Raw genomic sequence first — 142,784 nt, 5'->3', positions numbered from 1 at the left:
CCACAAGCCCCTCTATATGGACCTGGAGGTGCAGCAGGCGGCCCGGCACAGACTTGGCGACCCCCAGCGCCTCGGGCCGTAGATCGGGGGAGAACAGGGTCGCCACTCCAGCCATACGAACTATGAGATGGCTAAAGTAGACCCTGTCCCCCCAGTCCAGCCGCCAACTGTCTTCGGCGGCCGGATCTGTATGGGTCTCCTGCAGGAAAACCACAGAGTACCCCCCTCCCGAAGAAAGGAGAGCACCTGGGACCTGCGGAGACCCATCCTACAGCCCCAGGTGTTCAATGTTGCGATGAAGAGCGGTGCCATGAGAAGGGCTGGGGGGGATTCTCGCAAGCAGGGACGCTCGGGGCCCCCATTGGGCCACACAGCAAACCGTGACCTACCCTGTAGGTGAGTAAGGAGTCACGGAAGCCACAGACCTGCTGGTAGGCCGCGACGGCCTGCTTCCCAGTCCTTTCACCCACCCCCATAAGGGCCCTTGTGGCGCGGAGGATTTGAGAAAAGTCCCCCCATCGCTGAAGAGCAAGCTGTACCTTGTTGCGGGAGCCACGGACATCCTCTAAAAACTTCTGCAGCTCTCCTCGCAGCTCATGAGGGGGTGGGGTTATGGTTTCCCTGTTGTTCCCCGGCGGGGCCCTTGGTGCAGCCCCATGGCCCACTAAAACAGGCAAGCAGGGTGCAGACCCCTGACGGGGTGCCTGATGGGCTGGAGCTTCTAGGCCCGCCTCAAGTCCTGGGGCAATAGGGGGAGGTGGAGGGAAAATAACAGCCCCTAATGGGTCAGGGCAGGAGAACACAAAGGCCGCTCCCTGGGGGGTCATCGGTTGGAAAAGGGAAAGAGACAGCCCTGGGGGCGGCGATAACATCGCAGGAGGTAGACTGGATAGGGGTAGGGGCAGGGGCAGGGGCAGAGGTGAGATTCTGGGTTTCGGGAGGTAAGCAGCTGGATGGTGGCGCCTCCCAATCAGGCTCGAGGGTTAAGGGGGTGGGGAGGGAGCTCTCAGTGATACTGGGCGTGGGCTCTATGGTGGATTTAGTGGCCACAGCATCAGGAGGTGGATTATCTTCTGTAGGGCCCCCGCCCGGGAAGGAAGTCGATTGCTCCGCACCAACAGGGGGTGCCCCTGGCAGCTTGTGTCCCGGCCACGTGGCGCCGGCTGTCACCTGAGCAGGCTCGGTGGTCGTCAGCATGGTGCCATCAGCGGCCGGGTTGATGGAGGAGTCCAGGGGCTCCTTGGAGGTGGGAGCAGAAGCAGCAGTTAGGGGGAGGGAGCATGGGGAAAAGAGGGGTGGAGTGAGGTCGCCCAGATCAAGGTTTGCTGGCAAAAGGTCATCCTTCCCCTGGGCGACCGGGGTCAGATCTAGGGCCTCAATCTCCTCAAACGTGGAGGAGAGGACACTTTCTGTCGCCCCAGGGTTCTCCCCGCTGGCACCTGCCACGACGGTTGCCTTGGGGTTCACGGGGGCTTCGGGTAGTGTCAGGACAGAAGGGGCTTCCTCGAGGGTCTCGGAGGGGAGGGTCTCCCATGGAGGGGAGACACTGCCTTCCAGTGCTACCACGTCTTTCCCGGCTGACATCAGTGGATGGGATGCACTCGTGGGCAAAGCGGAAAGTTCGGCATCAGTGCCCCCCTTCCTGGTCTTCCGGGGGGCCTCCGCCTCGGGTAGATGAGGTGGAGCTCGAGCCTTCCGCTTGCATCGCTTCCCCTGGACTAGGGCCCAGCCCTCCATGGCATCATCTGGGGGCTGGTTAGCAGGGGTCGTGTCAGGGGGTAAAGGCGATGGCTCCGGGACTTGGGATGGTGGGGGCAGTATAAGGGAGGGAGGATTCTCCCTGGGGCAGGCTCTCTCCCATGCCTGGTGGTATCTCTGCCACACCCTCCTCCATCGGCCCCACCAGATTGTCAGCAGCGAGGGTGGGGCTCTCCCGCTCGTCTGGGCGTTGTAGGGGAGGTGCCCCTTGGGCCTGAGTGGGAGAAGTGGTGGTCCGAAGAGGGGGGGGGGCGGGTTTGGGTATCGGGCGGCCAGGGGCGTCGGCAATGACGGGGCCGATGTCCTGCCGGGTCTCGGGGATCCCAGGTGCCTCTCCTTGCCGGGCTAAGGGGCAGTCCCTCCGGACATGCCCTGACGCCCGGCAGAGGTAGCACCGGGCTTCCCCCGTGGAGAAATACACCCGGTAACGGGCCCCCTGGTGGGGGACTAGGAAGGACCCCTCGAGCCGCCTCTCCGTCACGCGCCGTCAACGGCAGTAGAAGCTGCACTTGCCAGTGGAACGAGAGGACGTGACGGAGGGTGGGGTTCTTGCAGCCCAACGGGAGAGGGCTGATGACAGAAACAGGTTTCCCCAGGGTGGAAAGGGCGGGTAACAGGGCAGCATTGGGAAGAAAGGAAGGGATGGAGGTCAGGACCAGGCGGATGCCCAGGTCCTCCAGCGGTTCTAGGGGGACAAACACCCCCCCCACCGCCAGGCCCCTCTCCACCGCCTCCTGGGCGGCAGCCTCGAATACTAAGAAGAAGATGACCTTCCCATACATTTTGGAGGCTGCCACAATGGCCAAGGGCCCCACCACCCTCGCCAACGCCCGCACGTAGGTCTCCACTTGGGGCGAGGCGGGCACCAGGAGGCTTCGGACACCGTGCTTCCTGGTCATGGTGGGGAAGGGGCCCCGGCCGCTGTTGATGGTGGCGGAGGCGGTGGGCGGGAGAGATGATGAGTCGGCAGTTGGGGGGGCTGCCGCCGCCCGGGCATACATCCTGGGGGGTGAGGGAGGGACACCCGCAGAGCCGGTGGAAGGGGCAGCGGGGAGGGACGCCATGGTCGGTGGCGGGGCCGCAGCAGTGGGGGTGGCCCCTGCCACGGAGGGCCTGGTGGTTTTACCGGGCCCTTCCTCTTCTTCTTGCCCTGGCCTTTCCCGCCAGCTGGGGGGGCTCCCCTAGAATCTGGGGAGGCGGTGGGCATGGCAGCGCCGGAGGTCACCCCAGTGCCCTCCATTGCCAATGCCCCAGCGGGGGCGGTGGCAGGTGGTTAACAGGAGTTGGGGTCAGGTAAAAAGGGACAGGCCGTGGGATGGGCAGTTCGTGGGGGGGGGGCACATGAACCACCGTACGCTTGTCCAGAGAGTCCTGTTTGGTTGGCTGGTGCTTCTGGCCCACACAGTGGAATCAGGGCGAGCAGCTAAGTCCAGAGGCAGATGTTAAACAGCCAGCAATGACGATGGAGGGGGCAGTGATGAGGATAGTAGTGTGGGGGTTGGGAGGACACAGATGGATCGGGGGACAGCTCCGTGCCACACCCCCTGTGTCCCTACAAACATAGTCACGACACAGTCAAGGCCTCCCCCCACACGAGAGCACAGTTCGAAAGTTACTCAGTCTTGGGCCCCCTCCACGGCGATTTGTAGATTCCCCAGGCAATGTTCCTCCAGGAGACGGCTGTTTCTCTCTCTGTTCCGGGCTTTCTTTTTCGCATTCCAGGGATGCTGGAGCGGATGATAAGAAATTCTCTCAGCCGGAGACGAGTCCGCAGACAAACAGCAAGCGGCTGGGTCTGGGGGCTGGGTCCTTCCACTCCCCCCTCCGGGGAAGCAGGCCGGCAGGTCCCCCCTCTCTCGGGGGGGGGGGGGGTTCAGCTGGAGCAGCAGCAGCGTCCGAGGGCGGGCGGGCAGCCGGCCAGCGCTCTAGCAACAGCGGAGAAAGAAAAAAAACACCAAAAGGAAAAGAAAGGGGGGAGAGCGTCTGGCCCGGTCGGGGGGGGAAGCTGAAAGCAGGGGCAAAAGCAAGGAAAGCCCAGGCCAGAGGGCAGCAGCAGGAGAGCAGGCTAAGTAGGTCCCTTTTCCCTGGGTAAGGTAACAGGGAAGGTTCCAGAACAATCAGGAACCTTCTAGAGACAATTAAGGCAGGCTAATCGGGGGGGGGGGGGGGGGGAGGGGAGAGCTCAGTGGTTTGAGCATTGGCCTGCTAAACCCAGGGTTGTGAGTTCAATCCTTGAGGGGGGCCATTTAGGGATCTGGGGAAAAAACTGGGGATTGATCCTGCGTTGAGCAGGGGGTTGGACTAGATGACCTCCTGAGGTCCCTTCCAACCCTGATAGTCTATGATCTATAATCAGGGCACCTGGGTTTAAAAAGGAGCTCACTTCAGTTTGTGGTGCACGTGTAAGAAGCTGGGAGCAAAGAGGCACTAGGAGCTGAGAGTGAGAACATGGGCTGTTGGAGGACTGAGGAGTACAAGCATTATCAGACACCAGGAGGAAGGTCCTATGGTGAGGATAAAGAAGATGTTGGGAGGAGGCCATGGGGAAGTAACCCAGGAAGTTGTAGCTGTCACACCGCTGTTCCAGGAAGCACTCTAGACAGCTGCATTCCACAGGGCCCTGGGCTGGAACCCGGAGTAGAGGGCGGGCCCGGGTTCCCCCCAAACCTCCCAACTCCTGGTCAGACACAGGAGGAGTTGACCTGGACTGTGGGATCACGAAAACGGCCAAACTGAGGGCTGCCGTGAAGCTCCAAGGCGAGCAAATCCACCAATAAGCACAAGACCCACCAAGGTAGAGGATTCAGAGTAGAGGAGGAACTTTGTCACAGTGGACAGAAAACTGGCTAGATCGTTGGGCTCAATGGTTAGTGATCAATGGCTCAATGTCTACTTGGCAGCCAGTATCAAGCAGAGTGCCCCAGGGTTCAGTCCAGTGGCAAGTTTTTTCAACATCTTTATTAATGATCTGGATGATGGGATGGATTGCACCCTCATCAAGTTCACAGATGACACGAAACTGAGGGGAGAGGTAGATATGCTGGAGAGTAGGAATAGGGTCCAGACTGACCTAGACAAATTGGAGAATTGAGCCAAAATAATTCTGATGAGGTTCAACATGGACAAGTGGAGAGTTCTGCACTTAGGATGGAAGAATCCCATGCACTGCTATAGGCTGGGGACCGACTGGCTAAGCAGCAGTTCTGCAGAAAAGGACCTGGGGATTGCAGTGGACAAGAAGCTGGATATGAGTCAGCAGTGTGCGCTTGCTGCCAAGAAGGCTAATGGCATATTGGGCTGTATTAGTAGGAGCACTGCCAGCAGATCGAGGAAAGTGATTATTCCCCTCTATTCGGCACTGGTGAGGCCACACCTGGAGTATTGTGTCCAGTTTTGGTTCCCCCCTACAGAAGGGATGTGGACAAATTGGAGAGAATCCAGCAGAGAGCAACGAAAATGATTACGGGGCTGGGGCACATGACTTATGAGGAGAGGCTGAGGGAACTGGGGTTATTTAGTCTGCAGAAGAGAAGAATGAGGGGGGATTTGATAACAGCCTTCAACTATCTGAAGGGGGGTTCCAAAGAGGATGGAGCTCGGCTGTTCTCAGTGGCGGCAGAACAAGGAGCAAGGGTCTCAAGTTGCAGTGGGGGAGGTCTAGGTTGAATATTAGGAAACACTATTTCACTAGGAGGGTGGTGAAGCACTGGAATGCGTTACCTAGGGAGGTGGTGGAATCTCCATCCTTAGAGGTTTTTAAGGCCCAGCTTGACAAAGCCCTGGCTGGGATGATTTAGTTGGGGTTGGTCCTGCTTTGAGCAGGGGATTGAACTAGATGACCTCCTGAGGTCTCTTCCAACCCTGATATTCTATGAGTCTATGATTCTATGCTCTGGCAATTTTTTTGTTCCTAATATCAGTACATGCTTCAGCTTTGTCAGCTTACACTGTGGTCATCTGGACACTTTCTGTCTGATACGCAAACTCAGTGATGCCCCAGGCCCGGGGCTCAGAGATCTAGAGCAGGGCTTCCCAAACAGTGGGTTCTGAGCCACAAATGGGTCGTGGTACAGGTCGAGATGTGTTGCAGGCCCAGCGCAGTGGGGAAGCCTGGGGGTGTGGGTTGGAGAGCGAATGCACCTCACACTCATCCTACAGTTGCAGCTCCTGAGCCTGGCTCCCCACTCTGGATGTTCACACAAGGTCCTGGCACTACTCAGTGTTGGCCTGGCCGACCCTCTGTCATGACGGAGGCCGGCTCGGACACAGTGGTGCTGTGATCCTATGAGCCTTGGTTGCAAATTAACACCACTCACTCAAGTTTGCAGTAGCCAGGCCTAACCTCAGTGTCCCTGCCAGGTCACAATGCCCAGAGCGGGGAACCAGGCCCAGCCCCAGGGACACATGCCCGCTGCTGCTGGGTGGCTCATGCTCCAACCCCCACTCGCGGCCTCCCCTCTGCACCAGGCTGGGATTCGGGTGCCAGGCGGAGGGTGGTGGCTGGTGCCCCCTCAGCAGGTGGGGAGGAGCTGGAGAAGGGCACTGGCCTATGAGTTTGGGTCCCCCCTCCCACCCATGAATTTGGACCCTGGTTGGGTCACTAAAAAAGACAAAATGCAGCTCGTGGGTTGCCTTCGTAAGTAGATTGGACGGCGCTCTTGGCTCCCTCTGCTGGGGAGAAGGGGACAAGCCAGCTGTGGCCAGCTTCAGTTAGAGTCCTAGGGTTACAGCCTGAAGGCCAGTCTGACCTGCATGGCACAGGCCACCAGCTAGGGTTGCCAGGCGTCCAGTTTTCGGCCGTTAAAATCCAGTTGGTGGCGCAGCAGGGTCCCGGGGCTCAGGCAGGCTCCTGGCCTGCCTTAGCTCCGCGCAGCTCCTGGAAGCGGCCGACAGGTCCCTGCGGCCCCTAGGCAATGCAGCAGCCCGGTAGGCTCCGTGCTCTGCCCCCGCCCTTATTGCCGGCTCCATAGCTCCCATTGGCTGGGAACCATGACCAATGGGAGCTGTGGGGGCGGCGCCTGTGGGCACACCAGCAGCACGCAGAGCCTCCCTTGCCGCCCACGCACTTAGGGGACACAGGTACCTGGCGGCCGCTTCCTGGGAGCCACAGGAAGTGCTGCTGGGACCCAGCACCCCAAACCTGTACCCCATCCCCCTGCCCCAGCCCAGAGTCCCCTCCCGCACCCAAATTCCCTCCCAGAGCCCACATCCCACACCCTCCCAACACCCCCAACCCCCTGCCCCAGCCCAGAGCCCTCTCCCAAACCCCAAACCCCTCATTCCTGGCCCCACCCCAGAGACTACACCCCCAGCCAGATTCCTCACCTCCCCCGCACACCAACCCCCTGCTTCAGCCCAGAGCCCTCTCACACACCCTGAACCCGTCATTTCTGGCCCCATCCAGAGCCCGCAACCCCAGCCCAGAGCCCATACACCTCCACTGCACACCAATCCCCTGCCCCAGCCCGGAACCCTCTCCTGCACCCCAAACCCCTCATCCCCTGCCCCACCCCAGAGCCCACACCCCCAGCTGGAGCCCTCACCTCCCTCCTGCACCCAACCCTCTGCCCCAGCCCAGTGAAAGTGAGTGAGAATGGGGGAGAATGAGTGACAGAGGGAGGGGGCATGGAGTGAGTGGGGGCGGGGCCTCAGAGAAGGGGCAGGGCAGGGCCTCAGGGAAGGGGATGGGGCAGGGGTGTTTGGTTTTGTGTGATTAGAAAGTTGGCAACTCTACCACCAGCCCCACACACAGGCAGGCCGTTCAAACCCCACGGGCCTCTTTTTGGATGATTTTCCCCCGGCCGATAATGGCACAAAACCAGACGTGGTTGTGACATTACGTCCCATATTCTTCATAGAAATATTGTTATATCATCATTATAGCATATCTGAGATGCATGAGATAGCATTGGAAAGGTTATGAATTACTGAATATGATTGTCATATTTGTATGCTTGTATTATTTTTGTATCTAGATATAAGCAGGGTCTGAATGCCCCTGACATCTAGTGGTGAGCTGTGGAAAAAGACTTCAGAAGCTGGTCTCATTTGCATGGACATACCCACCCTGCCTAGGTGCTCAGCATGATGGGATTGCTTGCCCAAATGATCACTTGTGGCTGGTGTTGGATCCCCAGTCTCCTTGTTAGTGGGGCAGGAATAATGAAGGGTTGTTATCCCTTGTTGTGTGAACTGAGGGCAACAGAAGAACTGTACCTGGCATACGCCAATACCCTCAACTAAATGGCACTTCCTAGGCAGGGGACATGGGTTCCAAAGCCCAATGAGTTGGGAGAGGCAGGGAAGAAGTATTTGTGCTGGGTGGTGTGTGTGCTCTGAAATTGTGGATATCTAGGCTTAGGGCAGGGCCTTTCACCTTTCCATTGCAAGAAATTGCTCTGTGTGTACCAGCAGTGAGGCTCCCCCATTAACACCTGAAATCACTGAGAGCTGTGTTAAGTGGGGGGCCTGAAGGCATCTTGGTGAGTGGTCAGCCAGGCAGCTGGTGGAGAGGTGTGGCCAACAGGGTGGCTGTTGGAGAGGCATGACAAGTGACTAGCAGGGTGGCTGGTGGAGAGGGCCAGAGCAGAGCCCTGTAGAGGCATGGCAATTGGCCACTGGGGCAATGAGCGAGTGCCCAAGCAGTGCAGCATGTAAGGTGCCTCCTTACCCCTGCCTTTGATGCAGGGTGGGAGGTGAACTCTGGGGTTGCACTGGCCAATGACAACAACTGTGAGTGAGGTACAGAGAAGGGATGGGCACATTAAAGGGACTTTTGGGTTACTGGACTTAAGACCCTGAGGGGAAAAGGACCCTGCCCAACTTACTTGGGAGTGGGTCTTTTGCTCATGGTTTGTGTTTATGAGCCCTAGTTGTGGTGTTTTCCCAAATTAATGCTAAGTTAATTTCCTCCTTTTATTAAAAGTTTTTGCTACACTCAGACTCTGTGCTTGCAAGAGGGGAAGTATTCTAGATTTCTGGATCTTCAGTCTTAACGGGGTGCCTTAGGTAAACTCTGTCTCTCCTCTGCCTCAGTGTCCCCACCTGTAAAATGAGGATAACACCTCGGGGCTTGTGTGTTGCAGAAGATGTTACTTGTTAACTATGATGCTTATAAACAATATTTTGGTGGGTTTGTTTGTCTATTTAGATCGTAAACTATGCTGGGCAGGGCCTTAATTCCAGAATTGTGCCTAGCACACTTGGAAGCTCTGTAAATTAATTGTAATTTGGGTTGTGTTCTCTGGCAACTTCTGATGATGCAAAGCATCGCTGACCTCAGAACCTTTTCCACTTGGCCATATAGACCACCCTGGTAGAGCGCTTTCTACTGCCAAGCAGAATCTGCTGCACAGGAGGGGAACACCGGCTTTCCAGGACGTTTAGCCACAGAGCCTCCACGCCATCAGGTGCAGTGACTGCAGGTCGGGGTGGAGAAGCTGCCCGCCGTCCTGTGTAATGAGATCCCAGTGTAAGGGCAGGACTATTGGGGCCTCCACTGACAGCTCTAGGAGCGATGTGTACCAGTGTTGGTGGGCCCAGGCTGGGGCAATGAGGATCACGGCCGCCCTGTCCCTGCATGCCTTGAGCAGGACATTGTGCACCAAAGGGAGTGGGGGGGAAGGCATACATCAAGCCCCCTCTCCATGGGATCGCATACGCATCTGTGAGTGAGCCCGGGCTGCAGCCCTGGAATGAGCAGAAACATGGGCACTGGGCGTTGGCCCTGGTGACAAACAGATCTACCCGGGGAAACCCCCACCTGCGGAAGAGTGAAAGCACGACAGCTGCCCTGAGTGTCCACTCGTGCATGAGGTACGACCTGCTGAGGGAGTCCGCCAGCTCGTTCCGCACCCCCGGGAGATAGGATACCTTGAGGTGAATTGCATGGGCTATGCAAAGGTCCCAGAGAAGGAGAGCCTCACGACAGAGTGGCGAGGAATGAGCCCCACCCTTCTTGTTTATATAAAACATGGCAATAGTGTTGTCCGTCAGAACTGCCACACTGTGACCAGTCAGAGTGGCCTGGTCTGGCAGGTGAGACAAACCACCCTAAGCTCCTTCACGTTGATATGGAGCGACCACTCTGCCTCGGACCACAACCCCTGCATCATGAGGTCCCCCAGATGAGCCCCCCATCTGTGGTCTGACGCATCCGTTACCAGCGTCAGGTCTGGAAGTGGGGGGGCAAAGGGGATGCCTTCGCAAACCACAGGCTGGGACTGCCACCACAGCAGGGAGTCCAGCACATCTCTTGGGGCTGTCACTACCAAGTCCAGGGGGTCCCTGCCTGGGCGGTACACCCGAGCGAGCCACGCCTGCAGAGTCCTGAGTCTCAGTCTGGCATGCCTGACCACGTGCGTGCGTGCTGCCATGTGGCCCAGCAGCCGCAGGCAGCACCTGGCTGTTGTCATTGGAAACTGGCACAGGGAGGCCACCTCTTGCTGGATTGCTCAGAATCGGGATAGCGGAAGGCTTGCCCTGGCTTGCACCGCATCCAGGACTGCCCCATGAATTCCACTCTCTGCGTGGGTATGAGCGTGGACTTGGGGACGTTGACCAGGAGCCCCAGTTCGTGGAACAATCTCAGGGCCACCTCCACATGGTCCCGCACCTCTGCCTTGGATCGGCCCGCCAGGAGCCAGTTGTCGAGGTACGGGTACAACCAGATTCTCTGCCTCCATAAGAAGGCCGCCACCACCACTATGCACTTCGTGAACACCCATGGGGCTACAGCTAGACCGAACAGGAGAACCGCAAACTGGTAATGTTCTTGGCCCACAGTGAAGCGTAGGAACAGTCCGTGTGCTAAGAAGATGGCGATATGAAAGTACACGTCCTTCATGTCGAGGGCAGCGTACCAGTCCCCTGGATCCAGGGAATGGATGATGGTGCCCAGAGAGACCATGCGGAACTGGGCCTTGACCAGGAACTTGTTGAGCCTGCGCAGGTCTAGGAAGGGGCGAAGGCCCCCTTTGGCCTTGGGGATGAGGAAGTGCCGGAAGTAGAACCCCTTTCCCCTTAGGCAGTAAGGCACCACCTCTACCGCCCCCGCCTCTAGCAGCGAGTGGACTTCCTGCTCTAGGAGATGCTCATGAGGGGGTCCCTGAAGAGGGACGGGGAGGGGGGCGGGAGGGAGGCGAACTGCAGTGAGTACCCATTCCGCACCGTGCGTAAGACCCAACGGTCTGTCGTAATGGTAGACCATGCACGGGAGAAACGGGGCAGGCGGTTCAGGAAACAAAGGGACGGATTCGACGACTGGTCTGGTATGCTGTCCTCGAGCGCACTTTCAAAAGCCTGGCTTAGTGCCCGGCTGGGGTTTGTGCTGGCCTTGGTTCTGGCCCGGCGCATTATTATTGTTATTGCGCGTTGCCTGTTATCCCTGCCTCACCTACGGTAAGGCTCATGCCTATGGCGAGGCTGGTACTGGCGTTGAGCGGGAGGCTGCAGCTTAAAGGGCTTCCTCTGGGTCGCCGGGGTGTGCTTACCCAGTGACTTGAGCATAGCTTGCAAGTCCTTGAGGCTATGCAGCCTTGCGTCTGTCTGGTCCAAGAAGAGCCCAGACCCTTCGAAGGGGAGGTCCTGGAGTGTATTCTGGACCTCCGGGGGCAGACCTGACTCCTGGAGCCACGCCGAGCGCCTCATGACCACCCCCACATGATTGTTCTAGCCGCCACGTCTGCCGAATCCAGGGAGCCCTGGAGAGCGGTCTTGGCTACTGCCTTGCCCTCGTCCACCAGGGCCGTGAACTCCTGTTGGGAACCTTGTGGGAGGTTGTCCTTAAACTTCCCCACCCGCCGCCCAGGAGTTGAAATTGTGCCTGTTGAGGATGGCCTGTTGGTTAGCAATCCTCAACTGAAGGCCCCCAGATGAGTACACCTTTCTACCAAAAAGGTCCAGGCGTTTCGCCTCCTTGGCCTTAGGGGCCGGGGCCTGCTGTCCATGGTGCTCCCCTTCGTTCACCGCCAAAACCACTAGGGAGCATGGACTCGGGCGGCAGAACAGGAACTCATAGCCTTTAGATGGGGCAAAATATTTACGCTCCATTCCTTTAACTGTTGGAGCGCTGGAGGCCGGGGTCTGCCATATAGTCTTATAGTTAGACTAGATGGTCTTAATGAGCGGGAGTGCTATTCTGGATGGACCTTTGGGGCTCAAAATGTCCACCATGGGGTTCTCCTGCTCAACTTCCTCAGCCTGCAACCCCAAATTTTGGGCAACTCTGTGCAACAGTTCCTGGTGGTCTCTATGGTCTATCAGCAGAGGGCCGGACACCTCTGTACCCACCACCACTTCATTGGGGGAGGACAAGGAGGTTAACTGCTGCTTGACCTCCTCTGGTTGGTCCTCCTGCTCCCCATCTCTTGTGGCAGGGGCCTCCGGCTCATGCCAGGGCGGGAGTCCATGGTTCGGCACTGGGCTCGGTGCCGGACTCTCCGGTCTATGCTGGGGGGATGCTGGAGGCCTGGATACTGTTGCCTCTGGCACCGTCTGGTGTCGGTGTGGGGACCGGGACCGCTGCACTGAGTAACTTGCCCTGGACGGCGCCCCTTGGTGCTCCTGATAGGCCCAGGGGGTCCAGAAGGGCCAATGGCCTGGCGGCCCCCATTGAGGCTGCCAGCTCCCTTGAGGGTCCCTGCTTTCCGGGCCCTGGTGTGGGTAGCTACAGTGGCCGGAGCCGGCGCCGGACTGTGGCGACGCCGATCGCAAAGGCCATGGCGGTGCCAATGATCTGCACCGGCAGGAGAACGAGCGGCTCCTGGCTGAGCGAGACCGGGAGCGGTACCGGTATCCCTGGGATTGGAACCAGGATCGTGACCGGTGCCAGCTTTCCCTGGACAGGGACCATCTGCGGGAGACCTCTGGCGAGGGCCGTCTCAACTCCTCCTGGTGCTGGTCTCTGGGCGATGCCGGAGAGAGGCATGTCCTTTCTGGCGCTTCTTCGCGTCAACCTGCTGCCAGTGTGGCAACCTCCTTCTGGGCTGCTGGCAAGTGCGAGACTGCAGAGTCGGAGCTCGACCGGGACCAACTCCGGGAGCGGTGCCAGGATAGTATCCTCGAGCAGCACACCATTGCCAGCCTACCCCCGATGGTACCCAAGGCATGGGCGCTGGAGGGTTCTCCCCAGGCGGGAGGGGGCTCGCCGCCAACAGCTCGATGAGGTCCTTTGCAGCCTCAAGGGTGCCAGGTGTGGAGGCTGATCCATTAAGCCCTCGAGCCCATCGTCCGCACTGAGCTCACTTAGGTCTGGGCTCGGTGGGGCTTGTGCTGCCGGGACCGCCTGCGTCAGCACCGGTACCGGAGCCTTCTCGCTCTTGTTGGCGCTCGGGGCCTTGGGAGGCGCGAGCCTCCCGTGCGGGGAACGACCGCGCCTTCCTTTCGGCTGCGCCAGGGGCTGCACCGGGGGGGGACGATCGGTGCCGGGGCCTAGCCTGGTGCTCTGGGGCCAACAGTTTACGGCGCTTAGCCAGTGCTGGGTCTCTCGATGGCTCCGGGGCACTACACACCGAGAAAGCCTGAGCCGGCGTTGGGCACTCTGGGCCCGGCGACTGCAATGCGGCCTCCATCAACAGTTGCTTTAGGCGAAAGTCTCTTTCTTTCCTTATCCTTGGTTTAAACGCCTTGCAAATCCTACACCTTTGTTTGATGTCCATCCCCTAGGCAACGTAGACACGAGTCGGGGGGGTCACTAACTGGCATAGGTTTGTGGCACGTGCCGCAAGCCTTGAAGCCATGAGCCTGCGGCATGCCCCACGGCCCGGGGCAGGAGGCCGTTCCAACGCCAGCACTGACGGTAAGAAGGAACTGGAGGGGGTCAGGCCTGCGGGGGTATATATGCATGGCACAGTGGCGCCACTCGGGGGGCCCGCTGGCCTGACGGGAGCAGCTCAGGGAAAAAGTTTCCGACGCTCGTGCACGCGGCGCACACACCTAACGTGGAATGGATGTGAACAAGCACGCCAAGAAAAACTACTCTGGAGAACAAGCCTGGACCAGTGGTAGGAAGGTGGCCTGTGCCCCCTGCTGGTCAGCAGAAAGGTTTGCATGTAAATAGCAGACTTGCTGCTGGACTGTAATCAGATGTCATCAATCTTAACAAAACGACCCAAGCCTTGGGTACAAGTCTCACTGACCTTTGAATCTCACTGTCAAGAACTACAGTCTCGCAGGAAGGGAGATGAGGCATCTGCTGTAACAGATGCACGATCTGGATTTGAGCAATGAGCCCATGGAAAAGTGGCATAAATTCACTGGTGGGGACCGTATAGCAAGTTTTGAAACAACCGTGGCAAGACGAGTGACATGGATTTTAACTAGCAGATGTGCCAAACAGAAATGATAAATTACAGATTGTTCCTTGTAGCCAATTCCATCCCTGCCTGTTGCCACTCTGCTGTATGAGTGAGACAAATCACTGTCTCTGTTATTCAACGGCATACCAAATCATGGTGATCAGAATTTATGAAATAATGAAGGGAAATAAATTGTGCAAAACCTTTCAAAGTTTATTTGAAGAGGGCTTTAAAAATCAACCAACGTCAGGCTCCCAGCCTGCTCCCTGGGCCAGCTGTTACATACTCCCAGGAACAGAATCCTATTTCACTTACTCGGGTTTTTAATTTATGGTAAACAGAATTGTTGCCAGTTTGGATCATTTTCTCACACGGTCAGTAAGAACGAGATATCAGCTATCTGCACACGAGCAGGAAACCATGCCGAACCAAGGCACTGCTGGTCCTGGTGTAGAGTGATTTTCCATGCTATTAGAAGAGTTTTAAGCAATGATTTATTTTTATTCTGTCCATTCCACTTGCACCATTTCTCCTCAGCTCAGTGTGAATGCGACAGAAACAGCACAAGCTAGAATCTCTCCTGTGTCAGGCAGCAGGGAATGGGGCAGGGTTGGTTACAGCTCCTTGATTCTCAAGCTGCAATGCAACTGGCCCCAGCACTAGCAGGTCCTGTTCTCACCTACGACAGCAAGTGTTACACAATGCACAATTAGTCTGTGAAACTCATTGCCATGGGATGTTGTGATAACTGGGTTCAAAAAAGAACTGAAGAAGTTCCTGGAGGATAGGTCCATCAATGGCTATTACCCAAGATGCTCAGGGATGTAACCCTTAAGCCTCCAACTGCCAGAAGGTGGGAGGGGAAGACAGGATCTCTCCAGAATTGCCCTGTTCTGTCCACTGAGCAGTTTGTCCACACAGCCCTATCTAGCCTCGGTGTGGGGCATGAGGGTGTGTAGGGAGCATGCGTGGTCTGAACAGACATTGCTAAGGAAAATCTCTGCTCAGAGGCAAGTGGGGTACACGTGCACCTGAAGTGGTGTGTCCACAGGGACACTTCAGAGAAGCAGCCCCAGTACTGGCCACTGTTGCAGACAGGCTACTGGGCTAGATGACCCATTGGTCTGAGCCAGTGTGAACGTTCTTATCAGAGAACCGGTGTGGAGGGGTGCTGTGGCCCACCCCACTCTGCCCCCTTTCCCTCAACATGCCCCATACACTTGGCACAATAGCTGGCTTTCTGCCAGCTGAATCTATCCCCCTGCCAGGGGAACACTCAGCTGGCCAGGGACAACTAGAATCTAGCTCCTTGCATCGCTGTCCTTAAGTCTTTAGGTCTCTTAAGCCTGTTACTTTTGTGAAGTGCACTGTGGCCTTGCAGCCCAAGCAGTGAAATGCTCATATCGGCAGCCATTGCAGCTGTACTTAGCAGGTATCATTTCATTAAAATGTGGGCACTTCCCTGACTGCAGAACAAGGACTGGGGGATTCTTGCAGCAATGCTGAGACATCAGCGAATCTGTCCCTCAATTTGAGACACTTCCAGAAGAAATGAAGGTGGCTCGTTACCTGTCTGCATTCCCTCCAGCTTTTTCTTGTGCTTCCTGGGTCTACATTGTGAAAATAGCTAATCCTTGTTTTCTGCTGGCATTCTCCTGGAAGCTGTTTCTCAGTGGTTCTGTTATAGCCTTTCAGCCCTCTGAAGAGATTTCTTGGTGCCTTTCCTTTTCTCCTTCTAAAACTCACGTAGCCATTGTCCATCTTGCCCTGTGGCTCTGTAGGAACGTGTGTGTACAGTGTACATTTCCCATTCGCTTTCCCACCAGCTGAGTACCACACAGAAAGCTGCTGCACAAAGACTTGTTCAATTACAAAAATATCCTGTTCTTACTCTCTGAGCCAGCTCTTCACGGTGGCTCCGTTGACATCAGCGGCATGGTGCTGATTACATTGTGTAGACAAGCTCTCTGTGCGTGGGGGTTGAAACCATTACGTGTGCAGCAAATACAGCCACAGCTGTTCATGCTGTCATACCTGTCACAGGCAAACATGCTGCTAAGCAACCGCCTGTCTTAAGACCCAAAGTATCCTTGAACAAAATAAGTACAGTCCTGGTCCAATTCCATTAAGAAACCCCCTTCAGGAAGCACCTAATCATTACCGCCCCCTTCAGAACTGCCCCCCAGCCCCAAGACAGGTGTCACTGTCCTTGTGATTAATTATAAGGAAATTGCCATTTAAAAAACCCAGCCGGCTGTGTGTGTCCTTGGAAGGAAGCGCCCAGCGATGCTGAGCACATCTGTCCTTCGATGCATCAGGCAGACGTGACTGTGATTGCCACCCCCATACATACTACAGTGTAAGTTCCTTCTGACACCCCCATGGCCCATAAGGCTCAAAGCATCCTGCTCCCCCAACACTTCCATTTCTCCTTTCCAATCTCTTCCCCACTCCAGGCCTGTCTCCCCCTGACACTGTGCCTCCCTGTTTCTCAATGCCTTCATGGGGGAGGGAACAGGAGGAGGATCAGGGTCTGATGCTGCTGCGCAGGAGACCAAGCTCTGTCACCTCTCTGTAGCTGGCTCAGCTCCGCGCCTGCCCAGCCAGGCTCCCTCTGCTCTGCAATCCCAGCCTGGGGGGAGACAGGCTGGCCTGCAGGGCAGCTGGTCCAGCAAGTCTGGGCGGTTGCTCTCCCTGCTGCCACCTGGCTGCGCCCACTGGCTCTGGCTCTCTCTGGGGCGAAGGCTCCTGCTGTGGTTCTGGCTGGCTCACTCCTGCCAAGCTCAAGAGATCAAAAATCATGAGTCAGCCCCTCTAACTGGCACTCTCAGCTGATCACGTGCCATGAAGACTGACCACTCCTCTCACCCGTAGAGCTGGGCTGCTGCCTGGGCCGTCGCTGCTCGCAGACAAGACTTGTGCCTCCAGGGCGGTGGAGCCAGCACCGTTTATCATTGACAAATCCAAACGAGTGCTCGTGGAAATGCACCTTCCCGTGGCTGCGACAGGGAAGAGGGCGCTAGTGGATCGCTCCAACGTCTCTCGTCTGACCTTCCGGGGCAGGGAAAGGAGCCGAGAGAAAGTTCACAGGAACTGCGGTCCAGGAAAGCATCCTGACCACACAGCGGCTCCCCAGTCCCTCAGGCTGAGTGGCCTCACCTGATCTTCCTTCAGTCTTGTACCTGATGCTGCACTCATGGCTCCTGGGGTGGGGCCCCTCGCCCAGGGCAGGGATCTCAGAGCTGCGCAGTGTCGGGAGAGCACCAAAGTTGTGTTGTTTTTATTTATTTCAGTGCATCTTCCCAGTCTCTTCTGTTTCCCAGCCACATGCACCACCAGCTGCATTCATCCCTCTCCACCTACCACCCCTTCCTTCTCTGCCAGCCCTTCTCCAGCCCCTCCTTTTCCTCCCCTCAGCTCTGGCAGCCCAACCCTGAGCCTATGTATATTTAAAACACCACTTACCCGGGGGAGGGATCGTGCCAAGTTGATTTCCTGCTTGTGTTGGCATCAGACAGCAACAAAGGCAGGAATGTATGGAGCGAAGGGAGCTGCTTTCTGGTTGAGGCAGGCTCTCTCTGGGGGGATCGGAGCCAGGCTGGCTCTCTCTTGCTGCTTGGCCCCAGGTGGAAATTAGGCAAGGCCTTGAGGGTTCAAAGATTCACACCACGGTCAAATTATGGGGAAAAACTAGGAGGGCCTGAATCGCATGTGGCTGACTTACAGAGTAGTAAGAAGTCAGGGAAGACAGAAGTGAAATAGACCCCCTTACTCCTTTTAGGGGCTAACTCCCCTGCCCCCGAGTCACCTGTAATTTGAGCACTGGTCACACAGAGGTTTGTTAAACTAGCACCAATCCCCTGAGGTGATTCCTCACCAGCATCAGATGCGGTGAGAAAGTGAAGGTGCTGCAGCCTCTTTGCGAGTCAAATCCTTTGCTTATTGGTTGTCTGTTCACACATCCCCCACCCTCACATGGCGCTGCACCCCCAGCTCTCACCACGCTCACACACTCACACACACACACACACACACACACACAGTATCCATGTGGAATATGTGACGCTGTGGTGCGGTACACAGCTTTTACTGGCATGAGTTGAGGACTATCTCCTCACCCATGCACGCAGCAGCCAGGAGGAATCATAGACCCAGAGGATTAGAAGGGACCGCAAGGGCCATCTACTCTAACCCCCTGCCCAGATGTAGCATTTGTGGTTCTAAACCATCCAAGACAGACGGCTATCCAGCCTCCTTTTGAAAGCCTCCAGTGAAGGAGCTTCCATGATCTCCTGAGGCATCTGTTCCATTGGACGACTGTTCTTACAGTTTAGAAAGATTTTTCTAGATTTAGTTTAATCTAAATCTGCTCTGCTGGAGTTTGAGCCCATGTCCTCTTGTCCTGCCTTCTGTGGCAAGAGAGAACAACTTTTCTTCATCTTTTTTATGGCAGCCTTTCAATATCTGAAGAGTGCTATCATGTCCCCATTAATCTCCTCTTTTCCAAATTAAAATACCCAGTTCCTTCAGCCTTTGCTTGTAGGTTTGCATTCTGTCCCTTTGATCATTGTCACTTGCCTCTGGATCCTTTCCGGTTTCTCTACATCCTTTCTATGCATTAGTGACCAAAATTGGACACAGTACTCCACCGGAGGCCTAACCAGCGCCAAGTAGAGCAGTATCACCTCCTGTGACTTACATGCTAGGTCTCTGTTAACGCAACCTAAAACTGCATTTGCTTTTTTTGTAACAGCATCGCATTGCTGACTGATGTTGAGGTTGTGATCCACCACAACTCCCAGATCCTTCTCACTAGTGCTTCTGTGCCAAGCCAGTTCTCTGCCATTGTGTATTTGTGCAGTTGGTTTTTCTTTCCTAAGTGTAGCACCTGACATTTGTCTTTGTTGAATTTCATTTTGTCGTCTATAGCCCAGTTTTCCAATTTATCCAGATCCCTCTGAATTTTAGCTCTGTCCTCCAAAGTATTTGCAACCCCCCCAGCTTTGTGTCCTCTGCAAACTTGATCAGTGTGCTCTGTATATGTACATCCAGGTCACTAATAAAGATATTAAATAACACGACCCAGAACAGATCCCTGTGGAACCCCACATGAGACCTCTGTCCAATCCAACATCATTCCATTTGTTTGCGGTTGTTTAACCAATTATGTATCCACTTAATGGTAGTTCTGCTGAGCCAGCATTTCTCCAGCTTACTTATCACATGACTCTCACATGACTTATTATTCTCCAGCTGACTTATCACATGACTTATTATGTCATGTGAGACTGTGTCAAAAGCCTTGCTGAAGTCCAGATATATTTAGTCCATCACATTCCTCCATCCGCCAAGTTAGTTACCCTGTGCAAGAAGGAATCAAGCTGGTTTGGCAGGGTTTGTTCTTGGTAAATCCAGGCTGGCTGCTAGAGCTCAACCCCTTCATCCTCCAGGTATTTGCAAATTGAATGTTTGAGACATTGCTCTCGTAGCTTCCCAGGTATCAGAGTCAGGCTGACTGGTCTGTAGTTCCCTGGCTCCTCCTTTCCCCCCTTTTAAAGATGGACACCACCTTCGCCGGTCTTCAGGGACCTCTCCTGTCATCCATGAGTTTGAACATCCATAGGCCTGCGTGCCCAGGACTGGCAGTTTGGGCAGCTAAAGGGGCTTCTAGGTACATGAGGCATTTTCTTAAAGGGGTGAAAGTTTCTAAAATCTAAAAGAGTCGGGAGAAGGGGGCTGAGCAGGGCACCTGGCTCAGGGCATACTGTTCATTTGGGATTTTCAGACACACACCACATGGCCCTTCCCATTCCCAGCCAGGTGCTGCTGCATCACGAGGCACTGACTCAGCAGGCACAATTAGCACACTCACCTCCTAGCCTCTGCTTGGCTCAGGCAGATGCAGGCCCCACTGCACCCTGGTTCTGGCTCCACGATATGCAGGGTCCGTGCTGCTCAAGGAGACAGGGATGCATGCAGCGCACACAGCATGAGCATGGCCTACGGATACTGGAGACTGGGCAGGGTAAGGGGTGGAGAGGAGCAGGCTTGGGGGGAGTGAGAGGGGCACTGGAAAGGAAATCACTTCCCCAAGGGAAATGCAGCAGAGGCCAGCACCAATAGAGCTGGCCAGCAGGCTTCTGATTTTACACGGGGAGGTGGGAGGTGAGGGCAAGGAGAACACAAGTTCCCAGCAGGCAATGCTAGCCCTTGTCGAAGCCTAGGCTGCTGGAGGAAGCCCACCGGGGAGAGGAGGTGGCAGACCAGTCTGGCAGTAACAGACACACCTGGAGGCAGCTGATAAAGCAGTTGTGGTTTACCTGGTTCTGTTGCCATCCCATTCCGTTCCATCTCCAAACAAAAATACACCTTCCAGCTCTGGAACCCAGCGAGAGCCCCAGGGCAGGGAGAAGGCAGTACCACTTGCTTTGGCTTTGGAGGAGCTGTTAGAACACAGAACGCTTCCAAGGTCAGGCTTGACAAAGCCCTGGCTGGGATGATTTAGTTGGCAATTGGTCCTGCTTTGAGCAGGGGGTTGGACTAGATGACCTCCTGAGGTCCCTTCCAACCCTGATATTCTATGATTCTATTCCTTTTGCTCCTATGTAGGACAGGCTCCCTTGAGGAGCTCCAGCATAGCCCAGATCCTCCAGCCCTAAGCTGGATGACAGCTTGGGACAGAATGTGGGGTCAGTGGAGGACAGAAAACTCTGGGAAGGAAGGGACAGAGTTGGCACATGGGCAGCAGAGGGGCTTTAAATGGGGCTTTGTTGAGGAAGATCATCCTCATGACTGAGCTGTGCGCCATGGGTCTCCACAGGTGGTGGTTGCATTTGAGTCGGATCTCAAGGGGTGGCCGTGTTTTAGGAACAGGAGGGAAGGGAGGAGACAGTTGCACGGTTCTGCACATTGGTGACTAGACCAGAGCTGAGCTGAAGGTGTGGAAGGAGCAGAAGGATGAACCCTCTGCATCAGAGCCAGCCAGGGCATGTTGTTTGTTTTGTTGAGCAAGTTGAGCCCCCAGTTCACATTTACCCTTGTTCAGTGAGCAGAGTGCTCCTCCCAGCAGAGCTTCAAGTGGACAGTCAGGATCTCTACCTCTGCACTGGTAAATGGCCCATTGTCAGTCCCATTCTCCTGTAACTGGGCTGGTGCATGGCTGCTCCCTCCATGGGGAGAGGCATCTCTTCCTGTACCACCTCCCCCCCCCCCCCCCATGTACGAGAGGGACTCATTCTGCGATTGGGACAGGCAGGAGGGGTCCATGTGGCAGAGCAGTTCTGGACAAGCAGTGCAGGGAGGCATGCAAGGAGAGTCTCCCTGTTGGGAGCCTTGGGAAGATCAACAAGTGCAAGGATGCAGGAGACCATGCTGTTGTCCTCTGCTGCGCTCCTGCATCTTGGACACCTTCTCTCCCACTGGCTGGCTGGGTTGTAGGTGCATCTGTTAGATGGGGACTTAGAAGAAAGCTTCAGGAGAACCACCCTTCTCTCTGACACACACACACAGGCTGCCAGGCCCTACACTGGATGGAAGGGACAATATGGAACATGGGGCATGCAGGGCACCTGCTTGCTAAAGTGCCAGAGTTGTGCGGTGATGGGAAGGGGTGGGGAAGAGATTCCCACATGGAAGCCCCATTCACTTTGTTCAGATGCCTTATATGTGGCTCCTTACATGTAGCCAGCGCAGTCTGTGAAAAGCAAGAGGAAAAGAGCAGAGACACACCTGCTGAGCTGCTGCCCATGAGCTCTGTGCTGGAGACAGCTCCACACCCAGCTGGCATTGTTGGCCATGGGCGGGGGAGAGTCAAGATCTGCAGGTGTATCCTAGGATAAGCTTCAGCCCTGTGGTTAGCAATTGGTAACAATCTGTAGATGTTTTGAGGGCAGCGAGGGTTGCATCTGCAAGGGCAGCTGGGGAGTCTGACTATCCCGGGCTCAGGCTGCAGGAGCTGAGAGGTCTGCTCAGCAGCCAACCTGCAGCCCAGGTCCCCGGGGTCTGTGGTTTGTGTTAATGGATGTTGGATAAAGAGACTGTCTCCTACTGCTGAGGGGGTGAATGCAGCATCTGGTTCTGGCCACTCATGCAGATAGCATAGTGGCTACGTGACCTTTGGGTCTGAGCCAGTCTGGCCATTCTTATGCCCTACAGCAATGTGAACGAGGTTACCCTTGAAGCACAACGCATCCCAGCATGCCAGCTAGGATGCTTGGCAGCTATAGTCATAGCATGGCATCTGCACTTCCCACCCTGCTGGATCCCTCGCTCAGCTCCTGTTACTGGGCTCAGGACGGGGTCAGAGACTCTTCTGCCTGATTTACTGTGGATGCCATTACACACACGAGAGCAATGATACAGGTGAAAAAAAAAATCACTTCTTTGGAAATCCCAGTCATTCCTTGTGAAACCACCAGAGGGCATCTTGAAATGCATTTATCAACTCCAGGGCTGCCGGAATGACTCACTGCAGAGCTGAAACCTGCCCTTCTCCTGAGGCTTTACAGTTGCCACCCAGCAGGAGTTGAAAGGAAACCATTGAGCACTGTCAGCTCTTCACACCCTCTTGCTAGGCCAAGGTGGAACCAGCTGCTGCTGACTCAGTCCTGGGTAGCTCAGCCCTGTTGCCAGTAGTATTCTCCGCTGTAAAGTGAAATATTTCTTCCTGTTCCACACTGGCCTAGCAATGGCCACACAAGTGTTACGGGGTGTGGTGCTTTCACCCAGTTCTAGGGGCTAGGTCCTATGTAAAGACCCTGGTCCCTGTTATGCTCCTAGTGCAGACAGGATCTAATGGGGCTAAATTGAGGCTGAAAACTGCTTGGGGCTCGAAGCAGACTTGGCTTGTTTCCAGAAAGTATCTAGAACACACTGGGGGGTGAGGAGTTGCTCAACATAACTAACCATCCCAGTAACCACAGCAGTCCTAAGGGTTCAATCAGCAGATTGGTTCTGTTACCTGGGCAGCCCACAGAGCCAGGTGTGTGCCCCAAGCTGCTGAGCTCCAGCCAGATGAAGGGTGGAGAGGCTGGTGCTCTCTGGGATCAGCTCTGTGCCTAGCCCCATTGAGTGTACGTGGCTGGGAACTGCAGCACCAGCATCCATGAGGTTGCTGAGTGCGGGGCAGGCATGTGCTGCAGAATTCCTCCCCTTAGGAGGTGGGTGTTGTCCAGGTCCCAGCCACAGGCCACGTGTCCCACAAAGGGAGGCAGTGATGCTTTCTCCTCACATGGGCGTAGACATGTGGGGACCAGAAAGGACATTGTTTCATTATCAGTTTAGATAGGTTGTATGGGAGGAGGGAGATTTCCTGGCCCACTCAGCACACTTAAAAGGGGAAGGATGGGCCAGTGTTTGGAGATGCTCCTCTGAGACTTGTGAGACCTAGACTCAAGTCCTGCTTGGTCAGTGACTTGCTGTGTGACCTCAGCCAAGCCAAGTAACCGCTCTGTGCCTCAGCTTCCTCTCTGTAAAATGGAGACACAGCACTGCTCTACCCACAGAGGTGCTGAGGTTAATGCCTTCCAGAGTGTGAGGTGCTCAGCTACTGTGGCAGTGGGGTCAGCTACCTGCCTCGGGTAACAGATAGTGCTGGGACAGAGAGGAGGCTCCCTTAGGCCAGGGGGCCCGAGGGTTCGAAGATGCTGGGCAGTGGGGCTTGCTGAAAATCAGATTTTTTTTTCTGTTCCTCTGTATCTTTCTAAGAACGAACTGAGTGGGGCTTGTTTAGGGCCCCTTTCCACTTCTGTCTTGGAACAGCCCTTCCTGCTCAGGAATCAAAGTGCTACTCAAACCCTAAACTGGCCACTGGGGTAATTAAAGACTTTACATTCCCACTGAATCATCAGAGCTTCATGTCACTGCACTTCCTTAACCGGGGAAGGTGAGAGAAGAGGGAGGTGACTTCGTGCTAAAACCCATGGTTTTTTGTTCAATCGCTGTAAAACATCTCTCCCCCTGCTCTGTTTTAAACAGGATTTTCTCCTGGTAATTTTTTTCTCTCTTCATTAATAGAAGGGGCATCGGGCTACACCTTTGTGTCGGAGCACTGCGGTCTCACCCTGCAGCGTTACCACACAGCTGTAACATCAAAGGCCCAACCCTTCAATCAGAAATCAGCATTCCCAGCCAGACCTGGATTGCGGGAAGAGGAAGGGCGTGAGATAGACAAGTAGGACTTGGCCCTGCACATGTCAATGGGAAGTATGGGAGACCTGCTAGAGTCCTGAGGATACCATTCCCAGGTACTGCTAGACAATGCTTCAGGATCACCCAGAAGAAATGAGACACCCAAGGAGGCAAGCTGGCTATAATATAAGGAGCTACAGGTGGAATATCTAGGAGAGGCTGACCCAAGCAGGAGTCCTAGATAGCCAAGGGCTTCCCAGGCTTCTGGCAGTACTGATCCAGTAGCCAACTTCCCCAATCAGTCTGCTTTTAAAACAATGTATTGCTGGCTCTGAAATGATATATGGATGAGGGCCCAAACCCAGACAAAGTGTGCCTAGCTTAGGTAAGCATCTGACAGATGACTGTAACAAAGAGAAAAAGCCCATAGCTAAGCAACACTGGTAAAGCTTGTTATGCCCCAAAAGTCTAATTGAATTGAAAGGGCCAGTCCCTGGGCATAGGGCTCTTATTAGTTGCGAATGCTAGAGCTGGCCACAATTTTTCAACTTCCAAAATTCTGAGGGGGATGTGAGGGGGCGGAAATAGCAAGGAGGCCCAGAGCCAACCTTGGAAGTGTTTGGAGAGTCTATAAAACAGTATGTTCCCTTCTACTACATATAGCTGACCATGATCACCCCACGCTGCACAGGGCACGTTAGATGCTGCCGGGAAGGATGCGACCACACTGAGATTTTACTAGGGGGAGAGGGTAAGTAAAGGATAGTATAGGGTTTTAAAGAGAAAAGAGCTGCAATCAATAGTTACCACTTAGGGTAACTGTGTTAAAGTGAGTGAAATTCAAAGCAAGTCCTGGCAAAATTCAAAAGGTAGGTGGAGAGAGAACAGGCCTCAGAAAAATAAAACCTATAGTACACTGACTTTAGTAACAGAACAACCTTAAAGAGAAAGCGGAAGGAAGAGCAGGATGATCAGGGAGGGTAGCTAACAAACCTAGGAAATTGGAACTGTCTGTGTTTGTTACTTTGTGTCTGCATCATTTCAAGTTACAGCAGTGTGACTGAACCAGCCCAAACTACACTAATGCAGTACCCTGCTCATATTGCCTAACATGGCTTGTATGCAAATGCTGCAGGTCCTGTATGCAATATACCATCTGCATCTGCTACAAGAGTATTATTAAAAGTATCAGAAGAATGTTAAAGGTGAAAGGTCAAGTATACAACGTTAGGAAATGCTAAACAGCAAGTTCCTCATGCAACTTTAATTCAGCCCTGTGTGTGTATACACTGCGATACAGTCTGTGCATCTTAATGCCTACAGCAGTCAACGGAGACAATGAATAAGTGCGACAGAACCACAGGGAGAGAGATGATTTAAAGGCAGCTGTTGGGAATTAAGGTGTGGGAGTGCACAGGCTGCCTAGCAATCCTCATACCATACCTGGGAGAGGGTTGGGTCTCCTGAAACAATTTGGCTGGTAGTATTTTCTATTTAGAGTGGATTTTTTAAATTGATCAGCATGGTCACTGGTTTGTAGATAGGTTTTTGTTTATAGGTTTATAAGGCTTTTTGACAGGATCTCTTCTACCGGCACAAGACAGGGTACTACACCTGTATCACTTCCCATTCACCAGGGCAAGAGCTCTGCCTTTGCACCAGTGAGTGACCAGAACAAAGCCCCTCCTAAAGCCAAAAAGCTAGGCTGCAGGAACTACTCAGGTACAGCTAGAGACTAGAAGTCCTTTAAAAAACTGAAAAGGGCAAATCCAATAAAGATTCTCTTGTCTAAAATATTGGCCTTTACAAAAACAAAAGCAGCGAGTGAGCAAAGCAATACTACAAAGCAAAGAGCAGTTGGCGGTTCCTCTGGCATTTTAAACCAATTATTAAGATGCTTCAGTGGCAGACAGGGCCATTCTCCTTCTGCAGGACACAGCTTTTGAGAAGGGCCTGTGTCCAGTGCTCCCAGCTGAAGAGATGAGAGCGCTGGGTAGCACACTTTGTACAGCAGGAGCAGACACATGAGCTATTCCTCCAATGCTGTTTTCAACTGTGGTGCAATTTTTTACTACTCCCAGAGAAGACTTAAAAGAGTCTCAGGAGTCTGTGCACTCTTCTCCGGTGTGCTGGAGTGATGCATAGCACCACACAGCTCTCTTACGGATGGTCAGCAGTCAATGTGCTTATTTTTCTACACAATATTCTGCTCATGTTTTGACAAAGGCCACACCCTGCAGAGTACAGTGCATAGTGCTGACAGCAAGTGCTGGCACGCCACAGAGGAAGCGGTAAGGGTGGGTGCTTTCCCAAAGGGACACTAGGGAGTTTGCTTATATTTTCCCAGCTCAAGCCTGAAGCTAAATACCACTGTTCTGTAGGGCAACTGACCGCAGGTCATGGTGGCTTTTATCTACCCTCATTCCATGAGAACAGTTCCCAACAGTCTAAAGCAGGAGAGCCCAAAACATGCCAGGGGAAGCAGCAGTTGTGGCCCTCAGCACAACAGTACTAAGGATCAAATGTGTATTTGACTCTCAAGTGAAAGCATGTCCCTAAGCTCTGCCCTGTAACTTCTAAATGGAAGTGTTTGAATCAGCCCCAGGGAGGTGGGGGCCCCCCTTTCTCTGCAGCTCTAGGGCCACTGATAATATGAGCTGGGAGCCTTCCACACTGCTACTACCTCTTCCCAGTGCTCAGCAGCACCCCCCGCGGGCACCCTATGCTGGAGGAGGAGAACAGGCTGTTCCATTGCCTGCTTCCCTGCCCAGCTGCAGGAGCCCAAGAGAGAAGAATCAGAGCTCAATGGTCTCCATCTAAATCTAGGAAACCCCTTAACACAGGATGGCCCCCTTCTCCCCAGCCACCTAGGGTAAGGGGGGTGGGGGTGGGAGAAGAGCTAAGAAGGAAAGGTTACTCACCCTGTGCAGTAACTGGAATTCAAGAGGTGTGTCCCCAGGGGTGCTCCACTTCAAGTGTGCATGTGCCCTTGCTGGGCAATTTTTTTAAGCAGTGTCCATTCAGCCCGTGCATGCACCCTACACACCCTTTTGCCCCGCACCAAGGTTGCGCAGGCAAACCACCTTCAGTTCCTTCTCTACCGTTACTACTGTACAGTATCCCCAGGAGGGAGTGTCACAACAGAGTCTAGTACAGCCTACAGAACTGCACTTCCCACTGCCGCGTCAGATCTAGAGGCATGGGGGGAAAAAGCCTCATAATGGGAGAAGACCCTTCAGATTTCAGGTACTGGAACATCCTTACGAAAGGCATAGATGTAAACTGTGATCTAATAGAGAGTGGGCCAGAACCCTAGCAGGAGATTGAATATTGTCAATCTTATAGCAAGTGATAATACATCCCATCCACAATGGAGATAAATAGTCCAGACTTCCAGAATGGGTTGGTCCTACTGAGATAGAAAGTCAAAGCTCTTCTGACATCTACTGTATGGAAGAAAGATTCCTGACCTAAATTATGTGGTTGGGAGTTGCGGGGGGAAAATGTTAAGTATGGTCTGGTACAAGTGAAACTCAGACAATACCTCAGGAAGGAATTTGGAATGTGGTTGTAGGGAAACTTGATCCCTGGAAAAAAAACAACAACCCACCAGTAAAGAAAGGATCCACCATCAAAGCCCCATTTTCCCACATCTTTGAGCTGATGTAATGGCTACTAAAAAGGCAGTGTTCATGAACAGGTTTAATAAAGAGCAGGTTACAACAGGTTCAAAAGGAGGCCCTATGAAAGCTCTTTTACTTGAGGGAAGTAAATTTAACAAACATTGCAATTGTAGGGTGAGAGAAAACTGAGAACCCCTTCACTGGAGAATGGATGCTGATACTGTAGCCAGGTGAACCTTAAATCAAGCTAATTGATAAGCCTGCTTTCTTTAATTGCAGCTGGTAATCCAACATAGAGGAAGAGAACTATTGAGGTGGAAAATCCTTATGTTGGGGTGAAGCACTCGGTTGACACCTTGAGAGAGATGACAAGTATAGAATATTGATCGCGGGATGAAGAGACAGTCAAAAAAGAGATAAGGATTCTATGCTTGTCTAGTTTACATGGGGACTATCTGGATGTCCTTGTCCTACCTGATCCTGTCAGTCACTTTTAGAATTAGAGGTGTTGGGGAAAACGCGTAATACAGGTCCTTCATTCTGAGGTGACTATCTGCCCCAGACCGTATGAACACAATCCGCATTAGCCGAAGAATGCCGCCATCCCTGACACTGTGGTGGTATTTCCATCAGTCTGGGGAATGTTTCCCCTGGTGTGGAACAGAAAAAACTTGATTGTCCAGGCAGTGTCTGTTTGATGAGGACTGGCCTGAGCCACCCATGAAGGCAGACAAGACGTAATCTTGCATGATCTGTGATGAAAGTACAAGCTGCCATGTGACCTAGGATATGCCAGAGCCTCTCAGAGGTTTAAGGGTTCACTTCAACAGTCTCAATGAAGTTTGATAAGGTTACGAATCTGTCCGTGGGAAGATAGGCCCTGGCAGTCAGCAAATCCAAAAACAACCCTCGGAAATGTATTTTCTGCACAGGGTTCAATTCAGATTTGTCTACATCAGTCTGGAGGCCGAACTGCAGAAACAGCGCTAGTGCCCTCTGGTTGGTCACCAGTACCTCCCTGTAAGACAGACCTTCGAACAGCCACTTATCAAGGTATGGGAATACCATAAGAGCCTCTTGACAAAGATAAGCAGCCACTACTCCTAGAACCTTTGAGAACATTCTTGGGGCTGAAGAAAAACCACAAGGAAGTATACAATACTGGTAGTGATCCCAGCCTATCAGAAAGTGCAAGTTCCTTCTGAGGGCTGGGTGTATGGTGATATGGAAATATGCATCTTAGAGCTAGAGAGCTGAAAACCAATCCTCTGGGTTCAATGAAGGAATTATAGCTGCCAAGAGTCACTATCCAAATTTTTGGGACTTGACTTTTTTATATAAAAAGTATGTTGTATCTAAAATTGTCTCTACACTCTGGGTTTAGGTTTTTTTCGGTACAAAGTATTATCAAGCAGAAACCCCCACCCCGTGTAGAGCTGAGAGACTATCATTCCTAATCAAAGAAGGGAGATTATCTCCTGTCTTAGTAGGAGCTCAAGAGAGGGGTCCCTGAAGAGGGACTGGAAAGGGTGTGTGCGCGTGTAAAGTGGATGGCATAGCCCAATGAAAATCTCCAAAACCCATGTCTGTGGTGATATGCTCCCATGCACAGCAGAAATGGGAACAATGGCTTCCAAATGGGGGAGGGTGGGCAAACTGTTGGAGCTGGCAAGTTAAAGAGTGGAGCGGCTTCAAACCCTAGACCAGTCCATCAAAACTGATGCTTTGAAGACAAAGCCAACTGAGTGCTTGAACCAGACGATTTTGTGGTTCTCTTCCTATGAAAGCTGTTCTTTTTTCTAGGGGGCTCAGCTAGCATCTGGAACCCAGAGAAATTTATTGGGTGGGATCTTTGAGCAATGTGCGATCTACTAAACCTCCTCTTGCTCGCAGGGGTATAGACTGATAGTGACCGCAGCGTGGCTCAAGTCTTGTAGAGTATGGAGGGACTCATCCATGTTCTCTACAAATAACTCGAGCCCGTTGAATTGAAGGTCCTCCACCATACTCCGGACCCCCCATGGGAAGCTGGGCTGCTGAAGCTATGACTGGTGCCCCAGAGACTGAATAGGCCGCAGCATCTGCAGGGTCTAGGGACACTTGCAGGGATTGGAGGGCTAGTAACGGTCCTTCCACAACGAAAGCTTGGAGCTCTCCTTGTTCCAGAGGAACATGATAATTATATCAACTATGCAAAGTTCAGTGCATTTATTTGTATTTGGACATAAGCACCTGGTAATTAGTGATCCAAAATTGTAGGGTTGCCGATGAATAGGACTTCTGTCCAAAATGATCGAGACTCTTCTGGTCCTTGTCATATGGGGTTACCTTGGCATGATGCTGCTTCCTCCATTCATTTACTAACCTCCACCAGCAGGGAATTAGGAGAGGGATGGGAATTCAGAGTCCCTGGTGGAAACGTAGTATAGCTTATCAGACCTCTTGCAAGTTGGTGGTGTTGGTGCTGGGGTCTGTCAAACAATCCAGTCAGGATCCAAGATCACCTTGTTAATCAGAAGCGTAACTCTAGATGTAACTGATTGGAAAATATCCAATAACTTATTTTACGACTCCTTAAGCGGTATCTGAAGAGAGTCTGCCAAGTGCTTGATGAGGTCTTAGAATTGCTTAAAGTCATCAGCCATAGATGGTAGAGGGGGCATCACTGCTTCATCAGGTGATGAGATAGCAGTAGATAGTCTCCTCATCTGCCCTAACCTGTTCCTCAAATGTCTCCCCCTGCATGGGAATGGTCTGAGGTAGCAGAGATTGAGTCTCATCCCGGTGGGCTGGGTTTGGAGCCCGAGAAAACTGTTGATGGTAAGCAGTCCAGTGGTCCCAGTATGGCCACTGCAGGGGTCCATAGAAAAGCAATGGTGGCACCCAGGGTTCTGATGACTTGCTCTGGACTCTTCCCTGTCTCCATGGTCCACACAGAAAGTGTTCCTATATGAGTAGGTGGGGGAAACTCTATACTAAGATTGACAAGGCTGAATGGACTGAGTGAAAGTCTCCTTCATTCTCCTCTTCCTCAGAGCAATGGAGGAGTCCCAACTGAAAATGGTGGCAAATTGAGTGTCAGTGGTAAATGGGAGTCCAGCAACTGAACTAGTCTTGGTACTGTGGAAACCTTGGTGCCCATGAGACTGCAGTTCCTCTGCTATGGCTAGGTCCTTAATGAATCAAAATCCCTGCAGTAGTGAATGGGGTGTCAGCACTGATGCAATTGTCTCAGGAAGCTGACCATACTGAGGATTCAGAATGCTCTGATGAAGGTGCTGGAGTAAGATGTTTAGATTATTATGGCACCGGTAGGCCCAACGGAGATAATGATAAAAGATGAGGAGTACTTGTGGCACCTTAGAGACTAACCAATTTATTTGAGCTTTCGTGAGCTACAGCTCACTTCATCAGATGCATACTGTGGAAAGTGTAGAAGATCTTTTTATATACACACAAAGCATGAAAAAAATACCTCCTCCCACCCCACTCTCCTGCTGGTAATAGCTTATTACCCAAGTTGGCCCAACTTGATTATCATACACATTGTAAGGAGAGTGATCACTTTAGATAAGCTATTACCAGCAGGAGAGTGGGGTGGGAGGAGGTATTTTTTCATGCTTTGTGTGTATATAAAAAGATCTTCTACACTTTCCACAGTATGCATCCGATGAAGTGAGCTGTAGCTCACGAAAGCTTATGCTCAAATAAATTGGTTAGTCTCTAAGGTGCCACAAGTACTCCTTTTCTTTTTGCGAATACAGAATAACACGGCTGCTACTCTGAAACCTGATAAAAGATGCATCTTGTCTGGATGTGTTTCTCTCCTAGTCATTCTTGTTGTGCCTGGTTGGTACCAAGGCTCGCTTGGAGCAGTGTTTACTTTTTAACCTTCTTGGTTTTCTAGCCCTAACCGCAATGGAGGAACTTGCAGCGTCCGCAGCACTGGATCTAGAAGTCAATTATTCCAAGACCGCTGACTTAGTAGAAGACAAGGCTTCTTTGGAGCAGACTCCTTACAGTGAGTCAGAGACCCTTTTCCTGGGGCCATTAGAGGTCTCTGAGACCTTCCCCTTCTTGGGGGAGTGATGAGCTGAGGTCAAAGGGGCGCTAGATCTACCCAGAGACCGATGTAGAGGGGAATCCTGACCTTGCTCTGCAATAGGGCAAAGAGAGCACTCCACCATCAGATGCCTCAGTTTGATCTCTTGGTTCTTCCTAGCCATAGATTTGTGAGATGTGTGAGTAAGGCAAGTGAGGCAATGTTTGAAGCCCAGGGAGCTGGGCATATCCTCCCAAGGAGACAACTCTCCAGGATGGGAGAAGAGAGGAAAAGAAAGAGGCAATCCTCTAAAACAAACTAAAAACTAAACTACTACTAAGATAAAAAGGAAATTATTCTAATAAGAGGCATGCTGGTAGCGGACATGTTACAGTTCTGTCTTAGGCCAAGGTGGTTGAGAAGGAATGGACGCTGGTTTGCCTGCGCAGCCCTCTATAGCCTTGGTGCTGTGTACAAGTGTGAGTAGGTGCATGCACAGGCAAAACAGCACTGCTAACGAAAACCACTAATCAAAAGGCATTTAGAGTGCATGTGCACCTGAAGTCGAGCAGCCACAGGGACATTACTGAGGAACCACAGCAATAGCCCCTAATTCTCTGCCCCAGCACAGGCTAGAGCAGCTTATAGGGATCATACGCCACCATCTCCAATGCCCCCTGAAGCAGGAGCTGAAGAAAGAGAAGCAGGTGGGCTAATTGGATCAGCTGTGAACATACTAGGGAATCCCCAATAGGGAACTGCCAAGTGATTTCTGCTTCCCTTGCACTGAGTGAGCAGAACTAGACTGAGAACCTGCCCCAGGATGCTCTGGCCCCTTGAAACTTTTCCATCGTATGTTTGGCTCTTGTGCTGGAAAGGGTGAACTGCACTGGTATAAGGGAACCAGTTATTTTCAACAGTTGTTTGTTTTAACATCCAAAAGTAAAAAAGTAGCAAACAAACAGCACATGTAGTACATCAAGAGATTCACAGAGTGTATTGCCACAAAGCGCCAGTGACCAACTCGGGGCTCCTGCCTAATGTAGTGGCCTTCTCTGGCCTTCACTTGCCATGTTAGCATAAATAGAATCATAGAATCATAGAATATCAGGGTTGGAAGGGACCTCAGAGGTCATCTAGTCCAACCCCCTGCTCAAAGCAGGACCAATCCCCAATTTTTGCCCCAGATCCCTAAATGGCCCCCTCAAGGATTGAACTCACAACCCTGGGTTTAGCAGGCCAATGCTCAAACCACTGAGCTATCATTATGGGAAAGAAGCAACTTCCATGGCAGTTCTTTCTTTTTTGCTCTCCAAGGTCCTCTCTCCTAATGAGACAAGCTACACTTGAAGTTTAGACTGCAGTTTCCCCTGTGCCATATTCGCTTTAAAAAGGTTAGAAACACCACAAGTGAGTCTACAACTGTACCTACCTGATTATGATGTGTAGTTCATCAGTTCAACAATGACGTTTTCATGCTCTCTCTTTTTGCAGATTCTGGACTGAATCTGAAGTCCACAGCGTGATGTGCATACTCGTGAGCAGATCGGGCAGACAAAGTCATTGGTGAGAGTCTTGATAGCTATAGTCGTAGTATGATGCTTTCCCTTGCAGCTAACAATCGATTATTTCTGTCCTCTTCGAAGGCTTGGAAAGCTCTGAGTGCTGTGTGTTGCCAGGCTGATCTATTTAACCCAGCCTTCTCAAGATCATCCAGTTTTATTGCACCAAAGTGTGTGCTGTTCTTGGTGCTGTCCCTGTAGTGTTTTCTGGGGCAGCCTTGATTCCAATGTCCTTGTGCCAATTCTCCATAGAAAATTTTTCTGGGGAGTCTATGTTCAACCCAGCGTACTTGGGTTTTTATCAGCATGGTCTCAATGCTTCTGGCATTTGACTGTTGGAGAACCTCCAGGTTGGTAATTTTGGTCTTGCCAGCGGATCCCCATAATGGTGTGCAGAGTGCAGTTATGAAAGGCCTCTAGCTGTTTGATATGCTATTTGTATGGTGTCCAGGTCACACAGCCATAGAAGAGAGATATGAACATAAAAGCATCATAAAGATGTGTTTTTGTTGAGAGGGTTATGTTGTGGGATTTCAGGACTTTGCTACGTAGCTTTCCTAATGACTGAGAAGCTTTCTGTATTCTTTTTGTGATCTCTTTGTCAAGAGATCCATCATTGGAGATGTTGCTGCTGAGACAGGTAAAACTGCCAACTTGCTTTAGTTGGATTCCACTAATGGATATGCTGGGGGATATAGCAAGGAACAGTGACAATGACTGGTGCAACACCTACCTTGATAGATCTATTCTCCTAATCACCATACCACCTGTGAGCTCCTCATGTATTTAAAAAACAGGAAGTGCATCACTCCCCTTATTATTTTCAGGCTGTAGGAGAAATAACTCAAGTAGTTTCGTGCCCTCCCCCCCCCTTTTTTTTTTTTTTTTTGAGAAAAAGATAATGGGAGTATTAAGTGGAAGAGCTGAGTTCTGAGTAGGGTGAGGCCTGTGGTCTCGGTCCAGGTTACAGTCTAGTTCTAGCTCCAGCACTCATAAGCCTCCTCTGCACTGGTCAGAGGTTTCATAGTTACGGTGGAATACAGCCATCAGGGTGCTAGGGCCAACTGCACTGAAGACTTCGATGATCAGGGCAGATAGTGGTCTGGACTCTACTCAGTAGGGAAACCCTGCAAAGCATCAGTTTGATGTGTTTCACAACAAATCTTGAGTTGCTAAGAGGCTGCTGCCTTTTGTACAAAATGGAGCTTTTTCCAATGCTTAGGACTTAATTCCTTAACAGAAGCAGTAACTGAGCCTGGAGATAGCTAGAGAGAGCCACCTGGAGTAAATTCACAACAAATTCAGAAAGCACTCAAGTGTGCCATACTATTATGCCGAAATTGTCTTACAAGCCCTGCTCTAGCCCACCGCTGCATATACACAGGGCCCTGTTCCATCGTCACTCTTACCACTACACATCTTTGCAAAAAATGACCAAGACACAAAGCTGGAAGGTACAGTGAATTTGGAGCCAACTCCCTGCAACTAAGCAAGGATCAGAAGTAACTTAGGTTTAGAGAGTAACTCCACAGCCTAGCTGCTAAAAGCCTTTCTCCCCTTTAACTGCAATTGTGTTCCAGACCCAGAGTTATTTGGGACACTGCCTTCTAAAGCTGTAGGGAAAAATCTCTATGAATAATAAGCCTACGAGAGAAATCAACAGCAGGAAGATCATATGAGCATTGCTCCGGGTACCTGCAACCAAAAAAAGGTTGGCCTATTGCTCAGTAGGACCACTCTAACCAGGTAAAGATACCCCATTTTCAGAATAAAAAGCTTTGGATACAGGTGCTATTCTACCACAAGGATGGAGTTAGTACAAGTAAACCTGCTAGGCAATTTCTTCCCTAAGTGGCTTGGTTTTACTAGCTAGAAGATACATGGCCCATCAAGCACTTTTCTGTTGCTTGGCCTCCTGTTCAAAAGATTACAACTCCCACTACTTTGGAACACCATGCTGAGGGATGTGCAGCATGATACTTCTCTGGTGCCATATCAATTTTTGCAGAATCGGAGCTTTCATTAAACCAAAAATTCTGCTTCTAGTCCTAATACTTAAGTTAAAGGTTTTCCTTTGCAACCACCAAATTGCCTGCTAGAGATCCTTTCCACCCACAGAAGTTTCCAAAATTTTTCCACCATTTCTCAACGCAGTTCAGCTCTGCTGATATTAGCACTAAGGGGAAATGCAGACAGGCTACCTGGCTAACGTAGGCTCGCACTGTGATGTAACCTTGCTCAGAGCAGGTCTAGTTGACATGGATAAAAACGATCGGTGGCCCATCTACATTTGAGCATCTGATATTGCTACAGTGGGGAAAGCTGAACTAGTATTGGCACCAGATTTTTAGAGTTAACCTAGACAGAAAAAATACTTTTGAGAAGTGGGAACTGTTCACAGCACTAGAGTAATGATTAAAAGCTATATTATAGCATCTGCAGCATTGGTATAGCCATGCTAGTCCCAGAACATGAGAAAGACAAGATAGGTGAGGGAGCAATATTAATTGGAACAGCTTCTGATAGTAGAAGGTACAAGTTTTTGAGCTACATAGAGCCTGCTTCAGGTCTGGGGAAGGAAATCAGATTTTCTAGTAACTAAAGTTGGTCCAATAAAAGAATGTTACCTCACCTACCTTGTCTCTTATTATAGTGTTGAAATATAATCTGTTCACTGGCAAGATCTTTCTGCTAAGAAACACTGGAAGTGTGGCAGGAAATAGAATTTCTTTCCACACCTCAGCTCCAGCCCCTAGCCATCTGATATTACTACTATATTAGAGGTTTCAGAGTAGCAGCCGTGTTAGTCTGTATTCACAAAAAGAAAAGGAGTACTTGTGGCACCTTAGAGACTAACCAATTTATTTGAGCATAAGCTTTCGTGAGCTGCAGCTCACTTCATCGGAAGTGAGCTGTAGCTCACGAAAGCTTAGCTCAAATAAATTGGTTAGTCTCTAAGGTGCCACAAGTACTCCTTTTCTTTTTACTAAATTAGAGTAAATTACCTTTACCATGTAGCCTCTCTGAAACAGACAACTACTTTATATGAAACCAGGACTCTGCTCTTAACTATGTTTGTTAAGCAGACTAAAGTTCTTGGGGATGCTCTAATCCACCTCTTGTGAGCATACTTTCCAACCTCTGAGTGCATTCTCTTTTCTGAATAGACAGATAATAGGAGAATCAACTGTGGAATGCTGTGGCCTGAAGTCAGATACAGGTACAATCTGTGACCAGGACACCAGCAGGCAAATTCAAGGCCACTGAGATACATTACTACAGACTACTGTCTTGAATAACAGAGTGCTGGTAGTGTTTTAATAAAATGCTCCCACAAAATTACTCTCCCGCCACTTTACCCAATGACAAACAACTCATATAGGAGGATATTTGTTGTCAAAAGAGGGAGGGGTTGGGGGATCTAGCCATTTGTTCTCCTATTTAAAGTCTAAGCAAAGGAAGCAAAATGATGTAGTAAACATGCTTCTATTAAGCTCCCCTACTACCACTTTGAGCCTGACAAATAGAGTCCACAGATTACTACACTACATTCAACTTGTATAAAGACTTTTTGGGTGTTGGTGCCAGCTGCTGGGGGTAGCCTTGTAGATTTTTAGGACAGATGGGTTCCAAAAGAGAAAACTGATTACATTTAAGCAAAACCTTTTTTTCCCCTTCCTCTAGCAGAGGCCCTCTGCACAAGGTTTGTAAGCTAGTTTTGCAATTTAGATAATTCATCCTACCCAGGAACTAAGTCAAGACAGTCCCTTGAAAACCCAAAAGTTTCTCCATGAATCAAATACCATCAGCATTCTCTTCCAGAGAGAAGTTAGGCACTCAGCCAAGTCTGAACTGCAGGCCTTCTTCCTAGCTAAGTTGCTGGGGTTAGGTAGAAGACTGGCATATCCCTTTTTGAGAGGGAGATGGTACATGAGACATTACTGGTCTTGAATGAGACCAACCAGCCAACTAGCTGCATACACAGCTCCTCCATGAGGATGTACACAGGTGAAAAATGAGATGCTTATGAGCCAGAGCAACAGCTTTATAGAGTAAAACAGCTACTTCAGGAAGAACAATGGAAATTGATGTGTCTCCTCCATTTCAGGCTTTGTTTCAGTAACTCACTTTAGTACAGTGGTCCCCACACTGTGAGGTGCACTCCCTAGGGGGGTGCGGAGGAACATTCAGTAAGCATGCGGCGTGGCACAAGCCATCACTCACAGGGCAGGGAGGAAGTGCCACCCAGCCCTGTTCCGAGCCCAGCCACAGCTGCACTCTGCCCCCAGCCCAGCTCCACCTCTAGCCCCAGCTCCTTCCCTGTCCCCAGCTCTGCCTTCAGCCCAGGCTCCTCTGATGAGGAAGCTTTGGTTGTGCAGACAGAATTCAAGTGGGGAAGGGGAGCACGACAGGAAAAGTTTGGGTACTGCTGCTTTACTGCCTGCTTTTTACCTAAGCAAGCTTTGTGATCTAAATCCAACAATGAAACTGGCATGTTCTGCAGGAGCATGGTCAGCTCTGGAGTCTGAGGAACAGCATGGGAAATACCAGTCTCTGTCTCTGCCATAAGCGGAGTCAGAAGCCTGCAGACCCTAACCTTTATAGGATGTCAAGGCCAGTATTTCAACAGCACTGACAAACTCACCTTGAAGCACAGCCTTCCTACGCAATCAAAAGTTGAACTCTGCAAAAACAGTGCTGAGTGGAAACACCGACAGCAAAGCTCAAAAGTTGGAAGCCACACGGGTTTTAAGTTTGACTACTTAGGTTGTTGTACAATTCTATTCAACTTCTTAAAACAAAAGTAATCTTCGACAAAGCTCTTTGGAAAGTGTTTTAATCATTAATACAAAATAATGCTTCCACACTGCAAGACTTCAGTGATCTCCACAAATTGCTAACAAAACCAAAACGTATGTTTGGAGTGGGGAACATCATAATATTTGGTTTCCTGAGATCTATGCACAAGCAGAAAGCAACATGGAGTTTCTGTAATAGCATTGCATCTCACTCCAGAAAAAGTAATCTGAAGATGTCATCTTTTCATTTATGAAAGATTTTGGAACACGTGAAATATTAAATGGTAAAATCTCAACAGCCCTAAGTTGTAAGCGAACAGTATACATCTCTTTACATACCCTGATGCTACAGCAGTAATTTTCTGATGTGGAAGGATTACTTTGTGAGCATTACAGCAAGCTTGACAGAAATGAGACCATTAATGGGGGAGGAGAGCAATGGGAAGGGATAAATATTTGGAACTAGGTGTAAAGAATGGAATGAAAGCTACTCACAACTGGAGAGCAGGGCTCAAAGGGGAAAAGTTGGCTGTGTTTGCAAGTCCTTAAAGAACCATAATGAGAGTCTGGGGGAAAAATTACCCTTAGGCGGGCTTGTGAAGATATTTCATGTTTAATACATCTGAAAAGAATGCATATACAAAGAACTTAGACATGAAAAAGCATTGGTTCAACATTAATGAGTCTACAAGAATTAGGAATTTGGGAAGACATAGGATTCCCCATGTATTAAAAAAATTTGAATCTGCAAGCCAAAATATAGTTTTGGTAAAATCCCTATTAACACTGGAGTCTAAAGATCTCATACATGATCCTTATTAGACTGGAACCCATCTTACAGGCTTTAGGGTTACTTACATGCACAATGCAGATAAAGGGGATTCCCTTAACTGGTCCCTATGGTGCCACACCAAACACTAGACAACCCTCCCCTGCAGTTCTTTCCTACTGAAGCAGGTCTATTTTTCCACCCCTCCTAAAAGGAGGCTGAACTGTTCTGTAGGATATGCACCCACTAGCACCACTTCCCCAACTCACCTTAATACATCCCAGGCTCTTTCGAAGCGTCCTAGCAACACCATACTGGCAATTTGTAAGCCTGCCCGTACCAAGCAATTCAGTGATTGAGAGAAGTATGTGGTTTTCTGGGTTTGTTTTTTTCTTGTTAAAAACCAACTATAAGTTGGGTGTGCTTAAAAAGGTGCCGTTATTTCTTCACATTTGATGAAAGCCTGTAATGTCAAGTTTGAGGGGAAAAATGACCCATTCCTCACCTCCACCACCAATAAACTAATTTTCTTAAATACAAGTTGATGGTGCATCCACAGAGAAAGGAACAATTCACCTCCCATTTCAAAGGTTTTATAACTTAAAAGGACAGGGTAGGAATTTCTGACCTGCTCAGAGGAAAGTGACGAGGAGAGGTAACAAGGCAACTTTTAGAGAAGGAGCACCAGCTTGGGACATCTTAATTTCAGTCCTCAAAACTGAGTCAGAAACATGCTCATACCCAGGCTGCCTGCTGATTACAGAATATAGCCCCAGAAGGTCAACGAATCAGAGTCTTGCCAGCTTGGGACAAGATTTCAGTAACACAGCCTAGAATTAGTCTGTTACAGAGAAAGTCAACACAAGCATGCCTGGATTTTAAACAAAAATTAGAAACAGTAAACAAAATAAAAAACTAGTAATGATCAGTATTTTCTGATACATAATTACTCAAAATTAACTAGTCTTTAACTGAATTGGGAAGGGCACTGGGAATGAACACTAACATTCTCAACTCACACAGGGAGAGTGTGGGAGTGCAGGGCATTTGTCATTATTGCAAAAACAAATTTTAAAATTTGTATCTTTAGTTTGATTTAAACATTGCTTTTAGTATGACATCAAACATCAGCTTTGCAGAGGGGCTGTGGAGGGACGCTCATAGCAGCACACACCTGCGACTCTTCTTCGGCTCCGGAGGCTCCAGGGCAGCCAATATCGCCTCGTCAAATACATTCTTTAGGCCTTTCTGAAAAGGGGCAAAGAGAGAAAGGGGCGGTCTCATTTTCTGGGTTGTTATAAAAAACAAAAATAAAACCAAGGCAGAATTAAACCCCAATAATGGTGAATAAAATATTGAGATCTACAATTTCCAGAAAGTCATTTTCCTTAACTTGGCTTTGTCCAAATTGTGTTGCTGTACTGAGTTCTTTAGAAGAGTATTTGATATTCAGAATAGTACAGCAGTCATTTGAAACCATTTTCTGCAGACCAGTGTATTTCATAAGAAGCAAAACAAATACAGAAGTAATTGCCTCAATCAATGGGGGTTTTACGATTAGTTTGCTGGTAACAAATTTCACACTAATGACAAAGCAGAAAGTACTGCATTCAGATGAAAGAGCTGGATCTGGAACACAGAATAGTAATGATTCCAGAACACGTTGCAGTGACACCTGTGTTATACAGGAGGCAAGCATGCAAAGATGGATTGCAGTCTGGTATATTTTAATCAAGCTTCTGTTCCCCACACCAAATGTTTAGCAGCAGCCAGGTAGATTTCAGAAGCTGTGCATGGTATCCATAACAGAATTCAAATGGGAGAATTACAAAATGGGTACTATAACATTGTATAAATGTTAAATTGAAGCCAGTGAATGCAAACAGAAAAAAAGCTTCATCAGTCATTTATACAAACTGCAATTTTTAATTCCAAAATTTAAGGTAACTACAATTGAAGTTTTTCCCCTTAAGACAAAAATCAGAAGCATGAAATTAAAAGGCAAACTTTACATGTTACATTAACAAGCTTTAAGAATCAATTATTAAAATGAAGAGGACTACTGGTGTTAGTGAAAGCAAGAATTTAACATCTTTGTAAAGCAGTAGCAGATACATTGATATTTCCTTCCCCCGAGGACTGACAAATACTCCACTACAGCACAGACAGCCAAAGCAATAGCAACAGAAAGTCTCACTGCACAAAGGAGAACCAGAAAACCCTTCACATTACACCATTACTTGCAGGTCACTTTCATGTATGTTTATCATGCAAATACAGTTAACAATAGACTCAGGTAGAAAATGAAGTATGCATTTTTTTCCAGTTGGAGCTCAGGAAGATTAAACATGTCTTTATTCCTTCTTGATGAGGGTTTTTTTTTTTGTTCAGTTTTTAAATGACACACCCAGGCCTTTTCCCCAGTAACCTAAATTGTAAAGTTATCAACATCTGGCAACCCACGCAGCAAAGAGTTAAAGGAGTCCAGTTCATGTTCCACAGTCACAAATGTTTTACTAAGGAACTGTATATGTTGTTTTCAGTCCAAAAGCTAATACAGAGGTTGCTCTAAGATGTTAAGCAGAGACACGGAAGCTTTCAGTCAGGATGGTTTTATTCATTTTTAATCAAGTTTCTACAGTAGTGGGACAGAAGAAGCAGCAGCAAGAGGGGAAGGAGAAAACAGTTTAGAATATACAGCACTTCCTTTTGGGCTGAGTTTCCGGAGGCTCGAGGGCAGCTAGGATAGCCTCATCAAACACATTCTTCAGACCTCTCTACAAGACAGAGGGGAGGAGAAAAAAACAGCAGCCAGGTTAGAGGATTAGAGAAAAACAAGCAGATAAAGAGCATTCAGGATAAGTTGGGCTGAATTCACAGAAGCAGCAAGCAGATTTACTTTGTTGTAACAAAGTAGATCCTGGAGAAAATAATTCACCATTTAGATGATCAGGAGATCAATCAAGACAGAAGTGTACAGAAAGCCAACAATTGGATGAAACACGTACACCCATAAGGACAAAAGGACAAACATAGCAGAGGTTAGTGAGAATACTGGTGTCTTAACAGGTTTCAAAGACTTAACAGAATCATTGCTGCCACCTATCTGAACTATTAGACTGAACATTCCCAATGAGTTTTACATACAAACAAAAGTAGCTTGTCCCATGTGGCTGTGATGGAAGGTCAGGTACATATCTTTCCTATCCATATTAGGTACGTTAGCATTTTAGGTATGTGGAGTTTCAAACTTGTGCTGATTTCCCCACTTACTGCAGAAGCAGTTAGTTTTAAGTGGTACCTTGAAATTACTGGATTGCTATGTGAATTCAGCCCCTGAATAACTGAAGAGTTCCAACACAGACTGCTGGGCATGTTCATGCTGGGATGGAAGCAGGACTTGTGCCTGGTAAACCACTCTTCCAATGTAAGGGCTCAGTCATTTAACATAAGGCAATGCCTTATCAGTGCTATTATTTTGACATTTAGACAGCCAACTATAAAAATGGTATATTCCAGTTAGTCAACTATGTTGTTACTAAAGCAAGTATTATAACCACTCAAATTACAGGGAGAGAGAAAAATGATGTTAGAATTGGAATGCTTCTTTGACACTATGGAATCCAACATCAAGCAAGCAGTCAAAAGCTTTAAGAAGTCTGCAAGGGTTACACATGAGCACAAAGCATGCATTTGAGCTCAGCAGTTCTCAAACTTCATTACACCGCGACCCCCTTCTGACAATGAAATTACTACATGACCATGGGGAGGGAGGGGCAAGGGGAGAGCCCCACCACCCTGGGAGGAGGGGGCCTCCTTGGGCTTCAGCCCTGGGCCCCAGCAAATCTAATGCTGGCCCCATTAAAATGGGGTACTGAACCACCGTTTGAGAACCGCTCATTAGCTCTACAGAAACAAGAATTCTACAATATATTCTCACTGCCATACAATTCTAAGAAGTTACACGTGGGCACCAGAAGAGAAACCTTGCTCAGTTTATACTAACTGGACTTGCTAACTTTACTGTCATGAGTGTGACTTGCAGAAATTCAGAGAAAGAGGTTTACAGGGTAAGAAACAAAGGAAAACAAAAGGTAAAACTCATTCCTCAGAGACTACTATCTGTGCATAGGGAGGAAGTTCAGTCACCCAAGCTGAAAAGCATTTCTCCCCCACTGATTTGACTGGGAAAAGCACTCAGCTTTGAATACTGGGTTTTAGGAAAAGCTTTAGTGTAGGTTTTTAGATGTGTGTATATGGGAATATATCTAGTTGTGCTTTAGAGCTTGCAGAGGACACAAACTGGTGAAGCAGTAAATAACGAAGAGGACTGGTCCCTGACTCAGAGTGATATGGATCACTTCATAAAATGGGCAAAAGCAAATTACAAGTGTATGCATCTAGAACAGAGGTGGGCAAACTACGGGCCACATCCGGCCCATGGGACCCTCCTGCCAGGCCCCTGAGCTCCTGGCCTGGGAGGCTAGTCCCCGGCCTCTCCCCTGCTGTTCCCCCTCCCCCACAGCCTCAGAGCACCACGCCACAGGCACAACGCTCTGGGCAGCCAGGCAGCGCAGTTGTAGAGCCTCTGCCTGACCCGGTGCTCCAGGCAGCGCGGTAAGGGGGCAGAGGGGGTTGGATAGAGGGGCAGGGGAGTTGGGGAAGGTGGTCAGGGGGTTGGGGCAGAGTCCCAGGGGAGCCATCAGGGGGTGAGAAGCCGGGTTTGATAGGAGGCGGGGGCAGGGCCACACCTGGCTGTTTGGGGAGACACAGCCTCTCCTAACCAGCCCTCCATACAATTTTGGAAACCCGATGTGGCCCTGAGGCCAAAAAGTTTGCCCGCCCCAATCTAGAAACAAAGACTATAGGCCATACTCACAGGACAGGAGACTATCTTGAGCAGCAGTGACTCTGAAAAAAACGTGGGGGTCTTGTTGGGCTGATTATCCACCATGAGCTCCCAGTGTGACTGTGTCCAAGAGAGCTAATACAACCCTGGGATGCATGAACAGGGGTATCTTGAGTAGGAGTAGAGAGGTTACTTTATCTGTTTTATTTTATTTGGCAATGGTGCGACTACTGGTAGAATATTTTGTCCAGTTCTGGTGCCCACAGTCCAAGAAAGATGTTGATAAAGAAGGTGCAGAGAAGAGTCACAAAAATGAATAAAGGGTTAGAAAATATGCTTTACTATGATAGACTCAAGGAGGTCAATCTAGTTAGCTTAACAAAGAGAAGGTTAAGGGGTGACTTGATTGTCTGTAAGTACCTACCTGAGGAACAAATATGTAATAATGGGCTCTTCAATTTAGCAGAGAAAGACCTTAGAATCCATTAAAGAAGACAGTCGCCTTTTGGGGGAAAAAATCACCTCTAGCTGAAAATGTTTAAGCCTATTATTGTTACAGGTAACACCTAAGATTGTTACAACTGAAAGATAACTGGAAAAAAAGAGTTTCTCCTCTATGCTTCATACATATGTCAAATTTTGTGTAAAATCGTTTTCATTTCTTATAGAAAGGACGAGTTTCTCCTTTTGTTTCTGTGGATCTTTCAAAAGCACCAACCAGAGGAGAGAGAAAAAAAATTAAAAGGAAAGTGACTAACGTCACCAGGGCAGATACGCAACTACTTTGAAAACAGATTTCAAATCAAGGGGGTCTTTGACATGGAGAAAAAAGGTAGTCCATTAAGAGCCTTGCTTGAAATCCTTCTTCAAAACATGACTGAGACTGAATATGGATGTGTCAGAATGGTCAGTTCATGCTGAATGCTGAAGTCTGACTTAGCAGGGAAAGAGGAAGACAACCAGTTTAAAAAAACAAAAAAAACACAACATTTTTCAAACCTCTCCATGGTCTAGGGTAAATAGAGCCTTTCAGTGCTCAATGAATCTAGAACAATTTAAAGATTAGGCTGTAAAAGTGATATACTGAGGAGACAACAGACCAAAAGCAGGTTAAGTAGCCTCTTCATAGTCACGAACACCTACTTTTTAAGGCACATTTTAAAGAAAAAAATGATAGGTTTTTTCAGCAACATGTAACTAGTATCCAAGCAGCTCACAACCCTCTTATGACGTAGGGAAGTATTACACACTTTTTACAGATGGATTGAGGTGCTGATTTACCAAAGGAAGTCTATTAGCAGAGCTAGGAACAGTCTTAACCACAAGATTACCCTTCCTCTCAAATCAGGAGAGACACTCATAAATTAACCCTGGGCCTCCTATGTGAAACTGTCACTGAATCTCCAATGCTGTACAACAGACTCATCCAGCCAACACAAGGTGTGTACCAGATAGGTGCACATTTATCTTCACATCAAAGTCCCAGAACTTATCTGCCTATGATTCATTATTACTTTGATGGAAACACTGGAGCTTGAAATTTATTTTTCCCCTCAAAAGACTAAATCCCATCCATCAAGCATTGTCTCTGTCTGCCACATGGAAGCAACTCCACCAGGTTTCCCAATCAGCTGTCTGTCACTAGCCATGACACTGCCAGCAGTGGAGAAGCACTTTACATATAGAATCCATTGAAAAGGGAAACCAACAAGGACTATACAATTCTAGTCCATTTCCCTGATGCTAGATTTGATGAGTTTCCTTAGAAGGAAGGAAAGACTAATCCTACCCAGGGAAAGTCAGGTTCCTTTTACATTTAGCTCACATACAATAGATCAGCAGGTGGAAGCTAACTAGGAACTTTAGCTTCCCTCTGTAGGCTTCCGGTATGTAAATTTTTGTTCAGTGGCTGGGGCTGATTTAGTTAAAGAAAAAAATAGAACAAAAAAATAAAGATACAGTAGCAAATTAAAAAGAATAGGGAAGAGATGGGGCTGGGCAAATTAAAAAGAACAGGGAATTAAAAAGATAGAGAAGAGAAGAAAAAATTGGTGGACCTACAATTTTTTCCATTAAGAATTACTGGGCAAGTTTAGAGATGCACAACAAAAGTATATTTGGGTCATACAAAAGACCACAAGTAAACAGTTTGTTTACTCCAGCTAACCACCAACAGTAATTTTGGTGAACAAGGTATTAGTACTCAGGGGATTAGTTACATTTAAGAGCTATTTATCCATCCCCTTTTCCCAAAGCCCTGGGAAAAACCAGTAACTACTCTATTTAATATTAAAGGAGTAGACAGTAGAACAGCAGCAATCTATGGACACAAGAGGTGAGGCATGAAAGGCATCTTTACCCATTGATGGGAATGTCACAACACAATACCACCATCTCGCTCTTATATAGCACTTCTCATCCATGAATATTTACAAGAGGTCAATCACATTATCCTTATTTTAATGATGGGGGAAAAAATGACTTGCCCACCATCACCCAGCAGGCCACTAACAGAGCCAGGAACAGAACTCAGCTCTTCCAGGCCAGTGCTTTATTCATTAGCCAACACTGCTTTATACTGGTCACGAATTTTAAACCTCATATTGGATAGCAGTAAAATTACCAATGGATCCAATGTGCATGCATTTGGGACTCCTAAGTAAAGACCTGCTTGCTTTCATCTTCAGACATCATCAAGATGTGCATTAGTAGAATTTTGGAAGAGGATGGAGACCCTGAGGAAAAAAGCTTCCAGATGATCTGAGACAAAACGTGAGAGTTTCTTACAAATTGAACTACCATTTCTAGAATATATGGAAAGCAAGAAACAGAGCCCCAGGAAATATGGAAATTTCTCCTCCTGCAAAATTTTGAGTATGTAGTTTCTATTTCAATATCTGGAAGTAACAACTGATGGATGTTGAATTTCTGATACTGAATGAGTTCTTATCCAACTGTCAGTGCTGCATGTAATTTAAAACAATGATCTTATCTTGCATTTTCTCAAAGCGTGCAAAAGGTAAGTAAAAGAATTGAAGTCCATGCCATGGATTACTGGGGCAGTTGCCTCTAATTTCACTGCCATGGGTAAGAAAATAATCCCTGGACACACTATTCAGCAAGAATGCACCAGAACCTGGTTAGCAGCATGCATACAGTTGTAAACAGGGTGGAATGATTTAAATCACAGATTTAAATCAATTTAAAAATCAGCAAGCAGAAAACCTTGATTTAAATCTTTCTGGGAAACAGTGACTCTGGGGGGTGTGGTGAATGATCAGCTGAACATGGAACTGCCAATGTGACACTGTGGCCAAGAGCCAAAGTGACCCTGGGATGCATAAAAGGGGAATCTTGAGGAGGAGCACAGAGATTATTTTACCTCTGTATTTGACACTGGAGAAGCCACTGCTGGAATACAGTGCCCAGTTTTGGTACCTACAATTCAATGAGGATGTTGATAAATTGGAGAGAGTTCAGACAAGTGCCACGAAAATGATTAAAGGATTAGAAAACATACCTGACAGTGACTGAGCTCCGAGTCTATCTACTTAGCTTAAACAAAGAGAAGGTTAAGGGGTGCCTTGCTTACAGTCTGTAAGCACCTACACAGGGAACAAATGTTTAATAATGGGCTCTTCAATCTAGCAGAAAAAGGTATAACATGATCCAAAGGCTGGAAGTTGAAGCTAGACAATTACAGCATAATTTTTTCCAATGGGGGTAATTAAAAACATTGGAACAATTTACAGATGGTCAAGGTGGATTCTCCATCACTGAATTTTTAAATAAAGGTTGGTTGTTTTCCTCAAAGATCTGCTCTAGGAATTATTTTGGGGGTGTTTATGACTTGCATTATACAGGAGGTCAGATCAGATGATCATAATGTTCTCTTCTGGCCTTGAAATCTGTGAACAACAAATTTGGGGTTAAGGCAAGATTCACAGAATACAGGAAACTGAGGTAAGGCTTCATACTCCAGATACTGGGCCAAGACAATGCATGGAACGGAGAAAAGCATGACATTTTGTATCTCATATCTTTCCCCACGCATGTAAGGCAGGGACATAAGACGCCAACTCAATTTTCAGCTTTCTGTGGATTCAAGTCAGATTAGTAATATTTTAACATAATTATGTGATTAAGAGCAAGCGTGCCAAGATTTTAAATTACTAGGGTCTATGTAATTAAAGAAGCTGACCTACTCTCTAGGACCTCCACAGGATTTCCAATTTCATTGGCCTTAAATCACCACTGGCTTTAAAGTTAAACATGTTGGAGTTTTTGTTTTTTTTTTTAAATAAAAAAACTGCTGCCACTGTTTATCTCCATTTCTGTGGATGGGGGTAATGTCTTAGAGTTGCCATTTCATTGTTAGTTGGTGACACATTAGACTTCTGGTGGGAGGCAGGCAAACAGCTCACCATAGGCTGCACAGGAAGGGAAAGACTTTCAAGACTGCTCTAAGGTTATTAGCATGGCGGGGAGGGGGAGGGAGAGCCGCAGCGGGGGGGGCGTGTGTTAATTTAACCTTCTTTAAAGGGAAGAAAACTGACCTTGGCAAAAAGTCTCTGCTTTCCCCAGTGATAAACTTAATCTTGTGTCCTAACCCACAAACAATCCAGATCACAGCTTCCTATTTAAATGTGCTCTTTAAATAATTAACACTACACTGCAGTTCCTCCAACACAGAACAAACCCCGGCATGAGATCCCTCTCCTAACCACAAAATCTCCATCCCCCTCTAGTTGGACTGCTTACTCTCCATGCTAGGATTTTCTTCGTGTCACTTCTAATCCCTCATTCCTCAGAAACTTCCTTCTGCTCAGCCATTTTGCATCCACACCAGCAGAAAGAGCACTCTCACCTTTTAACATGCCCTATTTAGCTGTACTCCACAGCTGTGAAGGAGGGGAAAAAACGAGTAGTGAACACAACTGTGAGAGATGTTTAGTGGACGATTCTCACCTGTGTAAGTGCAGAACACTCCACATATTTGACAGCCTTCAGGTCCCGGGCCAGTTTTTCAGCAGTCTCTGGAGTTATGGGCTTCTGCTTGTTCTTAGCAAGTTTCTCAATTGTTGAGGGGTCATCTCTGAGATCAATTTGGGTCCCAACAAGCAGGAAAGGGGTTTTTGGACAATGGTGAGTAATTTCAGGTACCCACTAAAGGGGACAAAGAACGTATTGTTACTATTCAAGTTCCTGAGGCAATTTCAAATGACATTGCCTAAAGCATTGCTACAGCTCCAGTTTTGGGTAGAAAGATATGACAAACCTTTTCTTTCACATTTTCAAATGAAGAAGGAGAGACCACTGAAAAACAAACCAGAAACACATCTGTCTGTGGATAGCTGAGGGGTCGCAATCTGTCATAATCTTCCTGTCCTAGAAAAAAAGAAAAACAGCAGCATTAAAAGGGGAGCCTTCAGAAGTCTCTCCTAGAGAAGGATTCCTTTAGTCAAATTACAAATGTTTATAGGATGTATTGGTGAAGAGTTGCATATCCAATTTGTATTCCAATAAAAAGACATTTTGCTTAACCTTAACCATAAGAGAATACCACTGGCCACTCCCACATAACGGGGCAGAAATCTAGTTATGTCAAATATGTTACAAGGCAAGCAAAATCAACAATTTATAGAAAGCATGGTCTTCACATCCAGTTCAACACAGCACATCACCACCACACTCAAAAGGAAATACCCCATCAAAACTACCTTAACTATGCCCTTGGAGTGATGCAAGCACAACATTTACAAAAAAGAATCAGAGAATCCCCATATATAACTAAGTTTCAAATCATAAGTATTTCAAACTCTAGAATTCTTTACTCTTGGTTGTACAGTTCTGCAAATTCTAGCTACAGCAGAGTACTCATACAAAGTTGCTTAAATTTGATAACAGCATGCTATGCTGGGAGTCATCTTTGTTCATTAAAAAGTCTTGTGCCACTAATGCACATTGTTCCCATGTAAAAAGCCTAAGCAAAAAATGAAGTTACAGAAATGATACAAAAAATGAAATCAGAGTGGTGAGAAAATGTTGTTTTAATATCAGATGCAGATCACAGAATAAAGGCCTTATCAATTAAAGATAAAAGTGAAGCAGAGATGGAGACTATTTGATAATAGTGTTGTTACAGAAACTACAGATTTAAAGGGGAGTAGTTAGGATTATGAAGGATCAAAATCATATGATAGCACCACCTTAAATGCCTTAAGAAGGCCCAAGAAGGGCCTGGATGATGATGTGATCTAAAGGGATGCCACAAGGTTCACTTCTTCAAGGCTATGAGATGGTTCCTCCCTCTTTGCAGGGCACAGTTAGATTTTGCCTAACTCAATAGTTTGGTACTTAATCTTAAGTGATCAACATCTCTGCCTTTTCTTTTTAGAAAGACAAGGTGGGTGAGAGAAGATTTTTTTATTGGACCAACTTCTGTTGGTGAGAGACACAGGTTTCCAAGCTACAGAGAGCTCTTCCTCAGGACTGGGAAAGGTGCTAAGAGTATCACAGCTAAATAGAATATATTCTCTCTCTTCAACCTTGTGACTACCTACGCTAAACTAAGGAAACATTTAAGGTGAGGTGGCCCGTTAACACCCCTTTAGTCATAGGACAAAAAGAGAGGTTTAATGGGTTACAGATTGTTGTAATAAACCATAAATCCAGAGTCTTTATTAAAATTATTACTTTTAGTGTCTAGCAAAGTTACAAATTTAAGCTCCTAGGCTAGTCTTTTGAAAGCGTTGTGCAGATTTAAAGAAGGATTTTAAGAAACAGTCAAGTGTAGAAAGGTACTGGATTCACAGATTGAGAGAGCAAAGTCACCTGTTTATCTCTAGATAGCTGCAGCACAGACAAGCAGCAACGAATGCATCCTCAGCAAATCAGTTCTAACACGGAACTTCCTCTAGTGGCAAAAAAAAGTGGTCTCCAAGGCCCATTCAATATTGAATTACTGATATTTAACAAGGACATCAGTTATACTGGGTTTTGTAACATGGACAAATAACGACTGCTGTTTGATGTTAACTATTTTCTGTACAATTGACCTAGCTTAGAGTTGAGCTGGTAAACAGCTCCAGTCTCTCTCATTAACATGCAGTCAAAGACTTGCTCTACAATTGTAAAATATTTATAGCATTAATGGCATCAACAAACTTTTCCCATAAACTGATCTAAATAAGAGAAGTCCTCATTTCCTTTCAGTGTTTCTAGTAATACAGAAACTTAACTGAAAAGGTCATTAATGTCCCCACTATTTGAATCTGAATCATTGTATATTTTTGGAACTACTTCTCATTGCTCCCATCTATGCTGTTTGTGCTACATAGTTAAGGATCAATCAACAAATCTACTACATACTGTGCTGAAACTGTAGGTTCACGAAGAACAGAACTGGAAAGAGTGAGTTTGGCTTTGTTACATGGCAGCTTTCCCCTGGTTCTGAGTGTTTTGTTCCTATTTAGTCTATCTAAAAGACAGACAATGAGCAATCTCTTTGGGACAAGCACGGTCTTGGATAGCATCAAGTATCTTCACACTCATTCACCTCATAGTGACATAAAAATGCCGCTACTGGGTCAGACTAATGACCCATCTAGCTCAGTATCCTGTCTTCCAACAGTGTCCAATGCCAGGCGCTTCAGAACAAAACAGGCCATTGAGTGATCCATCGCCTGCTGTCCACTCCCAGCTTCTGACAATCAGAGGCTTGGGACACTCGGAGCATGGGTTTGCATCCTTAACCATCTTGGCTAATAGCCATTGATGGACCTATTCTTTTTTGAACCCAGTTAACACTTTTGGCCTCCACATGTATTTCACCTTCCATTTTGTTAACCAGTCACCCAGTTTAGTGAGATCACTTTGTAACTCTTCACTGTCTGATTTGGACTTATCTTGAGTAATTTTGTATCATCTGCAAATTTTGCCACCTCAATGTTGACCCCTTTTTCCAGATCAAGAATTCTTTAGGCATTGGAATAGGGGCTAACAAAAGTTTTAAACAGTTTGAAAGTTGAACAAGAAGGGGATGGAATTTTTAGTCACTCTTGTATATAATAGCACTGATTGTCCAGTCACCCTAGAGCATTTCAGTGTAGACTTTACACTAGAAAGTGAGGCTAAAACAAAAAACAAAACATTTTAAAATATAAAAGCTTTCTAGCCTTTATCCTCCATCAAAAAAACAGCCAAAACTGACCGACACCCAAATTTATTTATTTGAAGGTCACCTTTAATGAATAATAATTCAAACATTGGGCATGTTATCCTGCCTATTTTGCTTCATGACAGATAAAGCCAGCATGATAGGTTGATGCCTAAACAGCAGCAAATTTTTGACTTTACAAATTCAGGTTTTATCTAGGCCAGAAGACAGGCTACTGAAAAAATTAGTAAAATTACTGTACCACATGGACTTGAGAATGAAAGTTATGCAACAAATAGGAAGGAATTTTAGTAAGGATTTTTAAGAACTTTTAACAACTCTTATTTAACTTCAATGGCTAGCATTTTGAAAAGAATCTACAGTTCAAGATTCAACACTCCCAGCTGTCTAATAAAGGTTTTTGTTCAAATATCTTCCAGTCATCTCAGGGTTTACCTAGACCAAGATGAGTTTTGTTTTTTAAAGATGACAGTGAACATTTTAGAACTCTAATGTAGATAGGACTTTAAAAATATATTAAATTAAAAACTTTAAAGATACACCATTTATCCTAGTTTATGCAAGCCCCACCAGAGATCCTCCAGAAAAACCAGAGAAGAATGAATTGACATCTCTGGGGTGTTTTAAGATTTAAAAAAGGCAAAAAAAGAGAGTATAAAAGCCCATCAGGCTCTTTAGTTTGCATAAGATAAAGAAGGAAAAAGCTCAATTTTAAAAAAAAGTGTGTGTATACACACACATACACACACAAACCCCTATCAAGTCACCTTTAAAAAATTGTTATTAACTGATAAGTCTGCCATGATGGCTGGCAAGATAGACTGTTGCATACTAGTATAGTTTTTTTCTTCAAGGAACTGATTGTGCATAACTAATACCTAAAATGTACCAAATGTTACGAGTTAGTATAAATACAGAAAAGTTAACATTCTCACCTGCAGTATCAAACAATCCTAGGGTATATGGCTCCCCACCAATCATCACTGTTACAGCATAGTTATCAAAAACCTGGAGGGGGGAAATGGGGGGGAGAAGCAAGAAACAAGTTTTGAATAAAAACAAGCCATTTTGTCCAATATGGGTTCTCCTACTCCCCTTTCAGATTCTCTCAGTTTGCTGCTCCAGAAATATTTAATTTTAAAACAGCATATCAACATGATTTTTCAAACTATGCTTTACGTAATGGTCCCAGAGAAAAGAATAATTAAGTTGTCATAAAACAGTATGTCAATCTAACCTTTCATTTAAAAAAGTTAAGCCCATATAGATCAAAGAAATCCTTCCAACATGATTGGAGTATAAATTTATAAAGGGAAATCTACTTGAGCATGCAAACCTGAAACAGTATCTCAATGGAGTGAGAACTCTGGAACACAATTTAAAATATCAATATTAACCATTTCACTTGCGATCATTTTAGCAGAATTAAGTTCATGAGTTCCTCCATTACTGCTGGATGTAGTAACAGATATCAGGGCACAAGTGCAACTGGGCAGCTAGTAGCTGACAAAGGAAGTGGGGCATTCAAAGCACTCCACTTCCAAAGAGCCACTGCTGCCCAAAATGGCAGGGAAATATACACCTTTCTTAATACCAGAAGCTCCAGTACCCACCCACCCTGCCCCTACACACGCCCATCCTGCCCTACCTTTCTGGGGACCAAAATATTTAATTACCCTATTCAGCTGCCAAAAATACCCATCTCCCCCAAGTCTACAATGTAGTTGCATATTTTCAACTATGAGCTTTGTGACAGTGAAATTCTAAAATTTGGGGAAAGCATAAACTAAGCTATGTCTATTAAGGGTTTGTGCCACATGACAAGGGACTTAATCATTTCTGGCCTCTGGAAAACTATTATTGCCCTGTGAACCTTTGTTCTCATGTTTATCTAATTTCATCCTTGTGGATCCCCCAACACTGACTAGCATTGCTGCAACCACAGCCAGTCTCCTCAGCTGCAGAAGATGTATAGTTTGAACTTTCTTTTCTTGACCACCAGCCCTATGTTAAGAGATTCCTAGCGATATTCCCATCCCCCCAAGATGGTGCCTATCATAGGAGACATCCTGCTAAAGGTCTGAACTGCATGTGAATGCCCCACTTCCTTTGTCAGCAACTATCTGCCCAATTGCACTCCTGCCGTGATATCTGTTATTACATCCTTTCAAAAGGTTGGGAAATCTACCATTGAAAGAAAGGTATCTGATTTGAAGATATTTGAACCAGGTTCCCGATGAAGGAATGTTTCTTGGGCTACTGTGTGAACAAAAGACACTATTATAGCCACCACATTTTCGAAAAGGCCCAGGAAATTATAAGCAGCACCTTCATTCCCACAAAGGGGAAGTGGCCCCAGTTTTGGCTTTCTTCTATAGTCTGATTTTTATCTATGGTGAAATGGAGTTTCTGTAATCTGAAGTGTTGGCAGATTCCTTCTTTGGGGTCAAGTACTATTCCCAGGTGAATTATGGTATGTGTAGGCATTGGGTGGTCAACAATTAAGCAGCATGCCACTGAGTATCCTCACAGTGAACTCCATAATTGTTTGTATGCTCTATAGTTGAAATACCTGATAAGTAGATCAGCCAGACGTGGACAGATGAATATTCCCTGTACTCATGTTGCTGGTCATCATGGTGAATATTATGCACGTTGTCATAAGGCCCAGTGGGTAACACTTTCTACTGGATATCTCAGTAGAAGAGAAATCTGTAACCACTTCAAGAATAAACTTTGGGTATGGTTTAACACTTTGTCCTTTCACACCAGAATTATAGGGTGGGTCAATTATCAGGGCTTGAAGTTCACCAAACCTTCTCACAGAAGTGATGGCTATTAAGAATGCTGCCTTGGATGACAGGCAGGAAAGAGCATTTTCCTAGTGGTTCCATCAGTTTTGTTAGCACTGAGTTTAAAAGTTCCAAAAAGAGGGATGACAGGTTCTTCTGCAATAGGAAAGCGTTTGAGACTTTTCAGGCATCAAAGTGATGGGATGAAAGAATGCTAACTCCATGTGCTGGAGCATGAGAACCTGATATGGCAGCCAGATTGATTTTGAAGGATGATAGGGGTACTGCAGCTGAATTAGTGACTTGTCCATGTTGAAAATTTCTTTCATGTGTTAGTGTAACTTTATTTTAGGTGAAATTCCTAGATTGTTGCAAGACTGCTTGAAATTGAAGAGTAAGCTAGCTCTGTGGAAGCCGGCTTCCTATGATACATGCTATCAAGTCTGGAAACTCCAAATTGGGATGGAGAATTTGATCATACCTCTGGAGTATAGGAGATCCTAAAACAGAGGAAGTCGATTAAATGTAAGCTCATTGGGGCATGGATTATCTTTGTTTGTACAGTGCTTAGCAATGGAGTCCTTGCCTCTAGGCCAAGAGTGGGGAATCGTTTTTGTATCAGGGCCATTGACCCAACAAAAATAAATAAAATAATAAAAAATAAAATAAAGATGGTGGGTCACACATGTTCAACTTACTTACCCGGCGGGGGGGGGGGGGGAGAATAGGAGGGAGGTGGAAGTAGAGGCTTGAAGCTTCTCCCCCCCACCCACTGTGGGGCGAGCTGGCGCTCATGGCTCCAGCCCTGTAGGGGGACACCGAGACTCAGGGCTCTCCCCCCCCCCCGGTGGTGGGGCAAGCTGGCGCTCACGGTTCCAGCCCCACAGAGAAGAGGCCAAAAGTCTCAGTGCCCCCAACCCCACGGGCTGGAGCATCAGTGCCCACCTGCGGAGCTGGAACTGCGAGTGCCGGCTGCCCTGAGCCTCCGTGTCACCCCGCTAGGTGAGGGGAACCTGTGGCCCGCAGGCCAGATGAAAATGAACAAGGGGCCAGATCCGGCCCGCGGGCCACAGGTTCCCCACCCCTGCTCTAGGCATTAGCACAATACAAATAAAGGCATTAACAATTACCAGCACAGTTCCCGTGACTGCTCTACAAGGTTGGTCTGTCAGTGGTGCCTTAGCCATCCTGAAGTCATGGAGACACTTGTTCTGTGTCAACATAACTTTTGAACAACCACAGGAGTGAGATGAGTTAGTAGGGGCATTAGAGGAGGAAGTACCAGAGGAAGGTATTCACCGGCAATATTTTCCCTGAACAGAAGAAAGTATAACTTTGAATTTGCTATGGAAGCAGAGGGCTCTGCTTGACAATCCCTACCTGAAACAATCTCTGATTATTTCACACACCACTCATGCTTGCTTTGAATCTTTTCTGTCAAGTGCAATCCAACCACTAGGTGCATGTGATGGTCAAGATACCAGTGGGAAAAAATCAGGGCTTCTTTGCAGAGTATTTGGGAAAGACTTCTCTCGTGCTTGTTCTGAACGTTCACTGCCCTTGTGCTTCTGTCAGCATCTGAACAATTGGACCTTGAAGAGATGGCAGAAGTGACTTTAGGGCTGTCAAGGTTCCTTCCCCACTCTGAACTCTAGGGTACAGATGTGGGGACCTGCATGAAAGACCCCCTAAGCTTATTCTTACCCCCTTAGGTTAAAAACTTCCCCAAGGTACAAACTTTGCCTTGTCCTTGAACTGTATGCTGCCACCACCAAGCGTGTTAAACAAAGAACAGGGAAAGAGCCCACTTGGAGACGTCTTCCCCCAAAATATCCCCCCAAGCCCTACACCCCCTTTCCTGGGGGAGGCTTGATAAAAATCCTCACCAATTTGTACAGGTGAACACAGACCCAAACCCTTGGATCTTAAGAACAATCAGGTTCTTAAAAGAATTTTAATTAAAAAAAAGGTAAAAGAATCACCTCTGTAAAATCAGGATGGTAAAAACCCTACAGGGTAATCAGATTCAAAACAGAATCCCTCTAGGCAAAACCTTAAGTTACAAAAAGACACAAAAACAGGAATATACATTCCACCCGGCACAGTTCATTTTACCATCCATTAAACAAAAGGAAATCTAACGCATTTCTAGCTAGCTTACTTACTAACTTAACAGGAGTTATAAGTCTGCATTCCTGATCTGTTCCCAGCAAAAGCATCACATAGATCCTTCGTTCCCCCCCCCCCCCTCCAGATTTGAAAGTATCTTGTCTCCTCATTGGTAATTTAGGTGTCAGCGAAGTTATCTTAGCTTCTTAACCCTTTACGGGTGAAAGGGTTTTGCCTCTGGCCAGGAGGGATTTTATAGCACTGTATACAGATAGGTGGTTACCCTTCCCTTTATTTTTATGACAAGGACCCAAACAAATACCTCTGCATTCTGGCGCATTTATGTGACCATGGACTTCTTGTTTGTGTAAATGGGCTCCTAGCCCAGTTTGGAAGTATCTGTGGTGATAACTGCTAAGGAAGCCAGTGGGCTGAAGGAAACTTTCATTACATTGTCCCTGGGCACCCACCATCTGAGCAGTTTTAGGATATGAAGAATTGGTGGAGAGAGTGTCTAAAGTGTCCATTTTTAGGGTGTGATTTAGGACACCCAGTGTGATAGAGGCCTCATGTGTAGGTGACTATTTATAGTCATGTGAACAAAGACACCAATCTGAGGAAAAACACTGTTCCCTGACAGGGTTTCTTTAAGACAGACATGGCTTTTCAGATCTTGCTTCTGCCAGAGTTGGATCCAGAACTGCTCCTCCTCATAGGATATCCTCCAGTATAAAACAAGCATACTATTTGTTTATTTGCAGACCAAGAGTCTGCAACAGAGGATGTCAACCTAGAAGTATGCATGCATGTGCCTGGCTGAATCATGCTTGAATGAGCCAAAGTAGAGTAAGACAAGTAATTACCACAGCTAAGCACTTTGAACATCTCTGGTGCCATGGATAGATCAAAGGATTGCCCTCTGTACCAACAGTAACTTTCTCCCCAACAGTCAGATATTTCCAGTGCAACTATCAGATGGCTATGTAGAGCAGGGGTGGACAAACTATGACCCACGAGCCACATCCGGCCTGTCCGACCTTTTAATCTGTCCCTCAAGGTCCACGCCAGCACTCCCGCTCTACCCGCCCAGTGCTCCAGCTGGGGAGTGGTCAGGGGTTTCCCCCACTCCAGCTGCCCGACACTCCTGCATTATGGGCATGAGAACACGCATGTTACTCTGGCTACACAACCCAAACACACCTCATGCACCATCGGAGCCTGGAACATGCAAGCCCAGGTGCCTGCTACTTGTTGGCTTAGGTGACTTTCCTAGCACCCAGAGGCTATTTGATTGTGGGCTGTTGAGACCTATGTGGGAGGAGACTTCTGACAGCAGGCGGCTGGTGAATCTCAACGAGTTCCAATAACTGGAAGCTGACGCCCAACAAATCCAAAGCCAGGGTAACATATAATTTGTGTTCAGACAGGAGCAAAATTATGTAGTAAAATCAACAGCCCAGTAATGTAATTGTATAACAGCGCATTGTTCAACATTTTTTTAATAGTGTTGATTTTGAAACAAACTTGTGTTTTCCCTGTCTGAACATGAATTATTAATTTTGTGAACATTAATGGCCCACCATACAATTTCCATACCCAGATATGGCCCTCAGGCTAAAAAGTTTGCCCACCCCTGATGTAGAGGCTAGTATTTTGTTTAGATGAAGATCTGCACAGCCAGCTTAGGAAAGGGTAGGGATGACTGTTCAACCTCAGCATCCTGAACTTGAGGGACTTGATGAATCTGTTTCATCTCAGATTCAGGTAGGCCTTCTACCATCTTTGGTATCAGCAAGCACCTGAGGTAGAATCCTACCCCATTACTCCCTCTCCCACAGATACCCCTCGAGGAACTGTCTCCATAGCTCCTTTTTTGCAAGGGTACTCTCAGATGTGGTGAATATCTTGGACTTCTTTGCATTATTCCCCTTTCTTCCATTGCTGACCGTGCTCTAGGAAGAGGGAAATGAAGGAAGCTGAGGAGATGGAATAGAGTGAAAGAGAAAGGGGATCCACCACACTGGTGTAGTGACAATGCAGTAGTTTCAGATGAAAGCCTTGTCTATACTGGGGTTTTCACTATTGCAGCTACTTGAATGGCTCGTGTGGTCCAGAAGTGCAAACCATTACTTGCACCAGTGTAGCTAACAGGGGGTAAGCTGAAAGTGTGAGTTCACAGCAAACACCAGTGCCTAAAAACCCAAGTGTATGCAAAAAGTGGCAATCCCCCTTCTCTTTCACTCTACTCTAAGAGTAGTCAATAGACAGAATGCTGGCCAAATCTGGACCACTAGATGCTTTAGAATGGACTTTAAAATCTTTTTTTACTTATACTTATTGCTATTCTCTGGAGTCTGGACCTTCACTAGACCCTCACCAAGAAATTTGGACCTTGACAAAAAATTGACTATCCCTGCTCTACTCTGTCTTGTCAGATTGCTTTATACTTCCTTCTCCCTGAGCACAACCAACAAAAGGGGATCTCCATTTTTTTTGTGCTAGAATAATAAGACTGACTTAATGAGTCATGTCTAGCCAGTCACTCTCTACTCTTATTGGTGTATTGGGAGGGGGGGCGTGGGGGGGGGGGGAGACGAAGGGTGAGAAGAGACTTACTGTCCATCATAACTACAATCATCCCAGATTCTACCGCTGAGGTAACAAATACCAGTGGGGATAAGAAAGTATATTTCAACAATCCCACACAGAACCCTTAGGTGCTTTTAAAGTTTCCCTGCCAGGAATCACAACTGGTCATTTAACAGTGTTGCAAGGACCACAGCAGAAAATAGCCTTACAGGCCCTCAGTTAAGTTTCTTTTTCAGCTATCAGAGTAACAGCCGTGTTAGTCTGTATTCGCAAAAAGAAAAGGAGTACTTGTGGCACCTTAGAGACTAAATTGGTTAAATTGGTTAGTCTCTAAGGTACCACAAGTACTCCTTTTCTTTTTTCAGCTATAAATGCCTTTGAGACATTAAGGCTGGCTGACAAATGGATGAATCATTTCCATTTTAGAAACAATACTGGCTGTTGTATTTCTATATTTTTTGCCTGTGTTCTTTTATTACTTTGAGCATTAGCAATAAAAATGAAAGTCACTGTCCACTAACAGGAGTTTGAAATAAGCCTCTGTGCATTCACACTATAGGGAGATGGCCCTGTAGAGTTGCAGGCCAATGGAATATTCCAGCATCAGTGCTTGTTCGGGCTCCTGCAAGCAGACCCTACCCACTTTCAGACTGAACATTCTCCATTCAAGGCTAGAAAAGGGGATGTAACAACAGCCAAAGTTCCTTCCACCTGAACCTCAAAGTTTGAGAATAACAGAACGCCAAGGAAGAAGGGAAGATGGGCAGTATGAACATGCAGAAGCCTATCTTGACCACCACCAGCTACTAAGTAACTTTTGTTTCCTCAAGGTCACTTAGCTTACAATAATTTAGCAAGTAGTGCTATCCTTCCCCAGAAAGGTGGGCTTAGGAGTACTAGACCGAACAATGCTCTCAAACGTGGATAATATCTTGAGGCTTAGTGGAAGGCGTAAGGCTTATTAAGAGCATGTATTGAGTTCCACGTAGAAGCCCTACAGATTTCTATAATGGGAATACACTGTAGGCAAGCCCCTGATCCCACAGAGTTACCAAAAGAAACTACAGCATTTGCTCAAGAAACTCCCTGAAAAAGCACAAGATCAAATCCGCACAGACATACCCCTGGAACCCCGACCTGGGATATTCTATCTACTACCCAAGATCCATAAACCTGGAAATCCTGGGCACCCCATCATCTCAGGCATTGGCACCCCGACAGCAGGATTGTCTGGCTATGTAGACTCCCTCCTCAGGCCCTACGCTACCAGCACTCTCAGCTACCTTTGAGACACCACTGACTTCCTCAGGAAACTACAATCCATCGGTGATCTCCCTGATGACACCATCCTGGCCACTATGGATGTAGAAGCCCTCTACACCAACATTCTACACAAAGATGGACTACAAGCCATCAAGAACACTATCCCAGATAATGTCACGGCTAACCTGGTGGCTAAACTTTGTGACTTTGTCCTCACCCATAACTATTTTACATTTGGGGACAATGTATACCTTCAAATCAGCGGCACTGCTATGGGTACCCGCATGGCCCCACAGTATGCCAACATTTTTATGGCTGACTTAGAACAACGCTTCCTCAGCTCTCGTCCCCTAATGCCCCTACTCTACTTGCGCTACATTCATAGAATCATAGAATATCGGGGTTAGAGGGGACCTCAGGAGGTCATCTAGTCCAACCCCCTGCTCAAAGCAGGGCCAAACCCCAATTAAATCATCCCAGCCAGGGCTTTCTGAAGCCTGACCTTAAAAACTTCTAAGGAAGGAGATTCCACCACCTCCCTAGGTAACGCATTCCAGTGTTTCACCACCCTCCTAGTGAAAAAGTTTTTCCTAATATCCAACCTAAACCTCCCCCACTGTAACTTGAGACCATTACTCCTTGTCCTGTCCTCTTCTACCACTGAGAATAGTCTAGAACCATCCTCTCTGGAACCACCTCTCAAGTAGTTGAAAGCAGCTATCAAATCCCCCCTCATTCTTCTCTTCTGCAGACTAAACAATCCCAGTTCCCTCAGCCTCTCCTCAGAAGTCATGTGTTCCAGACCCCTAATCATTTTTGTTGCCCTTCGCTGCACTCTCTCCAATTTATCCACATCCTTCTTGTAGTGTGGGGCCCAAAACTGGACACAGTACTCCAGATGAGGCCTCACCAATGTCGAATAGAGGGGGACGATCACGTCCCTCGATCTGCTCGCTGTGCTCCTACTTATACAGCCCAAAATGCCATTGGCCCTCTTGGCAACAAGGGCACACTGACTCATATCCAGCTTCTCATCCACTGTCACCCCAGGTCCTTTTCCGCAGAACCGCTGCCTAGCCATTCGGTCTCTAGTCTGTAGCTGTGCGTTGGGTTCTTCCGTCCTAAGTGCAGGACCCTGCACTTATCCTTATTGAACCTCATCAGATTTCTTTTGGCCCAATCCTCTAATTTGTCTAGGTCCCTCTGTATCCCTACCCCTGCCCTCCAGCGTATCTACCACTCCTCCCAGTTTAGTATCATCCGCAAATTTGCTGAGAGTGCAATCCACACCATCCTCCAGATCATTTATGAAGATATTGAACAAAACCGGCCCCAGGACCGACCCCTGGGGCACTCCACTTGACACCGGCTGCCAACTAGACATGGAGCCATTGATCACTACCCGTTGAGCCCGACAATCTAGCCAACTTTCTACCCACCTTATAGTGCATTCATCCAGCCCATACTTCTTTAACTTGCTGACAAGAATACTGTGGGAGACCGTGTCAAAAGCTTTGCTAAAGTCAAGAAACAATACATCCACTGCTTTCCCTTCATCCACAGAACCAGTAATCTCATCATAGAAGGCGATTAGATTAGTCAGGCATGACCTTCCCTTGGTGAATCCATGCTGACTGTTCCTGATCACTTTCCTCTCATGTAAGTGCTTCAGGACTGATTCCTTGAGGACCTGCTCCATGATTTTTCCGAGGACTGAGGTGAGGCTGACTGGCCTGTAGTTCCCAGGATCCTCCTTCTTCCCTTTTTTAAAGATTGGCACTACATTAGCCTTTTTCCAGTCATCCGGGACTTCCCCCGTTCGCCACGAGTTTTCAAAGATAATGGCCAATGGCTCTGCAATCACAGCCACCAATTCCTTTCGCACTCTTGGATGCAACTCGTCCGGCCCCATGGACTTGTGCACATCCAGCTTTTCTAAATAGTCCCGAACCACCTCTTTCTCCACAGAGGGCTGGCCATCTATTCCCCATGTTGTGATGCCCAGCGCAGCAGTCTGGGAGCTGACCTTGTTAGTGAAGACAGAGGCAAAAAAAGCATTGAGTACAATAGCTTTTTCCACATCCTCTGTCACTAGGTTGCCTCCCTCATTCAGTAAGGGGCCCACACTTTCCTTGGCTTTCTTCTTGTTGCCAACATACCTGAAGAAACCCTTCTTGTTACTCTTGACATCTCTTGCTCCAGGTGCGATTTGGCCCTCCTGATTTCATTCCTACATGCCCGAGCAATATTTTTATACTCTTCCCTGGTCATATGTCCAACCTTCCACTTCTTGTAAGCTTCTTTTTTATGTTTAAGATCCGCTAGGATTTCACCGTTAAGCCAAGCTGGTCGCCTGCCATATTTGCTATTCTTTCGACTCATCGGGATGGGTTGTCCCTGTAACCACAACAGGGATTCCTTGAAATACAGCCAGCTCTCCTGGACTCCTTTCCCCTTCATGTTAGTCCCCCAGGGGATCCTACCCATCCGTTCCCTGAGGGAGTCGAAGTCTGCTTTCCTGAAGTCCAGGCTCCGTATCCTGCTGCTTACCTTTCTTCCCTGTGTCAGGATCCTGAACTCAACCAACTCATGGTCACTGCCTCCCAGATTCCCATCCACTTTTGCTTCCCCCACTAATTCTTCCCGGTTTGTGAGCAGCAGGTCAAGAAAAGCTCCCCCACTAGTTGGCTCCTCCAGCACTTGCACCAGGAAATTGTCCCCTACGCTTTTCAAAAACTTCCTGGATTGTCTATGCACCGCTGTATTGCTCTCCCAGCAGATATCAGGAAAATTAAAGTCTCCCATGAGAACAAGGGCGTGCGATCTAGTAGCTTCTGCGAGCTGCCGGAAGAAAGCCTCATCCACCTCATCCCCCTGGTCCAGTGGTCTATAGCAGACTTCCACCACTACATCACTCTTGTTGCTCACACTTCTAAACTTAATCCAGAGACACTCAGGTTTTTCTGCAGTTTCGTACCGGAGCTCTGAGCAGTCATACTGCTCCCTTACATACAGTGCTACTCCCCCACCTTTATAACCATCCATGACAGTACTCCAGTCATGTGAGTTATCCCACCAAGTCTCTGTTATTCCAATCACATCATAATTCCTTGACATCACCAGGACCTCCAGTTCTCCCTGCTTGTTTCCAAGGTTTTGTGCATTCGTATATAAGCACTTGAGATAACCTGCTGATTGCCCCTCATTCTCAGTATGAGGCAGGAGCCCTCCCCTCACAGACATTCCTGCCTGTGCTTCCTCCTGGTATCCCGCTTTCCCACTTACCTCAGGGCTTTGGTCTCCTTCCCCCGGTGAACCTAGTTTAAAGTCCTCCTCACTAGGTTAGCCAGCCTGCTCGCAAAGATGCTCTTCCCTCTCTTCGTAAGGTGGAGCCCGTCTCTGCCCAGCACTTCTCCTTCCTGGAACACCATCCCATGGTCAAAGAATCCAAAGGCTTCTCTCCGACACCACCTGCGCAGCCATTCGTTGACTTCCACAATTCGACGGTCCCTACCCAGGCCTTTTCCTTCCACGGGGAGGATGGACGAGAACACCACTTGCGCCTCAAACTCCTTTATCCTTCTTCCCAGAGCCACGCAGTCCGCAGTGATCCGCTCAAGGTCATTCTTGGCAGTATCATTGGTGCCCACATTGATGACATCATCATCTGGACCCATGGAAAAGAAGCCCTTGAGGAATTCCACCACGATTTCAACAATTTCTATCCCACCATCAACCTCAGCCTGGTCCAGTCCACAAAAGAGATCCACTTCCTGGACACTATAGTGCTAATAAATGATGGTCACATAAACACCACCCTATACCGGAAACCTACTGACCACTATTCCTACCTCCATGCCTCCAGCTTCCATCCAGGACACACCACACGATCCATTGTCTACAGCAAAGCTCTGCGATACAACCGCATTTGCTCCAACCCCTCAGACAGAGACAAACACCTACAAGATCTCTATCAAGCATTCTTACAACTACAATACCCACCTGCAGAAGTGAAGAAACAGATTGATAAAGCCAGAAGAGTTCCCAGAAGTTACCTACTACAGGACAGGCCTAACAAAGAAAATAACAGAACGCCACTAGCCGTCACCTTCAGCCCCCAACTAAAACCCATCCAACGCATTATCAAGGATCTACAACCTATCCTGAAGGATGACCCAACACTCTCACAAATCTTGGGAGACAGGCCAGTCCTTGCCTACAGACAGCCCCCCAACCTTGAAGCGAATACTCACCAGCAACCACATACCACACAACAGAACCACTAACCCAGGAACCTATCCTTGCAACAAAGCCCGTTGCCAACTGTGCCCACATATCTATTCAGGGGACACCATCACAGGGCCTAATAACATCAGCCACACTATCAGAGGCTCGTTCACCTGCACATCCACCAATGTGATATATGCCATCATGTGCCAGCAATGCCTCTCTGCCATGTACATCGGTCAAACTGGACAGTCTCTACGTAAAAGAATAAATGGACACAAATCAGATGTCAAGAATTATAACATTCAAAAACCAGTCGGAGAACACTTCAATCTCTCTGGTCACTCGATTTCTGATCTCAAAGTGACTATCCTTCAACAAAAAAAATTTGAAAACAGACTCCAACGAGAGACTGCTGAATTGGAATGAATTTGCAAATTGGATACAATTAATTTATTTGAATAGAGACTGGGAATGGTTGAGTCATTATAAAAAGTAACCTATTTCCCCTTGCTTATTCCTCTCCCACCCCCACTGTTCCTCAGATGTTCTTGTTAAACCCTGGATTTGTGCTGGAAATGGCCCATCTTGATTATCAAACACATTGTAAGGAGAGTGATCACTTTAGATAAGCTATTACCAGCAGGAGAGTGGGGGAGGGGGAGAGGGAGGGGAAAGAAAACCTTTTGTAGTGATAAACACCCATTTTTTCATGGTTTGTGTGTATAAAAACCATCTTCTGTATTTCCACAGTATGAATCCGATGAAGTGAGCTGTAGCTCACGAAAGCTTATGCTCAAATAAATTGGTTAGTCTCTAAGGTGCCTTTTCTTTTTGCGAATACAGACTCTGATTCACTTGACACGCACTGAAATAAATTTCCCTTATCACCATATGCAATGAAGGACGGTGAATTTTTAAGGGTAGAAAGCACTCTTGACATGTGCTGCAAATAGTTGTACAAGCAATTACATGTACCCCTAGGGGTACGCAGAGGTCTTCCAAGGGGTACATCAACTCACCTAGATATTTGCCTAGTTTTACAACAGGCTACATAAAAAGCACTAGCGAAGTCGGCACAAACTAAAATTTCGTACAGACAATGACTTGTTTATACTGCTCTATACACCATACTCTGAAATGTATGTAAAATATTTATATTCCAATTTATTTATTATATGGGAAAAATGAGAAAGCAAGCAATTTTTCAGTAAGAGTTTTCGGTGACACTTTTGTATTTTTACGTCTGATTTTGTAAGCAAGTAGTTTAAGTGAGGTGAAATTTGGGGGTACACAAGACAAATCAGATTCCTGAAAGGGGTACAGTAGTTTGGAAAGGTTGAGAGCGACTGGTTTAGGAACCCAGAGCTGGAAGAGATACTAATATATATAACTAATGGTTAATATATGGTAATCTTATCAATTTTGGAAAAAATTTAGGGTGACTACAAAGGGCCACATTATTCTCATGGAAAACCATGAAAAGATGATCAGTCATAAGAACCTTAAGATCACTGACACTTCTTGCAGTTGTTACAGCTATAAGGAATGCAGTTTTCAGAGACAAAACAGTGAGCCATCTCCCATGGATTCAAAAGTGGATTTAATAATCCCTGACCCTAGGAGTAGTGTATCTGCAAGAGGATAGTTTCTCCATCCTCTTCCTGTGGTATAGGTAGAATCACAGAGATTGCCAGTACAGCCACATCATTCAAGCTTCAAACTCAATCTCTCCAATGTATGTAATAAGATTCACTCTTGCTAGAAGGTGGAGTCTCAAATCAGTGCATATGCACAGACCCTTGGGCTTTGAGCCTAACCTCCAACAGCTTCAGGTCCACACTGGATGCTAGAGGCCAGTCTGGACAGCCCCTAGGTCCAAGATTAGGAAGGTAGGAGTCTTCCTATAGTCCCAGATACAGGAGTGGATCAGAGTCATTTTCTTCTCTGGAAGCGACTGCCCTATTGTTAAGGAGCTCCAGAAAAAATGGTTACTTATCTTACAGTAACTGTTGTTCAAGACATGTTGCACACATATACATTCTACTGTAGGTGTGTACAAACTCAGTGCACTCGAGCTGGAGATTTTTGCCAGTAGTACCATGTGGCATAGCATGTGTCCCTTCTCTCCTCATGCCTCTTCTATGCTGTCACCTAAGAGCATCTCCACCATTTCCTTCTCCAGTCCTTCCTCAGTTATGACTAGCGGGGAAAGTGGGAGGGTTGTGGAGTGTATTTTGTGCACAACACATCTTGAAGAACAGGTTACTGTAAGCGAGTGATTGTGCATATATACATTCCACGGTAGGTGACTTAACAGTTCCCTTTCAGGTGGAACGGAGATCTAAACAGACTGTAGCACCAACTTACCAAAGCTGGCATCATCACGAGAGGCTTGCATGATGGCATAAAGTGTAGAAAAGTTCTGACCATGCTGGTGCTTTCCATATAACACCACCTATTGGAACATTGCTCAGAAAAGCTGAAGTGGAGGATTGAGCTCTGGCAGAGAGAGAGACTTTAATGAGCTGGTAGTTCCAGAAATCCAATGAGTTTCTCAGACAATACAGGTTGACCCTTCGCTCTTTCAATAAAGATTACAAAGTCTTGGAGAAGATCTAAAGCAGTGGTTCTCAAACTTTTGTACTGGTGACCCCTTTCACACAGCAAGCCTCCGAGTGTGACACCCCTTATAAATTAAAAACATTTAATATATATTTAACACCATTATAAATGCTGGAGGTGATGCGGGGTTTGGGGTGGAGGCTGACAGCTTGCGACCACCCATGTAATAAGGGGTTCAACCCCTCAGGGGGTCACGAGGTTATCTAGTACAGTCCAAATAAAATGCCAGAGCTCTATGAACATCCAATGGAGAGTTTCCTCAGCCTGAGAGGAATGGGATTTTTTTTGGGGGGGGGGGGGTGAAGGGGGGGATGGACACAGACTACACAAGACTACCTGAAAGGTTATTGGTTTGATTTAGATGGAAGGCTGAACTACCTCAAGCATAAACTTAGGATGTGTATTAAGGAACACCTTGTCCTTATCAAAGGCTCTAAAAGGAAGGTCAGCAAGAAGAGCTTTAAGTTCTGAAACCCTCCTCATGGAAGTGATTGCCACTAAAAATGTGATCTTCAGAGACAACACAGATAGTGAAGTTGTCACCACAGGCTCAAAGGGGGACCCATGAATCTAGAGAACTAAATTTAAATCTCATACAGACACCAGAGCAGACACAGGAAGGTAAGTATTAACTAGGCCTTTTGAAAATCTCAAAACAAGAGGATGAGAGAAGATGGAAAATCCATGTACCATGTATCATGGAAAATCCATGATATGCTGAAACAGAACCCAGGTGAACTCTCAAAACTCTCAGAGGCCTATGGATTTGAAATGTAGGACAGGTTTCAGAGTGGTAGCCGTGTTAGTCTGTATCAGCAAAAACAACGAGGAGTCCTTGTGGCCCTTTATAGACTAACAAATTTATTTGGGCATAAGCTTTCGTGGGGTAAAACCCATTTCATCAGATGTATGGCGCGGAACATACAGTAGGGAGGTATAAATACACAGCATATGAAAAAAAATCGGAGTTGCCTTACCAAGTGGGGGGTCAGTGCTAACAAGCCAATTCAATTCAAGTTGGAAGTAGGCAACTCTCAGTTGACAAGGAGTGGAAATCACTTTTCTAGTGTTGAGGCGGCCAAAAGTAAACAAGGTAGCCCATTGCAAACAGTTGACAAGAAGGTCTGAGTATTTAGCAAGGAGAAATTAGTTTTTGTAAAAACAACTAGGAGTTCTTGTGGCACCTTAGAGACTAACAAATAGATTTACTTTCTGTCATGACCCATCCACTCCCAGTCTCTATTCACGCCTAATTTGATGGTGTCCAGTTTGCAAATTAACTCCAGTTCTGCAGTTTTTCGTTAGATCTGTTTTTGAAAGTTTTTTTGTTGAAGAACTGCCACTTTTAAATCTGTTATTGAGTGACATGGGAGATTGACATCACAAATTATAACATTCAAAAACCAGTAGGAGTTCAGATTTGTGTCCTTTTATTCTTTTGCGTAGAGATTGCCCGGTTTGGCCAATGTACATGGCAGAGGGGCATTGCTGGCATATATCACATTGGTAGATGTGCAGGTGAACGAGCCCCTGATGGTGTGGCTGATGTGGTTAGGTCCTATGATGGTGTCCCTTGAATAGATCTGCGGACTTAGCTGGCACTGGGGTTTGTTGCAGGGTTAGGTTCCTGGGTTAGTGTTTTTGTTGTGTGGGAGCTGGTGAGTATTTGCTTTCGGTTGGGGGGCTGCCTGTAAGCGAGGACTGGCCTGTCTCCCAAGATCTGTGAGAGTGAGGGATCGTCCTTCAGGATAGGGTGTAGATCCTTGATGATGCGCTGGAGAGGTTTTAGTTGGGGGCTGTAGGTGACGGCTAGTGGCATTCTGTTACTTTCTTTGTTGGGCCTGTCTTGGAGTAGGTGACTTCTGGCTACCCTTCTGGCTCCGTCAATCTGTTTCTTCACTTCACCAGGTGAATACTGTAGTTTTAAGAATGCTTGATATAGATCCTGTACGTGTTTGTCTCTGTCTGAGGGATTGGAACAAATGTGGTTGTATCTTAGAGCTTGGCTGTAGACAGTGGATCAAAGCTGGACTGTGATGTGGTGATAATTTGTGGGGCTGTGCCCCAAGGGAAAAATCTCTTCCACTTTGATTTGTGTGTGGCTCTAGCAGACTCCTTTCTGCTACTCACCAAGATGGTCTGGACCTATCGGGATCACAGTTTCTCATGAGTGTTCATCCAGAGATCATCCATGCAGTAAGGTGCATGCAGAGATTCACCCTAGTTCTGTGACAAAAGATCTGCCACTAGAGGTGAAGTTCTCAGTGTACGGATAGAGAGGCAATGTAGATCTGTGAACCAACATTGTCTTGGCCATGCTGGTAAAATGAGGATCAACAATACTTTGTCCTATTTCAGCTTCCTGAGAATTCTGGGAATGATAGGGAACTGGAGGGAATGCATATAGGAGCAGACTGGACCAGGGAAGAAGAAATGCACCTATGATGGAACCAAGGCCTAGGAGCTGCAGGCAGGTTTATGCACTCTTATAGGGCTGGATCTGAGGCCATTGGAAAGGGCTGCTATAGTTCTATACCTTTCTACTGGGAGAGAAGCCATGACTATTGAGGTATGCCCCTGTTAAAGATATACATTGAGCGGGTTGCACTTGAGACCTCTCCAAATTTAGTTTCAGGCATAGACAAAAGATGACTCAATGACAGGCAACTGATGACTATGACATTGGATCTGGTCTCTTGATGCTGCCCACATCAGCCAATTGTCCAAGTAAATGAAAGTTTGAATGCCTAAATGACAGAGGCGCTGCTAACACGGACATACACATGGTGAAGACCCTTAAAGCTTATGACAAACTGAAACTGTACTGGTAGTAGTTGGTGCCTACCACAAATCGAAGGCAATTAATGTGGGAGGGATGTATCACAATGTGGAAGTATACATCTTGTAAAATTGAGGACAGCTACCAATCTCCAGGGAAGAAGCAAGGGTGCCCATCTTAAACTTGATCTTTTTGATGAATCTATTCAGCTTTCTTAAGTCTAAAATACGATGGAAGCCCCCAGATTTCTTCTAAATCAGAAGGTATCGGGAATAGAAGCCTTTCCCTTCATGTTGGTAAGGAACTTCTGCTATTGCTCCCAATTCCAGAAAAGACCATAGCACTTGAAGTAACAGTCTCATGAGACGGGCCCTGAAGACAGATGAGGAATATGGGTTGCTAAAAGGAACTGGATAATATATCCCTCCTTAACCATGTTGAGTACCCACTTGTCTGATGTGAATTTTTTTTTTTTTTTTTTTTTTACTGTGCTTGGGAAAAAAAGGGATAGACATGACTCAAAAGGAGATATTATTGATATACTGTCTTCAACCAAAATGTCCAAATCACTGTTTTGAAGATGTCTGATGAGAAGGGCCCACTACATTAAAGACAGCTGGTGACGTCTAGGAGATCTTGGTCTCCTCTTAGGGGAATATTGAGGTCTGTGTTGGAGAGAGGGTCTAGAGCAGCAGTTCTCAAACAGTGGGTCGGGACCCCAAAGTGGGTCACAACCCCGTTTTAATAGGGTTGCCAAGGGTGGCATTAGACTTGCTGAGGCCTGGGGCTGAATCCCAAGCCCCACTGCCCAGGGCCAGGGCCAAAGCCCAAGGGCTTCAGCCCTGAGTGACGGGGCTCAAGATACAGCCCCTACCCCGGGTTGTCAGGGCTTAAGCCCTTGGGTTTCAGCTTTGACACATACAGCTCAGGTTTTGGGCCCTCCACGTGGGGGCTCAGGCAGGTTCAAGTCTCAGTCCCTTCTCTTGTTTCTCTCTCTTGTGCCCACCTGACCAGGATAACAGCCCTGCATGTGGCATATTGTTTAGAACCAGGGATTTCTTCATAGTAAATCTTCTAGGTAGTAATAAAAGTATATATAAACTATACTATTCTATACTATATACACACTTATAGTATAACTATAACAACTTTGTAGAGACTGTTTTCTAAACTGTTTGACCAAAGCTAAGGCTAAGTGGAGCTCCAGCTCTTGCCACAAGCAGTGCAAAGAAAGTATGAGGGAGGTGGTGGACATGCCCCTTTTATGCCCTTGCCTGAGAGCACGAGAAAAGCAGGGGCACATGCACTAACTAGTGGTACTACTGGCAAAAGTCTCCAACTCAAGTGCACACACACACCCCCTACAATGGAATGCATATGTGCACAATCACTTGGAGAACTAGGGAATCAGTTGCAACAGAACCAGAAGCTTGTACTGCCACCTCAGCACTCTCACTTAGTGATTATTTTCCTCCTCCAAAGGAAAGGAAGAAGGGGTTCTAGATACCTCCTCTTGCCCTTGTTTCAGGGCCACAGAGAGGATTACGACCTGTGGGGTAATGCTTACTACAGCTATCTTCTGCAGTCACAACCATGCCATGCTTCTTCTAAGCTTAAACTAGAGTGGGAAGTATATTGATACCTTGTACCAACAGACCTTCTGATCCTTGCTGGTCAACTCTGCCTTGATTCCTTTGCCTTGATTCCTGCAATCTTAAGATTATGGCTACCTCCACTACCTCTTAGCCCCTAGATGGGTCACGAGACAAACATGGGTCCATCATAGAAACTGAGGTACTGGAAGCCTCAGAACTGTAAGACTTGATTGCCAAAATCTCTTGCAGTAGGAGAGCCAGTAGGCAGTTCTGCCTTTTTTCTTGTCCTCAGGCTCAAGATCTTGCAGACTGATACGAGGAGGGACAGTATCACTCCCCAAAGACAGGAGAAGCAGCATGAGCACATGCATTTGAGGCTAGAAAAAATGAATGGTCAGGAAGCATCCCTATTTAAAATTACATCTTTTAAGCATGTATGCTGCTCATACTCCACCTAAAGTTAAAAGAGCTTGAAATAATCCCACTCACAGCACCCAACTGTATTGTCAACAGATGAGAGGGTTAGGTCTTCAGATGAAGGCTATGCAGCAGGAACAGATAAATCACAGACAAGAATTCACCTATGCCAATGTCTCAAAACACACAAAGAGAAGCAATACAGAAGCTATTATAACTTTTGCTTATTATAAGCAGAATGTGCCTTGAACACATTGCTTCGTAGCTTGTCATGAGGTCTGGGTATCAAGTAGAGAGGGAGAGATGTGGTAAAAGTAAAGATCTGGGAGGAGCACAAGAAAGTAACAGTATATAGGACTATAAATTAAACTACAGGATTATGTTTTTCCTTTCACCTGCCCGCAACACCCAAAACCAATAACATTTTCACCCTTTATACTCACCGTTGGTACATATTCCGATGGGAATTTGTTTGTTGTGTAAGAAATTAAGAGACATGTTTTACCAACAGCACCATCACCCACGACCACACATTTAATTGTCTGCATAGCTGAAGTCCGTTAGTATATCAAATCCAATATGAATCTAAGGGAACAAAAGAAAATATTTAGATTTTTTGCTTACTTTCTCACAGAAAAGCACAAAGTGTTAATCCAGTTTCATCGAGCAGTCTCAACTACAGAATGAGCATCTTTGAGCACTGGAGCCCTCTGGCCAAGGTAGCCACACTCTCAATTTCACACAAGCTTCGAACAGGTTATAGAAACTGGTTAATACACTAGGCATTTTTTAGCCTTAGTTCAGTGGATATTTTCTGTTCAGCACACCTATTGGTCAATTTACAGTATCAGCTGGCATCTTGCCTCCAACTGGTGACAAACAGCATGAAGAAAAAAAAGAGTCCAGAAACCAACTTTTTGGGAAGGGTGTCCACAAGTCCATATCACTGAAGAATACAGGGTTGGGCCACAACAAAACTAAACTTAGGCTTTGTCTACACCAGTGGTTCCCAACCAGAGGTCTGGGGCCCGCAGGGAGTCTACAAGCAGATTTCAGGGGGTCTGTCAAAATAATCCAGAGAGCTGGGCCAGTATCAGACTCACTGGGGCCCAGGGCAGAAAGCTGAAGCCCGAGCCCCACTGCCTGGGGCTGAAGTCTGAGCAACTTACCTTCATAGTGCCCCCTGCAGCATAGGTCCCCAAACAGTTGCCCCGCTTGCCACCACCTACTGCCGACCCTGGCTTTTAACCTACTGGATATGCAGAAACAGCTGTTGTGGCACAGGTGGGCAGTGAAATTTTTATAGCATGTTGGACAGGACCTCAGAAAGAAAAAGGTTGAGAACTGCTGGTCTACACCACCACTTTTGTTGGTAAAACTTGTCAGCCAGAGGTATGAAAACACCCCCAGCCCCCTCCTGCCCACTGACCGACCGACATAAGTTTCACCAGCAGAAGTGCTGGTGTGGACAGCACTATGTCGGCGGGAGAGTTTCAGCAAGCAGTACAACTGTGCCACTGTAAAGTCTGTAATGTAGACAGCCTTAATTTGGTTGTCAATGTTACCTTCTGTTTAGACAGTTTCAATAATTATTTCAATTCAATCCAAGTATTTTAATGCAATCTGCATTTTTATAACAAATTATTCTCCATCCATGTGACAGGAGTGAAGAATTACCAGTTTTTCTTCAAATGCTTATTTGTCTTCAGAACAGATCTGGAAATTGTTAGACCAAACATTTTCAGTGGTTGGTAAAAAGGTTTGAAACAGAATTCTCACTGCAACCTTATCTTTTGAACCATGGGTGCATAACAATTAAGCCAATTTTAGGAAATGGTAGCAAAGAAACTTTTTCAGAACAAGATATAATGCACCATCTGGCATTTCACTCCTTCAACACTGTCATTTATACCATTCTTTTCATACTCATTAAGCCCTTTACTACGGGGAAGACTTATGTAGACAATGACATTAATCCTCTACTCTGTGTCATACTTTGGCTAGCACCAGAAAAAACAGGAATCTGCTAACCTATGTAGACGCATACGTATGCTACAAAAATTCCAACATCTAATCTGATGCCACATCTTAGGGAACACACAACATTCATGTGCCTAATACTTAGTTTCAATAATCTGGCCCCTCAGGAGAGTGCAGGGCTAGTGTATTTTCAAAAGACAAGTCCTTGTTCAAAAGGATTATTGGTAGATTTAGTCCTTTCATTCAGGTCCATTTGACTACATATTTGAGGTTAAGACCAGTGACCAGAGAAATATTTAATGACCTACACAATCTCACTTAATATTTTCCCTACATTCTATGGCACTTGCATACAAAGGCAGAGTAGCTTTTAGTTATAGTATGTTCTGAGGTACAAGAACAATATTTCAGAGAAAAAAAAAACATGAGCGAAAAGCAGACAACACTGAGACCAACTCAGTCCTGATTTAAGAAACAGGATTCTTATTAAAAAAATAAAGGGGTGGGGATGTTTTAGAGCAGCGATACTCGGACCTCAGTGGTTCAGAAGCCAAATTAGCAATCAGCATTACCTAAAAGAGCTACAGTAGTGTGAATTCACGGTTTCGTTTACTGTATTATATATTTTTAATGTATAAAATTCTCACAGCCAATAAATTAGTGTAAGTTGATAATTTAATTGGTTAACAACATAGTAAGAGCAACCTGATTGGTTAAAAATTAAATCACACTATGTTTTAATATCAGGTCTCCTACAGCTCTTTGCAGCAGCCACTTGCAGCTCACGAAGCCTCAGAGTATCACTGTTTTAGAGCAACAGATCCATAAAAACAGAGGCTAGACTACACTACTTTTAAAATGATTTATGGTGAATCATTCATGCTAGGATGCAGAACTGCATAAGGATTCAGATGCAATCCCCATCAGTGGCAAGAGCAACACCATTGCAGCTGCTGGCAATACACCTCTACCCCGATATAACGCAGTCCTCGGGAGCCAAAAAAAATCTTACCACGTTACAGGTGAAATTGCATTGTATCAAACTTGCTTTGGCCTCGAGCATTTCTGTTATTAATAGTCACTTCCTGCCCACTGACCCCTCAGAACCCCCAACCCATCCAACCCCCCCGCTCCTTGTCCCGACTACCCCCTCCATCCCTAATCACCCCCACGACCCCACCCAACCCCCCTACTCCCTGTCCCCTGACTGCCCCGCCCCCCATCCACACCCCCACCCCAACAGGCCCCCTGGGACTCCCATGCCCTATCCAACACCCCCATTCCCTATCCCCTGACCGCCCCGCCCCCAGAACCTCCGAACCATCCAACTCCCCCTGCTCCCTGTCCCCTGACCACCACCCCTCCCCGAGACCCTCTGCCCCTTATCCAACCCCTCGGCCCGGCACCCTTAACACGCCACTCAGAGCAGCGTGTCAGAGCCAGACACGCTGATGCACTGATCCGCCAGAGCGCGCAGCCCCGCTGCTTTACCGCGTTATATCCGAATTTGTGTTATATAGGGTCACGTTATATTGGGGTAGAGGTGTACTAGAATATACCTGATGCAAGAAATAGCTACATATTCATGTGCTTAGCTGTGGAAGAAATAAGGCAAAGGAAAGAAGTTGAAGGTCAGAGAAGATAAGGGGCAAGAGAAAGTTGGTTAAGAAGTGAATTGAGCATAGACTAAGCTTCAGTGAGAATTTACTGGCTCATTTTATAAAATTTCTACATGAAAATGGAAGGAGTACAGAACTCCAACTAAGTTACCCAGAGTATTCAAAAGTGACACCAGACCACAAGCTCAAATACTAAGTGTGAACCAACTTAAAACAGATCTAAAATTATGAATATGCCACACTAACTCTCCAATGGGATACATTCCGGAAGATAGGCTGATCTGTATTTTCTTGTTGGATTTGCTCTGCAGTAGGCTCTCTCAAGCTGTGTGGCCAGGCTGCATTGGTAGGGAGTGGATAGTATCTGGGCGAGGCTTGGAACGCTCTTCCTGTTTTCAAGAGGGTAAGTTAAAAATGTAAGAAAATGCAAGTTGCTGCATGGGCTTCTCAGTTTTTTGTATGCTTGTACCAGCTTTAGTTACAATCTGTCAGTCACCCACCCTTCAGCGCTCCCTCTGCAATAACTCTTCTTGGCCATCCTTGGGAGCCACTACAATACCAGCACTGAGAACAAGGTAACTCTTCTCCACTCTAAGTGCTCCACTTATTGGTGACTACAGACAACCCACAATCATCAGAAGGAAACTGTAGCAGATAGCAGCTCCCAGGCCTTAATCTCCTTTATCTCCCATTCTGTTGTTCTCCCTTTGGAGCCCTACCCTCGAATTCCATTGAAGGCTAATCCCAGTTTTAAGTTTGGATAGGTTTTTCCACAACTAGAAATGATAAACACACACAATGACACTTTAACGAAATGGATGAGCTTCTGATTGTTTAATTATAAAAACTTTATAACTTCGGCCAATGTGAACATGGGGCCTGAACTAACCTCCTTTGACAGGAGAGCGAGGTGTAATAGTAAAGAGTTTCAGAATCACTTGTTCTGAAAAGATAACAAGTGCAATAATTAAATACAACAGGGAACATAAACAAAGATACATTAAAAAAGGAAATTCCTTCGTGGAATTTAAAACTGTAACGGAATCTTTCCAAAGTTACTTACATGCCAAATAATCCCTTTTCAACAACATGTATAAAATACTCCCAAATACAGTGGTGTCCTTTTAAAGACCCATTCAGAGGTCTTTTTTTTTTGCGGGGGGGGGGGGGGGGTCAGGTTTAAGGATTTATCCATGCTGGTTATTGTCCAAAAAATCTTGGGCCAAGATGTTTTTTTAAATCATATATAAATTTTTGCTTTTAAGGCCATATTTAGGCACCTAAATAAATGGCCTGATTTCCAAATATAGATTTAGGCTCTTAAGTTTAGACCTCCATTTCTGAAAGTCTTACCTGACACCTTGTGTAAGCCTAATAAAGGAAAATTAAACAATATCTACAGGGAAAAAAAAAAAAAAGCACACACACACACTAAGAGTAGCAGCCGTGTTAGTCTGTAGTCGCAAAAAGAAAAGGCGTACTTGTGGCACCTTAGAGACTAACCAATTTATTTGAGCATAAGCTTTCGTGAGCTACAGCTCACTTCATCGGATGCATTCAGTGTAGCTCACAAAAGCTTATGCTCAAATAAATTGGTTAGTTAGTCAGTCTCTTAGGTGCCACAAGTACTCCTTTTCTTTTTACACATTAAGAGAAAAAATAATCTAGTCCAACACAGAATATGAGCAAATTCCTCACACCCGATAAAAAGTGCACTGTCTGCTGAGAAAAGCAGGGAAATACTTGTTCACACTTATAGGTAGTAAGTACTTCAAGGCAGGAACAGTGTCCATGTGTGTACATCTAGTAGGATGGGGTCCCTGGGTGTTATTAACTATAATTAAGATGAAATTTATATAACATTTCCTTCCTGTGTTTGCCTTCTCTCCATGTTTTCTGCCCAGTCCATCTCTCTATTCCTTTTTTACTTAAGGATCATTTCTATCTGCTCTATGAAGTACATAGCACATTAATAAAGTCTGTCCCCTTAGCTCAGCAAAACTACTAGATTCCTACTGAAGGAGCTTCAGTGGTCAGGAATATTAAGTGTCACTTAGTTTCTACCAGCACACAAAACAGGTTGATGCACAGCTCAAAGAGTTACAGAAGTAGATGCCTTGATTTCTTAGTTAAGCACAGTCTCTTATCAGTAATTAAATTAAAATGCAAGTTTCCTGATTTACCTCCAGATTTAAAACAAAAAAGCTTAAAAGGTTCCTAAGGCAACAGAGTCATCCACACATTGCAGACTAGTTAAAATATGCTCTAGTTCAACCACAAGTTATTGGGATCATTGTAAGAATTAGAAGGCAATTCTATGGGCTGTTAGCAAAAGATCAGACAGACTATCACATTCCTTCTAGCCCTAAAATCAGAATCTATAAGCTATTAAATTTTTACCTTCACATATGCAGCATGAGCAATTAGAATTGATATGGAAAACATAGCTTTTCCATTTCCAGCCTTGAGTCTAAGTAACTTACACTTGCATCAATGCCTCTTTTTTAGGTTAAAATGTTCATACCTCTATCTAGCCTGAGGAAACTGAGCCATCAAATTTGTGTACACTTCCTGTATTAGTTTCCTGTTGAGCACCAGCTGCATCACAGCTTCCTCTTTTATGGACCATGTAACTGCGACCATTTCATTGCATGGATTGTCTGAACTTAAAAGTTCACTACAGGTAAATAATTGCTTGTTGGTAACCGAGAACTTATTTAATCAAGTTCTTTGGAACATTAAAAATCACTTGCAACACATCAACTCAATTATTACAAGATCTGAGATTAAGTCACAAATTACTCAAGTAAGGAATTTGCTCAGGGAGGCATTTTGCTTGTTGAATGCTCATATTTAATAAGTTTTCATTAGAACAAAGTGAAACTATTTTTGAAAGTGGTTTCAGATGCAAAGCCATGTTTTAAATGGCTTCACGGCCTACTTACAGCATTCATATTACTTGTCTAGAAACCAAGGCTAAATGTGCTTCATAATGCATGGAATCACGGACACAGTGGAATCACATGGATCCCACTTCCACTCATACTGACCTGCAGTTGGATGTGTACTGTATCATAGAATATCAGGGGTGGAAGGGACCTTAGGAGGTCATTTAGTCCAACCCCCTGTTCAAAGCAAGACCAATCCCCAATTTTTGCCCCAGATCCCTAAATGGCCCCCTCAAGGATTGAACTCACAAGCCTGGGTTTAGCAGGCCAATGCTCAAAACACAGAGCGTAAGTATTAACCAACGGTATTAACTATGTAACTGACAGATTCCAATAAATTAATGCACTGTTAGCATTACTAACTTTCATATTTTAGTTTTCAATAAAAAATAGAAATTCAAAGCTATTTACCTGTAGAATCTACAAGTTCCAGCTGCGTTACTTCTGCTGAGCATGAGACTTTCCTATATCTATTATCTACGTATTTAGTACCGCAATTAGTAATCCAATTAGCAATTGGATTGCAACAATAGCAAGACACTTAATTCAGAGGACATCTCCAATGCAAAATACATATAAGTGTTCCTAACTTGAGGTGAAACAGTAGTGAAGGCAACTGATTTTAACTCTGGTTAGCAGCTCAAGTTCAACTCTTCCCTCCTTCCCCTATAAGCTTTATCTTTAGCTTCTAAGGAGAGCTAAAAGGCAAGGTGCCATGTCTTCACTGCTATTTAAAGTCAAGTTAGCTAACCTGAGATAAGCACACAGCCTCTTTTTGCAGTGAAGCTATACTCTGTTATTTTTTGTACTTATTTTGCAAGTTCACAAAGTAACCAAAGGTTTCAGAGTAGCAGCCGTGTTAGTCTGTATTCGCAAAAAGAAAAGGAGGACTTGTGGCACCTTAGAGACTAACAAATTTATTTGAGCATAAGCTTTCGTGAGCTACAGCTCACTTCATCGGATGCATTCAGTGGAAAATACAGTGGCGAGATTTATATACATAGAGAAGATGAAACAATGGGTGTTACCATACACACTGTAACCAGAGTGATCACTTAAGGTGAGCTATCCACAACAGTGGTTCCCTTAACCCACCCAGCAATATTGTTAATCTATCCAACTATACTCTTAGCCCAGCAGAAGAATCTTATCTGAAGACTCTGGATATTGAAGGTTTTACTTCCAGTATTGCATGTAAAAAAGCAACCTAAAAACACAATACTTTTTTATTCAAATTGGTTTAGAGCTAATTTGATCAAAATTCCCTTTCAAAAGTGACTTCTAAACTGAGACCAAGCATGGAAAATTTCAGCAGCTTACAAGCACTGACAAAAAATAAAAATGAAGGTTTATCTTCATCACCAAAACAGCAGGTGTAGTAAAATGGCACACAATCCCATGTAAATGGTTGTTCACAGTGCCTTAAGAAACTTGATACTATCTTCCTGATTATCTTAACTCCAAACTATTTCCACCCCCAAAACAATTTTCACCACACCAAAGATGTTACAGGGATCTAACATTAACTTGCTTATTTTCTGAACAAACAAGTAGTTTCAGGTTGTACACATTCCTTCCAGTCTCAATTTTCTTCTTTTTCCTTTTTTTGGGGGGGGGGAGGGGGCTGAAGGAGGTTAAAGAGATTTCTCTCTGCCTTACTGCTGTGTGAAAGGTTGAGAAAACTGACCATCAATGAAATGCTGTCAAACACTAAGTATATAAAGTGAAAAATAAAATGTTTTGCCCTTTAAGTTTAGTGATATTCTGTGTTACTTGCAATAACTAAGTAAAAATGTCAAATTTTTTTAAAATTAATTTTGTGCCCTTCTACAGTTTGTGGGTGTAACTATTTGTTCACCAATTCCAATACCTATTCACTACTTTTTCAGCTAGTTTGTTGCTTTGCTGACTCTTGACATTGTTTGTGTCTGCTTACCCCACGGTTAACGCCCTTAATAACCGTGAAGCTAACAGTGTTTAACTTTTGCCAGTGCCCTACTCTGACACACTGTCTTCCTGTCACTGTTTGAGCACACATTTTTTGAAGCATGGATAAGACCACGTCCATGTAATTGGTTTTGAATGATCATCCTTCCTCTCAGCTCTCTGTCCAGTGGATATCCCAGAATATTGTGCCCTGTGTGTGTGTCTTCTAGGCATTCTATCCCACCACAATGCAGTATTGTAATTTATGAGATAACTAAAGGCCCATCAGTAAAAGGACAAATTATATTTGCCCCTTCTGTGGGTAGTTGTGGTGTCAGATTTCACTCAAGTATATGAAAGGACGCATAGCACAAAAAGTATCCTGACAGCATCAGGCTACTTAATTTTTGTCATCATCATAAACCACCAACAACTCAATTTCAAGAGGGCTAGAAGCCTGGGCAAAGCCAGACTAAAGAGAGAGTTTCCTCTCCATGCAGCCTAACCACAGGAAGGAAGTGAAGCAGTTGAGAGTCATACCTCTCTTGTGCAACACCAGGTGCTGACCATTCAAGTGCTGTGGTGAGCATGGGCCTGAAAAAAATTCAAAGCTTACAATGCTGTTGGTGACTTATCCCAAGAGTAGGTATATGCAGAGGCCCCCCTAAGGAAGAAACAGCAATTACTGGGGCCAGAAAGAGGAAGAGGAAATCTTAGTGGTTCTCAAACTGTGTGTCAGGACGCCAAAGTTGGTCATGACTCCATTTTAATGGGTTGCCAGGGCAAGTATTAGACTCACTGGGGCCGAAGCCCGAGCCCTGCTACCTTGGGGTGGTGGGGCTCAGGCTCCACCCTCATACCCCCACCAGGGGTTATGTAGTAATTTTTGTTGTCAGAACAGGGTCAAGGTGCAATGAAGTTTGAGAACTGCTGCATAAGCCAAGGAGGCCTTTTCTCAATGAGAACAGCAGCAATTCTTACAAGACTGTGTTTCTGATAATTGCTTAAAAATCTCTAAAACCCACCTCTGCAGAAGGTCAGGAGTTAAGCTTATAGTCCATGAGGATCAGGCACTTCCACAGCATGGACACACTGCACTTGGAATGTCAAACTTGATTAACTCAAACCAACTCTACTGCACATGAGCAAAGGCTTAAAAAAGCAATCAAATCAAGACTGATTTTTACCAAGCAGCTAGAAGACGCTTCTTATTAAGGGCTATTCCCATGCAAAATTTCCATGTCCTTCACCCAATTCTATCAGCCTGAAACTGTTCTTAAAAAAATTACAGATTTAAGTAGTTTGGCCAGAGGAAGAATTTTCCCATTAATTTCACAAAGACAGAAATATTTTTACTCATCTTTTCCAAACAGAATTTCAATATTGGATAGAAACCAGGGATAGTAAGTTTCAGTTTGAAAGGTGGTTAAAATGGAAATAACTAAGACAACCTTAGCTGTTCCTACAGCTATATTATATAGAAACAGAAGGTAGATTTTGTTTCAGTTCAGAACCATAAAGTTGAAACCACAGAGAGCTATACTCCTAATTTTCTCTTGCCTTAACTATTCCCTCCCTCTTCTTGTTACTTTGACTTGTTATATTTGGTTTTACTTCTTTTGCAAGCTTTTTGGAGCAGGAGCCATGCCTTCTCATAACTTTGCCAATATTAAGCAAAAGGACACTGGCATTACTAGATTTAGTTACACTGGTGTAAGTTTTCAAAGCACAGAAAAGGCCCATGCCACTTAGCATAATGAGGCCCAGATCCCAAATAATGAGTCTGGAGATACTATAAAACAAATGTTTCATGAACAATACGTAATCAGTTTTCAATTTTATTGTCTATTCCTTAGACAACTGAAAGTACTGTGTACAAAAAGTTGGATGCTCATGCAGTGATGGTGTGGCAAGAGATCCTAAATAGAACAGAGGGTAAAGTATCAGCACAACATCTGAAATTCAGAAGTGCTGATTTAAAAACCTTGTGTTTCTGTTCCTTCTACATTTCTAAAAAATTTAACAATGTTATTAAAATCTCTCTCCCCTATCTCATTCAGAAGAAGGACCCGCATTGTGACCTGATTATCAACTGAGGATGCTGTGGCCAATTTGAAGATTTAAACTGCTTCTCTTGAAAGTGGGAATCATTAGCAAGAGACAGAGAAGCAGCAGTTTAAACAATTAAATATTGGTATCTCTAAAATTCTGCACCTTGCTTGATTCAGTTTAACGTTACAGTGTGTCTAGGGAACAGAGGTGGGTGGGCTTGTTTCTTTCACCCAGCAATTCAATAAACTACAGGCTATGTAGCAGAAAACCGCAGACCACCTCCTGCCTTAAACTAAGTTCTTCACACCTCTATGCTCTTCCCACTGATTTTAGACATTTCTACCCACACTACTGTAGGGAGGGAAGTGCTATAAGCTGTAACATAAGCTACAGAAGGACTTATAAAGAAGCAGCAGGAGATGGACTGTATTCCCATATGGCTGTGCAAACTCAAGACGTCCACGGTTCTGCACCAAATTTAAACCCTACAATACACATGATACTTTAGCAGACTCAAACTGAGTATCAGAATTGGTGGCAATTCCCTCTCACTGATTCCTTTGGCTAACATAGCATATGACTCATTCATTATGGCTTGGATTTTCAAAGGAGCTTAAATAAATTAGATTCTCAACTCTCCTTGAACTTCGATGGGATGTGGGTGCCTAAAGAACAGAAAGTCATTGATAGGTTGTTGACATTACAAGTCAGTTAAACAAAATCCATCTAAACTACTGTTATTGAAATAATGCACGTTGCTTATAGCAGTGGTTCTCAACCAGGGGTACATCCCTGGGGGTACATCAACTCATCTAGATATTTGCCTAGTTTTATAACAGGCTAATAAAAAGCAGTAGCAAAGTCAGTATAATCTAAAATTTCATACAATGACTTGTTTATACTGCTCTATATACTGAAAATGTAAGTACAATATTAATATTTCAATTGATTTATTTTATAATTATATGGTAAAACTGAGAAAGCAAGCAATTTGCAGTCATATTGTGCTGAGACACTTTTGTATTTTTATGCCTGATTTTGTAAACAAATAGTTTTTAAGTGAGGCAAAATTTGGGGGTATGCAAGATGACAGACTCCTAAAAGGAGTATGGTAGTCTAGAAAAGTTGAGAGCCACGGGCTTATAGTATTATGTATGTATGTTAGGAGATTCCAAGCAGGAATCAAGGCACATCTTTCCTGATTTGTAGGGCTGCACACATTCAAATGCTAAAAAGTTAAATTTAGAATATTTAGGAGTACAGCTAACAAGATCTAGGGCATTTTAGTTTGGGTACTAGATCAAAAGGTCTAGCAGGAAGAAAGGGACTGCTATATTGAATCAGACCAGAGATCCATCTAGTCTTGTATTTGTCTCTGAAAGTGACCTATACTAAATATTTTACAGGAAGGAGCAAAATATTCCATAATGGATACTTATGGAATCACATGCTCATAGAATTAGTTCTTTGTATCAGTTCCTTTTCAATTTATCGTTGTCCCTTCTCTTAGTACAAAAATAAAAAGCACCCAAATTACCTGCTATATACTGTTCATTATTTTGTATAATGATTATATCTTCTCTGATCTCCTAATCATTTCACTTTCCTCATTTCTAATTTTCTCTGTGATTCTAATCTTGCAAAAGAGCCCATTTTTAAATGACCTGGTTGTCATATTGCCAGCTACATTTATTACTACAAATAATTTCAAACATCAGCAAGTCAGATATTTTATGATCAGAGTCTAGTTTCAAATTTTCTGTATCAGAGGGAAAACAGATTCTGGGGAACCTGTCTGGAACAAACTGTCACTTTAGGGCAAACAAATTTATTTTAACATGCCAACCATACATCCAGCTACAAGGCAATCAGAGTAAATGCATCAGTTACAGGTCATGAATAAACACAACCATAAGACATTACATATATGCACATACAGATCTGTCGAAGTTTCACCATATAAGCAAGTTAACAAATCTTGGACATGTTCCATCTTGCATCAGAAGCAATGTTTGTCACCATTCTCCTGTTCAATTACTCCAGGCAGAGATTTTTAAAACAAGGTGCTCTCTTTACAGAGAAGGTAATAATGGAAATATTGATCTACTGGTTCCAACATGTTGAATCAATTCTGTGCTTGTACGTGTATAAATCTTGTACATGTCAATATGCTCTTTTCTAACAGACTCTTCTATGCTAATTCTTCCTTCAGCACACTCAAAGGAAAACAAAGATTAGCAGCATAAGCTGCCATTTTACAAGACTGTACTTTGAAGTTTGCCATATTCATGTATTTCCAGTGACCAAAAGCTTCAGATATAAATTTTAGGATAGTAAAATAATTTCTATTTTATTATGAGTAAGTTAACCCTTTACTGACCGAAGTTAACTCTGAACATTTATAGATCTACTGTAATATACTACACTACTATAATATACTATACATACAATATGATGGGGGCTAATTTAGCTACAACTAATCAGGAGAAAGATTTTGGAGTCATTGTGGATAGTTCTCTGAAGACACCCACACAGTGTGCAGTGGCAGTCAAAAAAAAAACAAAACGGGATGTTAGGAATCATTAAAAAAGGGATAGAGAATAAGACAGAGAATATCTTACTGCCCTTATATAAATCCATGGTACGCCCACATTCTGAATACTGCATACAGATGTGGTCCCCTCATCTCTAAAAAGATATACTAGCATTAGAAAAGGTTCAGAAAAGGGCAATTAAAATGATTAGGAGTTTGGAACAGGTCCCATATGAGAAGAGATTAGAGACTAGGACTTTTCAGCTTGGAAAAGAGGAGACTGAGGGGGGATATGATAGAGGTATATAAAATCATGAGTGGTGTGAAGAAAGTGAATAAGGAAAAGTTATTTACTTGTTCACATAATATAACTAGAGGCTACCATATGAAATTAATAGGTAGCAGATTTAAAACAAATAAAAGGAAGTTCTTCTTCACTCAGGGCACAGTCAACCTGTGGAACTCCTGGCCTGAGGAGGTTGAGAAGGTTAGGACTATAAAAGGGTTTAAAAGAGAACTGGATAAATTCATGGAGGCTAAGTCCATTAATGGCTATTAGCGAGGATGGGTAAGGAATAGTGTCCCTAGCCTCTGTTTGTCAGGGGTGGAGATGGATGGCAGGAGAGAGATCACTTGATCATGACCTGTTAGGTTCACTCCCTCTGGGACACCTGGTAATGGCCACTGCCGGTAGACATGATACTGGGCTGGATGGACCTTTGGTCTGACCCAGTATGGACATTCTTATGTTCTTACTGCATTAGTCTAAGCAGTACCATGATATTTCTTGACCCATTTCTCAAACCCACTTTAAAAAAAAAAAAAAAAAGACTTCCTGGGCACTGCAATCTATAATGCCCTACAGTTTAAATACACCTAATTTTCCCAGAAGCAAGCCATATCCACAGGTAAACATGACAAAGGACTCAAACACAAATGGCCAAACTAAACTATTCCTAATTGTATTACTGTCAACCAACATGGCTTCCTCAATGAGGTCTTGTTCACATGATGCTTTTGGCTTAAAAAATCCCCAGCATTGCTAACACTACATCCAGTGGATTTTCACGAGTCTTATTGTAGACAAGGCAACAGGCTTTGTTCCATCCTTTTGTGATAATCTGCTCCAAGAATTTTCGCCATACGGCACTTTGAATAGTGCACTTGGACTCTTGTCCCTGGTAGCATTTCCACTGTTGCTACTACCAGTAACTATATACCAGCATGAAGTTTTTCCACACAAAAAAGGGCTAATGCAGGCATAGTCTGAGTAGCCAAAAGAACACTTACAATACAAACAGGGGGAGGGTTTGCACACTACAGTAGTTCATATGTATCACTTTCACAACACATTTGAGATTTGGAAGGAGTAAAGGGGATTTATAAATGATCTACCAGCCTATCCTCCTAGCAGCACTGAATCTTACTCTCTTGTAGCTCTAGCCAGAAACAAAATTACATGACTCTGGAAAGAGTTAAAAAAAAATGGCCAAACATTTACACAGTACTGGAAGGGAAAGTATGCTATCCTATGTGTACCTGCTTTTACACTACATGAGATAACCTATGACTGGGCTGCAAGGGAGAACAAGGCAAAGAAAACTGCTTCCACGGAAAAATCATAACTCATTTTCCAATCTGTTTGCGATTTGGCATCAATGACTATTTTTGAATTAACAAGCTTAAATGGAACTACTGGTTCTTTTTACAGGAACTCTATTAACTTTGCAGCTCAAGTGGATCAACGTTAAAATATCTAGGAAGGAAGTTACTTTCATTCATTCTCTTAGTTAGGTAATGAACAAAAAAAAACAATCCTGCAATCCTTTTAGACAAACTAGTATTCATATATTCTCTGGCATTAGACAATGGACCAGAAGGCTGAACAAACAACATACAAGTATACAAAAGAGTTAATGTCACAATACAGTTAAAATATTCAAAGAATCAGGAAATGAAAAGATAAAGCTGGTAAAGTAATATTAAGTCAGCTCTCCTCTACACAAGTGTCATTAGGTGGTTGACGCATGATATGTGGGGGCATCTACCTTTGACAAAGACAGGATGGTTTCTGTCCCTTTTACACATCTAGCTTGTCATAGCAGTGAAGTACTGGAGATCTGAAGTTACAGTTAAAAAGCTTGTACGTGCAGCATATGCCAGGAAATAGCCAGGTGCTGAGGCCTCTACCTCCAATCTCTGCTCCCCGTATACTTGAAGTATACGCCTTCGGTGTTGGGGGTGCCGCCCGTAAGCCCACTAAAAATGGTTTAATACACGGAGGCCTACGCGTTCCGCTCCTGGGCGATTTTTGTTAGCAGGACGGCAGTGCAGACCCACCCTCGGCAACGAGGCCCCAAAGCAGGCGGAGGCCGCAGCTGCTACGAGCAGGGTCAGCAAAAGGCGGGTTCCTCCCCCACCCACCGCGAGGGCCGGGAGAGCAGGGGGCTGCGGGAACCCCCTCACCGCGCTGGGAGCGGACACGGGCGCTGCGGCCGTTCAGCACGGAGGGAAGGCGCGAGCGGAGAGGCCGGGGCCCGCAGCCCTCCCTAGTGCTGTAAAATGTCGGCGGCTCAGCACAAGCAGGAAGTCGGGGCCGCGGGGGAGGGGGAAGCGAGCGAGCGCCCCCCCGTATCCGCCCCCTACCCCCGGAAACGCCCGCCAGCTCCCGGGGCCCGGAGATCGAAGCCCCTCCCGCAGACAAGCGGCCACCGCCCACCGGCCCCGCTGCGCCCGGCGGGCCCAGATCCCCGCTGCTCCGGGGGCGCACACCGAGGGCGGCTCAGCGTACACGGAACCCCGGGCCCGGCCCGCCCGCTCCGTGCGGGAAGGGCCCCCCAGCCACGCGCGCGGGGATGCCCGCGCTCCCCACTCCATGGCGGGCGCGGGGCGAGGCTCCCCCCGGGATTCGCTGGGTCCCGTTCCCCGCCGCACTCCCTCACCTCAGAGTCTCCGCCGGGCGTTGGCAGCTCTGTGCGGGTTCTCCTGCGCTCAGGAGCAGGGGCACGCACGCTACGTTACCGCGCACGCACGGAGGGGCCGGCGCAAGAGAGGCTGTGGGCTGGGTCCACGGCTTAGCGGAACTTCCTGACCCCGCCTCCTTGCGGTGGTAGCTCCGCCCCCAAACCTGACCTTCGGCCCCGCCCGCTCCGAGCCGGTTTCCACCCACTGAGGGTCAGAGGCTCGCCCCTCCCCCCGTCTGTCTGGGAACGCCCATTGCGCCCGGCACCTCCCCATCCCCCTGGGCGCCCATTGTGATAGAGCCCTACATCCCCCTGGGCGCAGCCATCCCCATACGCCCTGCCCCCACCCCGCTGGCTGCCCCACTGCACGCATCGCTATAGAGCCCCACTGCATCCCCTGGGCTCCCATTGTACCTATTGCCACCTCACCCTGCCCCATCCCTCTGGGTGCCCCATTGCCAGGGCACTTTCCCTCCATCCCTCTGGGCGCACCCATTGCCTCAGTGCCCTGCCCCATCCCTCTGGGTGCCCCATTGCCAGGGCACTTTCCCTCCATCCCTCTGGGCACACCCATTGCCTCAGTGTCCTGCCCCATCCCTCTGGGTGCCCCATTGCCAGGGCATTTTCCCTCCATCCCTCTGGGCGCACCCATTGCCTCAGTGCCCTGCCCCATCCCTCTGGGTGCCCCATTGCCAGGGCACTTTCCCTCCATCCCTCTGGGCACACCCATTGCCTCAGTGCCCTGCCCCATCCCTCTGGGTGCCCCATTGCCAGGGCACTTTCCCTCCATCCCTCTGGGCGCACCCATTGCCTCAGTGCCCTGCCCCATCCCTCTGGGTGCCCCATTGCCAGGGCACTTTCCCTCCATCCCTCTGGGCGCACCCATTGCCTCAGTGCCCTGCCCCATCCCTCTGGGTGCCCCATTGCCAGGGCACTTTCCCTCCATCCCTCTGGGCGCACCCATTGCCTCAGTGCCCTGCCCCATCCCTCTGGGTGCCCCATTGCCAGGGCACTTTCCCTCCATCCCTCTGGGCGCACCCATTGCCTCAGTGCCCTGCCCCATCCCTCTGGGTGCGCCATTGCACCCATCGCTGTAGAGCCCTACTCCATCCCCCTGGGCGCACCCATCATCACAGCGCCCTGCCCCATCCTTCTGGGGGCCCACTGCCAGAGCACCCTGCCCTATTTATTTGAGCATCGCATTGTGCCTGTTGCTAGCTTGTGGCCTCTCCATAGCCCTCTGCGTTCTTGCCTATTCCATGCTTTTTCTCTTGTCTCTCCTGCAGCAGCGAAGCCAGTTTGGACACTGGCGGGCAAAAGAGGGGGCATTATTTACTGTTAACTATTTTACAGCACCACCCATGTGCCTGGCCCCGGCTCAATGGAGCTTCTAATCCAAGCTGTAAAAGTGACATGAAGAGTGAGGGGACAAACAGTGGGGAGGGGACAGGCCACTGTCATCTGCCAGATTTTTAATCACCATGGCACCTGGGCCTTGCTTGAATATGGTTAGGTGACACTGGTTAAATCACTGGTGGCTGGGATATGCTCCCACCCTACCTTTACCAGTGATAGGGCAGTGGGTGGTCTAGTGGTTAGGGCACTAAACTGGGGCTTGAGAGCAGAGTTAAAATTTCTGCTTTGCTACAGCCTCCCTGTGTGGCCTTGGGCATGTCACTTAGTCTCTCTATGCCACAGGAAATATTAGCCCTGCCCTGCCTCACAGAGGTGGTGAAGAATAAATACTGTAAATATTGTGAGATGCTCAGAGCCTGCAGTTTGATACTGAACTCCCTTGGAAGTTAGGAGCCTAATTACCTTTGAGGATCTGGGCCTGAGTTTAAGTGATTTACCAATGATAACACAGAAAGTTTGTAGCATATCAAGAGAAACAAAGCTTATCTGGCCGTAGAATGGCTTACCCAGTAGGTGACAGCACCCCTCTTATTGGGGTTCATAATACCAATGCACTTATGTGCACAATGCTCTTAGTTATGTAAGTGCACAGCATTGGTATTAGCCTCCTTTCTCAACTAGGGAGAGAGACTGAACGAGTTAGGAGGAAACATAGTGCTCTGCCAAACCCCGACTTCAGTTTTACTGGGAGGTCAGACATTAAACAGTCTGTAACTTTTACCACTTTAGAGCACCTCCTGAAGCAAAGACAGGCTACACATGCACATCCTGCTTAGAAGCACATTCACAACTCAGCATTTGTCAGATATGGACTGAATGACACATGGGTCCGGAGGAGCCCTGTGCTCAGTCACTAGACACTTTGCAAGCCCCAGACATGTAGATGGAAAATGGCATTCTAAGTGTTTTGGCAAAATCCTAGATTTTTTTTTTTCTTATCAGAAAAGCAAACCCAAGGGTGGCATCTGCTGGACTCCCCCAGACCTCACTCCCCTGAAAGAGGCAGCAGATGAAAGGTGCCCTGCAGGCCCCAGTTTCCTGAACTTTCTATGACAGGCTGCCCCCCACTGGGTCTGAGTCATGCATCATCATCAGGGATTCTAATTTTCTGTGATAAAAAACCCAAAATTGTCCAGTTAAAAAAAAGAAGTTTTAAAACAATTAAAATAAAACACTGAACTTTAGTTTCCCTAGCCACAATATATATGGATATCTGTTTTATAGTTAAAAATTTTAAATATAAGCTGACAGCCCAAGCTCCACCAATTCTCCCATTTATCCAAATTTTTGATGATCTGATCTCAGTCTCAATTAGATCAGATAATCGGGGTTCCACTGTGTGTTTTTATGTTTTCACAAAATGTAAAAACGAAAGATTCTCTGTAAAAATGCAAATTCCACATTTTTCCATGGCAAACAGATTTCTAGGATCCTTGGTCATCAGGAGAGGGGCCGCGCCAAGAAAAAGGTACTTCATTTTAGTCATTTAAGACCAACTGATTTATTTCACTTTCTGCAATGCCTGGTTAGGTGCTCTGGGGACACATCCATTCAATCCACATACAGAGTCCGCAACATACCTCTCACCCAAACCCCAGCTCTCTAGGAAAGGGGATGGGAGTTCTCTTAGAAGCTCAGCCCTTAGCCACCAGGAGAACAATTAAATGGACCTTGCAATATGATCTGAAGGGCAACAGCTTCAAAACTTTGCTAAACTGAAGCAGGGAGCAGATTCCACCATTGCAGCCCCCTCTCTGAGCTTCCCTTCCTCTCCCTTCCAGTTAAATAGGTTGGGGACATAGCTGCAGGAACTGGGGGTGCTACCACAGCCTCTGGTTTGAAGTGGTTTCCTATAAATATATAAGGGGTTTGCACCCTCACTATAAAAACTGTCCCAGCACCCCTGGGTAGGGAGGATTAAGCTTGGATGTCTCAGACGATCTGGGCCACTGGGCTATAACAGGCACATCTTGCAGGTGTTCAGGACAGAATCCATTTAAGGCTTTCTAGGTTAAAACCTGCACTTTAAAGGGGCAGCCAGTACCTATAAGAGCACAAAGGTAATGTATTCCTTTTAAGAGTCACTCAAAGCTCCCTGTGAATTAGAGCAACTCCTCACAGCAAAAAGATAAGGAGTACTTGTGACACCTTAGAGACTGACCAATTTATTTGAGCATAAGATTTCATGAGCTACAGCTCACTTCATCGGATGCATACTGTGGAAAGTGTAGATCTTTTTATACACACAAAGAATGAAAAAATACCTCCCCCCACCCCACTCCCCTGCTGGTAATAGCTTATCTAAAGTGATCACTCTCCTTACAATGTGTAGGATAATCAAGGTGGGCCATTTCCAGCACAAATCTAGGGTTTAACAAGAACGTCTGAGGAGGGTGGGGGAGGGGGTTAGGAAAAAACAAGGGGAAATAGGTTACCTTGCATAATGACTTAGGCTTTAACGGAGACTGGGAGTGGCTAAGTTAATTGTATCCAATTTGCAAATGAATTCCAATTCAACAGTCTCTCACTGGAGTCTGGTTTTGAAGTTTTTTTGTTGTAATATCGCAACTTTCACGTCTGTACTCGCGTGACCAGAGAGATTGAAGTGTTCTCCGACTGGTTTATGAATGAGTCGGAGAACACTTCAATCTCTACGTAACACTGTCCAGTCTCTACGTAAAAGAATAAATGGACACAAATCAGATGTCAAGAATTATAACATTCATAAACCAGTCGGAGAACACTTCAATCTCTCTGGTCACGCAATCACAGACATGGAAGTTGCGATATTACAACAAAAAAACTTCAAAACCAGACTCCAGCGAGAGACTGTTGAATTGGAATTCATTTGCAAATTGGATACAATTAACTTAGGCTTTAACAGAGACTGGGAGTGGCTAAGTCATTATGCAAGGTAACCTATTTCCCCTTGTTTTTTCCTAACCCCCTCCCCCACCCTCCTCAGACGTTCTTGTTAAACCCTAGATTTGTGCGGAAATGGCCCACCTTGATTATCATACACATTGTAAGGAGAGTGATCACTTTAGATAATCTATTACCAGCAGGAGAGAGGGTTGGGGGGAGGTATTTTTTCAGGCTTTGTGTGTATAAAAAGATCTTCTACACTTTTCCACAGTATGCATCTGATGAAGTGAGCTATAGCTCACGAAAGCTTATGCTCAAATAAATTGGTTAGTCTCTAAGGTGCCACAAGTGGGATAGCTCAGTGGTTTGAGCATTGGCCTGCTAAACCCAGGGTTGTGAGCTCAATCCTTGAGGGGGCCACTTAGAGATCTGGGGCAAAAATTGGAGATTGGTCCCGCTTTGAGCAGTGGGTTAGACTAGATGACCTCCTGAGGTCCCTTCCAACCCTGATATTCTATAAGTACTCTTTTTCTTTTTGCGAATACAGACTAACACAGCTGCTACTCTGAATCCTCACAGCAAGAAATGCTCTGTGCTGCCACCAAATGGAAGCAATGCGGATTCACCAAACTGGCCACTACAGCTGGAGATTGTGCATAGGCTGTGAGGGAAACCCAGACCTTTTCTTTGCTTCCTGCAAAGCCAGTGCATGAGATTTCAAATGCTCTTTCAGGCATAGCTCAAGTCATAGGGGCCTCCCTCCTATTTAAATGTTTCCCCAGGGCTGAAAACAACACTGGAAATATTCTTAATATTAACATTAACTGCTGTAAGACACTGCAATTTATAACTAGAGCTAGTTAACTGACTCTCGAACTGGGCTGGATGTCCCTGTCCATGTGACATTCCAGTCAACAGAAAGGATGCTAAAAGTGATTCCTGTGCAATGGGCAGAGAGATCAATACTGTTATATAACTGACTAATTTAAATAACCGACGTGCATCCGACAAAGTGGGTTTTCACCCACGAAAGCTTATGCTCCAATACGTCTGTTAGTCTATAAGGTGTCACAGGACTCTTTGCCGCTTAAATAACTGAGGCTCTTTTTACAATGTTTAAATCTTTAGCTAGAAGTGATTTTTTTTTAAAAGATGGTTAAGTTACCAGGGCAGAGACCTAGTTTTCCTGTGTGCATACTGAACATTATGTGCACCTCATCTCTATATAAATAATATAGCATCACCCGTAATAAAGTTGGAGACAAGGAACAGTTTGCATTTTAGTCCTATGGCTCTGAAGGTGTCATCTAACAAATTAAGATATTTTTAATTCAATTCTCAAATTTCTATTCTTTGGTACTGAAATATAAGCGAGCAGCTGAGAACAACAGAAAATACCTTCACTAAGTCACCTCCTGCCCCTGCTGGAAATCCCATAGGCTTTGTGATTTAAAACCAGTGCTTTGACTCCCTGTGCTTAGAAGTTATGATTCATCTGAAAGTAAACCCAACAAGTAATGCAAATTGCATAATAAAGAAAGGAGAACAGACATCTCTTTCCTATTCTGGCAGCACAGCTGCTTCTGAAATTCTTTTGTGGTGGAGCATATTTTTATTTCTACAATATTCGAGGAAAACCTAACACAATGCTACAATATTTAAGATGAGCATTTAAGAGCCCTGCACTCAGTCACTAGATACTTTGCAAGCCCCAGGCATGTGGATGGGAAATGGCATTCTAAGTGTTCTGGCAGAGTTCTAGATAATATGTATTTTCTGACTTTTAAACCAAACTCTGTACTTTTGAATAATTTAAGCATTATAGTCAGATGTATAAATGCTCTTTCCTTAACCTGTGTATTTGATAATTTTAACATTAGCTTTAATTAAAAAAAATTAAATTGTTTTTTCCTTATCAGAAAAACAAACCTCAAAATGGCACCTGCTGGACTCCCCCAGGCCTCACTCCCCTGAAGGAAGCAGCAGATGAAAGGTGGCCTAGAGGGCCTAGTTTCTTGAGCCTTCTATGACAAGCTTCCCCGCACTGAGTCTGGCTCATGCATCATCAGGCCAGGGGGAACCTGCTCAGTACCCTGGAAGTGAGGCATCTCCAAGAATAAGGTACTTATATTTACTCCACTGGATAGTACTGGCCTTGCTACCATTTGGCACAAGTCAAACTACTGTAAGCAGGGTCTAAATGAACTCTCCCTTGACATGTAACTGGGAGGTGGAGAGACTTCAGGAGCAAACTGTATTTACATGAACACACCTACTCTGCTTAGATATCCAGCAGAGGGAGCAGTGTTGCTCAAAGTGATCAACTTTGGCTGGTGTTGGGTTACAAATCACTTTAGTACTGAATATAGGGGTAGTAAAATGCTGTTATCAGTGTTGTCTTCTTTATTCTATGAATAAAGGAGAGCAGAACTGTGCTTAATCCAAATGAGGGGATCACCCTCAGCTGAAAGGACCTTGTTATGCCAATGGCTCAAATGCCAGACCCCTGTGAAAGTTAGAGGGGCAGGGACAGGTGCTGACTCTCCCTAAGGGTCCCCAGTCTGGTTTAACCTGTTCTTTCCCTCCCCCCCCCTTCAAAGATAGAGCTAAATAGGTGTCATTAGGAGCCTTTGTTAAGTACTCCATGAGAGCTGAAATCACTTGCAGTGGGGCAGTGTTTCTGCCCAACCTACTGAGAGCAAAAAATCACTAAGAGACTGACCTGCAGAGATCACAGGAGACACACTGGTGGTAGTAAGAGGTGACTAACAGGCAGCAAGGAGCAGCAGCTGGCAGGGCAGCCAGCCAGAGCAAGTGCTCAGATGGTAGAGCAAGCCAGGTGTCTTTTTCCCTGAGTGAGAGCTGAACTCACATAGGTGCACTTCTGAACCCTGGGTCCTCACTGACCAAGAACAACCACTGTGAGTGGGGGATGGTGTGGGAGCAGAGGGGGGCACAGAAAAGGAACTTTCAGTTGTAGAACTCAAGAACATGAGATTCCTGGTGGGGAGCTGAGAGCCCCTGTGGGCAACAGCCTGACTGGGAGGGGGAGCCCTCCATTCACCCTGGGGTAACAGACCAGGCTGTAAGCGGCTTTCTTGTCTATTTCATGGCTCCAGCACTGAACCATGAAATTGACAAGAATGACAGCCAATGTAAATATCCCACTGTGTCTACACACACTGTCACCCTAACTACACTACCATAAGCCCTATGCCTCTCACAGAGGTGGAATTATTACATCCGTGTAGTAGGTCACTTACATCAGCAGGAGCAAGGCTGTAGTGTGTACACGGACATAATTAGGTCGATGTAGGCTACCTTACGTCCACCTAACTCTGTAGTGTAGACCATGGGAGACGATACTAGAGGAACTTAAGATAGACGTCTGTTCTTAGAGCTGGTAGAGTAATTAACAAAACTACAAGTTGTTAGATACTGTGGGGCAAGGCAGAAATGGTTTGTGTTAAGAGTTTTAAATGAAAATCTGGAAGTAGGGGTAGCTGAACTGAGCTGCTGGTCTGTTTTCATTTCTTGGACTCCATTCTTAGAACTCCTTTTGCAGTGGTCAGGAAAGGACAATCCATCCTCTTCTAGAAGCTGTTCAGAATGCCTGCGCTGTTCTTGCCAGCCTGCTTCACTTGGTGAGGCCTTGGAAGTTGGGCTCTGTAAACTGAGGCAACACTGCCTGCTGGCTCAGCAGCTTGTCAAGGATGCTAATTTCAGCATCTCGTTTCTCAATGTTCTCGGATGAAGTCCAGGACATGTCGTGCTGAAGCTTATAGGCACCAAGGAACTCATGTGGGCAACTGGTCCCCCATTCCTGTAGAAAACAGACAAGTTCATGTCAGGATTTGGTCTCACTCACGGGAAGTTCAGCTGTTACACAGATTATACACAGGTCTATCTACTAGGACTGAACAGCTCTACCAACATTGATAGATTTTAATATTCAGAGTCCTGTCAAACTTCCTAACAGAGGACTTTCTGCAGTTTTGAAGGCTTGCTTCCCTTCTTGTGGCATTAATGATTTGTTAGCCCTCCGAAGGAAAAAGCTGTACCTAGGCACAAGTGGGGTTTATTTGAGCATGCACTCTCCAACAGGAAAATAAAAATAGAAAGTGTATGTTAAGAATAGTAAAGCATATAATAGCTATGCATGCGATATTTCGGGGGATGGGACTCAGGATTTTGCCTAGACATATCTGTTGGGGGAAGGGGAGAGCAGGGGGGGAAAGAGAGGACAGGTACCAGGAGTCATATGAATTGGAGGATTCAAGCAAACTCACTCATATTAGTTTGATTTGGGGTTATGAAATACCCAAACGCTCGTTTCAAAAACTTAACACAAGTACCAGGCTATTCAGAGTCTGTGACCTCCCTAGACATGTTAGCAACACTAACAATGACTCAGACGTATTTTAAGGCCTATTACCATACTTTCTAATACAAGCTCTGTGCAGTGACAGAGCTGACAGGGACAGAGTAGTAGCTTAGCCAACTAGAGGCATTCATTGATATGGGCCTCAATTTCTGGTTTGCTCTTTTCTGTACTATGCCATTACAATCTGCTTTTATTAAAGAATGTGAATTGAATATTGGACACGTCAGAGAGAAAATACAACTTTTACCTCAGAGGAGGTCCCTCAGAGTGGGGTAACATCATGAGCAAAGCCCTAGGAGGCATTGATCTCTATTCCCAGAGGTAAAAGTAAGCCAGTATGGGGTACTAGCAAGAGCTGGTATGCCGTACTTGACTGGCTTCCCCAGGCCATTGCTGCCAGAGCCCTCCAGGTAGCAGAGGTGACTGGGATCCCGCGGCTCGGGCGGCGATTTAAAGGGCCCGGGGCTCCGCTGCGGTAGTGGTGGCTGGGAGCCCCAGGCCCTTTAAATCAGCGCTTGAGCCCCGGGCCACCACCACCACCCTGGGGGCTCCGGCAGCGGGGCTCGGGCGGTGATTTAAAGGGCCCAGGGCTCTGGCCACTGCCGGGAGCCCCAGGCCCTTTAAATCACCGCCCAAGCCCTGCTGCTGGAGCCCTGGGGTAGTGGCAGCGGCTGGGGGCTCCGGTGGCAATTTAAAGGGCTCAGGGTGGTTGCGGCAGCCAGAGCCCCAGGCCCTTTAAATCGCCACCCGAGTCCCACTGCTGGAGCCCTGGGGTAGTGGCGGCGGGGCTGCGGCAGTGATTTAGAGGGCGAGGGGCTCCAGCCACCACTCGGAGCCCCGGGCCCTTTAATTCTCCACCAGAACCCTGGGGTAGCGACGGCAGCTGGGGGCTCTGTCGGCAATTTAATGGGCCCAGGGCTCCACTGCGGTAGTGGCGGCCGGAGCCCCAAGCCCTTTAAATCGCCACTGAGCCCCGGGGCTCCCAGCCTCCTCCGCAGCTGGTAGCTCCCAGCCGCCACTACCTCAGCCAGAGCCCCGGGTCCTTTAAATCTCGATTTAAAGTCTGGGGATTTAAGGGCCCCTCCTCTTCCAGTTGAGGCCCCGCCCCCGTGCTCAGGACTCCAGCATACCGGTAAGTCCTTCAAGTTACTTTCACCCCTGTCTATTCCTGAACAATCACAGTACTGGTATAGAGTGAGCATAGTGACCAGAACGGCGCCTACTCAGAAATCCGCTGCTGGTGTACATGGGGATGGGAGGAGATAATATCACAGCTTTCCAGCCCTTTGGGGCATGTCATATGTAACCCTCTTGATGTGTAACAAGAATCCTCAATTTTATATTTAATGAAAACTCTAAAGCTTCTTTAGTTCACACCCAAGGAAAGGGCAGCTGTGGCTGCCTAGAGCAGGGGAGCTTCTCTGAGACCTTCCCACTAAGAGTTAAGTAGCCCCCAGTTTCCATGTCTAAACACATGAAATGCTGAACTGTGAGGAGGCAGGGAAACAACTTTTGGGCTTAACATTGGAAAAGATTGTCCTGAGGAGATTCACTGACATGAGGTTCAGAGGAGACAGATCTGCAAGCATGTGTGTTAGATCCACCAGGAGGGGACTCCTTGAAATCTCCCATTCACTTCTCAGGTCAACCTAGAATATTTTTTTGGCCTGCTTTCTAAACAGCTAAAATCTTTTCAACTTTCCTCAAAGACTATTTCACAATACAGCTCCCAAGCCAACCTGCGAGCACAAACCAAGTCACCATTAAAAAACCTACCCTCTTTAGAGCAGCTTTCGTAAGTGCACCCCCATTGGGTCAATGGACTCTTTGCTGAGAGACCCCAGACAGAATGAGCCAGCCCCCAATGTGTGCTGGTGACATCCGCTTCATGCTCACTCTTGATTCCCACTCTTTCGGGAGAGTAGGTTACCGCCTACCTTAGGAGAAAGGATGGAAAAGTATCTCTGGCCACTTTCCCGCCGATACAGGTAGTAGATGTTTCCTGGTTTCTTCACAATATTGCAGTCTACATGATGAAGATCAGCATCTCTGTTAGCTTCATCCAAGACCTACATACAACAGAATTGTAAGACCTTTGTCCCCTCTGAAATCCACACAGCTGAAAAGAAAAGTGCAACACTCACACCTCAGACTATACAGCACGCCTTCCAGCACTGAAACACAGCAGCAATTCTCCACCAGGAGCACTATGCTGTAATTCTGGAAAGCAAGGGAAGAAACTCCCTCAGTAAAGTCAACTCAATGATGTGGGCTAATTTGTGCCGATGTCTCATAACTATCGGCACTACGTAGACTCCTCCCTTGGAATCTAGCTTGGCCGTTCCATCTAACAGACCTGCTAGAAAAAGGCCACAGGTATATTTGTGAGCATGGGGCTTTATGGCTCCAAATTTCAAGTTTCAGGTCTTGCTTCTTAGAAGTGGGGAGTGGGGGTGGGGGTGATGGGGGGGGAGGAAAACTTGTATAGTTCTGTTAACTCTGAGGCTTACCTATATGTCTACAATGGCCAATTACAACCCAATGGAGTGGCAGGGCTAAGACTTGTTAATGATGGATCACCACCAAAGACTCAGGGCTGCTGAATTCAGGGAAGCAACACAGATCCTGCCTGTACAAGGTAAAGCACTTACCTTTCACACATGGGTTCAAATCTGTCTCAGGATCACAAATCAGCCAAGTAGCTGAGATCAAATCTATTATGGTGGGTATCTATAGGGAACTGTGTCCTTAACAAGCGAGGACAGAAATTCCCCATGAAAATCATGTTACACACCCATCCTTGACCTCTGCTACTTTCGACACAGTCAGTCATACCGACCTCCAAATCTTGTCCTCCCTTGGCTTTTGTAATTGTGTCAGCTCTGGGCTCGCCTTCCACCTCCCTGGTCATTCAGACAGTAACTCCTTTGGTGGACCCTCCTCCTATTCTCCATAGCCCCCCAGGTTTATATCCTAAACCCAATCCTTTTCTCCCGTTACATCCATCCTCTCTGGAAATCTACCTACTCACATACTTCATTTAGCTTTTTCTGAAGAGAACAGCTCTGGCTCTCCACTCTATGGAATCCCAGATCTCTTCCTGGATGTTTTGCAATCAAGATTAATTTAGCATAGCTAAAACCAAGCTTCCCAAACCTCCTTCCTTCCCAAACCTGGGAGTGAGCCATCTTTGAGTGCTCTCTCTCCCGTACCCCACACATCCAGGCTGCATCCAAACCTTGTTGCTTCTTCCTCTGTAACACCTAAGATGTTAGCTTAGATACTGGAGCACAATTCTGTGGTATGGGAGGTTTATGTCACAAATCCTATCATTCCAGAGAGACAGCTGCTTTTGCTTTAGAGATTGTACACTTCATACTGTTTGGGAAAGGAGCAATCTTCTTTACTTCATAAAGCTGGGAGCCAGAACAAAGATCTTACAGTTTCTGGTCACATATTCAAGTATCAAGACTTTTGCCCTCCACACACTACTCACTCTACCTGGAAAAAGGTAAACATTTCTCTGCCAGCGACAGAATGGTTTCAGAAAGAAGAGTTGGACTGCTGCCTGTTTTTTCCTGTTCTCTCTACCATGAAATGGATACACAACTACAAACCATGTACCATTCTGACAGGTACTAGAAATCAGTTCAACCTGCAGGATTGACAGATAAGCACTGATAATGCTAAATTCTCCCTTACCTTCCGGGCCTGCTCCTGCAGATACCGGATTTGCTCAGCTATGACGGTCAATCTGTTGCAGGCATTAGCTCGGATGAATTCATCTGCCTTGTAAGAAAGAGGGAAATGTTAATAAACAGGCATCAGAGAAAACTTACTGGCCTTCTCACTCCTTGTAAAGATTAGTCTGTATGGGTTTAATGCCTGCCAGCTCCACTCCCACCAGGTTGGCCTTTCTGACCTCACCAAAACTCAGGCTGGTTATTTCAGGTAATGTTATGGAAATTGCACAGTGTGCATTGTTACACAAAGACTGGCATGAAAACTTGCCATAAGCAGCCTGAGTTTTGGTATGGTCATAAAGTGAGTTCTTTTTGAACCTGTCTGATGAGGTGTATGCTCTGAAACACAAGATTTGTCATTTAGCCAGGAAAGTATCCGCTGAAGATGTGGTTCCTTTTCAGGTGTCTAATTTTTTTTTAATCTTGCTAAGCTATTTGCCACATGTTTGCTTTTAGAACATGGGTGGGCAAACTACGGCCCGCGGGCCAGATATGGCCCCTCAGGGCTTTGGATCCGGCCCACAGGATTGCCGCTCCGGGAAGCAGCCAGCACCACGTTCCTAGTGGACAGAGTCACATCACAATTACCAACATAATTGGAACAAATTGCCCCTACCACTCCATTTGAGCATCTGCAGAAAAGTCAAGAACTGATTCCTCCATGGAGACTAAACTCCCTTTTCACCTGTAATGGTGGTCCTGCAGGTTCATGTCTGAGGCAGGTTGGCAGGGCTACATGGAAGAAGCTTGCAGTACTTCTGCATTTGCTGTTCTTCAGTCACTGAGACTTTAAATTCAAAATTTATCAGGATTTACACCACTAAGAAAAATAGTCTTGGCCTTTCAGGATTATAGGAACTGCCAGACTGGATCAGATTTGAGTTCCAGCTAGTTCAGTATTCTGTCTCTGAAGCATCTGTTACTGACCACTGTCAGAGGAAGATGTAAGAAACCTGCAGTAGGCAGAACGGTGGGATAATCCGTCTCCTTCATTTGGTCTCCAATAGTTAATCCATGTCTACACTACAGACTTTTGCTAGCATACTCATGTCAGTCAGGGATTGCGCCTCATCACACCCCTGACACCACTGTGCTGGCAAAAGTGCCTAGTGTAAATACAGGTAGATTGCATAACCTCACTTTTGCTGGTAACGCTCATTTAATTGAAGAAGCTGGAATAGGCTATACCAATAGAAGCTGAGTTTTGCCAGAGTAAGTTGTGTCCACCAGGAGTACTTTGATGGTATAGTACAGGGGTGGGCAAACTACGGCCCAGATACGGCCCCGCAGGGTTTTGGGATTGCCACCCCCGTGGTGCCGTGGGCCCCACGCCGCTCCGGGAAGCGGCCGGCACCACGTCCATGCAGCCCCTGCCGAAAGGGGAGCAGAGAGCTTCGCATGCTGCCCTTGTCTGTGGGTACCTCCCCTGAAGCTCCCATTGTCCAGGAATGGGAAACCACAGCCAGTGGGAGCTTCGGGGGAGATACCCACAGTCAAGTACAGCGTGCAGAGCTCTCTGCCCCCACCCCTCCCCAGGGGCAGCAGGGACGTGATGCTGGCCGCTTCCCAGAGCAGCGCGGGGCCAGGGTGGGCAGGCAAGCAGCCTGCCCTGGCCCAGGTGCACACCGCTGCCACCCTGGAGCTGCTCCAGGTAAGTAGTGCTGGGCCGGAGCCCGAACCCCTCCTGCACCCCGTACCCAATGCCCTGCCCTGAACCCCCTGCCTGCACCCCAACCACCTGTCCTGAACCCCCTCCTGCACTCCACACCCCTCCCTACACCAATGCCCTGAGCCCCCTCCTGCACTGTGCACCCCCTCCTGCACACCAACCCCCTTCCCTGAGCCCCCTCATACACTCTGCACCCCTCCTCTGTCCCAACCCCTTGCTCTGAGCCCCTTCCTCCACACCGCACACTCCCTCCTGTACCCCAACTCCTTGCCCCAGCCCTACATTCATGGCCCTGCATGCAATTTCCCCACCCAGATGTGACCCTCGGGCCAAAATGTTTGCCCACCCCTGGTATAGTATAAAAGTTTAGCCAAACTTCCTGTAACAATAAGTTTCACTCTTCAATCACACGTTCTGTGAAAAAGTATTTCTTTTTATCTATTTTTAATTTCCCACCTTTTAATTCCATTAAACATTCCCTTCTTCTTGTGTTTTGAGACAGGGAGAACAGAAGTTCCTGGTCTACCCTCTCTAAGCCATTCATTGTTTTATGTATTTTTTATCACGTCCTGTCTTGTTCTTCTCCTTTCAAAGGCAAACAAGTCCAGTCCTTTCCTCTATCATTCTTCTCACTCTTCTCTGAGCCATCTCGATCGCTGCCATATGGAGTATAAGCCTCTGTCTAAACACTACTGCAGCTGCACCACTGTAGTGCTTCAGTGTAAACACTTACTACAGCAATGTTCTCCCATCACTGTAGTAAAATCCACCACCCTGCAAGGCAGAATTCTTCCGTCCACCTAGTGCTGTCTACATGGGGACTTAGGTCAGCTTAACTACGTAGCTCAGGAGTGTGGATTTTTCACACCCCTGAGCACAGTAGCTGGGTCAAACTAGTTTTCTAGTGTAGAACAGCCCTTAGTCTGCTGCTATGGAAGCAACTGCCTCTTCTTCCTCATGCTGATTGACTAAGCAAGTGATGCCTTTTCCCTTGATTTTTTCTATTTCAAGTACAACCTTGAAAGAAGGGACCAAAAGTGAATTATTTGTATTACAGTAGTGCATAGAGGCCCCAAGCAAGATCAGGGCCCTAATATCAGGTGACACATGTCAGGTGTCAGAAGCTGGGAATGAGCGACAGGGGACGGACCATTTGATGATTACCTGTTCTGTTCATTCCCCCTGGGGCACCAGGCATTGGCCACTGTCAGAAGACAGGATACTGGGCTAGATGGACCTTTGGTCTGACCCAGTAGGGCCATTCTTATGCTTTGCCAGTCCAGTACTTTAACCTGAAGACGAGCCCATCTTCCTGTCTGAATGCTGCATTCCACAGGAGAACGTACCACCCACTTGTGTATGCAGTAATGCCCATTACTACAAACGGGTCTCTTATTGGTTTTAACCAGGACTCTCTGTATTCCAAAATTCTGCAGCAGCAGAATTACAGTGGATTTCATCCCTTGCTGAATTGAGCTCCAGAATTTGAGCTTTCAAGGGTTTAATTGTTTCTAGTTCTTATCATTGCAGTGGCAGTCGCATGAACCAAACGTGAACCCATGTTCTTATCGCTACAGCAGCACAGGTGGAGCACTGCTCTTGTAGCATGGAGACACGTGCTACAATGATGGAAGGGGTTTTTCTGTCACTGCAATAAAGCCACCCCCTCACAAGGCAGTAACTAATTAATTCATCAACCTAGTGGTGTCTATACCAAGGCTTAGGTTGGGCTAAGTATGACTCTTGGTCTGTGTGAAAAATTTACACCCGAGTGACGCACCTAGGCCAACCTAAGTTTTAGGTGTACCGCGGGGCTCTGCTGGCCTCCATTGCTTCCCCCGTCTGGGTCCAGTGGGAGTTCTTCAGACAGTCAGACATCATTGTGTAGAGATCATTGCTGACCCACTGGTGATATTCCACCCCAAGGGTGCCAAGTCCCACAATAGATGCTTCTAAAGATGCCCACATTAGAAGCAAGGGGAAGCGCAAACAGAGGGCAGGCCCATTACTCAATGAGGAGGGAAAAATAGTAACAGAAAATCCAGCAACGTCTAAAGTGTTAAATGCCTTGTTTGTTGTTTTCACCAAAAAGGGTGGCAGCAATTGGATGAACAAACCCTAGTCTACACTACAGAGTTAGGTCAACATAAGGCATCTTACATCGACCTAGCTATGGAGCTGTGCACACTGCACTGGTCCTCCCACCACTTTAAACTCCCCCGCAACACCGACATAATAAAACCACTGTGGCAAGAGATATAGCACTTAGGTTGACAGAGTGTGTCAGTGTGGACTAGGGGCGGGCAAACTTTTTGGCATGAGGGCCACATCAGATTTCCGAAATTGTATGGAAGGCCAGTTAGGGGAGGCAGTGCCTCCCAAAACAACCAGGCATGGCCCGGCCCCGGCCCCTGCCCCCTATCTGACCCCCACTGCTTCTCACCCCCTCCGGGACCCCTGCCCCATCCAACCACCCCTTCTCCCTGTCCCCCGACTGCCCCCGGAACCCCTGCCCCCATTCCCCATCCTCTGACCACCCCGACCCCTATCCACACCCCTGCCCCCTGACCACCACCCCAAACTCCCCTGCCCTTTATCCAACCCTCCCTGCCCCCTTACCGTGCTGCCTGGAGCATTGGTGGCTGGCAGCACTACGGCCGTGCTGCCCAGAGCGGCAGGACAGGCAGCCATGCTGCCCAGCTGGAGCCAGCCATACCACCTGGGTCAGGCTACAGCCCTGTAGCTGCGCTGCCGGCAAGAGCTTGCAGCCCGCCACCCAGAGCATTGCACCAGCAGTGCACGGAGCTGAGGCTATGGGGGAGGGGCCGGGGGCTAGGCTCCTGGGCCAGGAGCTCGGGGGCTGGGCAGGAGGGTCCCACGGGCCACATGTGGCCCGTAGTTTGCCCACCTCTGGTGTAGACACTGTGGTGCTTACACTGACCTAAGTGGCCTCCAGGTGTACCATAATGCCCACGGCGACCATTCTGGTCACCATTTTGATCTCTGCTGTCCTGCAGCCAGGTACACAAATATGCGCCTCTCCCCTTTTAAAGCCCCAGGAAGTTTTGAAATTGCTCTTCCCATTTGCTTGGCATGGAGAGCTAACATAGCAACTGCCCAGCTGATCATGCCAGCGCCGCACAGCAAACAGGCTCCTGCCTGGAGTACGCTGGAGGTAGTGGATCTCCCAAGTCTGTGGGGAGAGAAGTCTGTGCAGTCATGGGCACTTCAATATCTGTGACCAGATAGCCCTTGTCCTCCATGCCCTGCGCAATGACAGCAACACAGCAGTGCCACGTAAAAATCAAGGATCTTAGGCAGGCATACCAGAAGGCAAGGGAGGCAAATAATCACTCTGGTGCAGAGCTGCAGACATGCTCCTCTACAAGGAGGTGTATGCCATCCACTGCAGCGACCCCACCTCCACAGTCAAGAACCCAGTGGATACTTCGAGGGGGGGACGGGACTGGAGTCACAGACCACTAGAGCAAACGCTGAGAACGAGGAAGTGGAGGCGAAAAAGGATTGGGGCAGGCGACAACGAGATCCGGTGGAGTGGTGAGCCAGGACCTCTTTTTGACTCCTGAGCAGTCTACCTCTAGCAAGCCTGATGCAGGGGAGGGAAGGTCTGGTCAGTACACAGTTTGCTTCAATACTGTAGGGACACATCTGCTCATGTACTGCATTTTTAATCAAGCTAGAAGAGCTAGTGAAATAACCAATACAGAGACAGTTGCTGTCTGCTTCTCATTCCCCTGTACGAGGGGGAGAGAGGGCCCTGCCAAACAGCAGGTTTATGAACACCAGGATGTCCCGTGAAGCCTCCATAGAGATCTCTAGGAAACTTTCCTGGAGATAATCTGCAATCGTCTGCCAAAGATTTCGGGAAGGGCCGCCTTGTTTCTTCCCCCACGGTAGGACACTTTGCCACACCACTTGGCAATTACTTCAGCGGGCACCATTGCAGTGCACAGGCTAGCAGCAGCCAGGAAGAAATGGGCTTAATTTGCAGCAAAGGAATTTAGGTTAGACACCAGGAAAACTTCTTAGCAGTCAGGGCAGTTAAGCACTAGAGCAGATCACCTATGGAGGCTGTGGAATCTCCATCACTGGAGATTTTTAGAACTGGTAGCCAAACACCTGCCAGGATGGTCTAGCTCAGTGTTTCCCAAACCAGGAGGGCAGCCCAAAAATGGGGGTTGTAAGACTACCGGAGAGCAGCCTTTGCCGGCCAGGTGCCCAGCTCTGCAGGCAGCAGGGCCACTACCAGCAGCACGGAAATAAGGGTGGCATGGTATGGGTGGTCGTCACTTTTCGGGGGGGTCATCACAGCCAGAAATCTTTTCAGCGCGGGTCCCACCAAGGCGAGTGTGAGAAGCCCTGGCCTAGCTAGCTCTAGCCCTGCCTTGGCGCAGGGACGGGGCGAGCCGAGCCGAGCCGGCGAGAGCCCCTCACGCCCCACATTGCTGGGAGGGCTTCGCTCGCCCCTTTCCCGGCAGGGCCCGCCCGGGCCGGCCCGCAGCCCGCGGGAACGGAACTGGTTCGAGCAGCGCCGCGCCAGCTCCCCGGGCCGGGGCAGCCCATGGGGCCACCCGCGACCCCCGGGGACGGGGCAGCCCAGCTCGCCCCCGCCCGGAAAGTCCCGAGGGGCCCCGACCTCCAAACCCCAGGCTCGCCGGGCTCCTCACCTGCTGCACCTGCTGCGCCAGAGCCACGAGCTCGCCGGGGCCCGTGCCCCGGCCGGCGCCGCGCTGCACCAGCGCCACAGCGGCTCCTGCGGGGGGGGGGGGGGAGAGAGAGAGAGAGAGAGAGAGGCCCCGTTAGAAAGCGGCGCGGCCCGGGGCGGGGGCCGCTACAGCCGCGCTCGGCCGCACTCACCCGCCGCGGCAGCGTCCGCCCCCGCCCGGCCGTCCGCCATCGCCGCGGCGCTCCGTGGGCGGGGCCTGGAGGGGCGGGGCTCTGCCGGGGGCGGGGCCTGGAGGGGGCGGGGCTCTGCCGGGGGCGGGGCTCTGCCGCCGGCCCCGCCCGTCTCTCCCCGCTGGGCCATGGCGCTGCCGCTGCTGCTGCTGCTGCTGCTGCTGTGCGCCGCGGAGCCCCCGGAGCCGGCCGAGCCGCCCGACGCGCTGTTCGCCGCGGGCTCCGAGGCGTACGCGCGCGGGGACTGGCCCGCCGTCATCCTGCACATGGAGCGGGCGCTGCGGGCCCGGGCGGCGCTGCGCTCCCGGCTCGTGCGCTGCCGGCTGCGCTGCGCCAACAGCACCGCCTGGCCCGCGGGGAAGCCGGGCCCGCCGCCCGCCCTGCGCGACCTCCTCTTCTTCCGGCAGCTGCTGCGCCGCGCGGCCTGCCTGCGGGCCTGCGCCCCCGGCGCCCCGTCCCGCTACCTGCTCGGCGAGGAGCTGGAGCTCGAGTTCCGCAGGCGCAGCCCCTACAACTACCTGCAGGTGGCCTACTTCAAGGTGCGGGCCCGGGCGGGGGGACTGAACCGGGGAGACCGGGCCAGGGAGGTGGGTTGAGGGGGGAGGCAGAGCAGGCCTGGCTGGGGATGGGGGCGCCCCGGGGACAAAGGGCCGCCCTGGGCCCCCATGTCTCTGCAGCGGGGGCTGTTTCCAGGTGGATCCCCAGGGCACTTTCCAGGCAAATTCAGAGGGAAGGGAGGGGCGGGCCGGGGGCCCAGGTGGGGCTGGCAGCAGGTGGAATGGGAAACCATGGGTGTGGCTCTGTCTCAGGTGTCCCGCGCTCTGCTCCACTTAGATAAATCCCAGGGGAAATCAAAGTGCAGGGTCCCTGTCATCCCATGCTCTGCATTGTGATGTACATGGGCTCCAAACTGCCCAAAGCTGGGCAGAAAGAACAGGAGTTCTTGTGGCACCTTAGAGACTAACCAATTTATTTGAGCATGAGCTTTCGTGAGCTACAGCTCACTTCATCAAAGCTGGGCACTCACCCTTCACTCACCAGCTACCGCCGGCAGCATGGGGGCTGTTTGCAGCCGCTAGGACTTCTGAGGTTGAGAAATTACTCTGTTGGCAGATCAGACCTGTTACCAAATGCAGGAGCTCATTTCAGTGGGAGACTGAAAGGCCACGGGACCGTATCTGGTCTGTCTGCTGCCTGCTAATAAGGAAGGGAGTTCTGTCCACATCAGACACCATCCAGGGCATCCACTCCTATGTGGTAGTGGAGCTGAGTGTTTTATTAAGCTATGGCCCAGCTGAAACCCCATGCCCATTCCACTCTGACGGTGTGCACACACTCAGCACTGTCCCTAGTGGGCTGGGTTGAATCTGGGAAGAATGGTCCGTTGAAATATGTGTTCACTAATTATGCTGAACAATCTGTTGCCCTTGTATCTAGCTGTGACTCTGTGTGCATTTCCCAGACCTGAGGAAGAGCTCTGTGTAAGCTTGTCTCTCTCACCAACAGAAATTGGTCCAATAAAAGATACTCCGTCACCCACCTTGGCCCCCTTAACAAGGGTCAAAATGGAGGGCATGCAGATCCAATTGTCCTTTCCCTGGGTACCAATCCAGAGGAGCTGTGCGCTGCTCTTAATGCAGGCACATTCCTCCTTGGGGAGGGCTTGCGAGCAGTTGTATTAGGCGGGGGTGCTGGATGGTGCTAGGAAGGGAGGCAGCTGCATCTGGAGGGGGAACAGGACGGTGCAAGGAGAGAGGCAGTGGGAAGTGCAGGCTATGACCCAAGGAAGTGCATGAGGTATCAGTGGGAGCATGAGATAACACTAGAGATGGGCAGAAGGGTGTTCTCTGGGAGTTAGCTACAGGCCAGTATTGTGCTGTGATGGGTAGGCTAGATGGTGGGGGCAGTGCCAAGTCTGTGGCCCCCGCCTCACGCGGGTGCCACATGCTAGTGAAATGGATATCCCCCCTAACTCCTTTTGTGCCTTGGTTTGTATTTAGCACATTTCCTTTTTCCCAGTTCAGCACATGTAACAGAATCCAGTCACGGAGCTCTCCATCCTCCCCTCTCGCTGCTTCTCCGACCCCAGGGCAGGGAAGGGTAATGGAGTTTATGCCACATGTGCAGTTCCAGATGTCTCCCCTCCTTTTCCTGCAGCAGAAAGTCCAGCCCCCTCTATTCTCCTCCTCCCTTCTTCAGAAGCTGAAATGCCACGTAGTGAGCTGGGGGCTGTATCATCCTTCATGCCCAGTGTAATGTGATCCACGAGGGTCACATGTTTCAGAACTGATGTCAAGTGCAGTTGTAGTCAGAAAAGTGAAAAAATGGCCCCTTTGTACACTCCCTTCCTTGCCGCTGGTATGTCTTTGTCCCATTCAGTGACCTTACTGAGGCATATAAGTGTTTACATCCATTAGATCTGTATTTTTAGTGGTAACGATGATGCTAGCGCTAACAATCTGCCCCACTGGGCACTTAAAGGAAATAACTGCAAAGAATATTCTTATGTGGCGTTGGGGGTCTTGATTCCTTCGGGAAGTTTTGTATTGCATCGATGATCACATTGACTCTCTGTGGCACAGAGACTCTCCTGTAGCCCAAGAATAGGGGGCCACAGACATTTTGTCTCTGCTTTGCTCCCCAAGAAAGCTTTAAAGAAAATACTGGGTCAGGCTGATTAAATGTCCATTTAATCCCATGTCTGTGTGAATAGTTTTTACCTACTGGCATTACAAGTAACAGCTAAAATCAAATACTGAAGGCAATGAGAGGAAAAAATTTTGGTTTTCAGTTTGTTTACTTTGTGCATTTGACAGTTTCACTCTCCACTGTACACTCCATTGGTGTCTCTTGTTACTTGTCTTTCACAGAGCAAGAGGGAAGAGAAAATATTTTGAAATGGAAAAATGTAGATTAAAAAACTAAAAATTTGGCAGCGCAGCATTGGGTAGATGCAGAACCTGAAACTATTCAGCTGTGTTTTGTTCTGGTTTTTATTGATTAGATTTCACCTGGATGGGTCCTCTTTAAGTTCTCATGAAAATTAAACCATTGGGATAAGGTGTAATTCATAGATTCTCAGAAGGCAGAAATGAAAAAGACCTGTAAAGCCAGCTTGTTCAGCCCCTGCCAGGGCAGGATCAGTCTGTATGATGCATTCTGGGCTTTGTCTCGTCCAATTTAAAATAACGTAAGAGTCTGGCCTTCCACTACTGCCCTGTATATTCTGTTCAGGTTTTTATACTGAACCCATCAGCACAGTGTCTGAATGCCTTCCAGAGCTGCATTAAACAACATGCCTGACATCTGTCTCACATGATGTCTTCTCCATTTCTTTCTCTCCCCCCAGGGGAAGGGAAAAGGAGGCTGTTTTCCCTTGGGAGACTCTTATTAATTATCATTTGAATGACCATTGCTAAGGCTACGTTTTAGTCACGAGTATTTTTAGTAAAAGTCATGGACAGGTCACAGGCAGTAAACAAAATTTCATGGCCCATGACCTGTCCATGATTTGTACTATATATCCCTAACTAAAACTTGGGCCAAGGGTGCTCTGGGAGGGTGGGCTGGAGGTGCTGGGGGGATGTCCCGGGACCCCCACTGGTGCTGGGGGGGCAGCGGCGCACTGCTCGGGACCCCTGCTGTGGGAGGGGGAGCCAGGCAGCGGAGCTGGCAGGCTCCCTACCTGGTTCCACATGTCCCTGCGGCTCTGAGGGGGAGGGAAGGCTGGGGGGCTCCAGCATGCTGCCCCGGCCATGAGTTCCAGCTCCGCAGCTCCCATTGGCTGGGAACTGCAACCAATGGGCACTGAGGGGGCGGAGCCTGTGGGCAGGGGACAGTGTACCGAGCCCCCTCCTGGCTCCTCCGCCTAGGGGCTGCAGGGACATGCCTGCCGCTTCTGGGAAGCCCCAGGTAAGTGCCACCCCAGCCCTGAGCCCCCTCCCACACCCACACTGCCCCAGTAGCGGCCAGTGCAGCTGGCCCAGGGGCCGCCTGATCTGCTCGGGCAGCCCCGGGGCCAGCCACACCGAACACTGCAGAAGGCATGCAGCCTTAACCATCACACCTAGAGGCCCCATCCGAGATCAGAGCCCCATTGTTCTCAGTGTTGTACATACTATACATAATAAAAGACAATCCCTGCCCTAAAGACCTTGCAATCTAAAGAGACGTAATGGGTGAGAGACCGGAAAGATTATTATTCCCCTTGTACAGACGGGGGAGATGAGGCCCAGAGATTTGCACAAGGTCATACAGGAAGTTTGTGGCAGAGCGAAGAGCTGAACTCGGATCTCCTGAGTCCCAGTCCAGTGCTTTAACCTGAAAACCATCCTTCCGTTCCAAAATAAGGAAGCATGGGCAAAGCCTCCCAAAACCTGGGAATGAACCAGGGACCTTTAGATCTTAGTTGAAATTTTGTGCTGCCCCTGCAGGACAGCCACACTTTCAAACAGCTGGGATTAGCTAAAGCAGTAGCAGCCCACAGCCTGGGGCTCTGTGGAACACAAAAGAAAATAAATGTTTAGACTGATGCAAGGTATAAGGTGTGTATGGAGAGCTGGGGAAGTGTCAAGGTTCCTTCCCCACTCTGAACTCTAGGGTACAGATGTGGGGACCTGCATGAAAACCTCCTAAGCTTACTTTTACCAGCTTAGGTTAAAACTTCCCCAAGGTACAAACTGTTCTACCCTTTTCCCTTGGACTTCCATTGTCACCACCAAATGTGGGTTTATTTTTATTAGGAAAGCGTTGTTTGGAAACGTCTTTCCCCCCTAAAATCCTCCCAACCCTTGCATCCCACTTCCTGGGGAAGGTTTGGTAAAAATCCTCACCAATTTGCATAGGTGACCACAGACCCAAACCCTTGGCTCTTAAGAACAATGAAAAAGCATTCAGTTTCTGAAAAGAAGGATTTTCATAGAAGAAGTAAAAAGTAAAAAAGAATCACCTCTGTAAAATCAGGATGGTAAATACCTTACAGGGTAATTAGATTCAAAACATAGCGAATCCCTCTAGGCAAAACCTTAAGTTACAAAAACACACAGACAGGAATATCCATTCCTTTCAGCACAGCTTATTTTCTCAGCCATTTAAAGAAATCATAATCTAATGCATATCCAGCTAGATTACTTACTAAATTCTAAGACTCCATTCCTGTTCTGTCCCCAGCAAAAGCATCACACAGACAGACACTTTGTTTTTTTGAAAGTATCTTGTCTCCTCATTGGTCATTTTGGTCAAGTGCCAGCGAGGTTATCCTAGCTTCTTAACCCTTTACAGGTGAGAAGATTTTTCCTCTGGCCAGGAGGGATTTTAAAGGGGTTTACCCTTCTCTTTATAGTTATGACAGGAAGAGACGGGATTAGTGTTTTGGTTAGTAAGTAATGACATCCAGCTGTGACATGGGCTGTTCATTCAGTCTGGGTCCGGGACATGTTCCCGGTGAGTTGGCAGGGACTGGTTGTGCCCTGCAGGGGAAGGCTGGGCTGGTACAGTTTTCCACACAAATTGTCTTGAGGGGAAGTTCTCCTGTGGTTCTAGTACACAGGCAGTTGAAGAAGCCAGTAGCTTTCCCCAGTAGATTAAGTTTGTCTGGTCCTAGCATTCCCCCAGAGCAGCGTGGGATTTTCACTCTCATACATCCGATGAAGTGAGCTGTAGCTCACGAAAGCTTATGCTCAGATAAATTTGTTAGTCTCTAAAGTGCCACGAGTCCTCCTTTTCTTTTTGCGAATACAGACTGACACGGCTGCTGCTCTGAAACTCTCCAGCGTTGCGCATCATCCTGAATTCACTGCGTGGTTTATTTGTGCTCTCAAGTCTCCTTGTAAAGTTGACCTGTGACGTTTACAAAAAGGTGCTTGATGGTTTCATTTCTAAGCAACTTAGTTATGGTGCAGTTCAGGCTGTTGCCTCAACAGTCCCATCTGCTCCCCATGTCCGTTGTGGGGGAGGAGATCGCCATACCCCAATTCGAGCATTCGAAAACCAGGAAATCCTCCATTAAGAGTCGTGTTCCCTTGCCCGAGTCAGTGTGACAAAGCAAAACAAACCACAGACTCATTAAAACCAGGAACTGCTCCATCGAAGTGCAGCTTCCCACGCCTTAGGGCCCTGGCTATATTGTTATTTGGGAGTGGGGAATGTTTATCTAAGCTGAGATCCCCACTGCCTCTTTCAGTGTGTCTGCAGCATGAAGCAGGGAGGCAAGGCAGCTTGTCCAGCGCAATCTCTGTCAACCAGCAGTGATTATTCCTGCCCCAGTTCAGTGCTGCCACACGGACCACGCCAAGGGCCCTCTTGGGTGGTGGGAATAAGAGACCTGAATTGGAGTTCTGGTGGGCACAGATAAATTGCATTTTTTTGTTAGGGAGGGGTCAGGTGCTGTGAGGTTACCAGTCCTGTTGTTAACCTGGTGTGGGCATGCACAGGGCCCATGGGGAGTGGCTGAATTGGGGTGTGCTGGGGGGACAGGGACTATGGCTGGGTGGAGTTAGGCAAATCCGTGGGGAGAAGTGGCCGAGACCTGTGCTGTGCTGATATAGTAACATGTTCCCAGGGTGCCGAGTACATTGTCCCTGTGTGGTGGAGAGTCGGGGCTTCGGTCTCACCTTTCCCCATGTTTTCTTTGCTTAGATCCACAAGATCGATAAGGCTGTGGCTGCCGCTCATACCTTCTTCATTGGGAACCCCGACCATGTGGAGATGAGGCAGAACCTGGAGTATTACCAGATGATGGCAGGAGTCAAAGAGTCGGACTTCACAGACCTGGAGGCCAAGCCTCACATGGTAAGAACAACCCTCCTCCCGCAAGTGTTTGAGGTCTCTCTTCAGGGTCAAGGCTTCCACCCTCACCTGCCAGCCTGGCACCATCATTTCCTTGGGCACTCAAAGTCTGTGTGGAGAGTTTGAATGAGCAAAGTCTCACTCAGCACCTGCAAGGCGGGTGATCTCTGGAGCTGACCTGCAATGGCTACAAACGATGGAATAAAAGGGGTGTCCTGTTTGCTGGTTTATGACAGTAAAGAGGCTGGGGGGAGAGTTCTGCTTCTGTGGTAGAAGTTCAGGTCCTGTCTGGGGATGGCGACCAAGTGAAACAGTGACATTGCACAGGGCAGGGAGGTGAAAGCTGAGTGATTGAGAAGTAAAGGATTTTGTCAATGTTGTAAAACTTTTCAGGTCTTGCTATTTTTAAACACCTATTTAACTACCAACACCCAGTGAACACTGTTGAGAAAGGATGTCTTGGTTAAAGATTCAACTCCCCTGCCCTTCAGCTCAGGTGAAGCCCTCCAGGACAGCCAAGGAAGATCTAACCTGACCTTATCAGTACTTGTGAGTGTTTCGGGAGGAGATAGGGGAAGCAACCTTTCAGGGAAGGGCCCACATCGTAGGGAACCCAAGCCCATGTGTCAAAATCACTTCTTTAGCAGGCCACCCCTAAGGTTTGATATTGGCCTTGGCTATGAGTTTGTAGCAAAGAGGCTCACGTGACAGGAGGAGGCAACAGCCTGGTATCCTACCCCCAGTTCCCTCCTGACTACCCTGCTGTGTCAGATTCTGCATCGAAGCCAATGAATATGGAGAGGGCTGGGCATTTGTGGAGCATCATCACAGATAATAAAACTCTAGGTGTTTTTCGACTGGCAGAATTAAAAAATAGATGGTAATTAATTTAAAATGACTGAAAAGGCCCGGAACCAGGGATCCTAAACCATCCAGCCTGCATTGTCACCGACACATGAGATTCAGGGGTGCAGCTGGACAGGGGAAGGTCATATGGGACCAGAGCTCAATGGCCTGGCTGGCTGGCTGGCTAAAAGAGCTGTGTTCTGTGTGCGGTGAAGTGGCCACGTGTCGGGGGCACCAGTAAAGGGGCCTTTGGGGAGAGGAGGATTCTCCCATGTGGAGCAGCGTGGAAGTGCACCATTCCTGCGACACTGTGCTGAATTGAGAGCCTGTCCCAGTGCGCATAGCACAGAACCAGAGAGCTCTTCATCTTTGGGAATACCTGAAATGTGGAAGTGTGAAATTTCCAGCAGCAAATATTGGGATGGGAGGATTTCTTCCACTCTGTTCCCTCCCCAAACACTCAGACACATCATGGGGAAGAGCCAAAATGTTACATGCCTAACTGGCCATGTATTGACCTTAGCTCAAACAGATGCATGAAAGATGAGAGCCCTGAGCCCTGGATAGCATTATTGGCCACAGTAGACTAACCCCCTCTCTGACGGTGCAGTTTTGCTTTGAAGGCTTCAATGATTTGTTGTTGAGAGAGCATCTGTCCTCTGGCCCCATGGTCTGTGTGCTATGTATTCAGCTTGCCATCTGCTTGGAGATCTTTTTTATTGAGGGACCCTGTGAAGTTGGGCAGCCACAATCTACTGCCCCTGGGCCTTAGTGAGCAGAGGGTGGGCGAGATATTTGCGGGGACAGTGCTGAACTGCACCCAGGGTGGAATGTGTCTGGCTGGGGCCTAGGTTCACTTTTCCTCCTGGCTCTTTGCAGCACGAGTTCCGCCTGGGTGTGAAGTTTTACACAGAGGAGCAGCCAGAACCAGCCATTCTGCATATGGAGAAGGCGCTGGAGGAATATTTTGTAGCTGACACCGAATGTCGAGCTCTCTGCGAGGGGCCCTACGATTACGAAGGCTACAACTACCTGGAATACAATGCTGACCTGGTCCAGGCCATTACGGGTGTGTGCACCACGGTAAACCAGCTGGCGTGTAGCACAGGGACTGCCTGCCTTGGGCCCCTGCATACTGTACTTACTGCTGCAGCTTTCTCTTTGAATGTTTTTGGCTATCAGTTCAGATTTCTGGGGCACTTTCCACCAGAGAGATGGGGGGTTGATGACTCGAGAGACTATGCTAAGGTTGGGCTAATGGGGATTTAAATTCTCCAGCCCATTTTCTTGGTCCTAATGACAGTAATGCCTGAGTGAAGCCTCTTCCAGGCTGAAGAATGCTGCTCTGGTACAGATCTCCCCTGACCAATAAAATGTGCTGTCTTTTTCTCCCAGATCATTATGTGCAGGTGCTGAGCTGTAAGCAGAGCTGTGTTACAGAACTAGCCTCCCAGCCGGGCCAGGACAAGCCCATTGAGGATTTCCTTCCATCCCACTTCAACTACCTGCAGTTTGCCTATTACAACAGTAAGAAGCATTTCTCTTATTTCTCTGATGCTTGGGAAGCCTTGACATTAGGGTTCTTGGGATCACTGGCACACAACTTAGCTGTCTTGATCCCTCTTTCTTTTGCACAGATAGTGGAGGGTACAAGAGTCCAGACAAAAGAACTACCTTAGAAGAAGATCATCAGTGTTGCAGAGTCAGGCACTCAGAAGTTAGGAAACACCAGAGTTACTGTTATCCAGGCAACTTGCTGTGCCCCTTTATGTACGTGCATTATGATATAACCGTAAATTACACTAGCTCATATATTTTGCCCTAGAGCCCTTGCATCATTCAGTGCCCAGGAGGGATGGTGCAAGGGAACGAGGCAACTGTTCAGTATTTCTTCTGTTGCTTGGCGTTCACTGTGTAGCCCGAGGACTTATTTTCTGCTCGTTATCCAGATGCTGCACTGACAACAGAATCTTTTATTCCTTCCTGGGCTTTTGTGTTGCACTTGTAACTGTAGTATCTGAACAGAGACACTCGCGCATTTATCTTCAATACCCAGGTGAGATAGCAGAGGAGTGTTACAGTTGGCGAACTGAGGCTCAGAGAGACTAAGGCCAAGTGTCCACTGAAGCTGGGTGCGCAACTGGAGTCCTAGAGCCTGATTTCAGAAATCCTGAATGCTCTCAGCTTTAGTTGAAGTCAGTGAAAGTTGTGGGTACTCAGCACTGCTGAAAAATGACACCCTAGGTGTCTTCAGCTGGGCACCCAGAAAATGTTTGTGTAAGTGACTTGCCCAGCTTTATACAGCAAGTCAGGCAGAACCCGGAATACAATGTAGTTCTCCGGGCTCCCAGGGCAGCGCCCTAACCCTGAGATCAGTGTTCCTGCTGTGGATGACAGGAGCACGTAGAGGCCCCGATCGGGGTTGCGATGATCCCTCATGCTAGGTGCTGGACAAAGCAAGGGCATGAGATCGGCCCTTTTGGTCCCAACAAACAAGACAGGCTGAGACTAGCACAACATGTAGCGACATACACCGCACTTGAGAGGTAGGTTAGTATTTGGTTTTGTTTCCTAATCCTGCCTCTGTGATGGTCCCAGCCAACCCACTCCACGTTACTGACCTAGAGTCACAGGTTTGGTAAATTTGGCCTGAGGCAGCATTTAATTTTGGCAGACCCAGCTCTGCCATATTTAAAACTCGGGTTCCATTCCTGGTGCAGTGTCTGGTACTGGGCTATCTTATCTGTAAGTTGGGAGAAATTATACTTACCCCTACACTGGGAGCCAGCAGGAGGCCTCTGTTAATTACAACTTTTGAAAAGCTATGAAGTGCCAAGTTATTAACATCAGTCAGTGGGAAAGGTCAGACTAGAACACATGATCTTCTAACCCAGTGACCCTCACTTGGCTAAAGGATATTTTGGGGAAAGAAAGTAGAAGTAGCAGCTGGAGGAGGGTCATCCTCTCTCTTGTCTGTATCCCACCTGGTGCACTAGCTCGCTGTGTTTGCTGGTTGCAGGAGGCTCAGGCGGGCATGGTGTCAGGCCCAGTGCAATTGGAACATTCAGAAAATTAAGGGCCAAATGTCGAACAAGTTCTGCTATGTATGTGCAAATGATTTTCTGAGGCCAGATCTGGACAGGTTTTGTGAGGATAGTGAAAGGCACCTCCCTGGTCCCACAGCTGCCCCCTGCCAGCATTCAGGCTCCTGCTCCAAACCACAGAGGCATTAGAACTATTCAGAAAACAGACACAATTTTTTTTTAGCATTGGCAAAACTCGCTATTTTTCACTATCCTACTCCTGGGAAACAGCTGAACTGCCTCTCAGCTTCTGCATAAACTTTCCAGAACAAAGTCAACCCGAGGAAGAAATGAAACCTGGAAAACTTCAGCTCAGATGATTAGTTGGTTGGAGTTATAAGTGACTGAAAATGGGGGGTCATAATGGAACGTGTTGGGTCTCTCTGTGCACTGCTTAAGCATAGTACTTGGACGTGTATTCCAAGGGTGAAAACTAGTAGGCCTGCGACAGTGGCACCTGATGATATGGAGATGGGGTGAGCCTCTGAGTCCAGGATCCTTCTCCTTGCTTTGGCAACATCCGTTACCTGTCCCCTAGCTCCGGGATAACTGTCCATGCTCCTGGTGCGCTCCCATCCCATTTCTATCTTCCGAGTGTCTGATTTATTTCCTGCTTGCAGCCTCCAACCAAACTGTTTTGAAGCCTCTCTGCTGTCTAGGAAATCATCATCTGTGTATTCTGCTTTGGTCCAGGTGCTTTCGTGTACTTCCTCCCTGTCAGCAGATGAGAACTGGGTGATTTCATTGCTTCCTGGCACACAGTTCTTTGTCTTCAGCAGGTGGCATGGTTTCTTTTCCACTAGGCTGGTAGGTGTCTGGCAGGAGGCTGCAGCTGTTTTCAGAGTGGTGAGGTTCTGGCAGCTCTGAGCAGGGAGCTCCCCTCCCCAGGTGCAGGCTCCAGCGACTCAGTGGCTGCTGCAGCACGATAGACATGGGAGTAGCAAAGGCCCAGGGATGTTCCCATCACAAAACAGACACTTGTCAATATTTTGTTCCTGTTGAACTTTGAGCAAAACTGTCAGGGGAGAGTGGAAGACCTGAGCATATGGTAAGGGCGCTCGCCAAAGGACGGCATGGTGAGACCTTGAATCCAGACTCCTTCCACCCTGCTCCTCTCAGAGCCTTCCACATTCAGTGGAGAAGCTGCAGTAAGTGCATGCCTGTCTCCGTTTCTTGGCCACACCAGCTATGGGAGCAGTGCAACACTCTCCTGCTTAACTTGGGCTGATTCTAGGGTCTCCCTCCCATCACCCCCACATCCCCTCCGTACACACAGGCAGTGGGACCATCACAAACCTGAGTTGCACAGGGGTATGGTCACCCCTTGCAGACCCAAAACAAGGCTGTGACAGGGTCCTGAGGAGGAACTGCGGAGCCAGCCCTCTGTCATGCCAGCTCCAATTCAGGGAGATTAATTGGAGCTGGCTAGAAAAACCTGTACCTGATTGGCAAAGGGGAAACAGCTGCCAGCCTGATTAGCCTGGGGCTATATACAGGCCCAGAGGAAGGAAGCAGGGTGGGAAGCCAGAGAGTGAAAGATGATTGGTAGTTCTTCCTTCCTTCCTGCAGAGATTGAGAAGGCCCTAAGGCTGAAACCCCCAAGATGTAAATGATAAGAAGGTGGTGGATTGCACCCTGTAAATAAACTGCACCAATGATTGCTGAGTCATAGATTCATAGATACTAAGGTCAGAAGGGACCATTATGATCATCTAGTCTGACCTCCTGCACAACGCAGGCCACAGAATCTCACCCACCCACTCCTGCGAAAAACCTCACCTATGTCTGAGCTATTGAAGTCCTCAAATCGTGGTTTAAACACTTCAAGGAGCAGAGAATCCTCCAGCAAGTGACCCGTGCCCCATGCTACAGAGGAAGGCGAAAAACCTCCAGGGCCTCTTCCAATCTGCCCTGGAGGAAAATTCCTTCCCGACCCCAAATATGGCAGTCAGCTAAACCCTGAGCATATGGGCAAGATTCACCAGCCAGATACTACAGAAAATTCTTTCCTGGATAACTCAGATCCCACCCCATCTAACATCCCATCACAGGCCATTAGGCCTATTTATTTGATCTGAATATTTAAAGATCAATTAATTACCAAAATCATGTTATCCCATCATACCATCTCCTCCATAAACTTATCAAGTTTAATCTTAAAGCCAGATAGGTCTTTTGCCCCCACTGCTTCCCTTGGAAGGCTATTCCAAAACTTCACTCCTCTGATGGTTAGAAACCTTCATCTAATTTCAAGTCTAGACTTCCTGGTGGCCAGTTTATATCCATTTGTTCTTGTGTCCACATTGGTACTGAGCTTAAATAATTCCTCTCCCTCTCCAGTATTTATCCCTCTGATATATTTATAGAGAGCAATCGTATCTCCCCTCAACCTTCTTTTAGTTAGGCTAAACAAGCCAGGCTCCTTGAGTCTCCTTTCATAAGACAAGTTTTCCATTCCTCGGATCATCTTAGTAGCCCTTCTCTGTACCTGTTCCAGTTTGACTTCATCCTTCTTAAACATGGGAGACCAGAACTGCACACAGTATTCCAGGTGAGTCTCACCAGTGCCTTGTATAACGGTACTAAAACCTCCTTATCCGTACTGGAAATACCTCTCCTGATGCATCCCAAGACCGCATTAGCTTTTTTCACAGCCATATCACATTGGCGGCTCATAGTCATCCTATGATCAACCAATACTCCAAGGTCCTTCTCCTCTTCTGTTACTTGTAATTGATGCGTCCCCAGCTTATAACTAAAATTCTTGTTATTAATCCCTAAATGCATAACCTTACACTAAAGGGGTTTTTGGAGCAGAGCAGAAGCAGGACCAAGGGGGGCCCTGCTATACCCTGTTGCAAAGGCTCTTACCAAATGCAGACATGCTTTTGAGCCTTTCCCATCCTGGTGTGGAGTCACTCTACCATTCTCTGAAAGCTCCTTTCAGGACTGAGGGAGGTGTTGTTTCCAGGGCTCATTCATCTGAAATCAGGTGAACTCTGCTGTGTCCAAAGCAGATTGGCCAGGCCTGGGAGGAGGAGGGAAGATGCCAGACTCTTCTCTCTTCCCCTTGGTACACACCTGTACACGAGGTGCATGATTTCATGCTAGCTGGTTGCAGCACAGACTGGATCTCATTTCTTGGAGTTCTTCTTTTATTCCGAGCTCCCTTCTGCTCCCTTTTGTGATTTCCAAACTGGTTTGTTCTCTTGGTCCATCTTCCCAGTTCGTGTTTTACTGGAGTTACAAGGTACATCAGCGAAGGATTGCAAGCCAACCAGCCTTGTGCAGGGAGGTCCTGCCTCTGTCTACTTGGAAGAGGGACTTTGCCTTTGGATCTGGCCTGGTGTAGAAGTAGTCAAAGCAGAATGAAGAGCTGAGAGGAGAGATCTCCCTGGTTCCAGAGAAGCCAGGACAGTTCCTACTGCAGAGCCAATTTCTCATCACTTACAGCACTCGCCAGGTCTGACACCATGACCCTTGTATTTCTGAGAAATGCTGGCTGGGTGTTGCAGTACTCTTACAGCTGTGCTTCAGAGCCGTTTCTCATGGCCGTTCTTCTGCAGTGCAGGGAAAAATTGCTCCCCATGATTGTGAAACTGGGAAACAAAAGATAAATGATGGAAATGAGTCTGATCATGATAATGAGACTGAACATGAGTAACTAACCAGTCCTAGTCTTCAGAGAGAAAAGGGTTTGAACACCAAGGTTTCCCATTGCAGGGAATTGGAACTAGATAAATTCATGGAGGATGAGTCCATCAGTGGCTATTAGCCAAAATGGTCAGGGATGCAACCCAATGCTCAGGGTTTCCCTAGCCTCTGACTGCCAGAAGCTGGGAGTGGATGACAGGGTTTGGATCACTTGATAATTGATCTGTTTATTCCCTCTGAGATATCTGGCATTGGCACTGTCAGAAGACAGGAGACTGGGTGAGATGGACCATTAGTCTGACCCAGCATGGCCATTCTTGCGTCTGAATCTGACCCTGTGCTAAATCTGAGTCTGACTATCCTTGTGCTGGAAATGTGCCCTGTTCCTGATCTGCGCCCCTCCTTGCCGGTGTCCTGCAAAGCACAGAGGGACGGCTTCTCTCAATGAGCTGATTTCTCTTTGCAGGTGGGAATTACGAGAAAGCCATTGAATGCGCCAAGACCTACTTGCTTTTCTTCCCTAATGATGAAGTGATGAATCAAAACTTGGCCTACTACGCGGCTGTCCTTGGGGAAAGGCTGGCTGCACCTATCAATCCTCGAGAAGTGAGTGATATTCAGTCTGTCCCCGGCAAACCACTCCTCGAGTTCTGCCAGGCCTGTTGAAGCAGCATCTGCAGACCTGGGATTGGTATTTGTAGGGCAGATGGGCTGCAGTCTGTTCAGCATTAGGATTGGCCGTCTTCATTCCTCACACATACGTTCCAACTGGTGCTGAAGGGACTGGATGCAGAACCCCTGGTCAAAGCTCAGCTGACACAACTCAGTAAAAATGGCTGGAGTACTTTGCAGATTTCTATGGTTATGTGAGCCAGGAATAAGCGTAAGATAGCATCCTGCCTCAGAGCACCAGCCAATCACTGACTGGCAGGACTAGGGAGAAGCCTATCCCATCCGCATGTTAGTGCGTGCTGATCCAGTGTGGGGTTCTGCACCTTCCTCTGAAATATCAGGGAATGTCTGGTGTTGCAGGCGTTTCGTTTGCAGAAATTGCCAAACTGGCCAAAATGAAAAATACCCAGCCTGAAGCAGACATTCAGTGTGAGACATTTCAGCCCAGATGGTTAAAGCTTGGCAAAGTGATAAGCAAATGAAAACAGGATCTTATAATGGGGAGTGTCAAGCAGCTTACATGGGGATGGTACAACCAGCCCCACCTGTCATAAAAACATCTTGCCAAATCAACTTATTGGCTTTATTTGCTACCATTACAAAGTAGGAATTAATGGAAAGGGGAGATGTTTTAAGGAGAGTCTATGGGTAGGGGTCAGAGCAGCTTTCCATTTGAACCTGGCGTTAACGCTCATCCCTACGTTTTTCAGACTGGAAATGGTCTCCATCGACAGAGCTATGCAGGGACCTGGGACTGGAAGAGCAGGGGGCTGCAGGACTGGATTGAGGTGTATTGAGAGGGATTGAAACATGGCATAGAATAGCAGAGTCCTGCACTTTCATTCCCACCACACCTCCAGTTTTGGAATTCTGTTGCTCTCTGTAATGGTCATCTCATGGCGCCTGGTTCCCCGCAGTGGCCAGACCAGCTTGTCTATTGGAAAGCCCATGTAAGCTGCTCTGACCCATCCATCTCTCCCACGCTTTCAGAATATCCAGGTGTATCGCCAGCGCAGCCTGCTGGAGAAGGAGCTGCTCTTTTTCAGCTACGATGCCTTCGGGATTCCATTTGTGGATCCGGTGAGTGGAGACTCCCTTGGCCTGGTCCTGGACACACCTGCGGGAACTAGAAGTGGGCAGGTTTAGACTGAATGCTCGGGGGTGGGGTCTGTGGGGCACCAAGGGGAGGAGCTGTGCTGGAAGAGGGGAGTGGTTTTGTAGAGGAGAAGAGGGAGCTGTGATGGGCTGATTGCTCTTCAATGGCACTACTGTCTGTCCCTGGACAGGGCTGCACCCTTGTGTCTGAGCCATGGATTGGGGTGTCTCGGGCACGGATGAGGTTATCTCTGGTTTCTTTCCTGCCTTTAGGACACGTGGACCCCAGAGGAGGTGATCCCAAAGAGGCTGCGTGAGAAGCAGAAGTGAGAACTCGTTCAGTAACACTTGCAGGAGCATCGTCTCTTTGCTCCCACTGCTGGCATGTGGAATCGCTGTTGTGGGGGTTTCTGTTAATGCACGTTGTAGCTGGAATCTTCCAAACCCATCTGCTGCAGCAGGCGGGGGAGCCTGGTGGTTCCAAGAGTAGCTGCGAGGGCTGGGCTGGAGGCTGCGAGAGTTTCTGAGCATGCCAGTGGGATGGGATGCTATGTAAAATGGGAACTAGGGCTGGAATGAACCCATCAGGAAGGTGTTACGGGCATGTCATCAGACTGCTGAGCCCCCAGCCAGGGGCACTGCCCGCCCCATCTGCCTGACTGTTGAACCCATCCCACAGCTTCATCTCCTTCCCCTACACCTCTCGGTCTCTGCCCCCTTTGTGGAGGCCTCAGGAGTGCTGCCGCCAGCCCCCTGCCCATCTCCCAATTCGCTGATCACTTAGACGTCTGCCCCAGAGGCAGGAGAGCAGCTCACAGCTTCTTTGTGCCCAGGGTGGAGCGCGAGACAGCGGCTCGAATCTCCGAGGAGATCAGCAACCTGATGAAAGAGATAGAGACGCTTGTGGAGGAGAAAACCAAAGAGTCTGCGGACATGAGCAAGTTCATGCGGGAAGGTAAGAGAGGGAGTTGTGAAATGTGCCCACATGTCCCCCAGTGACCCAGCGGACAGCCAAGCCATCACCCCTGTGTGCGCTGTAGCTGGGGGCTCTGGGCAGGGAGCAGGATGTTCAGTGCTACCAAAGGAGTGGCCTGTGGCTGAGGCGAAATGGCCTCTCCCCCTTCTTGCGCATGCCACCCTCTGTACCTGTCACGCACCCAGTGGTAGCAGTGCCGTCTGATGTGCACTCCCCAGCAGAGGGCTCCCCGGACTCCAGTATTGCTCCTTGGCCCTATAGGTGGGCCCCTGCTGTACGATGGGCTCAGTATCACCATGAACTCCCGGCTGCTGAACGGCTCTCAGCGAGTGGTGGTGGACGGAGTCATCTCTGAGGAGGAGTGTCTGGAGCTGCAGAAACTCACCAACGTGAGTAGCTCGTCGCCGGCTCCAACACCCGGAGACTGGGGAGGCAAGAGAGGGGCCGGCTGGCATGGAGGCTAGGGAAGGGCAGCTCAGCGACGGGGGAGAGTGGGCTGAGCAGGGGGCAGGGAAGGGGTTGCTTTGAGTGACCCTGGGAGGGGAGGATGTGGCTGAAGTGTGGAGAGCATTGGGGAGTGTGGCTGTCACCTATTTAAAAGTACAATCCAGAGTGAACCACTTGAGAGGAATTAAATCCAGTCTCGTTCTGCAATTCTTAAGCCAGGACTTTAGTTCCCCAGAGCAGCCCTCCTAGCCCCCTGACTGGGGAGAATGTTGCATCCGTCTGCCCCACCGGCACCTGCACACCGGGATCATCCTGTTACCCAGCTCCGAGCAATAACGTGCTCCCCCATCCCCGTGGCATTGGCTACCACGGGTCTCAGGCTGATATTGGGAGGGTCTGTGTCTGCAGGGTGGGGCCTCTGACCGGCAGCAGGAAGGGGGTGCGATAGTGAGGGCTGGTCCAGGACAGGGTGGAGAGAGCTCGGGTTGGAGGCTGGATTTGGGGTAATGAGGATCTGCAGCATGTACCAGCATGTCAAGGGGGCAGGATCTGAACTCCTTGCCAAGGACCCTGAACTATTTCACTGGGACTTTGTTACAATTTCTGGCCTGTCCAGGCCCCAGTGCTCTTTGGCATCATATCTGTTCCTTTCCAGGGAAAAGCCTGGGGAGGGGTGGTTCCGGCCCTACCACGCTTGCTCGGCTTCTCTGAGGGTTTGGCCAATCTCCGTGCCCTGGCTAGAGCCCGCTCCTGCCCTTCTCTGAGGAGCAGGCGGCAGCATGGGGGTCTCACGTCTGACCCTGGGTTTTGCAGGCAGCTGCGTCTGCTGGGGATGGCTATCGCGGGAAAACCTCCCCTCACACTCCCAGCGAGACCTTCTATGGCGTGACTGTCTATAAGTCCCTCAAGGTAGGTTTGCTTGTTTGACTGAGGGGGGATTCTGTGGACGTGGTTGAGAGAAGAGTGTGGCTAGCACTGGGGAAAGGCTTGGGGGGTGGGGGAGATGGGCTGGAAGGGATGAGGCAGGTCGGGGGAAGGAGGCATTAGCAGGATGCTTTGCGCCCAACCTGCTCTCTCACCTGGAGGCATAAACAAATTTGGGGAGCCCCCTGAGGAAGCCCAGTTCGGAGAATGGCGGAGTCGCCAGGGTGTGCCCTACCCATTCAGGCCCCCCAGAGTAATGATTGGTGAGTTTACAGAACTGTCCCTGTATCAGCCAAGGGGTGGGGGGACCTTCATGCCCTCAAGGATTGCAGAGAGGAGGAGATGTCTCTATCATTGCTGCCCTTCGCTCCAGCCCAAACTGCTGGCTCTGGGGACAAAACCTGGTGAGATCACTGAGGAAGAAGCCAGGCCGCCTGACTGCTGCTCCTGCTCTCTGTCTCCCCCTGCAGCTGGGGCAGGAGGGCAAGGTGTCCATGCACAGTGCCAGGCTCTACTACAATGTGACGGAGAAGGTGCGGCGCGTGATGGAGTCCTACTTCCGCCTGGACACCCCGCTCTATTTTTCCTACTCTCACCTGGTGTGCCGCACGGCCATCGCAGGCGAGTAGCTGGCAGCACCCGCCCCCCCCCCCGCCCTTGCTCAGTGGGCTGCTGGTCTTGCACCTCCCCTTCCCGGTGTTCGTGATTCAGGCTGCTGCTGGTGGCAGGACCCCTCCGTCTCCTCCCACAGCCCTGTGGGTAGCTGCTGCCGGGGGGACTCCCTTTACAACCATCAAACCACTTCTCCAGGGGGCTCTCTGTCTCTCACCTGCCTCGTAATAAGGATTCTGCCCTTGATGCCACCTGTGCAGCCCAGGTAGTGTGGGTGAGTTGGCCCAGGTGTAACTGACTGGCACTTAGCTAACCATTCTGTTGATGTGCAGGAGGGGACAGACTCCAGCTCCCTCCCTCTTGGCTGGGCTGGCTCTGCAGGGCTAACAGGAGGAAGAAGCTGTGCAGATTTGGTTGCTAAATCCAGAGGACATGGAGAGCAAACTATGCAGTGGGAGAGGGAGATGGCGTGTGATAGCCACTGCTCAGAACTTCAGCCTTGTGTCCTGGACTGGCACCAAGGCCCTGCCTGCTCTGTGGCAAGCTGAATCCCGTCACTTCCGCAGAACTCAGCCGTTGATTCTGCAGTGGCTTCAATTCAAAAATGCCTCCATGTTTTGCTGGCAGCAAATAACAGCATCACATAAAGCGGCAGCCAGGGGGTTGGCAGCTGGATAGGGGGGCGTTGGAGCTCTTGACACCAGAGGAGGCAAGTGATTCAGGTTTCCAGCATTCAGAGGCACTTAAAGCTTTTGGCCCAGATTGTGAAATATATTATGGTGTTGCTGTTCTCAGTATTGCAGAGCCTAGCTGACTTAGGAGACTCACATTTTCCAAAGTGATTTAGGAACAGAGCCAAAATCCTGTCAGTGAGTTTAGGCTCCTAAAGAGCATGAGACTTAGGCTCTGAAATCAGTTTGCTGTTGCAGTGCTGAGCCCAACGATATGTACGTACCTTTAAAAATCTGGGAGGGAGGTGCTGAGTCTCATGGGCGGGGGCAGATGTGACTGGGAATTCTGGGGGTTGCTTGAACTCCTAGTTCCCCCACCCCAGGAACTTGGCCAGCCATTCCCAGTATCCCCCAGTGCATCCAACCTAACTGGAAAGTGCATTGGCTGGATGTGTCCGCTAGGGTGAGCAGTGGGATAACATGTCATTGTTTGAACTGGAATCATGAGCTCCCATTGAGATGATGCGGTAGGTTTGGGGGTATTGCACCCCTAAAACATGGAGCAGTGCCACTCCTTATAGGCCTAGGGAACAAGGGACCACAGCTCTGCCAGCTGCCACTGAATTCTGGCCTCCCCGAAATCGCAGGTCAGAGCATTGTGAGGGGAGAGGCTCATGGGGGTTAGGGCATCCTTGCTGTGAGTGCCCTGGGGTGCAGGGGTTGGTGACTGTAGATGGACATCCTGCCGTCTCAGGACAGGCTCTGTAACCATCCACGCTTCGTTCCATCTCAGATAAGCAAGCGGACCGGACAGACTCCAGCCATGCCGTGCACGTGGATAACTGCATTCTCAATGCAGAGGCCATGGTGTGCGTCAAGGAGCCGCCAGCGTACACATTCCGGGACTACAGGTAACAGCCATGCGAGCAGTGCTTGGCTCAAGGCACAGTCTGCCTAGGCTCACAGGAGCTAGGCTGAGTCCCCATCCTGCAATTGCCTGGTTCTACTTGGTGACCTGATCACTGGCCTTTCAGTCCTTACTGGGGAACTACATTTCCCAGAATTCCCCACCGAGCCCCAGTGACAGACAGGCTGCCAGCACCTGCACTTAAAGGGGCCAACACACTTAGTTACAGGGACCTTGCTGAATAGGGAGTCTCAGAAGTGTGGCTGCAACTGCTCCTGGACATTGTTGTGTGTGAAGGAAGATCCAGAGCTGTCCAGCATTCAGAGTCCATAGCAGCAAGGCTGCAGAAATGCTTCCTGCCATGCTCGCTGCCTGCTTGGGAAAGGGGGAGAGGGATCGGTAGGTGTCTCTTCTCTGGCTAGTCCTGGGGCAGAGGGAGGCGTGCTGAGGCTGCTGGGTAGTGAATGCCTTCTCTGCTCTGTCTGGCTCTAGTGTCATCTTGTATCTCAATGGGGACTTCGAAGGAGGAGCCTTCTACTTCACCGAACTGGACGCCACCACCGTGACTGTAAGTAGCTTGTCTGCCCCAAGGGCACAGTGATTCTGGTTTGGGCAGCTCTGGAGAGGTTGGAGACTCATTTCTGCTCTACCCAGTTCCTGCCCCACTCTGCCTGTGGCTGACACTCGCGGTTCACCCTGAGAGCTTGTTTACACGTGAAAATTAATCCAGAATGAGGTAGGTTGTGACTTTAAAGTGGATTAAGTACTCCCAATTAACTCCCTGTGTGGATACTTTGATTCCAGAATGCTTTATTCCAAATTAGCTTAATCCACTGGACTACGAGCATCTGTGCATGGAGCTAATCAGGAATAACTCCCCATTGGAGCAGCATGACTGTTTCGGTGCTGAGAGGGCTGGGAGGCAGCACTCCCGCTGTTACCCTGGCTGGGAAATGGAGATGGCTGCACTCTGATGTGGGATGGGGCCATCTCTACAGAGAGGTGTGACCAGGGTCCCAGTGGGGAGTCAGCCGAGGTCACTCAATTAGGATGAACTGCAAAGAATGGGGCAGACAAACCCCAAAACTGGTGGATAATTCAATGTTTAGATTTACACAGCCAGCACTAAACAGCTTCTGTTATACCTCACTGGTTACTCAGAAGTCCAAACAGCACAGTTCCCTTGAAGTGACCCAGCCTCAAGCCTCCATCCAGGTACCCATGTCAGATATGATGAAGATTTCTGAAAATCTTACTTCATCATACAGACGCTCCCTGACTTACACAATCGTTCCTTTCCGCAATGCCTTGCATAACTTGAATTTTGCATAAGTCGGAAACGTATACCCAACCATTACGCCAAAAAAAAAAAAAAAAAAAAACACAAAAAAACCCCTTCCTATTTCTAGCTTATGGAACTTTTTCCATAAGTGCGGATTTGCATAAGTTAGGTCTTGTGTAACCCAGGGAGCATCTGTATAAAAGAACAGGTTCTACCAATCCCAAAGGGTCAGACACATCGCCTCCCAGGTTACTGAATATTCCAGATCTTACCCAAATACGCGCTGCAGCCAATTCTTATTAACTAAACTAAAATTTATTAAAAATCAAAAGAGAGAGAGTATGGTTAAAAGATCAGTATAAATACAGACATGAGTTCAATTCTTGAGGTTCAGATTCATAGCAGAGATGGTGAGCTTTGTATTTGCAAGGAGTTCTTTCAGAAATAGTCCATAGGTTATAGTCCAATGGTTATATTTCAGGGCGGTCCAGTCAGAGGTAGGAGCTCAATCCTTGTGGCGTAGGTTTCCCCTGCATGAAACCTTAAGCAGATCTGAGATAAACAGGATCAGGACCCAAGAGTCTTTTTATACATCCACTTGATGTTCTAGCATCCACTTGACCACACAGACCTGGATAAACAATAGGCTTTGGATGTAACCTTTTTTCTAAACACCACCAGTAATTAGTTACACAAATTAACATAGGGCAATTTATCCATTAGGCAGTCTATCACAAACTTCAGAGACATACAAACAATGACATTATTTCGCCCAGGATTCATCTAAATGTTAATATTCCCTTTTGAGCTCTGAATTAGTAGCTATAGTGACAGACAGGCACTGTCTGTTTACACAGTTAGCATCTAAGATACACACAAATAGTATCACTTCTAATTTCTGACAATACAGCTTTGCATTGCAAAGTTCTAGCCTATCTAGCCATAGAATGGCCCTACTTGCCATTTCTAATATGTCTTTAAAGGTCAGCTTTGGGCTAGTTAGCCTGCAAGCTGTTTAACCCTTTCTGGCCATGAGTTATATTTTGTATAAGATTCGTTGGAATTATATAATGGTGGTAGCAAGAATGATTTGCATAGTTATAAATTAGACAACGTCATCGTCACAAGGGGCAGAATTGGGGCTGTGCTGCAGTACAGGGCAGGAGTGATCCCTGTGGAGGCTAATCCCCTGGCGCCTGACTGCCTGGCTAGCCTCCATGGCCTGCAGGAACCTGGGGAGCTCCTCCCACAGGGGAAGACCCAGTGGCAGAGCATGTGCTGCATCACTCAGGCTGGGTGTCGATGGAACCTCCAGGAGAGCTGGGGAGCCGAGTGGGTATGACCTGGGCTGTCCCAGCCACTTCCTGGGCAGACGCTCCTACTGCCCGGCATTGCCTGGAGTTCTCTCTGCACAGCAGGGTCTGAGAGCATAGTCCCCTGCTGCCACCCCTCTGCAGTGGGATGCCTCTGCTTCTGCCCTGCACTGGGGACTCTAATCCCCCCAATATCCCCTCTCCAGCTGGCCCCCAGGATCCTGTCTCCCCTGTTGACTGGCCTGTCTGCTGGCTCTTACCTCACCCGTCCCTCATTACCCGCTGCTGCCTGGATGGTTAGGGGGTCCTAATCCGTGCACCTGTCCCCTGCAGGCAGAGGTACAGCCGCAGTGCGGGCGTGCTGTCGGCTTCTCCTCTGGCTCGGAGAACCCGCACGGGGTGAAGGCCGTGACCAAAGGCCAGCGGTGTGCCATCGCCCTGTGGTTCACTCTGGACCCACGACACAGCGAACGAGTAAGTACTGCCCCGCATTGGCATACTGCCTCGGCACCTCTCCACTCACACGCATGCCTGTCCCCCAGCTGTGCGCCTACCCCCTCCTCCTCCTCTGCCCTGCCTTTCTCAAGGAGGCTTCCATAGCGCTGGAATGGGCTCTGGGGTACGGAAAACAGCTGGCTGAGATCCCTGGGGACTTGCCTTTCCCCCTGCAGCTGCTGTGCAAGTGTCGGGCTGTGAAAATAGCAAAGGCAAGCCTAGGCTGTGTGTGTTGGGGAGGGGAGGAGGGACATGTTTTAAGTAGAGGTTGGGACGTTCTAATGTCATTGTACCAAGCACTGGTGAGACCTCATCTGGAGCAGTGTGTGCTGTTCTGGTCACCCGTTTGCTAGAAAGATGAATCCGTGCTGGAGTGAGGCAGAGAAGGGCTGCTGGGATGCTCAGGGGGGTGGAGAGCTGATCTTACGAGAGCAAATTGAAAGAGCAGGGCTTGGGTAGCCTGAAACGCAGGCTGAGAGGGAGCTGACTGCTGTCTATTACTACACCAGGTGCGGGGAAGAGCTGTTTAGGCTAAAGAACAGCATCAGCACAAGAATAAATGGGCTGACCAGGAGTAAACTCAGGCTGGACATTAGGAGGTTTCTAGCCATCCAGGCAGTGAGATTCTGGAGCAGGTCCCGAGATTCTGAATGGGGTTATCTGAATGGTTGGCTACGATAGCAGGGACAGGACTCACTGACCCAGGAGGTCCCTCTGAGTCCTATGCCCTTGCATTTGGGGTGTGATCCCATTATGCTCTGGGGATCCCCTCCCCAGTGCCACAAGGGCAAAGCAGGGGGCTGGCTCTTGCAGCATGCTCTAACCTGCCCTTCCCCCCCCAGGAGCGTGTGCAGGCTGATGATCTGGTGAAGATGCTCTTCAACACAGAGGAGGTGGATTTGTCTCAGCTGAAGGGGCCAGAAGCAGAGCTGCCAGCCATGACAGACGCTCCTGGGCAGAGTGTAGAGGGAAAGGACGAGTTGTGATGGCCCTCCAGGAAGGGCCCTGTTAGGCGCCAGCTTGGCCCTGCTGAGGGAAGCGGGACTAGCAATCTCGTTTCAGGACTCAAACCCCCTTGACTGCAGCTCGTGGATTCAGGACACTGGACCTGGAACTGAAGGCAACTAACTCCCTTAAAGCTCTTGTCAGGAGCAGAGATTTCCTTGGCCTGCCCAGAAGCTAAGGCATAGCTGGGGCTGGAGAGGAAGCTTTGCTGGATTTGCTTTGGGCCACATGCCTGAGAAGTGCCTGGTGTCACTAGTCACATCCTGCCTCCCCATCTCCTGCAGCGAGGACATGACTAACCCAGGGTAAGACTGTGTGAGACATACACGTTCTGGGAGGGATCAAAGTTCTGGGCTGCTGGGAGGACTTCCAGTGCCTGGAGTTAGGGAGATGCTGGTCAGGGCTGCAGCCAGTGAACCTCCAAAGGGCCTGTTGGTTCGAACACACTGTGTCACGGCTGTGCCTTCCAATGACAACCAGGGAATAAAGGTTTCTTTTCTAATCTGTTGGTTTCTCCTTTGATCAGCTCCTCCCTGGGTCACAGCCTGGTGTCTGTGTGGATAAGTAGAGTGTCGATCCACTGAGTGGATAGGCAGCAGTCAAGGCACCCGTTGGCTCCCTGCACCATGGGATGCTGTGAAGACGGGGACGGGTCTGTTGACTCAGTGCCCGGGTTCATGTTGCAAGTCTGTTAGCTACAGAGCTGTGGATTCTGTGCCATACTCCCTACTGAGGACCTCATTTGGGAGGTGTCTGGTATCCACTGCATTCCTTGTCCTCCTTTGCCCTGCAACGGCCCTTTAATGAATGTCTCCCTCTGGCAATGGACCATCTGGATCCCACTCTGCCTTGTGTATTGTCCATGCTTGGACAATATCATGGTATCATCTTATGGCAGCGATGCCCTTGTCCCCTGCTCTGTCCCCCACTTTATCCTTCCCTTGCCTGTCTCCACTCTCCCACTTGTCTTGCTGCTTCCTTTCTGGCCCTTCTCTCATCTCTGCACCTTCCAGGTTTCATGCCTGTAACCCTCATCCGTGCTCCTCTGCTTATTTTCCATAGCGCTTGCTGTGAGTGCTGCAAGTCGAGTCCTGGATTCCAAGTCCTGAAGGGCCCACTGGGGTCACCTCGTCTGACTGCCTGTGTAGTTCACAGGCCAGAGACCTGCCCCAAAATCATTCGTACAGCAGATCTGGGAGAAAAACCTCCATCTTGATTTGAAAATGGCCAGTGATGGAGAATCCTCCGTGACCCTTGGCAACTTCTTCCAATGGTTAATTACTCTCTGCTAAAAATGGACACCTGTTTTCCAGTCTGAACTTGTCCAGCTTCAGCATCCAGCCACTGGATCATGTCAGACCTTTGTCTGCTAGCCTGAAGAGCCCATTATTGAATATTAGTTCCCCATATAGTTTGCCTGGGCTATGCTGTCCTGCTGTACTCCATATCCATTCCCTTGGGATCTCCTGCATGAGCTGTTGTCAGTGCAATTCTTGAAGCTGATAGATGGCACATGTAGAAGAATTCAGAATCCCAGTGTCACGTAAGCTGCCATTCTGGCTGGCTCCCTGCTTTTCCATGCTCAGAGCTAATGGGGATTACTGGACCAGCTGGAGCATCCTTTGGGAATCAAAGCCCTTCCATGCTAAAGGCCTCTCAGCAAGCAACGATGCCTCTGCATCCAGCAAGTAGGATGGAACCTGCACTGGGATAGATGGTCCCTTCCAGTTTTGTTGGCTGAAGAGCCTTCTGGCTGTAGTTTGCCCACTTGAGGGCAGCAGTTCCTAACCAGGCCAACGGAGAGTGAGCTGAGCTGAGCGGTTCATGGCACAGGGACTCTTTCCCTCTATGAAAAGGACTGAACTTAGGATTTGCTTAGAACGCAAGCATGCATCCTGCATCTTGTCTACTTAAATTTTGCTTTATGCGACTCGCCATGAGAGGGCAGGGGAACATCTGTTGCGCTGATGTGGGTAACACTCTAAGCAATATTGAAGGTCACTCAGCCAGGACATGAATGCTCTTGCCAGTTACCTTCATCAGTGGAGTCGTACATTAAGTGAGTCTAAGATAGTGGCTGCAACCTTCCTTCTAAACAATCACCTGGCCAATCAGCCCATTACAGTCGGTGTTGTTAATTGTCCACTCCCTTTACAGCCAGTTGTCACTTATTTAGGAGTCAGACCGGACCATAGTCTACCATAGAGGTCCCATCTAGAACACTTAAGAAAAAAGTTCACCTCCCGCACTACCTTGATCCAGAAACTAGCAGGAACCTTCTGAGGAGCAGAGGCAGATGTTTTATGAACCTCAGTCCTGGCGCTGGTATTTGCTTCAGTAGAATTGCTACAGTTTGGGCAGAAGTCAGCGTACGCATCTCATTGATGCAGAGCTGAATACAGCCATCTGTATCGTTAGTGGTTGCCTTGGCCACACGTTAACATCTGTATCTTGTCTCATACAGCTCCCTCTAAACTTCGACCCAATGTCATTACCCTTAAAACTGCATGGAGGGCTATGACTGATGAAAACAACCTGCTGCATGCAAGGCTAACAATGGTTCCAATAGATGCAAATAAGCAACGTGCTTCCTGTCAGAAGACCAGCCCACCTCCAGAAGAAAACCCCTCCACCTGCAGTTCCTGCTGACTTGCTATGATTGACTCCGTGACATCCTTTTGCAGCAGCCATTTGTGCGTTCACGTCCAGTGCTGCCGGTCTGGTGCCAATCTCAGATGAACAATGCTATCAGGGCAGACAGCAGTGTCCTCGCAGAGTGGCAGCTACTGTGGGATAGAGATGCAGACATGCCGATGAATTTTAGAATTCACATCCACTTGTTTGCACCCTGGGACACGGATCCTGAACTGTGCTTAACAGGCTGCTGAGTGGAACAGTGAGAGTGGCTGCCACAATACAGAAATTTGGCTTAACCCCAGTCGTCACAGTGTGATTGCGGGGCAGATGGTCAAACAGGTGGGAGGAGTGCGCACTTAGATGGTTGAAGGGTGAAATGCAACACCTCGCTGCCCTTGATGTTCAGCCATCTAACTGCTACATCAGTCGCGATATTGACTTGTGGTGCCTGTGAAAGAAGAACTAAGGGGCAGGGTGAGGGCAGGGAAAGAAACTACCCCAGGGCTAGAGAGCACAATGGGCGACATGCATCACCTTCTGCTGTTTGCAAAGCCAGCCAGCAGTTCAGCCAGTGTAAAGTTAGCACTTATTTTATTCCCCTTGTTCATTATTGGACCTGCTCTCATCAAGCCTTTGTTTCCAACTATATTTGTACTTTCGGGGGGTGGAACTGTTTCATGTCGCGATGTCCCCTTGGCTGGATGCTGTCTGGGAATGTGTAAAGGATTTAACCAGCATCATAGAATCATAGAATCATAGAATATAAGGGTTGGAAGGGACCCCAGAAGGTCATCTAGTCCAACCCCCTGCTCAAAGCAGGACCAATTCCCAGTTAAATCATCCCAGCCAGGGCTTTGTCAAGCCTGACCTTAAAAACCTCTAAGGAAGGAGATTCTACCACCTCCCTAGGTAATGCATTCCAGTGTTTCACCACCCTCATAGTGAAAAAGTTTTTCCTAATATCCAATCTAAACCTCCCCCACTGCAGCTTGAGACCATTACTCCTCGTTCTGTCATCTGATACCATTGAGAACAGTCTAGAGCCATCCTCTTTGGAACCCCCTTTCAGGTAGTTGAAAACAGCTATCAAATCCCCCCTCATTCTTCTCTTCTGCAGGCTAAACAATCCCAGCTCCCTCAGCCTCTCCTCATAAGTCATGTGTTCCAGACCCCTAATCATTTTTGTTGCCCTTCGCTGGACTCTCTCCAATTTATCCACATCCTTCTTGAAGTGTGGGGCCCAAAACTGGACACAGTACTCCAGATGAGGCCTCACCAATGTCGAATAGAGGGGAACGATCACGTCCCTCGATCTGCTCGCTATGCCCCTACTTATACATCCCAAAATGCCATTGGCCTTCTTGGCAACAAGGGCACACTGCTGACTCATATCCAGCTTCTCGTCCACTGTCACCCCTAGGTCCTTTTCCGCAGAACTGCTGCCTAGCCATTCGGTCCCTAGTCTGTAGCTGTGCATTGGGTTCTTCCGTCCTAAGTGCAGGACCCTGCACTTATCCTTATTGAACCTCATCAGATTTCTTTTGGCCCAATCCTCCAATTTGTCTAGGTCCTTCTGTATCCTATCCCTCCCCTCCAGCGTATCTACCACTCCTCCCAGGCAGAACGGGATCCTGCCAGCCAGGGAGTAAGGGGCCAGCAGCACAGGGTTTGTAGGAGAGCAGCAGCAATTGCCTACCAGGCTGTGAGAGCAGCAGCATCTGATGGGGTTGGCACAGAATTCCCAGGGAGCAGCTGCACAGCTGACAGCCTGCAGTGGTTTGAGTCCTGGCTACCTGAGCAGTGACATGCAGCAGATGAATGAATCAGTGGAGATGCTACAGCATAGCAGGCTCTTAGCTTCACTGAGAGGGGCTGCAGCAGGATGTTTTCAGGGAGGGGTCCTTGACTCTGCCACCTGCCCCCCCCCCCCCCGATTCAACAGCCTGCAGGCTGTGCCATGGAGGCCGGCTTTCCCCGTAGGCAGTGGGTTGAAGGGAGGGGGCTGTATGCTGCATGTAGAGCTTAGCAAGAGGCTTTTATTAGCTTGAACCAATCTGTAAAATCAGTGGAGTCCCCACAATTAGCGTTAATGTGGCTCCTCTTTGCTGAGCGCCAGCAGCCTTCCGGGGGCGAGGGGGGGAGCAGGGCTGTTCGATTTGGGGCACAGACAACCGTTTGTTCTCATGTTATGTTCTCAAAGGTAAAGTGGCCTGCAGGAGCCCTAGTGAGTCTCTGCACCTCTCTCTGACCTCCATGGGAATGAAATGCACACCTGGCCATTAGCACCAGAGCTCTGTTACTAGGCCAAGGGCTGGGCTCTGGAAGGGGCGTGTTTGTATGTAGGAGCTGGGGGCATGCAAAAATACTGGCAGCTTGCAGTGATAGGGTCTCTACAGGCAATTCATCTGTCAGCCCGGTCTCTGCAGGCAGGGCAAAGGGCTGGGTTCCTCCACTTTCACCTGCTGGAGGGACTGGCCCAGCCCCCTGTGATGACCTGTGGGGAAAGCTGCTTGAATGTCCAGCCGGACACTTGCAGTAACAACCTGCTGCTGATGATGAAGGTTTGGATCAGATTCCAACTGAAACTAAAAGCTGGGGTCAGCTCCCAGCAGCACCAGCCCCGTCCTCTTCCTCTTGGCTTCATAGCCCCACAAGGGAACCCAGCTGCCTGCTAGCACTTACCCTGATAGCTAGTAGGGGCGTTCCTAGAGAGCACGCTGGCAGCCCCTGTGAAGCCTCCAGCTGCCTGAGGCTATTTGTACATGCTCTGAAATCTGAGAGTATGCTGCGGTCCAGGGATGGGAAGTGGGGGACCCCAAAGACTCGCTTTGATGTAGAGGTAAGCGTAGGGGCCTTGATGCAGTCAGCCATTCCCTGCTCCCCAGGCTGTGAGCAGCCCAGCTTCAGATTTATTTGTATAGAGCCAACAAAGGGGAACCATGTGCCCCCTACAGTCCCTGCCTCCAAAGAAGCTCCAATCTAAGGTGGACCTGAGGGAGGATGTGGATAACCAACAGAAGGGAGGGGAGGGGGCTTTAGCATTGGGCAGTATGTGACTCAGTTTAGGCCTGTGCTCTGCTACACGGTTCTGTTCCCTAGTTTAATGATTGCCCCTGAGCTGTGTGGAAGGATGCAGAATTTGGGTGGATACTGCAGAGCAAACTCCAGCATACTGCTATAACCTGGTGCTCAGCAGTGCCCTTCTTCTAGGAATCCAGCCATCTCTGGGCATGCAGAGGTGTTTTAGGATGCTGATAAATTGCACAGGCAATTGCTTGACCACACTTTGGTTCAGTGTGAAATATATTCAAGAGACCAAACAACCAATGCTGGTCAGGTTCATTGCTAAAAGTCAGTAATAGTGTAATAGAGGAAGAAAGGTTCAATAGGATACCAGTCTCCAGGCAGAGTTGTTAAATTTACCTTCCACAGTAGGTGCGCTCCTCAGATGATGACACATTTCAGCTAGGAATACTTACAGGCTGACTTCACAAGTTACCACACCTTTTACAAAAAGAAAAGGAGGACTTGTGGCACCTTAGAGACGAACAAATTTATTTGAGCATAAGCTTTCGTGAGCTACAGCTCACTTCATAGGATGCATTCAGTGGAAAATACAGTGGGGAGATTTATATACACAGAGAACATGAAAAAATGGGTGTTACCATACACACTAACGAGAATGATCAGGTAAGATGAGCTATTACCAGCAGAAGAGTGGGGGAAGGAACCTTTTGTAGTGATAATCAAGGTGGGCCATTTCCAGCAGTTGACAAGAAAGTCTGAGGAATTGAGGCGGGTGGGGGGGGAAACATGGGGAAATAGTTTTACTTTGTGTAATGACCCATCCACTCCCAGTCTTTATTCAAGCCTAAGTTAATTGTATCCAGTTGGCAAATTAATTCCAATTCAGCAGTCTCTCATTGGAGTCTGTTTTTGAAGTTTTTTTGTTGAAGAATTGCCACTTTTAGGTCTGTAATCGAGTGACCAAAGAGATTGAAGTGTTCTCCGACTGGTTTTTGAATGTTATAATTCTTGACGTCTGATCAGGAACAGTCAGCATGGATTCACCAAGGGCAAGTCATGCCTGACTAATCTAATTGCCTTCTATGACGAGATAACTGGCTCTGTGGATGAGGGGAAAGCGGTGGACGTGTTGTTCCTTGACTTTAGCAAAGCTTTTGACACGGTCTCCCACAGTATTCTTGCCAGCAAGTTAAAGAAGTATGGGCTGGAGGAGTGAACTATAAGGTGGATAGAAAGCTGGCTAGATTGTCGGGCTCAACGGGTAGTGATCAATGGCTCCATATCTAGTTGGCAGCCGGTATCAAACAGGCCCTATGATGGTGTCCCCTGAATAGATACTACTTGCACTACATTGATGACATCATCATCTGGACCCATGGAAAAGAAGCCCTTGAGGAATTTCACCATGATTTCAACAGTTTCCATCCCACCATCAACCTCAGCCTGGACCAGTCCACACAAGAGATCCAATTTCTGGACACTACGGTGCTAATAAGTGATGGTCACATAAACACCACCCTATAGCGGAAACCTACTGACTGCTATACTTACCTACATGCCTCCAGCTTTCATCCAGACCACACCACACGATCCATTGTCTACAGCCAAGCTCTACGATACAACGGCATTTGCTTCAACCCCTCAGACAGAGCCAAACACCTACAAGATCTCTATCAAACATTCTTACAACTACAATACCCACCTGCTGAAGTGAAGAAACAGATTGACGGAGTCAGAAGAGTACCCAGAAGTCACCTACTACAGGACAGGCCCAACAAAGAAAATAACAGAACGCCACTAGCCATCACCTTCAGCCCCCAACTAAAACCTCTCCAATGCATCATCAAGGATCTACAACCTATCCTGAAGGATGACCCATCACTCTCACAGATCTTGGGAGACAGGCCAGTCCTTGCTTACAGACAGTCCCCCAACCTGAAGTAAATACTCACCAGCAACCACACACCACACAACAGAACCGCTAACCCAGGAACCTATCCTTGCAACGAAGTCCGTTGCCAACTGTGTCCACATATCTATTCAGGGGACACCATCATAGGGCCTAATCACATCAGCCACAGCGTCAGAGGCTCATTCACCTGCACATCTACCACTGTCATATATGCCATCATGTGCCAGCAATGCCCCTCTGCCATGTACATTGGTCAAACTGGACAGTCTCTACGTAAAAGAATAAATGAACACAAATCAGACGTCAAGAATTATAACATTTAAAAACCAATCTCTTTGGTCACTCAAGTACAAACCTAAAAGTGGCAATTCTTCAACAAAAAAACTTCAAAAACAGACTCCAACAAGAGACTGCTGAATTGGAATTAATTTGCAAACGGGATACAATTAATTTAGGCTTGAATAAAGACTGGGAGTGGATTGGTTATTACACAAAGAAAAACTATTTCCCCGTGTTTACACACACACACACACCCCCGCCACCATTCCTCAGACGTTCTTGTCAACTGCTGGAAATGGCCCACCTTGATTATCACTACAAAAGGTTCCCCGCTCTCCTGCTGGTAATAGCTCACCTTACCTGATCATTCTCGTTAATGTGTATGGTAACACCCATTGTTTCATGTTCTCTTTGTATATAAATCTCCCCACTGTATTTTCCACTGAATGCATCCGATGAAGTGGGCTGTAGCTCCCGAAAACTTATGCTCAAATAAATTTGTTCGTCTCTAAGGTGCCATAAGTCCTCCTTTTCTTTTTGCGGATACAGACTAACACGGCTGCTACTCTGCACACCAGTTACACGTTACTAAAATGTAATCCACCAGTTTCCCTAGTTCCTTAACTTGTTCTGTACCTTTCTTTATCTTTGTTTTAAATACTACCGTTCCAGGTACTGGTCTATGAAGGTACCTCCCTAGTTGTACTAAGACATACAATGAGTGTCTTGATTTTGACAAGTTTCCATTTGTTTAGTCCATATGCTGGGTGGGACTAATTGCATGGCCTTGTGGGATGTAGCTTAGCGTGAGTGAACAGAACTCTGGGAAAAACATAGGTCAGTTCAGCTTTTATAACTGCCAGGTCTTCATCCTCTGTGGTATGTACTAACCGAATGTAGATTAGGCCAACAGGGAGCTTCCTTCCCCCTCCAGCTGCCACCTGGAGCAAAAGGCAGACTAGACCCTAGGGGGTAGAGAGAGTCTTTCTAGGGTTTGTAGATGGCCTAGCATTCTGAAGTCCTGAGCCCAGACGTATACCACAGTGTAAATAACAATCGTCCCTGAACTGGCAGGGAATCCAGTCCGTCTCTGTAGGAGGAGGCTGCTGTGACATTTGGAAGCATCTTCCTCCCCCAGAAAAATCTTGGTACTTCACTCAAGCCCTACCCTCAAAGATAGGTGCAAAGAGCTGCTTGTTGTATCCCTGTGCACTCCACTCCTCTGCCAGCCAGTCAGGAGTCCTTGGCAAATAACCTTCGGGAAAGAGACACTCACCTGCCCGAGGTGACCATGAGTGTCCAAGGGTCCCCACCCACCTGTTAGAAAAGCCATGGTATTTCTCACACTGAAAACATTAGGCCTGCGACTTCCAGAGGGATGAGCTCTACAGCCAGGTTTGGACAAGTTGGTGTCATCAGGGCTGGCCTTAGGAGAGGGTGTCATGGTCAGGGGGCAAGGAGGGGATGCAGGCCCAGCCTCCACATTGCCCCCAGTCCCACTCCTCACCGTGCTTCAGCTGAATGACACCAGAGGCCCCACAACACAGGCCAGGCTGGGATGCCAAGTAGAACCACCATGGTCGGTGGGGTGGGGTGGGGCACGATTTTCCCAGGCCCGGCCCCTCCACAGCATGACCTCCAACAGCCAACCGCACGGCATGCATAGGGATGACCCCTTCACGCTCTTGCCAGAGTCCCACTCACAAGAGGGGGAGCCATAAAAGGTCAGGCACCACTGACAGAGCGCTATCTTCCTTGTCTCTCCCATCTCATTCTGTCATCCAACCACCTCTCCCCCTCAATTGCTGCCCCCTCCTTCCCATCCTTCCTCAACTCGCCGCTCTGCACCTCCCTGGGGCTCCTGAAGGGGGGGGCGGGTGCGTGGCTGTGGCAGGAGAAAAAGGGACACTGGCTGAGTGGGGGTGCGAGCTGAGGAAGGCTGGATGCTGAGGTAGGATGAGGAGGTTCCTTCCACTTCTGCAACAATGGGGGGGAGGCAGCGGGGATGTGGGGTTGGGGGAAGAGGCCTGGGGGCATGGGTGCGGAGGCAGCAGAGTGCAGGGGGATGGGTGGGGAGGCAGCGAGGCCCAAGGGCAGTGGGGGGAGCATGGGGGCCAGGGGCACCAAAGTACAAGTTTGCCCAGGGTGCCATTTTCCCTAACGCCAGCCCTGGTTATGATCACAGTATAATAGTGTCCACTTCTGCCACCCTTAGCTCATCATCAAATCTGATTTCAGTGGGATTATTAGTGGAACAAAGGACTTGCTCAGCAGAGCACGGGGAGCAGAATTGGGCCCTGTATAAATATGGAGTACATTGTTTATACTCCAGATTATCCAATAGCATGGGGGACGTGGATTGTGTTCACATAACCAAGACTTTGTATACTTGAGCGGGCAGCCTCTCGCCCCAGAGCTCTCCCTTTCAGCCAGAAACAGGTGAACAGTGTATAGACTTTGCTGCTGTCACTACACTTCTGCAGTTGCTCGGTTTGGGGTGCCCATGATCCCCAGCACGGGCTCCTGTGGGCCAGCCAGGGAGCAGCATGGGGGCCGCACTGAAGAGTGATCTGAGCACCACCATGCTGCATCAGCCAGGGCCAGAGCTCTGACACTGACCAGATGAAGAGCAACTCCACCCAGAGGCATAGGGAAGAGGCCAGGGGGCAGGGATGTGTATGCCAGCAGCTGGGCGGGGTGGCTAACTGATAGACAGTTGTGCTGGGGACAGGGACAAGGAAGGGA

General features: G+C 48.0%; 3 protein-coding genes and 1 long non-coding RNA gene across 8 annotated transcripts; 1 reads left to right on the top strand and 3 right to left on the bottom strand.

Annotated features, from left to right (window-relative positions):
- Positions 1-14,246: 14,246 nt before the first annotated feature.
- LOC142069540 (uncharacterized) lies at positions 14,247-18,329 on the bottom strand. Its single transcript, XR_012665421.1, has 2 exons — positions 17,520-18,329; positions 14,247-17,296 (listed from the first exon to the last, which is right to left on the bottom strand). It is a non-coding gene; the product is annotated as an uncharacterized LOC142069540 (long non-coding RNA).
- Positions 18,330-38,230: 19,901 nt separating this feature from the next.
- CDC42 (cell division cycle 42) lies at positions 38,231-88,550 on the bottom strand. 2 transcript variants are annotated; one of them, XM_048824929.2, is made up of 6 exons: positions 88,402-88,550; positions 72,845-72,986; positions 52,941-53,013; positions 49,105-49,214; positions 48,795-48,992; positions 38,231-40,225 (listed from the first exon to the last, which is right to left on the bottom strand). In XM_048824929.2, the coding sequence occupies exons 2-6, from the start codon at positions 72,947-72,949 to the stop codon at positions 40,136-40,138; spliced, it is 576 nt and encodes a 191-aa protein (XP_048680886.1). In that variant the 5' UTR covers positions 72,950-72,986; positions 88,402-88,550; the 3' UTR covers positions 38,231-40,135. The 2 variants fall into 2 exon arrangements, with proteins under 2 accessions (XP_048680886.1, XP_048680887.1); XM_048824930.2 differs by lacking the exon at positions 38,231-40,225 and adding an exon at positions 40,884-41,754.
- A 5,420-nt stretch (positions 88,551-93,970) lies between these two features.
- On the bottom strand, positions 93,971-107,439 carry C18H1orf50 (chromosome 18 C1orf50 homolog). The gene is made up of 5 exons (XM_048824926.2): positions 107,378-107,439; positions 107,188-107,273; positions 100,790-100,876; positions 99,025-99,156; positions 93,971-96,526 (listed from the first exon to the last, which is right to left on the bottom strand). The coding sequence occupies exons 1-5, from the start codon at positions 107,415-107,417 to the stop codon at positions 96,341-96,343; spliced, it is 531 nt and encodes a 176-aa protein (XP_048680883.2). The 5' UTR covers positions 107,418-107,439; the 3' UTR covers positions 93,971-96,340.
- Positions 107,440-107,522: 83 nt separating this feature from the next.
- On the top strand, positions 107,523-135,117 carry P3H1 (prolyl 3-hydroxylase 1). 4 transcript variants are annotated; one of them, XR_012665454.1, is made up of 16 exons: positions 107,523-107,955; positions 114,053-114,205; positions 115,928-116,117; positions 116,444-116,575; positions 122,252-122,391; positions 123,448-123,537; positions 123,826-123,878; positions 124,386-124,507; positions 124,790-124,917; positions 125,789-125,884; positions 126,370-126,520; positions 127,976-128,093; positions 128,582-128,657; positions 131,018-131,158; positions 132,022-132,489; positions 134,649-135,117. XR_012665454.1 is itself a non-coding variant. In XM_048824905.2 (15 exons), exons 1-15 carry the CDS (start codon positions 107,545-107,547, stop codon positions 132,163-132,165), a joined length of 2,130 nt encoding a protein of 709 aa, XP_048680862.2. In that variant the 5' UTR covers positions 107,523-107,544; the 3' UTR covers positions 132,166-132,686. The 4 variants fall into 4 exon arrangements, 2 of the variants coding, with proteins under 2 accessions (XP_048680862.2, XP_048680861.2); XR_012665455.1 differs by lacking the exon at positions 134,649-135,117 and adding an exon at positions 133,247-134,626; XM_048824905.2 differs by lacking the exon at positions 134,649-135,117 and having other exon boundaries at positions 107,523-107,940; positions 132,022-132,686.
- Positions 135,118-142,784: the final 7,667 nt, after the last annotated feature.

The sequence above is a fragment of the Caretta caretta genome, chromosome 18, assembly GCF_965140235.1.
Source record: "Caretta caretta isolate rCarCar2 chromosome 18, rCarCar1.hap1, whole genome shotgun sequence".
Taxonomy (NCBI): Eukaryota; Metazoa; Chordata; order Testudines; family Cheloniidae; genus Caretta; species Caretta caretta.
This window is presented reverse-complemented; position numbering and strand designations above follow the sequence as displayed.

Bases quoted from the DNA above. Each gene is read 5' to 3' on its own strand.
- P3H1 (XM_048824904.2), top strand. From the start codon at position 107,545: ATGGCGCTGCCGCTGCTGCTGCTGCTGCTGCTGCTGTGCGCCGCGGAG. The intron at 125,885-126,369 runs GTAGGTTTGCTT...CTCCCCCTGCAG, and splicing joins CTGTCTATAAGTCCCTCAAG to CTGGGGCAGGAGGGCAAGGT. The intron at 131,159-132,021 runs GTAAGTACTGCC...TTCCCCCCCCAG, and splicing joins ACCCACGACACAGCGAACGA to GAGCGTGTGCAGGCTGATGA.
- CDC42 (XM_048824929.2), bottom strand. From the start codon at position 72,949: ATGCAGACAATTAAATGTGTGGTCGTGGGTGATGGTGCTGTTGGTAAA. The intron at 49,215-52,940 runs GTGAGAATGTTA...CTTTTTTTCTAG, and splicing joins AGGATTGTTTGATACTGCAG to GACAGGAAGATTATGACAGA. The intron at 40,226-48,794 runs GTGAGAATCGTC...GCCCCTTTTCAG, and splicing joins AGTGTTCTGCACTTACACAG to AAAGGCCTAAAGAATGTATT.
- C18H1orf50 (XM_048824926.2), bottom strand. From the start codon at position 107,417: ATGGCGGACGGCCGGGCGGGGGCGGACGCTGCCGCGGCGG. The intron at 100,877-107,187 runs GTGAGGAGCCCG...CTTTCTTACAAG, and splicing joins TGGCGCAGCAGGTGCAGCAG to GCAGATGAATTCATCCGAGC. The intron at 99,157-100,789 runs GTAAGGGAGAAT...TGTTGTATGTAG, and splicing joins TGCAGGAGCAGGCCCGGAAG to GTCTTGGATGAAGCTAACAG.